Source organism: Silene latifolia, chromosome 8 (genome assembly GCF_048544455.1).
Source record: "Silene latifolia isolate original U9 population chromosome 8, ASM4854445v1, whole genome shotgun sequence".
Classification (NCBI taxonomy): domain Eukaryota; kingdom Viridiplantae; phylum Streptophyta; class Magnoliopsida; order Caryophyllales; family Caryophyllaceae; genus Silene; species Silene latifolia.
In genome coordinates, this window is record NC_133533.1 from 109,072,232 (window position 1) to 109,216,410 (window position 144,179).

At 39.2% G+C, this 144,179-nt stretch overlaps 4 protein-coding genes, 1 long non-coding RNA gene and 1 other non-coding gene across 7 annotated transcripts; 2 read left to right on the forward strand and 4 right to left on the reverse strand.

The window, feature by feature from the left end:
- The first annotated feature begins 29,282 nt into the window (after positions 1-29,282).
- Positions 29,283-37,193, forward strand: LOC141597268 (uncharacterized). The gene is made up of 14 exons (XM_074417652.1): positions 29,283-29,618; positions 30,863-30,918; positions 31,026-31,200; positions 31,438-31,539; positions 31,864-31,935; positions 33,297-33,413; positions 33,636-33,713; positions 33,825-33,887; positions 33,962-34,058; positions 34,804-34,882; positions 34,965-35,167; positions 35,976-36,121; positions 36,198-36,320; positions 36,730-37,193. The coding sequence occupies exons 1-14, from the start codon at positions 29,529-29,531 to the stop codon at positions 36,880-36,882; spliced, it is 1,554 nt and encodes a 517-aa protein (XP_074273753.1). The 5' UTR covers positions 29,283-29,528; the 3' UTR covers positions 36,883-37,193.
- Positions 37,194-37,918: 725 nt separating this feature from the next.
- TRNAS-AGA (transfer RNA serine (anticodon AGA)) lies at positions 37,919-38,000 on the reverse strand. The gene has a single exon. It is a non-coding gene; the product is annotated as a tRNA-Ser (tRNA).
- Positions 38,001-65,966: 27,966 nt separating this feature from the next.
- Positions 65,967-72,920, forward strand: LOC141595849 (putative ABC transporter B family member 8). The gene is made up of 8 exons (XM_074415802.1): positions 65,967-66,357; positions 66,612-66,666; positions 67,166-67,344; positions 67,999-68,456; positions 68,826-69,366; positions 69,685-69,864; positions 70,180-71,864; positions 72,563-72,920. The coding sequence occupies exons 1-8, from the start codon at positions 66,118-66,120 to the stop codon at positions 72,918-72,920; spliced, it is 3,696 nt and encodes a 1,231-aa protein (XP_074271903.1). The 5' UTR covers positions 65,967-66,117.
- A 212-nt stretch (positions 72,921-73,132) lies between these two features.
- On the reverse strand, positions 73,133-75,637 carry LOC141597270 (pseudo histidine-containing phosphotransfer protein 2-like). Of its 2 annotated transcripts, none has more exons than XM_074417656.1 (6): positions 75,484-75,637; positions 74,526-74,653; positions 74,241-74,309; positions 74,070-74,147; positions 73,729-73,801; positions 73,133-73,308 (listed from the first exon to the last, which is right to left on the reverse strand). In XM_074417656.1, the coding sequence occupies exons 1-6, from the start codon at positions 75,508-75,510 to the stop codon at positions 73,243-73,245; spliced, it is 441 nt and encodes a 146-aa protein (XP_074273757.1). In that variant the 5' UTR covers positions 75,511-75,637; the 3' UTR covers positions 73,133-73,242. The 2 variants fall into 2 exon arrangements, with proteins under 2 accessions (XP_074273757.1, XP_074273755.1); XM_074417654.1 differs by lacking the exon at positions 75,484-75,637 and adding an exon at positions 74,983-75,292 and having other exon boundaries at positions 73,167-73,308.
- Positions 75,638-76,005: 368 nt separating this feature from the next.
- Positions 76,006-81,261, reverse strand: LOC141597269 (protein phosphatase 2C 56-like). Its single transcript, XM_074417653.1, has 4 exons — positions 80,798-81,261; positions 77,529-77,846; positions 76,829-76,934; positions 76,006-76,692 (listed from the first exon to the last, which is right to left on the reverse strand). The coding sequence occupies exons 1-4, from the start codon at positions 81,209-81,211 to the stop codon at positions 76,385-76,387; spliced, it is 1,146 nt and encodes a 381-aa protein (XP_074273754.1). The 5' UTR covers positions 81,212-81,261; the 3' UTR covers positions 76,006-76,384.
- Positions 81,262-82,416: 1,155 nt separating this feature from the next.
- LOC141595850 (uncharacterized) lies at positions 82,417-90,299 on the reverse strand. Its single transcript, XR_012522318.1, has 4 exons — positions 89,862-90,299; positions 83,593-83,713; positions 82,911-83,021; positions 82,417-82,809 (listed from the first exon to the last, which is right to left on the reverse strand). It is a non-coding gene; the product is annotated as an uncharacterized LOC141595850 (long non-coding RNA).
- Positions 90,300-144,179: the final 53,880 nt, after the last annotated feature.

Consider the following 144,179-nt stretch of genomic DNA (forward strand, 5'->3'; position numbering starts at 1 on the left):
AAGTAATAAGCGGTAATGAAATTACCCGTCTCATCGCGAAATATACCGCCTCCTCCAGCTGGACTCGGGTTATCTTTAGATCCTCCTAAACTTAATTAATCTAACTCTTGCATTAACCTTCCTTCCTATAACCGAATCTAATCACCTATAGGACTTCAACAATGATTCTTGGTTCTCCGATAAATGATACACTTTACTGATTTTCCAATTATTAATATAATTTATTTGATTTTATTTACTTTATCAAGGTTTTTTGTTTGGAAAAAAATTGAAATTTGGTTTTATGGATGGCCAAAAGCGCGGTGGTGAACCTGGTGCATGGTGGTGTCAGACGGATGGCGGTGAGAGTGGGCGCGGCGATTGGGCGGTGCGCTTGGTGAGGGTGCTGCAATAGGGACGTGTGTGTTTGGTGGTTTGGGTGGTGCACGGTTGATGGTATAGGGGTGGTGCGATGGTGTGAGGGAGGTGCGTGGTTCATGGTGGTGGTGTTGGTGGTGGCTGGGATATGGTTGTCCGATGGGTACGTGGTGGCTGCGATATGGTTGTGCGAGGGGTTGAGAGGAAGGATTGTGTGAGGGTTGTGCGGTTGGTGGTGGTGATGTGCGACGGAGCTGGTTGGGGCTGGTCGTCGGAGATTTTGTGAGGATGGTGGTTGGTAGTAGGCGACTGGGAAGGGGGTGTTGGTGGTTGGAGTGTTTTTTTTTATGAGATTTCATTTACTAAAACTTTTAATTTTTTTTTTAAATATTAATATAAGCGAGGTTGACCGAAGCATGGCTGATCTGAGGGTAGCTTCGCCGGAAGGATGACCGTCGTTGGTGAAGAGAGGCGAAGTGAAAGAGTGGGAAAAATCAATTGAATGATGAATTGAAAAAATGATAAGGGTAAAATTGTAAAAGTGTATGTGAAAAGGTAAAATGTGTATGTGAAAAAACAACACCCCAAAAAATATGTATTATAAATAACAATCTAATAAAAAATAAAGAAAAAGTTTTTTTTTTCTAAGGTTCTCCGCAAAGTAAGGGTTGTTTAGATATATTACGTAAGTTTAAGTGGTAATATCGTATATAGATCGGGTTTTATAAAACTCATTAGCGTAATCAACATTAGGGCGTAATTTTCTGGATTAAGTGATATTTGAGGGGATTATTTGTAAAAATGGATTTAAAAGGGAGTTATTTGTAAAAAAAAAAAAAAAAAACGTACATAAAAGAGGGTTATATACAAAATTCACATATTATTATTATTATTATTATTATTATTATTATTATTATTATTTTTTTATTATTATTATAAGATGCGCGCAGCTTTCATTAAAATAAAAATAAAAGGTTTACATGAAATTGGTGGGGAGCCGAGAGACAATCTGGGCTCCCACACCCTTAGCAATAGCGAAGCTAAGTCTAGTAAAAATGTAAGCGGCTACCCGAGCCCCCGCATCCCGAGATACGGAGAATTTACGATCCGCTTGAGCAAGGCAACAAAGATCCGAACCCACTCCCAAGAGAAGAGAAAGAGAAAGGTAGGAAACCATAACCCGCTACCGCACACAAATCCCCATACTTAACACACTTTCGCCGAAAGCAAAGATCAAGAACAACCCGCCCGCACAAAATCGCCAACCCGATCGAGTCAAAGGTGAAGAACCCGTCGGTCGACGCACAAATCACGCCCCCTGTCCCAAGAATAAAGCAATAAATCCGCAGGACGAAGCGAGCCACCATGCCCATCAACCAAACCGATATCAACCTCCTTCCCCGCAGAATACCAGGATCTATAGCGGATGTCGAAAAGAGTGTCCCGGACAAGGTTATGCCGATGTTTAACGCCCACAAGATACCGATAAGAAACAGCGTGGTCCCAAAAAACATCCTCGGCCAAAACCCGAGAGCAAGCGGACGGGGCCCGGATATCGCGAATAACGGAACACTCGGACGATACCCCAAAGACACTACGGTAGGTCCTCCCGTTCATAGTCTGACCCAACCCCGAGATAGGAACCGCACGTAACCAATCAGAGGAGTGAGAACCCTGCTGAGACTGCCACAAAGCAAGCTGGCGCGGTGTCAAAGAGAAAACAGACTCTGAAATTATTATTATTATTATTATTATTATTATTATTATTATTATTATTATTATTATTATTATTATTATTATTATTATTATTATTATTATTATTATTATTATTATTATTATTATTATTATTATTATTATTATTATTATTTTTATAAAAAGATGCGCGCAGCTATCATTAAAATAAAATCAAAGTTTACAAGAAATTGGTGGGAAGCCGAGATACAATCTGGGCCCCCACCCCTTTAGCAATAGCAAAGCTAAGTTTAGGAAAAATATAAGCGGACGCACGAGCCCCTGCATCCTGAGACACGGAGAATTTCTGGATCCGCTTGAGCAGGGCTACAGCATCCGAATCCAACTTCCCAAGCGAAGAGAAAGAGAAGGGAAGGAAGCCATAGCCAGCCGCCGTGCAAAAGCCTCTATACTTAGCACACTTACGCTGCGCAGCATCAGCAACAACCCTACCAGGCACAAAATCAGCCAGCCCTGTCTGAGTCAAAGGGGAAGAACCAGTCAGATCAACACACACATCTCGCCCCCTGTCCCAAGAATAAAGCAGCAAAACCGCGGGACGAAGGGGTCCGCTATGCCCATAAATCAACCCGATATCAACCTCCTTACCAACTGAAATCCCAGACCGATAGCAGATATCCGATAAAGTGTCACGAACAAGGTTGTGACGATGCTTAACACCGAAGCGGTCCCCAAAGATAAGAAACAAGATGGTCCCCGAAAATATCATCCGCAAAAACCCGAGAGCAAGCAGGGCAAGGCCGAGAAACTGCGAACAACGGAACACCTAACCGATAACCAAGCACACTACGATAGGTCATACCGTTCATAGTCTGCCCCAACCCAGAAATAGGAACCACACGCAACCAGTCGAAAGAGTGAGAACCCTGCTGAGACTTCCACAATGCAAACTGACGCGGGGACAAAGAGAAAACAGACTCCGAAAAAGCCGCAACCGTCGCGAAATAAATATCTGCCAGTCTCTTCATAAGTTTGGGGGCAGCAATTTCACTAGGATCACGCAACAAATCAGAACCTGTAGTCGAGAAAACATGCATTATTATTATTATTATTATTATTATTATTATTGTTATTATTATTGTTATTATTGTTATTATTGTTATTGTTATTATTATTATTATTATTATTATTATTATTATTATTATTATTATTATTATTATTATTATTATTATTATTATTATTATTATTATTATTATTATTATTATTATTATTATTATTATTATTATTATTATTATTATTATTATTATTATTATTATTATTATTATTATTATTATTATTATTATTATTATTATTGTTCCGGGTGTAATTCCAGAGCAGTTATATGTCACCACCCGTGCTTGTAGAATGACGTCCTTAGTTGAATCCTCCTTGCGGTCTCCTGAAACGATGAACAAACTGAGGGCTCGGCTTTGGGCCGAGCGAACTCACTCCGACGCTCAAGTCAGTAACTTAGAGAGGTAAGTGGTTGTTACTTGGCAAAGTGCGTATTGTAGAGAGATAAGGAAGATATTACCAGATGAATAGTGATTCTTAGGTTAATTTGTGGATCCTTTCCTCAATGATAGTTGAGGAGTATTTATAGTTTTCACCTTTTGTCACGTAGTGGCCAAGTGGCTAGCAGGTGGAAAGACTGAGCTACCCTCGGCCGAGGGACCCATGGCAGGCCGACGGGCCCTGTTGACTCGCCGCCGAGGGGTCTTGGATATGAGTTCGCGGATGTGTGCCCCGGCGGACAAGGTGTCCTAGCCGAGGCACAAGAGGGTAGCCGACAGTGCGCGTCGGTTAGGGGCATGTTTAAGCCGTTGACTTGCTGTGGATATCTTTGACCTTGCTCAATATGTTGACTTGGTCAGAGGGTGCAGAATATGCCCCATCAATTTGCCCCCAGCGTAGTCTATGCCGTGGTATGGGCTCCGATGTATGCTGAGCGTATATTCTGCGCAAGTGAAAATTTCTGCCCCGGCTTCTTCTTCCTCGGCATGGCTCTGCTTAGGCCGTACTATATCCCCCCTCCACATGGATGTGTCATGGACGTCCGATGTGGAAAAAGGCAATGACGCTGGCTGAGACCAGGTAGAGAGTGCCGGTTGTTTCTGATTGCCCCCTGGCCGGTGCTTTCTGGCTTGGTTGATCACGTGGCCGGCGGAGAACAGATACTTAGGATTTTGCTGAGGGAGATGAACAGGCAGAGAGATATGAAGGGGCGTATTGAAGACGCTTGGTCACTGTTGCATTGATTGACATTCAACTGTTGCAACGATTGACATTCCGTGGCTGCATGTCTGACACGTGTCTGATTGCTGATTGGCTGACGTTTCATGGGCTGCGCCCTGATTGGTTCCTCTTCATGGGCTTTCCTCTATAAATAGGGTACTTAGTCCCTGAAATTGGCCACCAATTTCATTTCCTCAAAAATTTCCTTCTTTCTAGCCCTTGTGACGAAACCTCTCTCTAGCTTTCAGAATTATTACTCCGGCGTGGCAGTTTTCTTCAAGGTAAACAAATAAATTCTCTTTTTAACTCGTAAGTTTTGTTGTAACATGTCTTCTGCTGGTGCTGGACCTAGTAAGCCTGCGCCAGGGGGGTTCCCCGCCGCGTCTTGGTGAGGAGGAGATACTAAACGCCATCCCGATAAGGTTTGGGGGCCCTAGGTCTCCGTCTCCTGAAGTCGATCCAAAAGCTCCGGAGGGTGGGGAGGAAGATGATGTTGATGATGACTGTGAGGAAGGGATTCCTTCTGGTGAGGAGAGGCCGCCTATCCTGGGCCACGGCGAGGCGTGCGTGACTGGTCCTGACCGTGCCTGGACCAATAAATTCGCCAGTTGTTCTGGTGGAACTCTTTCCGAGGGTCATTTCTACTTCGGTGAGGGGTACAAAATTGTTATCCCTGGGAAGGGTCAGGCGGTCTGTTGCCCTCCTCCGGGGCATATCGGCGTATGTATCAGGCATCTGGAGTATGGCCTCCGGTTTCCTTTGAATAAATATGTCGCGGCCATCGTCAAAGCTATGAACGTTGCCGTGGCTCAGCTGCATCCGTTGGCTATTAGGACGATAGTTGGCTTCGTGTGGCTCTGTCTTTTCAAGGGGGAGGTACCTACAGTTAATTTATTCCGCCGGCTTCATCATCTTTGGGCATCGACCCCCGGTAAGGTGGGGTGGTACAGCGTTCAGATGGAGCCGGGCGTCCTCTCCGTTGATAAGCTTTCTTCTTGCAAGGACTAGAAGGGGCGGTGGGTGTATGTCAAAGTGCCGGATGACTATCCGTTGCCTCGGTCCTTCCAAAGACCAAGTCAACTTACGGTGCGAGAGTAAAAGGGAGCGTGAAAAATGGGTCTCCCGAGTAAGCATAAGATGGATGCCGGCGGGTTGCTCTTAGCGGCCGACGAGGAGCGGGCGTCTGCACTGTTTGATGCTTTGAAAGGGATGGGTGCCCCGACTCGTTTATTCTTCGAGGATGAGCTGCTTTGCCGCGTCGGCCTCATCATACCGCCCTCAACCAGGGTGAGTAGGGTCGGTGTGAGGCCCATCTCTCTATTACGCTCTGTTTTTTAGAGCTTTGTTTTACTTCTTTTATGTAACTCTTGTCTGGTTTCTTGCAGACCGGTTTGGCCAGGATCTGTCTGAGGAGACCTTGAAGAGGTTGGGGCTTGATAAGGACGGGAACGTCGTTGAGCAAAGACCCTCGGGCGACACGCGTGATCGTAGATTGGCTCCCAACGAACTTATGGACAAGCGGTGAAGGCGCTGGATCGACGGCGGCTCAAGCACGAGTTCTCGGGGTGTGCCGAAGAGAACATCAAAGGCAAGGTCCAGGTCCGCGACGTTGTCGATCCCAGCTCCCTCTTCAACCCCAACGGTCCAGAAGGAGCATGTGGAGGTCATCGATGCCTCCGAGGAGATGGTGACCGTTGCGAAGGGCCCTCCTTCTCCGAAGAAGAGAAAAGAGCCATTGCCGGCTTGTGCCGCTGCCGGGGAAAAGACTGATTCACCCGGTCCTCCAACTAAGAGAGTCCAGACTGGTACGGACCTGACCTGTGGTTCAGACTTAGCTGGTTCATTATGCATTCCCGATGACAGACTCTCTGATGTGTCGATGAATGTTGACATGGATGCGCTGTGTAAATTTTTTGTAGATCCGCCGTCGGTCGGCAAATGCCGTTTCTTACTGATCGGCAATTGGAGAAGCAGCCTGAGAAGGCGGGTGATAGGAATGTCACCGTTGACTCCGCACTCCAGAAGGTTCTCCCCACCGAGCTTGTGGCGGAGGGTACAAAAATATCCGAGAGGCTGGCGAAGTGGACTCAACTGGCCGGCTCCTACATTATGGAGCAAGAACAGGCCATGGCCCACGCTAGGCCACTGATCCAACGGCTCAAGCTTGATCTCTCCGCTGCAAAGGGAGAAGCCGGGAAGGCTAAGCTGGATCTCCTTGCCGCCAAGAAGCGCGTGGAGGAAGTTGAGAAGGCTGCAGGGCCGAGAGGGCCAAAGTTGAGATGCTTGATACCGCCACCGCCAAGATGATGGTGGAGCGGGACGGTATAAGGGCGCTTATGACGCCGTGGTTGCCAAGAGGGAAGAGTGGAAGGATCTGTTCCATAACCGGGCGGAGGCTCGGGGACACGCAGCTACCCTTGCTCAAAAGGAGAAGGATATTGAAATGCTTCAAGATGATCTCCTCCCTAAAATGTGCGCCCAATTCCGGGACCAGGCCGAGGAGGCGACCAGGAGGCAATCAAAAGCTCATCCCCGACGGCTCCTTCCCGTGGGATAAATTTGACCGACTGGATGAGATGGCGATCTTTGCGGAGGCGATTGCGGAGAAGGCGGAGGCGGCGAAGGCGGCTCGGATAGGCCGAGGCCAAGGCGGCCTATGATGCAAAGGTGAAGGAGGCCGAGAGGCTAAAGGCACTTGAAAACGTCGAGCCTTCTTCGAGCCGGCCACCAAGATGCTTCTGCCATCGATGGAGGGCGAAACAGGGCATAGGGAGACGGGCGGTCGTCACCAGACTCACCCGGCATCTCGGATAGCTTTAGCTGTTCGGGAGCCAACTATTGAGCCTTTCCTCCCTGCCATTTTTGGCGCTTCAAATGATATGTTTGTAATCTTTTGCTTTTCTTTCCCTTGTTTTGTTGTAAAACTCTTGGTAGGTTGTGTTTAGGCTTATCCCTATGGGGGCGGCCGTCGTCTGTATTCTTTTCGTTTGTAACCTATTATCATTAATGAAAGCTTGCTTATTTTGCCTTCGGCTTGGCCGAAGTCTTTTCTTGTCTTCTTGCGTTATTAATTGAGCGCTTTTTCATTTTTACCTCCGGCTCAGCCGAGGCAGCTAGAATGCGTATCTCAACTGCGTTTAACGTCTTTTTCTTGAACATGTTGGCGTATCGACCGTTGTGTCCCCTGCCTGGCCATCGGCGGACCGAGGCTACTAGGGTTACGGCGCGACAGCGTAGGTTTGCGTATCGATCGTTGTGTCCCCTGCCAGACCTTCGGTTGGCTGAGGCGACTAGGGGTTACGACGCGACAGCATGAGTTGGCGTATCGATCGTTGTGTCCCCTGCCAGGCCTTCTGTTGGCCGAGGCGACTAGGGGTTACGACGCGACAGCATGAGTTGGCGTATCGATCGTTGTGTCCCCTGCCAGGCCTTCGGTTGGCCGAGGCGACTAGGGGTTACGACGCGACGACATGAGTTGGCGTATCGATCGTTGTGTCCCCCCGCCAGGCCTTCGTTTGTTTGGCGAGGCGACTAGAGGTTCTGACGCGACAAAGATGAGTTGGCGTATCGATCGTTGTGTCCCCTGCCAGGCCTTCGGTTGGCCGAGGCGACTAGGGGTTACGACGCGACAGCATGTGTACCTCTTGGGGTGACTTCCGTGGTGTCTACTTCTTGATGGTGACTATGGGGAAAATGAACACTGATGGAAAACTTGGGTGGTTCTTCATTAGATATAAACATGCGTCGGGGTGCCCACAGTTGTCTTTGGGCACCTCCGCCGCTATACAAAGTATTTCTTGAGGTTGTCAGTGTTCCAATGGCTCATCAAAGGCGCACCCTCCATGTCTATCGGCCGGTATGTATGTACCGGCCTCATTTCTTCAACCACTTTGTAGGGACCTTCCCGATTAGCCGTCGGTTTGCCATGAATGTTCCCTTTGTTGGTGGCGGTTGACTTTCTTAGGACTAGGTCTCCTACCTTTAAGTCCCTTTTGTGGACTCTTGGTGTAGGCCCTTTTCATTCGGTTACGTATCTTTGCCAAGTTGAGGCGTGCTGTATCTCGGCTTTCTTCGACCAGGTCTAGGGAGGTTCTCAAGCCTTCCTCATTTTCGACCGGGCTAAAGGTGACCGTTCTGTATGTTGGCACCGTTGCTTCAATTGGTAGGACTGCTTTGGACCCATAAACTAGGTGGAATGGACTGTACCCCGTTGCTTCTTTCTCCATGGTTCGCAGGGACCACAGGACGCCGGGTAGTTCATCGGCCCATCTTCCCTTTAGGTCTTCAACTGTCTTCTTCAAACCGTTGAGGATTGTTTTATTGGCTGCCTCCGCCTGTCCGTTGCTCTGTGGATGACAGACGGAGAAGTATGCAAATTTGATACCGAGTTCTTCCAGCCAGATCATTATTGTGTCGCTCCAAAACTCTCGGCCGTGGTCGAATACCATGACTTGGGGTAACCCAAAACGAGTTATGACATTTTCCCAGATCACCTTTCTGACGGCCGCCGTCGTCTTTGCGAATCTTTTACGACTTCAACCCATTTGGTGAAGTAGTCAACGGCGACGATCAAGAACTTTCTTCCGCTGGATGCCGTTGGAAATGGCCCTAGTAGATCCATCCCCCACTGTGCGAAAGGAAGGGGATTAAGTACCGTGCGTCTCTCGGGATGGCGCATGTATCACCGGAGCATGCATTTGGCAGTTGTTGCACTTCTTGGTCTTGGCTCTGGAATCCGCAAGCATGGTGGGCCAGAAGTAGCCGGCTCGGAGAGCTTTGTGGGCTAGTGTTCTTGCCCCCATGTGATGGCCGCAGATGCCTTCGTGAATTTCTGTCAATATTAGCTCCGCGTCGGTTGGACCGACACACTTCAAGAGTGGCCTTGTCACGGACCTCCTGTATAATTCTCCTTCAAACACCAAGTATCTTGCTGCGATCCTCTTTATCTTCTGTGAGAGACTGCGGTCCTCCGGTAACTCATTCATCAGTTTGTACTTCATTATTGGAGTCATCCAAGTCGTCTCGGCCTCTGTGTCGCCCACCATGCCGATGGCCTCAGTAATGCTTTTGGCATTCCTGATGTCCACCAGCACGGTTCGACTGATGTTCTTGATGGTTGAACTGGCAAGTTTTGAGAGAGCGTCGGCTCGATTGTTCTCGGACCTGGGAATGCATAGTATTTGGAAGGATTTTAACTTCGAAGTGTCGGCTTTTACCCTTTCCAGGTATCTTACCATCCCGTCGTCCCGAGTCTCGTACTCTCCTCTGATTTGATTAGCCACTAAGAGTGAATCTGTTTTCAAAATGATGTGCTCTGCCCCGGCAGCCCTGGCTAGCTCGACTCCGGTTATCACCGCCTCGTATTCAGACTCGTTGTTTGAGGCCGAGAAGGTAAATTTCAAGGCGTACTCAAACTCGTCCCCGTTTGGGCTGATGATAAGTATGTCAGCCCCTGAGCTGTTCGTCGTGGAGGATCCGTCGGTTTATACCTCCCATACTCCGGGGTTTTGCTCTTCTCGGTATGTGCACTAGGCCGAAATCGCGTGCGGTTGTCCTTTTATCGAGGGCCTCGGCTTGTCTTGAATGCCAAAGCCGGATAGCTCTCGCCCATTTGATGAGCTGCTTGGATTGCTCAAATTTTTCCAATGCTTTCTCCAACGGCTGGTCGGTTAGGACCGTCACGGGATGTGCGTCAAGTAGGGTTTCATTTCCTTGAAGCGACGACGACGGCAAAGGCCGCTTTTTCAATCGGCGGGTAATTTCTCTCGGCGGGCAACAGTGTATGGTGACAAAGTAGATTGGGTCTTTGTTGCTTGTCCTCTTCTCTCGACGATCACGACCGACCGTGGCCGAGGTAATCGCTATGTATAGGTACAAGTGTTTCCCCAAAGATCGGCACAGACGGGGTTGGGAGAGTCGAAGATGAGCTTTCGATTGTTTGAAAGTCGTGCTCTCTCCTCCCCCACCGAAGTCTTTATTCCCCTTCAACACCTTGAAGAATGGGGTGCTCTTGTCGGCTGACCGAGAGATGAAACGGGCTAGAGCCGCCATCCTCCCGGTCAGCATCATGACCTCTTTTCGATTCCTCGGTTCCGGCAGGTCTAGGATCGCCTGGACTTTGTCCGGATTGGCGTCAATTCCCCTGGCGCTGACAAGTACGCCGAGGAACTTACCTGCTCGGACACCGAAGTTGCATTTCATTGGGTTGAGCTTCATCTTGTACTTCCTTAGTGAACAAAATGTCTCGTGCAAATCGGCTAAGTGCTCGCTGTCGGACTTGCTTTTTACAATAGCATCGTCGACGTAAGCCTCGATGTTTCGCCCTTTTTGATTTTGGAACACTTTGTCCACCAGTCTTGTGTAAGTTGCGCCGGCGTTCTTTAAACCAAACGGCATCATTTTGTACATGTATGTGCCGTTAGCAGTGATGAATGCGCATTTGGGCATGTCTTCCTCGGCCATGAACACCGATGATACCCGAGAAGGCGTCCGGCAGCTCGGATAGTGTAGCTGCCGTCGCGTCGATTAAACTATCTATTCGAGACAAGGGATAGCAATCTTTGGGGCATGCTTTATTAAGATTGGTAAAATCTACGCACATCCTCCATGCCCCCGATGATTTCCTCACCATTACAACATTAGCTAACCACTCAGGATAGGTACAAGGCATGATGAAACCTGCCGCCAGCAATTTATCTACCTCGGCTTTGATGGCCTCATCCTTCTCGGCTGAGGAGTTCCTCATCCTTTGCTTGACAGGGCGAGCGGTGGGGAGTACGTTCAGCTTGTGAACAATTACTTCCCGGCTCACGCCTGGCATCTCGGCCGCTGAGTAGGCGAAGACGTCTTTGTTTCTCTTCAGCAGGTCTAGGAGGGCGGCTCTGAACTCTGGCTCCAGGTTAACACCGATAGTTACGGTGCGGCCTGGGTCAATCTCCACCTCTTCGGTCTCCGCTCCTTCTACCATGCCGACGGTGGTATTCCTGTGCTCGCCCTCCTGTTGCAAGGATGGGCTCTTCCCCTTCTCCGACTTCTTCGCCACTTTGAGGGATTGCATGTTGCACCCTCTGGCGGACACTTGGACATTGACCACTTCGTTCTTTTCGTTCTTTGAGACGAGCTTATGCACTTCCCCCCGGTCCGAGACATACATCAATGTCAGAGCCCGGATGGACATTACCGCATCGGCCTCGCTCAGGGTGACTCGGCCTATGAGAACGTTGTAGGCAGACGAGCCGTCAATGACCACGAACTCAGACATAACGTTTTTGGCCGCACTTCCCTCGCCGAACCTCACCGACAGCCTGATTGACCCAAGGGGTACCAGTAGCTCGAAAAAGTCGTACAACGGGTTGGTGCAGGGGCTCAAGTCTTCAATTTTCAGACCGAGGTTTAGAAAGCATTCGCTGTACATAACGTTTGTGTAGGCGCCTGTGTCAATCAGGCACCTCTTTACCAGGTGGTTGGCTATGTCCAAGTGGACTACGAGTGGGTCGCTGTGAGGGGCGATGACTCCCTCGTAATCCTTCTTCCCAATAGTTATACCGGGGATGTTGGAAACGGGAGTCGCTGTGTTGGGCACAAAGTTGATGGCCTGATACAGCTCGTTCAGGTGTCGTTTGTGCCCATGAGCGGACCCACCGCTCTCGTTGCCCCCGATGACGGCATGGATTACTCCTATCCGTTCGAAGACGGATTTCTTGTCTGAACCGTCGGCACCAGTCTTTTGGCCCTTGGCAACATATTTGCCGAGGCTCCCTTTCCGGATCAGTTCTTCAATGGCATTCTTCAGATACCGACAGTTGTCAGTAAGGTGACCGGTGTGGCCGTGGTACTCGCGATCGCTCGTGTCACCGTCACTCCTCGGCACCGGAGGCCTCTCCCATTCCTGACCCTCGCTCTTGCTCAGGGCGAAAACATCGGCGGCAGACACGGCCAGGGGGGTGTGATCATTGTACCGCCTCTGGCGGTTCGTTCCCAAACTCCACCCGGCGTCCGCCGAGTTCTGCTTCCTGGTGGACCTGTCAGACCGTGACCTATTATCGTCACGGCGTCTTTCATCCGGGTTGTCCTCCCGGCGGCTTTTTCTTTCCAAGTGCTCGGCCTCGCTGGGGCCTGCCCAGGTTTTGTGGTAGTCCTCCACCTTAATGGCTTGATCGGCCATTTTCCTGGCGGAGTCTAATCTTTGGCCGCCGCACTTGATGAGTTCATTCTTTAGGTCTCCTCTCGGGAGGCCTTTCATCGCCGCGAAGGTCGCCCGAGGTTCATTGTTCACTCACGAATCTGCTGAACCTTGGCGTCGAACCTCTTCACATAACTTCGGAGAGATTCGCCTCCTTCCTGTCTGATAGTCAGGAGGTCCGAGGTCTCCACGGCCCTCCTCTTGTTGCGGAATACTTGGGCCGAACGTGTCCTTCGGTCGGCGTAACGGATACCGACCGTCGGGTAGCCCCTTGTACCAACTTTGTGCCATCCCATGCAGTGTCGTTGGGAAGATTCGGCACCAAACCTCATCGGGTTGCTCCCATACTGACATGTGAGACTCGTAAGCCTCGACGTGGTCAGTTGGGTCGCCTTCTCCTTTGTATGCTATAGGTGGCAACTTCAGCTTAGTCGGCACTGGGGTATCTAGGACGTAGGCGCTGAGGGGCTGTCTGACCACGTGTCGAATGCCACGTGGCGATCGGCTCCTCGCATCCCTAGTCCGGCTCCTCTCCCCGTGGCGGGAAGGGCTTCTTCTCCGACTCTGGTGGGTCGGGCTTCTTCTCCGACTCTGGTGAGTCGGACTTCTTTCACTCCTCTGGGGGGTGCCTCGTTGGCGCTGCGGCGACGCCATCCTCCCGTGAGTGCGGGAAGGACTAAGGTCGACCACTAGCGCTCTGGGCTCCCCCGGCGTCTTGACAGGGCCGGCCTCTTCCAGTGCTCCATTCAAGTCTCTTGGAGTCACATTTTGGGCCCTGGTCTCCTGGACAGGTTCCGCCGCTCTTGTCGGTGTGACAGTGTGAGTCGGCGTACCAGCAATTATGTCCAGAAGTAGCCTCAGCTTTGCTGCATCAACCACATGTCCCAGGACGGTGACTTGGTCGGCGGGCAGCGGCATATCTTGTTCCTTTGGCGTCCCGTTCGTCGTATCAGTGATACGGCCGGTGGGGGACTGCCCGATTTCTGAGTTGTGGAATGTGTCGTCTTGGTAGAATTTGTTTTCCACCAACACCTTCTCTGGTTGTTTCGACATCTTCTTAGCTTTTTGGGTGGGTTTTTGTTTTGTGTTTTTTTTTGTTTGGGAATGAATGTGACTAGCTTCTTGTATCTTTCCCCACAGACGGCGCCAATTGTTCCGGGTGTAATTCCAGAGCAGTTATATGTCACCACCCGTGCTTGTAGAATGACGTCCTTAGTTGAATCCTCCTTGCGGTCTCCTGAAACGATGAACAAACTGAGGGCTCGGCTTTAAGCCGAGCGAACTCACTCCGACGCTCAAGTCAGTAACTTAGAGAGGTAAGTGGTTGTTACTTGGCAAAGTGCGTATTGTAGAGAGATAAGGAAGATATTACCAGATGAATAGTGATTCTTAGGTTAATTTGTGGATCCTTTCCTCAATGATAGTTGAGGAGTATTTATAGACTTTCACCTTTTGTCACGTAGTGGCCAAGTGGCCAAGTGGCTAGCAGGTGGAAAGACTGAGCTACCCTCGGCCGAGGGACCCATGGCAGGCCGGCGGGCCCTGTTGACTCGCCGCCGAGGGGTCTTGGATATGAGTTCGCGGATGTGTGCCCCGGCGGACAAGATGTCCTAGCCGAGGCACAAGAGGCGGCCGACAGTCGCGCTTCGGTAAATTTATTTTAAGCCGTTGACTTGCTGTGGATATCTTTGACCTTGCTCAATATGTTGACTTGGTCAGAGGGTGCAGAATATGCCCCATCAATTATTATTATTATTATTATTATTATTATTATTATTATTATTATTATTATTATTATTATTATTATTATTATTATTATTATTATTATTATTATTATTATTATTGTTCCAGTTCAGCTTCATTAAATTCAGTTTAGTTCAGTTCAAATAATTTCAGTCCAAAAGAATAGAGGTGTACAACAGATATGTATAATGGAATAACAATCTAACAAAAATCAAAGAAAAAAGATCTTTTTGGTAAGTACTTCGTACTAATGATTCCAAATCATGATTGTGTGATTCGACGGATCTTTGTATTATGTGTTCAAGCAGTTTTTAAGAAACCTTTTTTTTTATAAGGTAAGAAAACTAGATTGATCCTCTAGGGTATGACCAACTTAACTTATCCTTTCGAATGAGTGAGGTAATTGAAGTCACCGACTTTCAAATCATCTCGAAAGAGTTGGAATGTCTAACAAAAGTCATAAAGTCAGCAACCTTGTTGCCTTCACGGAAACAATGTTTACAGCATGTTTGACCTAACTTGTTGAAAATGAGTTTTTGTTTTTTAAACTTAATTTTCTAAAAGCGTTTTTCAAAAGCATGAGTAGCAAATTGCTGCTTCTATTTTTATGGGCAAAAAGATGATTTTTTGGCTTTTGAGAAATATTGCTTTAGCTTTTAAATAATGATGTGTTTGGCCAAAAACTGTTTTTAAGCTCAAAAACACTTTTAAAAGTGATAGGCTATCGCACACCTATGCAAAGATAATATTTATACCCTAGGTAACAAATTAATGTAGTACTTAGGGGTCGAACCCAAAGGAGACGGGAGTTTATAATTAATTTTACCTTGGTAGATTAACGTTTGCTTTGGTTGATTGGTTTGATGTAATAAAACAATAATAAATAAAATGTCTAGGGAGGTCGGGTCACACATGCCAATTACGTAAATATATGATTATGTTAAACTTGGTAATATTAATATTGTCAATTGTTTAGGCTTAAAGACACCCACCTTACGATATTAGTGTCAACCATAGACCGGGTCCTAGAGAAACTCTCGTCCATGACTAGGTCGTCCTACTACACATGTTTAGTCTAATTCAATTCCATGCCTCTCGACTTTTAGAACGAATGAACAAACTTAATCAATGAATAAGGCCTTTAAACAAAGATTAAACGTGATGTTGCAAACATGTGATAGAAACAATTTATCAATATTAACTTAACCTCATTTTGACATTTATATATTACTTAATCATGCATGGTTTCCCTTACTCCTTAGACAAATGCAACTACTCTAACATTGTGAAAATATAAACTAAATTAATGCTAAATGAAATGATAAATAACATAATTAAAATAAAGATAGAATTACCTTGAATGAAAATGGACTAGAAATGGAAGAACAATACTTGTAATATAATTAACTTGTAAATGTAAATTGTTTTATAACTTGTAAAATAAATAGGAAATGTAAATAACATAAAATAAATCTAAACTAAACTAAACTAAAAGCTAATATAAACTAACTACTAAATTTAGAGAGAATTATATGTAAAAGTGTGTAAGAATAGATGGTCTGTAGTGTGTGAGATTAGCATCTCTTATATAAGAAATAAGAGAGTAAACTTTGTAGAGGAATCCCAAAATGTCATCCTAAACACACTCTTAATTTTTCTTCAATTCTTGAGTAATTGCCAAAAGGAATCCCATGCAAATTCTTAATGCCTCTTTAATCACATGGTTAAATGTGATATTAGCATCCAAAGCTTTTCTTAGCATCCAATATTTTCCACCATAATTTGGACTTTGAATTTGGGCTTGACTTGCATATTGACTTTGCTTGCATTTTCATTTTGATCCAACACTTTCTTCATGCAAAATCCATGCACTTCCAACACTTAGTCCAATCTTGCTCTCATACTTAGCCTTGCTTCTAGTGTTATCACATCTTATAGTACTTTAGCTCATTTAGCTCATTTTCCTACAAAACACACTTGAACACACAATTGCACTAGAAACATAATATTAGCTTAAAAACACTTTGATAAGTGCTAAATGATATGTAAAATCAAACTAATATAAGGGGTTAAAATGTATAAAATATGCACTTATCAAAAAGTCAGGTCAAACAAACACTTAATTATCGAAGAAATGAAGATCTAATTTCATATCCTTGATAAAAATAGAAAATTTCCAAGGGATCTGCCAGGTATTACGAATTCAGTTAATAACACATAAATTATCACCTCCGACAATTAGCTTTGAGATACCTAACTATTTAGATGTTAAAATGCCTTTAAGGCTAGAGTTTCCGCAACAAGAATACTATTAGATCATCACTTTCTTGCTCCCAACAAAACGACTTGACCATTATAAACTCTTATAGGAAATACTAAAGCAACTTTATTCCCATCTATTTTCGATCCGTCAAAATTTAGGTTTAAAAAACCGTTTATAGGTTTCTCCCAACATATTTCTTCCTTCCTATTAGTGTTTTTGACTGACTCGGTTTTATTGGGATTGTTGAAATCTTTATATCTAGTCTCATTTCAAAACTTGATGTTATTACCGCATAAGAGGATAAGTTTATTGGTATTGAGATTAACATTATTAAAGATAATGTCATTTATATAAAAGCATGCATTCCACCCGATAAGAATAATCTTAATGAAATCATGCTTTGAAATTAACTTTGAGATAATCTCATAGAAAAATTTGACTTACAATATTATCATAATTTGACAAAAAATTGTTAAAGCTAATAATATTCATGTCTTGGATGACAAAATTATTAATCAACTACTCTTTTTTACACTATTAATAAAAGTAAACCCTAAAATGACGGTAAAAACAAAATAAAGAACTAAAATACGATTCTCACCATTAAGGTCCTGTTCTTTTGGACTTAAAGTCACTTAATTTAAGTTCACTTCAGATCCTATTAATTCAGTTCTGTGCAGATCAGATCCTATAAATTCAGTTCAGATCCTATAAGTTCAGTTCACTCCAGATCTTGTAAATTCAGTTCAGTTCAGATCTTATAAGTTCAGTTCAGATCCTATAAGTTCAGATTCTATAAGTTAAGTTCAGTTCAGATCCTATAAATTCAGTTTAGAAAAGTTATACACAGAGTATTATTTTTAAACACTGACGCAAAAACATTTGACATTATTAATTATTCGATACATATATACATTATTATTTTAAAACAAAATTATCGCTCTTCTCATTATTTTTTATCGTAATGTAACCGTAGTATAATTTATGAACAAACCAATGTATGTATATAAAGCAGAAAAATGTTATTATCTTATCTTGTGTTTTAGACTATATTTTTTTTTATCAGTGTTCTCTCTTGACTGCCCATTAATTTCTTGTAAAATTTTTGTTTAATCTCAATAAAAATTTGCGTGTTTTTTTTTATAACAACAACAACAACAACAACAACAACAACAACAACAACAACAACAACAACAACAACAACAACAATATTTAAGTTAAGTTAATTTAAATTCGGATCGTGTAAGTTCAGTTCAGATCCTATAAGTTCATGTCAGATCTTATAAGTTCAGTTTAGTTCAGATCCTATAAGTTCAGTTCAGTTCAAATCCTATAAGTTCAGTTCAGATCCAATAAGTTCAGTTCAGTTCAAATCCTATAAGTTCAGTTCAGATCCAATAAGTTCAGTTCAGATCCTATAAGTTCGATTCGATTCGATCCTATAAGTTGATTCGAGATCCAATAAGTTCGATTCGATTCGATTCGATCCTATAAGTTCGATTCGATTCAGATTAGATCCGTTTGATCCCAAAAAAAGAAGCAGGCCTAAATGATAGATTTGTATATTGGACTATTAGTAACTGAAAGAAGAAATAATTTTGGTGTTTATCACCGATTAATTATCGATAGGGTCTCCGAGTGTCATTGACAAACACTAAGGGGTCCTTTGGTTACCCACTAAAAAATACAGGAAGTACAATTCATGTGAATTGCAAAATGGGTAACTTGTTTGGTTACCCCAATTCACATGAATTGGAACTTCCTATGAATTCTAATTCCCCCATAATAGAGGAAGTTGCTTACCTAGGTTCCCCTAGGCAAGTGGGAATGCCTACATGAATTGCAATTCCTATATGCAACCAAACAACATTTTCTAATTCACATGAATTCTAACTTCATGTGATCTTTCACTTCCTAGGCAATGGAAATTCCTGCATGCAACCAAACGTCTCCTAAGGTTTTTTAAAGTGGGAAAAGAGGAGAGTTGTTTGGTTTATGTGGTTTTCTTTGGTCCACGTCATCTATTTGTGGTTAAGAAGTTTTATGAGAAGTCCGTTTTGTAGAGTTACAGCCTAACAAGTTCTAAGTAAACATAACAAACGAGCCAACTGGATTAGTCGTTCGAGTAAGACTGTAAGAGTCGAGTCATTTAAGGATTGAACATAATTATGATCGGGTCATTTTCGGGCATGATATTTAGGGATGATGGAAAGTTTAACAATAAACATTCGGATCAGGTCATATTGATCTTGCCAATCTTGGGTTTTAAGTCCGGGTATAAGATCGGGGTACGGGTTAAATTATTCCGGTCTTTGACATTTTTTGTCAAGTCTAATTCTAGGATGGATCCATGTAGAGGAATTGAGAGCAAGGTCACTACTTTAAGTAGTGACTTTGCTCTGTACACAAAATTTAACGAAGACAAGTGTGATAATAGTAAAGCCGATCAAGTATATATAAGAAAAATAGAATGCAAGTGTTCGGCAAACAACTATTCTAAGCTACAAAGTATATTTTTGTAACTAGTTTTAACCCCGCGCGGGATTACTTTTAAACATAAACGTAATTTATTATTGTAGTAAAAATTTGGACGAAATTATTTTTTATTTAAATTATTCACTATTCCTTATTCATTAATATTTACGTACAAAAATAAACGTAAACATTTACGTATAAAATATGGCGGTTTTCTCGAAATTAATTCTAGATTATTTGATGCGGGTCCCACCTTTACTGTTAGAAAAAAAAACGGAATATGATGACGTGGACGCATGAGCATGCTTGAAATGTTCTTGTATTTATATAGATAAGATTGTTTCTAGTGTCATCCCACGTAGGGCTAGTCAGCTACAAGTAGGAGTGTTCATCGGTTTGGAACTGACCGAGTATCTTTTACGCCGAAACCGGATATATACTGGTTAGGAGGGGATCGAATCTGAACCATTAGATCCGATTTTTTTTTCAGGTTTGAGCAAGACCTTAACTTTCAAGAATAATTTGATTTTTTTTTTTAAATTTGGTTCGGACTGTACGGAACCGAACAGCCGACCAAAACAATTATCTGAATAATCCGATCCAAATCGGTCCGATTTGTCGGTTCGGTCTACTCGAGTAGATGAACAGCCCTAGCTAGAAGCGTCAAGAGCTTCTTGGAGATATGCATGTACAAACATATGGCTAAAAGTTAGACGTGACATTAATTTTGGACTGGGCTAATACGATGTCCCTGACCTATTTTATGCAAACTCTGGGACACACTAATTGTGTGTTGATCATGTTAGTGAATGCAAGTTGGATAACCTCTGGGCTCGCATAGAGATGGATTTGGGCACTTGGGCCGGCACGCCCGGACATGACCTATAACCCATTTTAGCACGACAAGGGATTGACACGGCCCAGCACGACACAACATGCCATGGACCGTGGGCTGTGTCTGTGATCGTGCCTAGCTCTGGCACGGCGTGGCCCACTTTACGAAAATTAAGGCTAAAGTGGAAGATTTGTATGGCACGGCACAATATGATGCACCATGGACCGTGGGTTGTGCCTTGGCCGCCATTTCCAATTCATAGGCACGATACAATGTCCACCTTCGTGGGCCATATAATTTTCATCTTCTAGCACGGTGGACTGGCACGAGGCACAACACACTTCCACTCACACATTGCAAGCAAATTCCTTTTATAGTTGTACCACTAACCTATTAGAACAAGTTTATGGACAAATGCTTCACGACTTTTTCCATTAAAAGTGATATTCTACATACAACTGCTATTATTGTATGTGCTCATACAATAATGTATGTGCTCATAGTCTTATTTGCAAGGCTATGAATAATTAGGATACCTGATTTTACCGCTGTCAAAAAAAAAAACCCTGCTATTATTGGTGTGTATTGGGTAAATCTCGACTTGTAAATCTAGCACACCAAGTCATCTGTTCATCGACTCATAAGAGTCTTTGGATTTGACCAAGAATTTGCACCTAACATTATAATATTTGCAGCTAGTTTAATTACTAGAGAAGTTTATCAATGTATTATGATTTCTGAATACTTAGTATTTTATTTTAACTCAAATCTAAATTTCATAAATTCTCTTTTGTACTCATGTCTTAATCATCTCTACACTGAGTGACTTCTCTAATTTTCAAAGCGGTTTTCATGGTTTTAACCAAAAGGTGTTGATACTCTCTGAATTTCTGTACCTCAGTCCATCTTGCTTGTGACGGTCACAAGCTTATGACCTCTCACAACCTCCTGCCACTTATCCTCTTGTTTACCCCTTTCACTTACTCCTTTATCTCATGTCACAAGCTTGTGACGGATTGTGTCCGTCACCCTCTCTGAATTTGTGTACCAGCCTCCATAAGGCCTTGCACGTGTAATGTATGTTTATGTGAACTAATGCAACACCTTTTGTCTGGAGCATTAAAAAAGCAATTAAGATCCTCTCCATTTCTTTCTCTCCATTTCCTTTCACAAACCCATTTAATAATATTTTCCCTCTACACCTTATTAAACCTTTATTTTCTTGCATAAATCGTGAACCGTTCGATATTAACAAGATGCAATCCGGTCCGTTGATAGAAAATGACCTCTCCATTTCTTTTTAGGAAATGGAGAGGATCTTGACTCTTAAAAAAGAGCCATTTGATTTGTGATCGTTTTTTCCATGATTTTGTTTAAAGTTTAAATCTAACCCACAAATATGAATATTTGATTATGACGTTCACTACTCATGTTTGAAATCTATATACCTTTTAATATTTTTATTTAAACACATTATTAAAGGTCGTTTTCCTTCATTAATAAAGTTGACATACCTTACATAATATGAATAATTGAAACTTAGCAAATGTCAAATAACGGTACAATTATTGAATAATGACAAATGACACGCAGAACAGGAGTTTGAATCCATCACCTTCAAAACAATACTTTTAACTCACTTTTATTAAAAACACATTATTGGAGCCTTTATAGAGGTCATTTTCACTGGTTAAGAAGGTAGACCAAACCTCACATGTTAAGCAACTGCACCATATCCAAATTCTCACTAATAATATAGTAATATATCATACAAGTTCTCATTTGTGATGAGCATATTCCTCGCAAGTTTGTGACAGGTCAAATACTATTCATTTTGAATAGATAAGACAAAAGCAGAGTATCTAGAGAGCAGCATTTTATTTTGTCTTATCTAACCATATAGTAGTACTTAATTCATCGTAAGCTTATGACGAATATGCCCATCCCAGGAATACAATGTTTTGATTAAGTTCCAAAGTGACAGCAATTTGTATAACATTGTAAGAAAGTACAGCATATTAACAGCACATTCCTTCATTCTTTGTCAAATAGTGCCCAATGGCCAATACCCCTTTGGCATATTCTAGTGTCATTTCATTGACCAATTGAAATTAAATGACTCTCATCTGTTGGATATCTATTTGGAAGAGGTCAGCTTTTATATGGACCCTTCGACATTAAGAATGTAGTTATGTAGGGCTGGCCTTGTCCGGGCCGGGTTGGCTTAGGCGGATGACTCTGAAGCGGTTTGGCGATCTAAACTAATTTCCTTTAAGGTTTTAGGGGGTTTGGGTGAGCTAGATTGAAGAGAACCGACCCTGAAGTTCTGAACCAGCCAGGGGGAGGGGCAGACCCAACCAGGCTTGTTAGCGGGCTTGTACAGAGATGGCCCGCTAAAAGCCTAGAATGGCTTGCTACTTCTACCAAATTGTAATCGTATTATTAAATTTGTCTTAGTCATTTGTGAAGTGTAACTCATGAATACTTTTTTTTTTTTGTTGTTGAAGGAAACCCCAAAAGGGGAATCAAATCATTGAAATAGAATCACGTTCCGCCATACAAGTAATGTCCAACGGAACCATAGTGGACCAACTACGACGACCTTCAGTCCAAGGACCGAAATGAGCTAGCTTGTGAGCTACCTTGTTATTTTTCCTACGCGTAAACTTAAAACAAAAACTACGAAACGAATTACAAAGAACGAAAATATCCGCATAAATTAAGTGCAAGTCACTCCGACCCTTCGAATTTCGCTGCGGGTCTTCAACTACCGTCGCGCAATCGCTCTCCACTTCAACATCGAGCTGTCCATGCTTCATAGCTTCCCTCAACCCATGCCATACTCCCATTGCTTCCGTCATCGCCACGCTCATCTTATCGCGTTGCTGGGTCACTGCACACCAGAGAATCGTTCCTTTATCGTCTCTCCCAACACTTCCCCATCCCACCCCTACGCCCTCTAAAACCGCAGCATCCACATTTATTTTCACTTCCCCTGTCTCGGTTTCACCCAGCCACCCTCCTCCTCTGTTTCCTTCCCCCTGCCCTATCCCCGTTTGCATTTCCCATACTATCTCCCACACTCTTCTTGCCACAGCACCTGCTCCTCTACACTCACCATCAAAAACTAATTTGTTTCTATCCTCCCAAATTGCCCAACAACTTGTCATGAATTCCGTACACTCCCTCGCCCCCATTCCCTTCAACATCTCCTCAATCCAATCTCGGGCCTTGGTGTAACCCACTCCCTCCATACTCTCCACTCCCATCTCATTCCAGATTTCCCCCACCCCACCACAATCTCGAATCGCATGAAGACAAGTCTCCATACAAATGTGACATCGTGGGTAAGTCGCATCCGTCAATTCCATTCGGGCAGCTATATCACTTCGAGTGGCAAGAGCATCATTACATAATTGCCAAAAGAAGACTTTTATGCACGGTAGTACAGGTACACTCCATATCTTATTCCATAACCAACGCGCTTTGCTTGTCTCCGACTGACCCACATCATCGGTTCCTTCTCCCATGAGTCGCATGTAAGCCGACCTTACTGTATAATTTCCATCCTTTTCGAGCTCCCAACATCAATCGTCATGAGGTTTCGATTCGCTAATTCTAATTTGCCTTATGCGATCGCATTCGAAGGGCAGAAACAAGAAATTTAGCTTCACATTACACCAGTTCGTACCTTCATCATCTAGCAGCTCACTAACCATCATATCACTAGGCCGGTCTCCTCTTGGCGATATTATGCGTTGTGTTTGGGTCCCTGGGATCCATGGGTCCTTCCAAACCCGTGTGGAAGTGCCATCACCAATCCGCTTCCTCGCCCCCATGAGCACCACCCTTCTAGCATTCCATAGTCCCCTCCATGTATAGCTGTGTGTAGTACCTAAATCCGCTTCCATAAAGTTCGTCATTGGGAAGTATTTGCCCTTTAGAACTCTCGACAAAAGGCGGCTGGGCTGGGTCATTATCCTCCATGCTTGTTTCCCCAAGAGAGCGTCATTGAACTTCTCAAAGTCTCGAAACCCGAGCCCCCCCCTTCTCCTTTAGGACGGCACATTTTCTTCCATGCAATCCACGGTATTTTCCGCTTTCCCCTCTCCGAACCCCACCAGAAACCCAAAACAAGAGACCTCAAATCGCTACAAAAATTAGTCGGAAGCTTGAACACGCTCATGGTATAAGAAAGAATTGCTTGGACAATTGCCTTTATCAATGTCTTCTTCCCCGCCTTACTAAGCATGAGAACCCTCCATCCTTGTAGCTTTTTGCTCACCCTATCGCGAATGATACTGTTAAGGTTCTTTTTCGACCGACCCACCGTGGTTGGAAGACCCAAGTAGCGGTCCTGCTCCTCCACCATCCGCACTCTCAACACCCCATTAACGCGCTGCTTCCTTTCCCACTTCGTGCCTTTACTAAAAGAGATGGTTGTTTTGTCGAGATTAACCAATTTTTCCGACCCCTGCTCGTACATGTTGAGAATGTCCCGGACTTGAGCTGCTTCCCTCTCATTCGCCCTAGCAAATATGAGGCTATCATCTGCAAAAAATAAATGTGATATAGCCGGAGCTTGAGGAGCTATTCGGACCCCTTGTATCGCACCACGTTCAGTTGCCCTTCGAATTAGGCTAGAAAGAACTTCCGCACATAAGATGAATAAATAAGGTGATAGCGGGTCTCCCTGTCTCAAGCCCCTCTCAGGATAGATGACCCTCGAATTTTCTCCATTTACCCCAATTGTATACGAAACCGTTCTAACGCAGGCCATCACCCGACTCACCCACCTACTGTCAAAACCCATCCGCAAGTGCACCTCCTCGAGGAAAGCCCACTCGATTCTATCATAAGCTTTAGTCATATCCAATTTTAGCGCCATGTGACCTCCGCCACTTCTGCTATTCTTCATATGGTGAAAAACTTCAAAAGCGACAAGAACATTATCCGTTATTAATCTTCCAGGCGTGAATGCACTTTGGTTCTCTGACACCCCTCTATCTAGAATTACTTTCAGTCTATTAGCTAATACTTTGGAATTAATTTTGTATAGAACATTGCATAAGCTAATAGGGCGAAAATCCGATAACTCATCTGGAGCTTTCTTCTTTGGTATTAGAACAACCTTGGTATGATTTAATCTCTCCGGAAAATCGCCTCCGTTAAGGATATTAAGAGCCATTTTCACCACCGAGTGACCCACAATATGCCAATATGTTTGATAGAATAGGGCATTCATCCCATCTAACCCGGGTGCCTTTAGAGGATGCATCTGTTTTAAAGCCTCAAGCACCTCCTCCCCTCTGTATCCCTCGGCCAAAATCAAATTCATTTCATCCGTGACCCTCCCTTCCACTCCTTCCATCAATCCCATAAAATCCCTTGGATTCGAGGATTTAAAAAGGTTCGAAAAATAGACCGTCGCGCACTGAGTAATATCCTCTGTCTTCTCGTATATTCGGCCTTGCTCATCCATAATTTTTGAGATATGGTTTTTTGTTTTACGTTGGGATGCTTTTTTGTGGAAGAAAGCCGTATTTTTATCCCCATCCCGTAACCAGAGAGCCCTAGATCGTTGGCGCCAGAAAGTTTCCTCCTGTCGAATCAATATGGCAATGTCTTTAACAATTTTTCTTCGCTCTTGGACATCCCTCGCCCTTCTCCTGCCTTCATTCAAAGTCTTCAACCTATCACGTTTCTTCTTCAGGTCCCGAACAATCTTCCCAATGCTCACACCTTTCTATGCTTGAAGTTCAGCTGCACACCGACCAATCATAGCCATCACATCCCCCTCCCCCTCCCCACCAGGCTCTTTGTATTGCTTCCTCATAACCCTCCTCCCCCACCCACACTTGTTCAAACCAGAACGGCTTATTTCTTTTCGTATTTACTTCTCGCAGCTTTGCTATATGAACACATATCGGGGGAGTGGTCCGACCATTCTCTCTCAAGATGAAACAGTTTAGAGAACGGAAATAAGTCCATCCAAAGCCCCGTCACCATCGCCCTATCCAGCCGGCATTGTCTATTATCCTCTCCCACTTGCCCATTATCAAAAGTATAAGCATATCCCTCATAAGGTATGTCTCTCAAACCACACTCATTGACCGCATCTCTAAAGTTATTCATTTGCCATTGTTGTCTATCCCCACCCAACATCTCCGTAGCGTACAAAATTTCGTTAAAATCTCCTACACATAACCACGGGTCTGGTCTCTCCTCGGCTAAGAGTCAAAGTTGTTGCCATGACAACCATCTATCTTGAATCGCAGGACACCCATAGAAACCCGTTAGCCTCCAGCTAAGGCTATTGTGACTTATCATAACGTCAATATAGTGATTTGTTGCTGACCTCAGCCCACAATTGACCTCCTCCTTCCATAGTAAAGCAAGTCCACCTGATCTTCCTACACTATCGACCTCTATACCCTCGTAACCATCCAGACGACTCCTTACCTTCCTCATCTCCTCTCCACTGAGCTTCGTCTCACAAAGGAAAATAATAGTCGGGGCCTCGCCCCGGATAAGGTTTCTTAGACCGCCTACTGCATCGGGGTTGCCCAGCCCCATGCAGTTAAGGCTCAAGAGTTTCATTGGGCCGGGTGGGGTTGAGTCATCTCAACCTCCGCCTCAGGTGAACTTACACCCGTAAAACAAAGTCGTTTTCGCGATTCACTTCCATCATTCCCATCCACTCCAGTCCCCTTATCCTCCCTGCCCCGTTTTATGTGCACCTCTATATTGCTGCTGCTGCATTTAGGAACTCCCATCTCCCTCGCTATTCTCTGCCACTGTCTCCCTCCCTTCATCTGAACCACATTTTCCTTCTCCACTCCCCATTCCTTCAGGTCGTTCTCTTCCTCCCCAGACACAGTCAAAATTTCACCTTCCTCTATCGAAACTGCTTCACCACCTTGCCCTCCATGCCCACATCTCCCCCTTCTCAACAATAGATAAATCACTTTTTTCAGAGCTAACATTCGGGTTACCTGCAATATCCGACACTGGCTTCGATTTCGAATGAATTACCACCCGTTGGAGTCTCGCAATCATTTGCTCGATGTCTTCATCTGCCTTCTTCCTACTTTCGTGATCAAACAGATTGTTCAACGATCTAGCTGCTGTTGTCGGGTGAGCAGCTGCAGTTTTTGTGACTTTCCACGGCGAGGCTCGCATCCATTCTCCGTACAGTAAGTCTGCTTCTTCATAAGGTCCCTCATCGCAATATTTTTCACCGTGCCCTAGCACCCTACACCGATAGCAGAACGTCGGAACCCGCTCGTACTTCACCTTGAACTGGGTAGCCACTCCATTAAGCAAACGAATGGTAATATCTCTCTTCAACGGAATTCTCACATCATGAAGGAACCAAATTCTCACTGCCCTTTCAATCTCCGGCATCATAACTTCATCCACACTTATGAAACTACCCAACTGATCACCCATCTTCCGTAAATTTTGCACATTTGTTCTACCCTTTATAGGCAGATCATAAATTCTTGCCCATATCGGTACCAGATGCAACGGAGTATCAGTAAGTTTGCTACTCTCCCGTGGTTCATTGAACCCCCACATAAACTTGTCGAAGTGCCATGGCTGACCATATAACACCTATTCTTTATCCTTAACATTAGTGAATTTAAATATGAAAATTTTCTCCTTCGCATCGATGACGTTCCCTATAATCGATCCTTTAGGGTTCCAAAGTTTCGTCATCGATTCAATGGCCGCCTTTGCATTGATGGATTTCGATGCCCATAGTTTTCCGATTAACATGTATTCAACTATCTCGCCCCCCAGACGATTCACCCCTCACATCCCATACAAAGCCATCGCCCCCATCATCATCATCTTCAGCCCTACTAATAGCTTTCCCTTTATCTTTATTCATATCGATTAACACAAAAGAACTACGCAAGAAAAGAGAACGAAAACAAATAAAACGAACCAGATAAAACTTACGTGGAATAGAGTAAAAGATTAGAGAGGAAAGAAAGAGAGAAAACGAATCCTTGACACGAAAGGACGAGATGACAGGGAAGCCCTAGAGAATCTCCACTAGAAACCCTAGGGAGCACAGTTCCCAGTCATGAGTACTTAGATCATCCGGTAATGAGTTGTTTTGTTCTATATCTTAACCAGAGATCTCGAGTTCGAGAGTGATTGTTAATACAAACTAGAAGTATACTACCACCGTTTTTTTATATGCATTTAAAAGAGGTAAATCTTTGACACTATGAGGTAGAATCCATTAACTATAGTTGAAAATCCATTAACTGTAGTTTTCAGTTGGAAAATATATTTACGAGGTAAAATCCATTAACGACAGAATAGAATCTATAGAATCTATTAAATGTAGTTGAAAATCCAAACATAGGTATACGTATAAATTCAGTTCAACTTTTAACCGTTCAAATAAGTATGTACATACTCAGTATAATCGAGCGTAAGAAGGTTTGAGAATCACGACTAAATTCACGTTAATTTCAACTCTTAACATGATCTCAATAATTGATGTGGAAAAATAAAAAAATAATAATGACAGTTAATGCCGATTATTGACGAGTCATACCTAAACTCGTACGTTGATCACCAATAATTAATCGATAAATCGATGAGTATGACGATTGACGAAGAGAAAAGAATGTGATTTTCAAATTTAGGAGTTGCAAAGATTCGAATCACACAATGGCATCTACCACCCTGACCAACAAAAGCGTACCTTAATCTTTGGGATCTTTGAGTGTCTATCCTTGTCACGTGTCCACTGTTGTAATCTACGACCCATATTACTAATCAGTTGGTCTCCCTTCAGACCGAGTATTTTGATTTGGAATAAAAAACGGGGTTTTGAGAACGCGAGCTCGAATTTACCCACCTTAATATAACCCGGTCCTAATGTTTATTGTTGCAAACTGATAGTAGTTGACCGGAAAATGACCCACCCAAAATGACCCGGCCCGACTTAACGTCTATTGACCCGAAATGATCTGAGCCAAAATTGACCCAAACCGAACCCGACCCAATTAACCCGTTTACCAAATCTGATTACAAAACCATAGGCTAAATGAGATTAAAATGAAAAAAAAAACCTGTTTTTATCTTAACGGATAGTTCGTGTTAAAAGAGATATCCGTAGTGATAAAAAACGGGGTCCTTTGAAATATAATAACGCGATAATAGTTGTTCGGAAAATGACTATTCGATTTGACCCGGCCCGACTTAATGTCTATAGAGTATAGACCCGAAATAACCTGAGCCGAAATTGATCCAAACTAAATCCAACCCGATTGATCCGTTACCAAATTTTATTACAGAACCATAGGCTAAAATCTAAATGAGATTAAAATGAAATATTTAACCTGTTTTTATCTTAACGAATAATCCGTGTTAAAAGAGATATCCTTAGTGATAAAAAAACGGGGTCCTTTGAAATATAAATAACGCGCTGCTATCCCATATATTTTTTTCCCCTTTTCTTCTTCTTCTCCTTCTTCTTCCAAAACTATTGCTCTTGCTCTCTCCCTCTCTCGTTAATGGCGGTCTGAGAGGAAGAGAGATAATTCTAATTTAACTAATTCTCATTTTACTTTATTCTATTACCTTAATCTTCATCATAATCTTTCTCTTAATTGCTCTAATTTATTCTCAAATATTTGTATAATTATTATTATTATTAATATTAATAATTTAATAAAATCATGTCTGCAACAATGGAATCCATTGATTTGTTCCTCATTTCTGCTAGTCGAGCTTGCGTTTCTCCTCTCGCTATCTTCATCCAGATCCAGGTATGCTTCTTCTTTCCTCAACTATTTTTTTTTCCTAATTGTTGTTTCGTTGTCTATAGTTATCGTAATTATCATTGAAATGCGCTTGAATTGCGCAATTTGATTTTTTATTTTTGCTAAATTTGGAGTTTTTTTTTGGTCTTATTAAGTCAAAGATTATTGAAATTGTTAAAAAAATTGATAATTGCGCATTGATATTACATTCCCGAGGCTGCGATATTCGTTGATTGAGTTATTTGAATTTCGGATATTATATGCATTGATATTACATTACTGATGCTGCGATATTTCTTATTCGCGTATGATCGAATCTTCGTTTCGCAGTTTGCTTATTATTATACGCAGTATATCTGGAAATTCAATTGAAATTAAAGTATGTATACATGAAGCGATTATTTTCAATTTTGATACTTCAGAAAAAAAAAAAAACGTTAGGTGACGTTGACTTTGATTAATTATATTTGAATATTCGAAAAACAATCTTATGTTTCACAGTATTTGATGAATTTCGCAATTCTGTTAACTTGATGCTTCACAAAGTATTCAATTTTTGAAGTTTGATGAATCGTTTCGCGATTTTGAAGTTTGATGAATAGTTTCGCAGAATTTCTTGTCGTAGATTGGATTATTGATAATATTGAGTTATTGACGGTATATTATTATTGCTGGAATTAAAGTGTTATGGAGTTTATGGACCACATGTTGATTGTTGTAAGCATGTTATTTAGAGCTGTCTTTGTTTCTTTAGCTCATGTGGAAAGTATGGTTTATCTGGAATTTTGATTCTTGAACATGTTACCCGTAATCGTCCCGTTACAATTGAGTAAATAATACGGAGTATTTTTTGTTCCATGTTCTATGGCTTCCAATGTTCTGTATACTTTATTCGTCTTCTATAACATTCTGTGGCCCTTTATCGATTCCTTTTTTCGTTCCTTGTCTCGTGGTCTTTTCATGGTTTGAATTTTATATGTTGTATGTGGTGCACTGGTACTGTATTATTGGCCCTATCTTTCCTTCTTTTTACTAAATATCGATTTTGGTCACAGTCGCTATATTGCTTGTTACTGCCTAATCTCGCTAAATGTGGCCAATATTGCCTCAAAAATAAAAAATGTTAAAATGCTGTAGCGATTTTCAAAATCCTTTCAAAACGATTGCTTTTTTTTTGTGTGTTTTTTGTTTTTAAGTTCATCCTCATAAAGATGCTGACCATTAAGTTTCATTTATATTTTCCTCCGCAGGGATGTTTGATATGTCTAATTCTAGCTTTTGGGTGGGCTTGTGCGGCATATGTAAGGTATTGAAAGTCTGGACTTATGAACAGATATTGAACTGAGTATGAGTCAATTTTTGTTTCGATAATATGCTTAACTGGCTTCTTTTAACAAGCATCCTTTCTCGCAGAAATCGGGAGATCAAACAAATGAAGAAGGAGATGAGACACGGCAATAGCTTGTCTTTCCTCTACCATGACGTTAATGAACTTGAACACTCTAAGCAGGTCAATCTGCCAAGAGTGACCGTTGTTATGCCTCTGAAGGGATTCGGAGAACACAACCTGCATAACTGGAGGAGTCAGGTCAGAGTCCTGAGGAACATTCTGTTATGTGCATTCAGTAAATTGTGCAAGATTAATACATCGAAGAAGTTTTTCTTATATTTCTCAGTATTGTTAGTTTTGTACTTTTGTGGCTGAGATGGGCACTTATTGTTGGTTATGTTTTCCATATTCTGTTGACAATCATAGCACTTCTCTCACCTTTTTGCTAAGATAACTTGAGAGATGCTGTATTTTGATTGATTCTTTGACATGTAGATTACATCACTTTATGGTGGTCCTGTAGAGTTTCTTTTTGTCTTGGAAAGTGCAGAAGATCCAGCGTACCGTGCTGTATCTAGGCTCTTACAAGAATTTCAGGTACCAGCTCTATTATCTTCATTCTTTTATCTCAACTTCTCGTCGTTATTGTTAGGAGACTTAACGTGATGATGTGTTTTGGATTTGTATGTTTGATAAAGTACATTGATAAGGTTATATTTTTTTTATGGAGTCTTGTCATAAGGGTTACTTTGATGATAGTTTGATAGGCATTTTGTGCTATAATATAACTGTAGCTGCTGTATGTTTTATGGGAGATGCTAGAATTGGCTCAATATACATGTCATGGATCTTGTTCGTTCTGCTGAAAAGTGGTATTGATCATTTGCTTCTGATAGTAACTAGTTTACTGGGTATTGACAGGATACACTCGATGCTAAGGTCATTATAGCAGGCTATTCAACTACCTGTAGCCAGAAGATTCACAATCAACTGGTAAGTTATTTTATGCCCTCTGACGTGATCAATTAAATTGTACTCCCTCCTATTCATTCATTTTGTCCCACTTCTATTTTGCACAAGAATTAAGAAAATGATTTTGGACCACACAAAACACTCTATTCCACTCTACCCCACAACAACAACAACAACAACAACAACAACAAAAACAACAACATCAGAGCCTTAATCCCAAAATGATTTGGGGTCGGCTGACATGAATCATCTTTTCGAACCGTCCATGGGTGAACGCACGCCTCAAAATGCGAATAAAAAAGGGAAGATGAAAAACAAAAAGGAAGAACGAAAATGTAATGGAAAGTCAAGGTGAACTTAGGGGTTTTAAAATCGAATTCCGTCTTTCTTTTATAAAAACTTAAAATTTAAATCGAGAGAAAAGATTAAAACGATTTTTAAAAACCGAAATAGAGTTAAGGATCCGGAATGAACCAGGTAAAATCTATAAGAAAATGGTTGGTGAAAAAGTGTAATAAAGGAGAGAAAAATAAATAAATTATTTTCTTTAAATTAAATAAAAAAACACTAAATCTGTCAAAAAACATCAAATTCTAAAAATCCACATGTATCTTTTCCCTCCATTGTGCCCTCTCCGTCACCATACTCTCCTCAAGCCCCAGAACTCTCATATCGTGCTCTATCACTCTCAACCATGTTTGTCTCGGTCTTCCTCTGCCTCTAGGGACCTTTTTCTTTCTCCAAGTCTCCACCTCCTAATCAAAAGTGCGTCCATAGGTCTCCTTCTCACATGGCCAAACCATCTTAGTCGGTTTTCCATCATCTTGTCCTCCATTGGCGCCACTTTTACCTTTTCCCTAATCACCTCATTCCTTAATCGATCTTTCCTTGTATGTCCGCACATCGACCTCAACATGCGCATCTCCGCCACACTCATCTTTTGAATGTGACAATGCTTCACGGCCCAACACTCGGAGCCGTAAAGTAGGGCAGGCCTAATTGCCGTGCGATAAAATTTTCCCTTTAATCTTTGGGGCATATCTTTATCGCATAGAAACCCTGAAGCACTCTTCCATTTCAACCATCCCGTTTTAATTCTGTGAGCCACAAAATGAATGAATAGGAGGGAGTACTATTTAGCCTTCACTATAATTAGGAGCTTCACAGTGTTTCATATTTTAGAAAATATGAGCATCGTGTTTATGGCTTTAGTCCTTGATAACTGCCCTTTATGTAGTCGATGCATGCATGTTGATATCACTGATATTGGTAAATCAAATTTATGAAGATGGGTAAATCATGCATTTTGTATTTACACAGTCGCCATAATGAATTAGACTGTTGATATAACTTACCATTTTATGTATTTTCTTCTTTCTCAGATTGGAGCAGAAAAAATGCATAAAGATAGCAAGTATATACTCTTCCTTGATGATGATGTTAGACTTCACCCAGGAACAATAGGCGCTCTCACAGCTGAAATGGAAAAAAATCCCGAGGTACGGTTGGTCCCCTGTCTGAAATGCTCCTTCGGTGTATTTATATTGTTTGAATATCTTTGTCACACATTATTAATTCATACTAGCATTCATCTTAGTTTGGAATTTGGACCCGATGATTTGTCTAATAGATTAATAATCATGTTTCCGATTTACTACTACTATTGATGTAAGAATTTACCTTTTTTTTTTATTTTTGGTTTTGTGGCATTGATGTTGCAGATATTTATTCAAACTGGGTACCCACTTGATTTACCTTCTGGGAGCTTAGGTAGTTATTGTATATATGAGTATCACATGGTATGCACTTGTACACTATATTTTTGATGGAATTATCCCTGTTTATTACAGAGTATTTGTTTTCATATTGACTATTATCTGACAAAACACAAATCTTTGTGATGCGTTCAGCCTTGCTCCATGGGATTTGCTACTGGCGGGAAAACATTCTTTCTATGGGGAGGGTGCATGATGGTAAGTAGCTGGAACATTCAACTTGAGATGCTTTACGGTATCCTTTTTTTATTCTTAATTTCCTGTTCTCTCAGATGCATGCAGATGACTTCAGAAATGACAACTATAATGTTGTCTCAGGACTTAGAGATGGTGGATATTCTGATGATATGACTCTTGCAGCTATAGCTGGTAACTAGCCGTTAGTAATTATAATATTTATGTTTCCTGTTTTCTCCTCTTAAATTAGGTGATCTGTTCGATTTGGAGTATGCGCTCTACTCTTTTCTTTTTTCTCTCTTTTTTTTTTTTTTTTTTTTTTTTTTTTTTTTTTTTGTAGAATAGAGTAGAACTATACTCATGGCTCAGCACTTCACGAGAATTCATCTGATGCAACTTAAAACCTACTGATAACTGTCAAGTGTGTTATGCTAACTGGTACTCACTGACAGTCTGGTCAAATTACTACTTGTAGCTGAGATGTCGAACTTTTATCTATTTTGTGGTGAATGTCTTAATCTAGGCATGTTTAAAATGGCAAGTCTGAAGAATTCATACAAGAAAAAGATAACATAAGCCTGTAAAGTTACCAGCTTTTCTTGTTTTTTTCTTTTTGAGACAAGCTTATCTTGATTTTTTATCAGACATGTAAAGCTCCTTCGCATGCGAAATTGCCAACAACATGTGTCTATGTTTCTCTACTCGCTACTCCTTGATTTCTCAGAAGTATTGTATTCCTTATTTGCTTTGAATATTATCAAAGTTTAAGCCGTTTATTCAACATCTTTCAAGAAATAAATTGAAAACTTGTCTATTTTAGTTCTTATTTTACTTAATGTCTCAATGATAAATTGAAAACTTTGTCTTAATGCATTATTGATGGCTTTTTTTTTGGCATTGTCTCTCTTTGGTAGCTGAACTGTATGTTCTGTTTCAGGAGCTCATAAAAAACTCATCACATCTCCCCCAGTAGCTGTCTTCCCTCATCCACTCGCCAGTGATTTAAATTTTTCAAGGTTCATCATAAATCACAATCATTCGTTTGTTATTGCTTTCGAGAATTTCTTTCCATGTTTTCATGATCGGCTTTGATTGTAGGTATTGGAATTACTTGAGGAAGCAAACTTTTGTTTTGGAATCATATGTTTCAAAGGTTAATTGGATCATGAATCGTGCATTGTTTTCTGTACACTGTTATCTCTCATGGGGGTTTGTGGCACCATACGTTATGGCTGTGATCCATGTCACAGCGGCTCTTCGAATATGCTTCACAGGACAGAAGGAAGCACTTAATTCTAGTGGTGAGCTAATTTCCTTTCATATGTAGGTCATTATGATATCCGGGTGTAGTAAAAAAGTTGGTAGCATGGTGAAACATGACTTTGTTGAAATTCGAGGATCATATCTTCCCCTTTCAATTACTAAGGTGAAAGCTATCATATATATATCTTACTATAAAAAATAATCACTAAGGAGAAAGCTGAGTCCAGTACTCTGACATTCAGATATAGGTGTCACTTGGATGCTTCATTTTAGGCCAAGTCAAAAAGGCTTAGTCTGACACCTGGACACACACCCGAATGCTGGATGTTTTTACTGAAACGGAGTAACATTTAATAGGATTGATCAAGTTGATGATGATCATACATCTGTCAGTGGGTGCTAATAGAACTTTCTGTTGAAACTGATATACTGTATTAGGGACATTACCTTCAGGTATTACATAGAGACATGTTTACAACAGTTTCAAAAAGGGCCTTATGTTCTGGAATTAACTTGGGGAAATCTTTAGATTTGCGCCGGATATACGAGTAATGTGTTTGTAATCATCAATCATGGTGCTTCTGAAATCCCAAAATCATGATGGACCTTATGTTTAGGAACACAAATTCACATATGAGATCGTCTCATGATAATATTTTCATGAGGTTGACGACCCATTTTTTTACTACGATTTGAGGATAAAAAAGGGTTTTTTTATTCTTGGAATTTGTGGGTTAATGATACATCTACTGACTTAGCATTATCAAGTCATTTCTTTTTATTTCTGCATTGATAATTGTGTGATACTCAAGATTTTTCTCTTATAAATTCCTTTTCTTCTTGCAGGATTATTGCTTGTTGGCTGTCTAGTCACTTGCACTACAATCGAGTTACTTTCCATGTGGAATTTGACAAGGATCGAAGTTCATTTGTGCAACATGTTGTCCCCTGAAGCACCCCCATTATCACTTGCTACCTACAATTGGTGTCTTGTGAGTTTTCACTTTCCCTTCTGAATCGTTTCGTTTTTGTGGATGATTTGTCTGAGTCAAATGACATGGCATGCAGGTGTTTGTGGCAATGCTTGTGGACAATTTTCTATACACCATTTCCGCGTTTAGATCTCACTTCTCACTATCGATCAATTGGTCTGGCATTAGATATTACCTCAGGAATGGAAAAATTTACAAGGTACGAACTAGTAGGTTGATTGTTACTTTTGCGCATTTTCTTTTTTTTTGGGCAACGGTAGCCGTATAGGCAATTTGATGCTAATTGAGTCTCAGACTCTGGTTATGGAGTACCACACTACCGAACCTCTATAACTTTACGAACTAAGTTATTCAATGGATCGTAGGGGAAATTCCGTCACTTATCCTACATTCCCTTTTGTTTGTTTGTTTGTTTTTTTTTTTTTTTTTTTTTTTTTTTTTTTTTTTGTCGAAAGGGCAATTTTGCTGAAAATGATTTTGAACTAGGTCACGAGTGTCACAACTCAATAACTTTCGTAATTAGTCTAGCAGTTACTGATTTTTTCTTAGCTGCCACATTATACTTCTTGCCAAAAGTATGTCGCTAAAAGCTCAAAACTTTTGCTCAGATTGACAGGGGGAAAGACATCGGCCCTAAATATACCGACCTTGGTGGAAAGAATTTGTATGGAAAAAAGGGATCGCCACCCCAAACTTCTCTAATTAGTTCACTAGCAAGGATGATAGATCAATGGCGACAGCCCAAGAAATACGATTTGTAGGATTTTACAGCTTTAAGATCAGGTTGCGATTATTCTGGACAGCAGGGACTTCTAAGCAAACAATTTGGCAAAGGAGGCCCTTGCATGTCTAAATTTACCCATTCTTCATTGATTGATTCTTGCCTTAGAATTCTTCTACATTTTCTTTTTATTTTTTCAATTACGATTTTTCTTCAGCTTTGGGCTGATATTTTTGTAATGTGTAAGTGTAGTTTTTCTTTTTTTCTTCCCCTTTTTTCATTTTTTCTGATATATCAGTGTAAAGTTCAAATGATTACAGTTTTATACAGTGTGATTGTATTTTCACCAATTCATTCAATATATTGCCAAAGAGATTGTCGGATTCGATTCACAAAATAAAACTGCAACACATCAGACTACTGATTTAAATCCAAATGCGTTCACAAGCTGAAGGTTTATTTCTGGTCCGATATCATCTGAACTTATTCTCATCACACGAACAATTAACAACTTTTCGTGAAATACTAATCAAAATTTTCCTGTTTGTAAGTAAACATTACCAAATTCCGCGATCTGGCTGAACTGGGTCTGATATTTGAATCTCGCTGTGCAGATTCACCAAGTGAATAAAGGCATGACATATACCCACATTTTAGATTTTTCGTTGAAAAACGTTTTCCAAACGTTCAAATCTCCCTCGACACCAGGGGACACTCTTACAAGCAAAAACTTCAGTGAATTGGGGCTTTTCTGTCATGCTAACACATTTTCAGGTAAGAAAATGCAGTGAGGTTATTTTCTTGGAGACTAGTCTATGGTAACACACGATGCGACTTCGATTGGCTTCAAGAGTTGTTTGGATGTGTGTCAACTGTCGATGTCCAGACACAAACATCTTTGTGAGAATTGTTCTTGGCCTAATTGAAGACTCGAAGTGCTGCGTAGAGCCGTAGACGTACAACATACAGCTTAAAAAAGCTTAAAGGTAAAGTTTTTAGTCATTATATTGATTGTATTCATGGAAGATGGTATTGTTTCCAATTTTTATCTTCAATTTTTTGAAAAAATAAAAAAGCGTGGACGGCAGGATTCGAACCTGCGCGGGCAAAGCCCACATGATTTCTAGTCATGCCCGATAACCACTCCGGCACGTCCACTGTTGCTGATTCTAAAGGTCTGACTTTGTTAATTAAATCCAAGGGTCTCCTTTTCACATTTTTCCCCTCCACAAAATCTCATTTGTGACGGCACGTATCCGTCACTTTGGATTGACGGATACCATTTTCCCTTACAAATGACCCAAATAGAGGAGAGAGGGAAGCACATGGGGGTGCCCCCACCTTGTCCCCCCGGGGTGCCCCCACCTTGTCCCCCCTATCCGTTTTGTGAGTGACATTATCCGTCACTTGCTCCGACCCGTCTTCAGCAAGACTAATTGTTTCCCCTTTCGTCAGTCATTTTTAGAACCCAAATTCTCATTTATATCCATCTTAAGGTTAAGACGAACAAAATAACTACCACTTTTAAAAAGGGTTCCTTTAATCATTTACACCAACCTATTAACCTAATTAATAAGCATTAGTTCTACCACCTAACTTCAATTCATGTGTAATAACCACCAATCGAATACTAACCCATAACTCCATAACCACCACCGGACCTCTAAATCACAACCACCTGATCTCAACCCACAAGTCACAACCCTCAGCTAAGATTAAGCATAGTTCTAAGAGTGGACGAAAATCAAAATCTTAAATTTGATCAAGACCAGACCTAAAAAAGATTGGCTCGATTTTATTGTAGACTTACATTTTAAATATGGGATTGAGTATGATGAATTGATGAGCCTACTCCATTCAAATCTTAAAGAATTTACTAAAACACTCAATAATAAATTATACGTAAAGAATTAACTGAAATAGCAGATACAATACTTCTGAGTGTCTTATTATCATACAGTAATATACATAAACTGTTAGAATTAATCCGAATAGAGACCATAAACTTCATACTAAATTACTCGGTAAACTGTAGAGCGGAAGCGTACCTGATTACATGATGAAAGGTTGGGATGAACCGCATGAAGGAACGGCCTTCAGATTAGGTCTTCTAGTAGACACACATACCAGATTAGGTCTTCTAGTAGACACACATACCAATAGGGATCTCTCTACTGATGGGATGCGGGGAGATTAGGTTATTGTGTGCTACCAGGGACCATAACCCAGGTGACTTATATATAGTCTCCTTAATCTAATGCGCCCATCATGCATTAGTAACCTAATGGGTATCTACACAATTAAGATATCCGGCCCATACTTTATAAGACGTAATTAATATGCCCGTATTATATTATCCAGATGGATCACTATATTGGGCTAAACTTAAACGATAGCAAACAAATACAATCTTTATAATAGTGTGTCCACATAAATAGTATTGGACCCAATATCCTTACAATCTCCCACTTGGGTCAAATACAGATACTGTGTGACACCTGAAAAATTGTATTCATTTTATAACCTTACGCGCTCAACAGTGCTATCAACATTCCAACCGTCTTATGCAATTCGGTCCATCAATCATACTAACATAGGATCAAAGCGGCCTTTGCTACAGTTTGTCGTAACAGGACCCTCAATGGTCACGTATGCCAATATAACCAACGACATGAATCTAATATAGGTGCGTAGCATGGAAACAACATCCAAATGTGATCCAAAATATGTATATTTCCAACTGGTCCACCTTAGTGAGATCAACCAAAATAACACAGTGAAACCGTAAACCGAAAACCTTATTTCTCGAACTTAATAACAGTAAACTTTAATGTGTCTAACATGACAAACTCCCACTTAAACTGAATTTCCTTAAAACCGAAACACCCATTTGAGCAATTAGCTCAAGAAAGACCGTGGGTGGTAATTCCTTAGTAAGCGGATCCGCAAAATGGAGTTTGTATCAACATGTATAATTGACACCTTTTCACTCTGAATTGTTTCTTAAACAATACATCACTTATATTGTTATTAGAAACTTTACAGTTGTATATTTGTCGCAAAATAACTTAAATGGTCTTTCAATACCGTACTTAATTTGCAGCCTTATGACAAATGTTCATAACCAACTAGGAGTCGAAATACCAATTGATCTCAACCTGAATCGATCTCCTATAAATAATGTTTTGTTCCAAATATAAATGACCAACAATATATTTGGCTGCCCTTAGTGGATCCAAGATCCTAATCCGTATTGCCTTAATATCTGTCCAACAAACTTTAGAATGTACGCAATATCCAAACGCATACAAGCTAAATATATACCATAATACTTAAACACATTAAATATTTCCTGAGACACCTGAATTTAAGCATTAATGAATTTTTCTGAATATTTTCTTTAGGGCATTTGAGACTAATTTATCTCCTTTACTGAAAAGGTATTAACTAGAAATATTTACTTACTCCCACAAAATCTTGAGTATCTACAATCATCTACCCATTCTTCTAAGACAAATAAGATGACAGCAAGGCAGATTTGTAATCTTTATGACGGAAAACCTTACTTGAGATTTATTGGATGAATTCCCTTATTGCAGAAAATCTACTTTGAATCTATTGAATCAAAGTTCTAGTTACTGCACTGAATAGTTTCATCAATGTCACCATTAAGAGACAAATCTTTAACATTCATCCAATGTAACCGAAAAATCGAATATGCCAAAATATCCTTATAGTCATTATCAACAAAATGATCCTAAATGTCGCATTACCTTTTACACCCTTCTTGGTAACAAATGAATATTTGAAACCAATATATTTTATAACTTTAGGTAATGGAACAAAGTCCAAATATCATCATTCATCAAATAACTTATTTTCTTTATGGCATCAATCCACTTATATGAATTAGGACCTTCAATGGTTTGGCAAAAGTAGATTAAATCATCTTTACCATTATATTATCTAACTCTTATTACAACTAGTTAGTTCGTCACTACATTATTGTCCATTTTTATCTATATAGGAAAACAATGTAATTAATGTAGTTGTATTTACCTTATTATGTGGATCTTCTAATAAATTGGTTATTGAGATATTTAAGTTTGTTTAACCAAATTGATCTTATAATCATGTATAAGGAGACTTAAAACAATGTCAATTACCTTTTCTCCCACTCAAACTCAATATTCTCAATGAACCCCTTAATTTCCGTCTTATAACTTTATTGTGGGATCATTACTTTATTACCCTTAAAACTTTAAGTACTATCCAACAAAATAGTCATTGATTATCCTTAAGTCCAACTATTAACCTTATGACTTTTAAACCTCAACCTTAATTAGTTGGACATACCGCCGGCAAGCTCGTTCTGATCTTGGACGCCGGATGTGTACATTATCTACACTATGATTAAATAGTCAATGGTGTTGTTAGAAATTTATCCAGAGATAGCTGCAATCTTAAGAACTTATAACTAAAGTAATATGGAAAAGAGTATGAATAATCACACTCCTTAACAGGTCTTAGGATCTTGTTTGCATACATACTACACCACCCGTATTAAGAATCCTCATATGGTGTAATATAATATTAAATACATGATCAAACTCCTCTAGAAATTCTTTGAAATAACCTTGACGTTGTTATCCTTAATATCATTTGCCAAAGTATTAACACTTATGATCAAAATGACATAATTATTCCTTTAGTGAGAAAAATAACTCAGTCAAATATCACTGAAAACGTCAGGAACTTAAAATTTCTCACAAATGAGATTTAGATATCCATGCCTAAAATCCGTCTACAAATTAACATAATAATTTAAACCATTAATACTTAGATGTAGAAGGGTTCATCTTTCCGTATATATGTTAATAATGAGACATTAAAAAAAAAACAATTTTGGTATCTAATCATCTCCCTTTAACCCTTAAATATGAATATCCGAAGTAAAGGGGTCAACAATTTCATTTTGACACAAAACTTTAATTTCCCTTTTAATATGTCATACCGAAGAGAAATTGTAGTTTCATAATTCTTCTTTATATCCATTGAATTTTAGTGCAAGTTTACTTAAAAGAGATTCCAATCTAAACTATCTAAAGTTATCAAAAATGATAGGTTCACCCTTATTTGAATTAGGAAAATACAAAATTAATTATTTCTCAATAGACAAGAAATCAAATTTGTCCATACGAAAAATAACCCTTTTCACCTAAAGGCGGTACCGAAAGTATTTTCCACATACAAATAAAAGAATAAGTCATTAATGATAACTAAATTAGTTGACTGTTTCAAACTCAGATGATGACTTGCCCCAAATAGATGAATCTTTCATCATCACTTGGCTTGTCATATTTAGTTATACTTGCATCAAAATACTTATGTGGGTGAAAAAACCAAATTCACCCACCAAACATGATTGGATATAAAAATTAACCTTAGACAAACCGAATGAGAAGTTTAACTTTATCGACACGCCAAGCGTTAAAAGTGGTACTAGATTTTCCTTATGTGTCCAAACTCTTAACAAACTAACGACTAAAAAAAAAGTCTAACCTTATGTTTATTGTTATTTCTTTGAGTTTGACTTTTGTAGCTTTTTAATTAACTGAATTAACTTAACTGAAACTGAAACAATGCCCTTAAATATTTCCTTAAATTCGAATAATCACTAAACTCATGCATTTTGAATGTAATACTTCTCAAAGTTACATACCTTAGTCCTTACGATAACTTTTATCTTATGAGAAGCAGAATTATACATTCTTAAAGCAAGGTAAGATCAAAGCAACCAGAGATAAAATTCACATTCTCTTACCATTCATTTAATAAATAATTTCATCCGAATTGAGAATGTAACCGAATATGACAGATATAATGAGCATCAATGTCAATTGAATGAACAAAACAATATCCTTATATTTTGAATAAATTCAAATAATTAAAGTGCCTTTGCAAAATTAATATTTAGTTGTTAAACATAAATATTAACTAGTTAAAGACACTACTTTTAGTAATTGTAATCAAATATTGACGATACACTCACGTCGAATACTAAGCCTTCCTTTGGGCCGACTTAATAATCACATGAAAATACCGAATAATCGTCACATATTTATTACCCAACGTGTATATGCAATTCGGCCAAATAATGTCTTCCTTTGGGCCGATCATTATTCGCATGAACTACACAAACTAGACCAAAAAATTGAATTTATTCATCTTAAAATCTTTATGGGCATAATCCTTCTGAGTGTCATAAACATAACGACACTCCCTTAACTTGATTTTCAGATTCAAATATTGGCATCCCCATCAACACAAGACACCTAGCACAACATTAAGTTTAGTCTTTGGACATAAAATTAACTTGTAAGTGGTCATCTTGGTGTAGTGATCAACTATTAACAATAAATTCATGTCAAACATTAAGCCTTCCTTTGGGCCGACTTAATATTCATATGGAAACCTTACAATTATTGCATACTTACCACCACAAGCATGACTGAATTTCGGCCAAATAATAGCCTTCCTTTGGGCCGACCATTATCCGCATGAAACTCAATCACACACTGTAGTCATAATATTCTAAATCATTCAACTTACACAATATAGGTTACTTTGGCAACTTATTGTGTCGATCAAACAACCTAAAATATTAGACCCATTATGATAAATCCGATTGACCAATTATTAAATCTGAAAACACAAGTCCTTAATTGACAAGTGACTTAACCTTTAGTGATAATATACAAAAACTATATCAAAATAATTCTTTAATCATGTAAGTCCGTAAAATTGATAGACCATACAAGTATATATCCTTAATTTTCACTTGCCCAATTATAAATATATAATAATAACCATAATCAAAGTGTAGCCCATATTACAAACCATTTCATATGTAACCAAAACACTATTTTATAGCAGCATACCAATTTCCTTAACGTCACTGTCATTTTACCAAAGCAAAGCATGCAACCAAAACCTAAACCCGTATTATCTTATTTGAATACCGAAACAAATAATTAACCCGTATAATTAACCCGTATTATCTTATTATCCTATTTTATAGGCTGACCTTAAATTACCAAATCCAATTAGATGAGATGTCTGCCTAACCTTTATTAATATGGTAATGAATCCATAATTAATACAGACCATAATCCACAATATGCATATGAGGTTATATGTGGTAACATGCCATAACTACATGGATTATAATCATACGATGTATGAAAGTGAAATATGTAAAGCACCAAAGTTACCTGCAACCAATTCACAATTCCCATGCCACTCATATCTTGTTTATCTTTTACGCACACTAAACCCGAGAATTGAATTTAGTAATTTAAGGTCAGCCTATAAAATAGGATAATAAGATAATACGGGTTAATTATACGGGTTAATTATTTGTTTCGGTATTCAATTAAGATATCCGGCCCATACTTTATAAGACGTAATTAATATGCCCGTATTATATTATCCAGATGGATCACTATATTGGGCTAAACTTAAACGATAGCAAACAAATACAATCTTTATAATAGTGTGTCCACATAAATAGTATTGGACCCAATATTCTTACATAAACTTTTCAAGCTTAAATTATTATTACACGCACGAGTAGTAGTAGTGATGTTACTTTGATGCTTTGAACAATATCTCTTACTTATTTAAGATTTCATAATGCCTGAGCTTTCTAATATTTCCTTAGAATGGAGGGACAAAAGTTAATGAGTGGAACTTAGAATCATGACATAGAGGGACAAATTGTTGAATAATACTATATTTAATTTTAGGCAAAACCCAAATTAAAGTAGTGACATCAAAAGATTTCATAATAATTTGCAATAATAGTTTTACGTATGATGCATTTATCCACTTACCACAATTTGAATTGGTTTTTGATCACAAACACTATAATTCATGTCTTCTCTTTAGTTTCTTTTGACTAATGCACCCATGCATCTTATATTTGTATTCAATTATAATATTTAGAAAAACCCTTATGGCCTTATCCCATTGCACATACATGACTTTAGCTTCTTGCCTTTTTGCATGGTGATGTGCATATTATGGATATTTAAATATTTAAAATAATGCTTTAAAATAAGAATTTGTTTGAGTGGGGTAGAAATGAAATAATTCCCATGCTCAATGATCCATGTAGGCTTTAATTTATGGACTATACAACCAGTTATATATATTGTACGGTGTATAATTTGAGCTTTGTGATAAAGTATCCGAGCTTTATGTTAAAAAATATAAACTTTATTAGAAAGTATTGAGCTCACCATTTACACATTAAAAACATGAAATTTAAATTAACTCAGAAAGAATACATATTAGCTCAGATTCTTATACTTTGGTTGTACAATGCTTATGGTACAACTGGATGTACAATCCTATTTGTGTGTAGACTTCAATTCCTATTTTTTTTTTTCCAAAGATTGAAATAAAGTGGTCGAGTTATTCCCTCTGTTGTGCGGAAGCGTTGATAGCTTTAGTTAGCAGTTTTGTTGATCCCTTATTGCGTCGGTGTTCAAGTTCCATAATAGTGTGATACTGAAATTAAAGCTTTGATCCGAGCCCTCACGATTTTACTTTTAGCCTTCTTTCTAAAATGCCTTATACTATTAGCATTGGCGGATACCTATAAAGATGTCTTCGATTTTTATACCACCGTGAAAAATGGTTTGCATGCACCGGTTAGATCTGTGTCTTGAATCTGTTGTTTGTATTGGGCTAGGGTTATTTGTCTTGAACCTTGTTAGATTATTTTGTATTAGGTATTAGAGAGTGTTAGAACATGGAATCTCTGGCATGAAATCGCCATTAATGGAAGCTTTAAGCTCTAGAAAATGGAAGAAAATTGATTAGAATGAAATGTAACTGAATTGAACACAAGAGTAAATAGAATTGTGTATTGTATATTTCTTAACTTAGAAATGAAATGATACATCCTATTTATATACAAATGATCTACTAGAAGCTTCTAAAAATATCTACTAACAACTTTCCTAACCGACTCCTGAAATCACGGAAGTTCTAACAAACTTCCAACGACTTATTTAACAAACTCCCTCCTTCAATATCAGCTTCACCCTGCGGAATCAGTCATGCTCTGTTTTCGTTGGGCTTTTGCCTTGTGTCTGGATTTATGCTTTGAGTTCGAGGCTTCTATCTCAGTTGAATCATGAAGAGGAGAATCAACCTTCTCATAGCCACCCCTCAAGTTGGCATTGCATGAAGATGGAAGAAAGTGCAATCCCAACTTGGAAGCAAGGAAAAAATGCTGCTGTTGACCCAACGGTTTAGTCATAAGGTCAGCTAATTGCATGCTTGAAGACACATGTGCTGTAGAAATAAAACCTTCCTGAACTTTTTCCCGAACATAATGACAGTCCATAGTGAGGTGCTTAGTTCGTTCGTGGAAGACGGGATTAGCTGCGATGTGCTGGGCAGCTTTGTTGTCGCAGTTGAGCTGAATGGGAAGAGGAGAATCAACTCGAAAATCGTGAAGCAAAGAGTGTAACCAGACAAGTTCACTGGCAGTATATGACATAGACCTATACTCGGACTCAGCAGAAGATTTAGAGACCGTCTTTTGTTTCTTGGTTTTCCAAGAAACAAGAGATTGCCCAAGAAAAACGCAATACCCTGTGAGAGACCTGGCACTGAACTGACAAGTGCCCCAGTCTGCGTCACAATAAGCTCTCAGACTTAGATCACTATCAACAGGATAGAATAAGGCTGCATCAATTGTACCTTTAAGATAACGTACAACATGGAGAGCAGCTTGCAAATGTGGAAGTCGAGGAGCACTGAGAAATTGGCTGAGATGTTGAACACAATAAGAGAGATCAGGTCTAGTGAGATTGAGATATAATAACTTCCCCACCAGACGTCTGTAAATCTCTGGTTCAGTGATAAGCTCACCTTCATCAGTAGAAAGGTGAAGGCCACGAGGGAGAGGAAATGAAGCAGGCTTGCAATTGGCCATACATGTATCTTTAAGAATATCAAGAACATACTTGCGTTGATTGACAAGCAATCCAGCAGATGATCTGATAATTTCTAATCCCAAAAAATAACGAATCAACCCAAGGTCCTTGATTGTAAAGGCTTTATCAAGTGAATGCTTAAGGTCTTGAATAAGGTGAGGATTATTGCCTGTGATCAGAAGATCATCAACATAGGCAAGAACAATGACAAGAGAAGAATCCAGTTCCTTGATGAAGAGAGAATAATCATTTTTGGACTGTGTAAATCCCTTGGAAATAAGCAACTTTGTGAGCTCAATGTTCCATTGACGAGAGGCTTGCTTTAAGCCATAGAGAGAACGTCTTAATTTGCAGAACTCGCCAGGATTGCCTTTGTTGTAACCAGCAGGGGGATGCATATATATCTCTTCATCTAGATAACCATGAAGAAACGCATTATTGATATCCAACTGGTAAATGGGCCAATCTCTGGATGCTGCAACAGAAAGAAGTACTCTGACAGTGCTAAACTTAGCAACAGGGGAGAAAGTGGATTTATAATCCTTCCCTTCAACCTGTGTGTACCCTTTGGCAACCAAACGTGCCTTATATCTTTCAACAGAACCATTAGGATTAAATTTAATCTTGAAAATCCATTTGGATCCAATGGGTTTAAAACCAGGTGGTAAGGGAGCCATCTCCCAAGTACCATTTGCTTCTAATGCATGTAGCTCCTTATCCATGGCTTCTACCCATTTAGGATCAGTTTGTGCTTGGGAATAGGAAGTAGGTTCAAGTGTACTGAGAACAGCATTAAGTGAAGCTTGATAAGAAGAAGGATAGGTATCAATATGGAATACATTGAAAGAGTCAGAATGAGAGACTGACTGGTTAGAATGAGAGGAAATAGTGGGACAAACAAAGTCTTGTAAGTGTGAAGGAACATGTCTGGACCTTGCAGACCTTCGTGCAGGGATGTCAGGAATAGAAGTAGAATCAGGAACCGCAGTAGCTGTATCAGTCATGGGTACTGCAGTTTCTGCAGTAGAACTGGGAATGAGAGAACCTGTGGGTGCTGATATATCTTGACCCACAGTTGTAGATGAAGACTGAGGCATAAGAGAGTCATCAAAAATAGAAGGATGAGGAATAGAAATACGATGTTGTGGATTATCAGCAGGAACTGTGATCTTGAATGGAAGATTATTCTCATAAAAGATGACATTTCTGCTGACAAACACCTTGTGTGTGGCTAAATCATAGACTTTATAAGCCTTTTGACCATATGGATAACCAAGAAAAACGCATTTGATGCCCTTGGCAGCAAACTTGTCTTTGTGAGGAGTGGGATCCAGTGCATAGCATAAACATCCCAAAACCTTTAATTCATCATAGCTTGGTGGTTTTCCTAATAGAACTTCATAGGGAGTCTTCCAATGTAGAACAACAGAGGGCATTTTATTGATCAAATAAGTAGCTGTTAGAAGGCACTCTCCCCAAAACTTCTTAGGAAACCCAGCATACAACATTAATGCTCGAGCTGTCTCTATTAAATGCCTGTGCTTCCTTTCCACCCGGCCATTCTGCTGAGGGGTGTAAGGGGCACTTCTTTGATGACAGATTCCTCGAGCTAAGAATAATTGTGAACAAGTAGCTTGCAAGATCTCTGAACCATTGTCACTGCGAATTGTTTTGACTAATTTGCCAAATTGTGTGTGAATTTGTTGCAGGAAATTTTGAATAATAGTGCTAACTTCAGTTTTGTATTTAAGAAGAAAAGTCCAGGTGATACGAGAGTAATCATCAACAATGGTGAGGAAATAATGAGCCCCAGTAAGAGAAGGAGTCCTATAATGACCCCATAAATCAATATGAAGGAGATCAAAAGAGTTTGATGCCCTGGAAGTACTGCGAGGAAAAGGAAGAACATGCATTTTGGCTAAATTGCAAACTTCACATTGATAAGATTTCAAACCATTACAACTGAGATCCTTTATATGTTGCATTTTAGCTAAAGAAGTATGTCCAAGACGAGCATGAAACAAATCAAGTTGTGCACAGGACTTATTCGTACAATTATTACATTGAACAGAATTAAAAGAAAGAAACTGTTGATGACTAATCTTCAATTTATAGAGACCAGCTTCCCTTTGACCCACTGCAATTGTTCCCTTAGAAGCAGGGTCCTGAATAATGCAGTGATCAATATAGAAATGAATTAGCATACGAGAAGAGGACAATAATTTTCCCACTGATAGCAAGTTATGCTTAAAATCAGGTATGAGAAGCACATCATGAAGAATTAATAAAGGATGCAGTTGAATATCACCAGAATAACGCACTAACTTGGTGGTACCATCAGGTAAACCAACAATAATAGGCTTAGGAAGCAATTTTAGAGAAGAAAAATATGACTTGTGTGCTGTCATGTGGTCACTGGCACCAGAATCCACAATCCAATCACTATTATCAATTTTGCAGGCGGTAGTAATAGCGTTAGTGACTAAGGCATTACCTGCAAAATTAACAGAAGCATTGGCATACTCTGCTGAACCAGTGTTTCCACCCTGCTGATGCTGCAACATCTGCATTACTTGCTGAAATACTGCCTGAGCAATATCAGTCTGACTTATATGATTACCCTGAGAATTGGATTGAGAAGGACCTGCTTGAGATGAACCAGTATCCATCATCTGTGTGTCAGAAAATCCAAGGGGATGATCATCATCTCCTTGCACATTTGCGTTACCAGAAAATCGTGCAAGATACTTGGCCTTTAATTCTGGATGCAACACGAAACATGTATCTTTAGTATGTCCTGATTTAGTGCACTGAGGACACCAGCGCTTGTCAGTCTTTGGCTTCTTAAAATCCTTTTTCTGACCACCTTGTTGAGGAGCATGTGAACTAGATGCACCACTTTGATTGAATGCAGGAACACCTTGTTTGCCAGAGAACAAGGCACTCATTTCATGAGTAGTATTCATCATACTCGAAATCTTCTTTTGAGATTCAACTTGTTGAACAAGAGAGTAAACTTTGTTGATAGACGGCATAGGCTCCATAGAGAGAATCTGTGACTTTAGGTTATCATAGGAATCACTTAATCCCATTAAGAAAGTAAGAACTTTCTCAGTGGAAGCTCTTTCAAGCATTTTCTTCAGAAGATTGCAGGTGCACTTATCAAGAACACCACAAGTGCAATCAGGAAAACCTTCAATTTCATCAATCTGATCCCAATATCTCTTGAGTTTGTTGAAGTACTCAGCAACAGAACTTTTGTCTTGCTCAACATTCCTTAGATCTTTTTTGAGCTGGAACAGCAATGGACCATTCATCTGGCCATATCGCTCAAGAACTTCACCCCACAGCTGCTTTGCAGTCTTGCAGGAGACAAAACCTTCTCTGAATTCTGGTTCCATGCCATTAACAAGCCAGCACCTGACCATAGAATCACAGCGCCACCATAGATTGTACTTTGAAGAGGTTATTGCAGGTATAGCAGTAAGACCTGTGAGAAAACCTTCCTTGTTCTTTGTCGACATAGCAAGGAACATGCTCTTGCTCCAATGGCGATAATTGCGGCCATTGAAGAGAGTGTTGACAAAATTCAGGCCAGCATGATCTGAATTCGCCAAAAATAGAGGATCTTCAAAAGGATTATGAACTTCGTTGCTATCAGTAGAGGAAATCGTCATTTTGTTGAGAAATTTTCACAAATTTGAAAGAAAAATGAATATTTTTGTGATTTTGATCTGAAAACAAACAAATGAACAACAAAATCTAGATGTTTAGTTGTGATTATGCGGAAGAGTGATGGATAAACAGAGTCAGGTCGAAAGCCTGCTCTGATACCATGTTAGAACATGGAATCTCTGGCATGAAATCGCCATTAATGGAAGCTTTAAGCTCTAGAAAATGGAAGAAAATTGATTAGAATGAAATGTAACTGAATTGAACACAAGAGTAAATAGAATTGTGTATTGTATATTTCTTAACTTAGAAATGAAATTGATGGGGCATATTCTGCACCGCTGACCAAGTCAACATACTGAGCAAGGTCAAAGATATCCACAGCAAGTCAGCCTGGGTCTCGGCATGGCAACTTGCCAGCCGGGGCACATACCCGCGTACTCACATCCAAGACCCCTCGGCGGTGAGTCAACAGGGCCCGCCGGCCTGCCATAGGTCCCTCGGCCGAGGGGTAGATCGGTCTTTCCACCTGCTAGCCACTTGGCCACTTGGCCACTACGTGACAAAAGGTGAAGGCCTATAAATACTCCTCAACCTTCATTGAGGAAAGGATCCCAACATATACACAACTAAACCTAAATACACTATTCATCTGGTAATATCTTCCTTATCTCTCTACAATACACATTCGGCCAAGTAACAACTTATCCTTTAAGTTTACTGACTTGAGCGTCGGAGTGAGTACGCTTGGCACAAAGCCAAGCCCTCAGTTCGTTCATTGTTACAGGAGAGGCCGAGAGGAACGATTAAAACCAAAGGAGAATCCAACTCAAGACATCATTCAACAAGCCACGGGTGGTAACTATACTTGCTCTGGAATTACACCCGGAATAATTGGCGCCGTCTGTGGGGATAGACACTAGAAGCTAGTCACATTCATTCCCAAACAACAAAAAAAAAAAAACAACAAAAACCCACCCAAAAAGCTAAGATGTCAAAACAACAAGACGCAGTCGTGACCGACGAAACCGCATTCTACCACGATGATACTTTCAACAATTCTGGAGTCGTGCAGCCCTCCACCGGCGGAGTAATCCAACCGGAGTTCGGGATGCCGATAATGCCGGACACGTCGCTGCCAGCCAACCAGGTCACCATCATGGGACACGTGGTTGACATAGCAAAACTGAAAATGGTCCTGGACCTAATTAGTAATACGCCTGCTCACACTGTCACGCCGACAAGAGCGACGGAAAACGCCCAAGGAGACCAGGGCCCAAAACGTGACTCCGAGAAATTTGAACGGAGCACTGGGAGAAGCTGACCCAGCCAAGTCGCCGGGGGAGCCCAAAGTGGGCGTGGTAGACCTAAGTCCTTCCCGCGCTCGTGGGAGGACAGCGTCCCCGCAGCACGAACGAGGCTTACCCCAAAGGAACAAGAGGAGTCCGACTCAGCAGAGTTGGAGAAGAAGTCCGAGTCGAAGAAGAAGTCCTTCCCGCTACGAGGAGAGGAGCCGGATTAGGAATGCGAGGAGCCGATCGCCGCGTGTCGTTCGACACGTGGTCAGACAGCCCCTCAACGCCTACGTCCTAGAAGTCCAGGTGCCAACTAAGCTCAAGTTGCCACCCCTATCATACAAAGGAGATAGTGACCCAGCCGACCACGCTGAGGCTTTCGAGTCTTACATGTCGGTATGGGAGCAGCCCGATGAGGTCTGGTGCCGAGTCTTCCCAACAACTTTGCATGGGATGGCTCAAAGTTGGTACAAAGGGCTTCCCGACGGCTCGATATACTATTACGCCGACCTAAGGGACGCCTTTCTAGCCCAGTACTCTTGCAACAAGAGAAGGGCCGTGGAGACGTCGGACCTCCTAACTATCAAACAGGAGGGGGGCGAGTCTCTACGAAGCTATGTGAAGAGGTTCGACGGAAAGGTCCAGCAGATTCGAGAAATTAATCCCGAATTGGCGGCCTTCGCGCTGATGAAAGGCCTCCCAAGGGGAGACTTGAAAAATGAGCTCATCAAGTGCGGAGGCCTGAACTTGGACGCCGCTAGGAAGATGGCCGACCAGGCCATCAAGGTAGAGGACTATCACAAGACCTGGGTAGGCCCCAGCGAGGCCGAGCACTCAGAAAAGAAGAGTCACCGGGAGGACAACCCGGATGAGAGACGCCGCGACAACAACGGGTCACGGTCCGATGAAAGACGCCGTGAGAATAATAGGTCACGGTCGGACAAACCCGCCAGAGACAGGACTCGACAGCGCCGGGTGGAGTTCGGGAACGTACCACCGGAGGCGGTATAGTGATAAAACCCCTCTCGTCGTATCGCCGCCGAGGTCTTTGCCCCGAGCAAAAGCGAGGGCCAGAAGTGGGAGAACCCCCCAAGCCAAAAAGTGACGGTGACACGAGCCAGTACTGTGAGTACCACGGCCACACCGGCCACTTAACCAACGACTGCCGGCATCTAAGGAATGCCATTGAAGAGCTGATCCGGAAGGGGAGCCTCGGCAAGTACGTTGCCAAAGGCCAAAAGACTGACGCCGACGGTTCAGGTAAGAAATCCGTCTTCGAACGGATAGGAGTGATCCACGTTGTCATCGGGGGCAACGAGAACGGAGGGTCCGCTCACGGGTACAAACGGCACCTGAACGAGCTATATCAGGCCATCAACTTTGTGCCCAACACAGCGATCCCCGCTTCCGACATCCCCGATATAACCATCGGAAGGAAGGACTACGAAGGAGTCATCGCTCCTCACAGCGACCCCCTTGTAGTCAATTTGGACATATCCAACCACCTGGTCAAGAGGTGCCTGATTGACACAGGCGCATACACGAACATCATGTTCAGGGAGTGCTTCCTCAGCCTCGGCCTGAAAGTCAAGGACTTGAGCCCCTGCACCAACCCACTATACAGCTTCTCCGGCCGGCCTGGTACCACCGGGGTCGATCGGACTCCGGTGACGTTCGCGAAAAGAATGCGGCTAAGAATGTCCCGGCGAGTTCGTGGTCATCGACGGCTCGTCCGCCTACAACGTTCTCATAGGCCGAGTCACCCCGAGCGAGGCCGACGCAGTGATGTCCATCCGGGCCCTAACACGATGTATGTCTCGGACCGGGGAAGCGCATAAGCTCGTCTCCGAGACGAGAATGACGAGGTGGTCAACATCCGGATAGCCGCCGAGGATGCAACATGCAATCCCTCAAAGTGGCAAAGAAATCGAGAAAAGGGAAAAGTCTATCCTTACAGCGGAGGGCGACCTCATGGATGTAACTAGCGGCTGACTAGGACGTTGTGCCTTTGATAGGCCATTAGGACGCTGGTAATCTCGGGAATACTCTATGTAGCGGCGGAGGTGTCCAAAACAGCTGTGGGCACCCCGACGCGTGTTTTTTCCTAAATGAAAAATCATCCAAGTCTTCCATCAAAATGTTCATTCTTCCCATAGTAACTAGGAAGCGTGACGCCGACTCACACTCGTCATACCGACAAGAGCGGCACTCTTTATCGATAGCGGATGTCGGCTCACACTGTCATACCGACAAGAGCGGCGATCTCATGAAGAAATAGGCGCCGTCACACAACCACCCCAAGTAGTAGACGCCACGGCAATCACCCCAAGAGGTTGGACGCCGTCGCAGTCACTCCAAGTGGTAGACGCCACGACAGTCTCATGAAGAAATAGGCGCCGTCGCAGTCACCCCAAGTAGTAGACGCCACGCGATCACCCCAAGAGGTTGGACGCCGTCGCGCATCACTCAAGTGGTAGACGCCACGGCAGTCTCATGAAGAAATAGGCGCCGTCGCAGTCACCCCAAGTAGTAGACGCCACGGCAGTCACCCCAAGAGGTTGGACGCCGTCGCAGTCACTCCAAGTGGTAGACGCCACGGCAGACTCATGAAGAAATAGGCGCCGTCGCAGTCACCCCAAGTAGTAGACGCCACGGCAGTCACCCCAAGAGGTTGGACGCCGTCGCAGTCACTCCAAGTGGTAGACGCCACGGCAGTCTCATGAAGAAATAGGCGCCGTCGCAGTCACCCCAAGTAGTAGACGCCACGGCAGATCACCCCAAGAGGTTGGACGCCGTCGCAGATCACCCAAGTGGTAGACGCCACGCAGACTCATGAAGAAGCGATCTTTGGCTCACACTTTGTCACACCGACAAGAGCGGCAATCACGACCATCGCAGTTGATACTCGCAAAGCAATCAAAATGCCTTAGAAGCGTTAACACGATTGAGATACGCGCTCTAGACTGCCTCGGCCAAGCCGAGGCGGAAACAAAAGAGACACTCAATTAATAACGCAAGGAGACAACCCAGACGAAGACAGAGACGCTAAAAGTACAGTTGAGGCTGAAATACTAGCGCAAGAAAAAGAAGTAAGGTAAAAACCTCGGCCAGGCCGGAGGCAGAAGAAACGAGCTCTTATTAAAAAAATGTTCAACGAATTACAAGAAATTACAAGGACAAACCAAAAGACAAAAGGCTACGGATATCATCTCCCTATGTCTGCCGTTGCTCGCCATCAGCAGCGGTAGCAGCACCTTCTTCGAGGGGCAACCCAGTAGCTCCCTTAGCAGCCTCAGCTTCAGCAGCCCCAGCCTTAGCCTCGGCAGCCTCAACTGCCCTTGCCCAATCGGCTTCCTCCTTGGCCGCTTTAGCCTTCTCAGCAATAGCTGCCGCCTCCTCGGCCGCTTTTTGCTCTATCTTCACTCTCGCCGCCTCCTTGACCCTCTCCTCCACGGCTTTCTCCTTAGCTTCGAGCTTATCGTCAAACAGCTCGTCATATTTATCCCACGAAAAGGAACCTTCAAGAGGAAAAAGCTCCTCAATTACTTCCCCGGCAAATGCCGCCGGATCCCTAATTCGAACACAGTCGGGGAGCATTTTGGTTTGGAGCATCTCAATGTCGTCCTCCTTTTGCCTGATGATGGCCTCCTTGCTCCGATCACCTTCCCCGGATCTCAAATTTGCCCCTAAATTCATTCCTCTGCTGGAGATAAAGGTCGGCATGCCTCGAACAAGGTCACACTTCTCCAAAGAACTTTGCAACTTCGGCCGCAGCAGCCTCGGCCTTGGCTCTCTCAGCAAGGACCTCCTTTTCAGCGTCCTCCCTAAGCTTTCTCTCAGCCAAGAGCGCTTTCTCGACATCTCCCCTAAGCCTTTGCTCATTGAGGAGATCCAGCCTCGCCTTCGCGGCCACCTTCTTAGTGACATCAAGCTCAAGAGCGGACTGAGCCACGGCCTTCTCTTGCTCTATAATGCGAGCACCGGCCAGCTCGTTCCACCTCGCCAGCTCCTCGACCAACCTCGCACCTCCCGCCACGAGCCGGGAGGGGGAAACCTTCTGGGATGAAGGGTCAACAGTGACATTTCGATCACTAGTCTGCGGTCGGGAAAGGGAAACCTTCTGGGATGAAGACCCAATGGCGACGTCATGATCATCATCACTGCGCGGGTTTCTCTTCCACTTCTTTGCTCAATAGGAGCGGCGATCGACAAATGATCTACAAAATTTAAAGAAAGCATCGGTATCAACATACATCGACATGCCGAAGAGCTCATCATCGGCAGCGCCGATGAACCGGCTAAATCGAGCCACCGGATAGATCGATCCGTGCTTGGCCTTCTTGGCCGAAGGGCGCATCTCCTCGTCAGCAGCAGAAGCAACGGCAGCGGTAAAGGTTGTCTGCTTTCTCTTACGGACAAGGGGAGACCCCTCCTCCTCGTCAGAATCATCCCCATTAGAGATGTAAACGATCTCCACCGTCTCCTTCTGAACAGGGGGGATGGAAGGTGGAGCCGATGTCGACGCCATCACCGCCGAAGGCTTTGTCTTTCGAGTATGGCGCGGCATGTTACTAACAACCTTCGCCTGAGCCTCCACCGCATTCAAGCTTTTCAGCCGCTGGTCCATAAGATCATTCGGCGACATCCTACGGTCATGGGCCAGAGCCTTGGGGTGCAGGTTAGCAACGGTTTTGTCTTTGTGCAGCCCCATTCTCCGGAGGATATCCTCAGACAAGTCCCGTCCAAAGTGGTCTGCGAAAAAAAAATAAAAAAAAATAAAAGCAAGAATTAAGTAGAAGAAATAAATCGAAGTTCGAAAAACAGGAACATTAAGAGCGGTGATGGGCCTCACACCGACCCCACTCACCCTGTGCTAGGGCCGGTATGAGGCCGACATGGCAAAGCGGCTCATCCTGAAGAATGATCTGCGTTGGGGGAATCCATTTTTTCGACACCTCACCCTTGTCCGCCTCAAAAAGCCTCATCGCCAAGCTTCTCATCCTCTGAAAGAAGGACCTTGCTGGCATCCATCTTGAGCTTCTTCCGGCTGACCCATCTGTCATGCTCCGCCTTAGTCTCACACCGCAAATTCACTTGGTGTTGAAAGGAGAGGGGCAGCGGATAGTCATCCGACACCTTAACATACACCCACCGATCTCTCCAGTCTTTACAAGAAGTAAGTTTGTCAACAGAAACATAACCTTTCTCCGTATGCACACTGTACCAACCGACGCGGCCAGCGATTGACGGCTGGAGATAATGAAGCCGGCGGAATAAATTCACCGTCGGGGCCTCCCCCTTGAAGAGACAAAGCCACACAAAGCCGACTATCGTCCTCATGGCCAACGGATGCAGTTGGGCCACGGCGACGTTCATAGCCTTAATGATGGCCATCACGTACTCATTCAGCGAAAACCGGAGCCCGAACTCCAAGTGTCGCATGTATACGCCGGTATGGCCCGGCGGAGGGCAACAGACGGCCTGACCCTCCTCGGGATAACAATCTTGTACCCCCAAAAAAGAAATGGCCCTCGAAAAATTCCTCACCAGAACAACTGGCCAACTTATGGGTCCAAGTTCGGTCAACGCGCACCTTGCAGACGTCACCGTGATCCATAACGTACCGCCTCACCTCTTTGGGACGAGCCTCTTCAGCATCATCACCAAAATCGTCTGCGTCATCATCGACATCAGAGTCATCCTCCCATTCCTCCAAAATTCGAGGATCGACTTCGGAGAAGGAGACCAGGGCCCCTGTGCCTTATCGGGAGGGCGTCCAACTTCTCCCCCTCATCAAGACGCGACGGGGAACCCCCCGGCGCCGGCCTACTAGGACCGGCATCAGCAGAAGACATGTTTACCATAAAGACTTACAAAATTAAGAAATGGAAAATTTGTTTGTTTACCTTGAAGAAAAATAATCGCCGGAGTAACAACTCTGAGAAATCGAAGACAAAGAAGACTTTGAAAGTTTAGAGGAAAATTTTGGAGAATGAAATTGGTGGCCAATTTCACAGATAATCGCCTATTTATTTATAGGCAAAGCCCATAAAGAAGGACCAATCAATGTGAATGTTCCCATGAGGCGTCAACCAATCGGATGCGACACGTGTCGGGCATGCAATTACGGAATGTCAATCGTTGCAACAGTTAGACGTCAATCAATGCAACAGTGACCAAGCGTCTTCAACACGCCTATTCATATCTCCTTGCCTATTCACCTTCCTCAACAAATTCCCAAGCATCTGTTCTCCGCCGGCATCATGGTCAACCAAGCTAAGTAGCGCCGGCCGGGGGCAATCAAAAACAACCGGCACACCCAATCCTGGTATCGGCCAACGTCACTTTCTTTTCCACATCGGATGCCCTTTACACATCCATGTGGAGGGGGGATATGGTACGGCCTAAGAAAGACCAGGCCGAGGTAAGAGAAGCCGCCGCGAAGAAGCCGATCGAAATTTTCCGCAAGTTACTTACGCAGAATATACGCTCAAACGTACATCGGAGCCCATACCACGGCATAGACTACGCTGGGGCAAATTGATGGGGCATATTCTCGCACCGCCGACCAAGTCAACATACGAGCAAGGTCAAAGATATCCACAAAGAAGTCGGCTGGTCTCGGCATGGCAACTTGCCGGCGGGGCACACATACCCGCGTACTCACATCCAAGACCCCTCGGCGGTGAGTCAACAGGGCCCGCCGGCCTGCCATAGGTCCCTCGGCCGAGGGGTAGATCGGTCTTTCCACCTGCTAGCCACTTGGCCACTTGGCCACTACGTGACAAAAGGTGAAGGCCTATAAATACTCCTCAACCTTCATTGAGGAAAGGATCCCAACATATACACAACTAAACCTAAATACACTATTCATCTGGTAATATCTTCCTTATCTCTCTACAATACACATTCGGCCAAGTAACAACTTATCCTTTAAGTTTACCGACTTGAGCGTCGGAGTGAGTACGCTTGGCACAAAGCCAAGCCCTCAGTTCGTTCATTGTTGCAGGAGAGGCCGAGAGAAACGATTAAAACCAAAGGAGAATCCAACTCAAGACATCATTCAACAAGCCACGGGTGGTAACTATACTTGCTCTGGAATTACACCCGGAACAGAAATGATACATCCTATTTATATACAAATGATCTACTAGAAGCTTCTAAAAATATCTACTAACAACTTTCCTAACCGACTCCTGAAATCACGGAAGTTCTAACAAACTTCCAACGACTTATTTAACAAACTCCCTCCTTCAATATCAGCTTCACCCTGCGGAATCAGTCATGCTCTGTTTTCGTTGGGCTTTTGCCTTGTGTCTGGATTTATGCTTTGAGTTCGAGGCTTCTATCTCAGTTGAATCATGAAGAGGAGAATCAACCTTTTCATAGAGAGTATTATATAAACTCTCTAAACGTCATGCACCCTAGCAGTTATGTATATCATACCGTCATGAATCTGTAATCTGTAAAACTTCGCACACATTTAGTAAAACTCTCCTCCCTTCTGCCAGGTGGACATAACTAACACACCGTTAGTGAATCACGTAAATCTGTGCGTTTTGATTCTTTATCGTTTTTTATTTATCTTCCTCCCATCTGTTATAACTGCACCTAACATCTATAATCATAATATTTATAAATATATATGACAATAAATATTAAATACGAGACCTACTTACATAGCTAAGCACAAAAAGACTTACTAGAGAGTAATTAAGCACTAAAGAACGATCAATTTTAGACATGTGATGATAGAGTAGTTAGATTAAACATAAATTTACAGATTCACTTAAGTAAAGTTAATCTACTTTCCTTAAAAAAAAGCCTAATTGCATGCACGCTGCAAGCAAACAATCGTTAGTGGCAAGGGAACAAACTAAGCCAAATACATGGAACTTAACAAGTAATAACAACCAATAAAGAATTATTCGTTACAACATTTTCCATATGCTCACAACTATAATTTTAATATAGGATGGATTATTACAAAATACTCTGTACAATTGTTTTATTTTAATATACTCCGTATATTTCAATTTTAGTTTTATGAAAACTTTGATAGAATATGAAGAATAATGAAGCAGCGGAAATATAAAATTTCGTATATATGGTTTAGGATTTTCCATGTTTTATGTAAATGAAAGAAAGACAATAAAGAATGTAGTTCCATAACAAAAAAAATTGTGGTAATAAAAATACATAAGACCGATATTTATATTAGATATAATATACTTTACTAATCTGATCTCATGAGATAAGGTAATTGTAAAACAATCAATAAGCTTGCTCGTATTTATGTTATTAATGAATTAGAGAAAGAGAGAATAATATTGATTATTGAATGAAATGTAATTTTCATTTCATAAACTTGTGATTAAAAATTAAAATGATCATACATACATCTATTTATAAGACATATAAACCGACTTTAACTAACTAGTTTTTAACCAACTATAGTTAAGCTAATTAACTCGGTTTATAATAACTATATTGTATCTATACTTCAATAGTAATATTCATATACTCAATATTTTATCATATTTCTTATGATTAATTATCACAATATTTACCGTATTGTGTTTACTAATCTTTAGTTCACTACTTTTCTAATATACTTCCTCCATCCCGGTCAATTATATATTGTCCTTTAATTTTGGCACAAAGATCAAGAAAAGAGAAGAGGGCAAACTCTAAAATGACAAGTGGCCAAATTGAGTATGAATGATCAAATTGTTCATCAAGTTTATTCTTAAAATAGAAAGGACATCAATTAACTGAAATAACCCACAATAGAATAGGACAACAAATGACCTGGACAAAGGGAGTACAATTTATCTCTAATATTAGCTATGTCATCGAAAATGGGAGAAAATTTTTGATTATCTTGATGAGCGAGAACATAATTGGCCCTGTTTGGTAAACAACGGATTAATTTTAGTATAAGCAGATTGCAAAAGCAAATTATAAATAATGACAGATTTTATCGGAAGGTTTGACTAGCATATTATAATTAGCAGAATTAATTTGAGTGTTTGGTAATTGACAGATTATGATTAGTAGAATGTTAGTTTTCTTTGTAAAATGGAGAAAAATTTCCTATTTTACAATATGCTAACCAATATGCTGGGGTAAACAGCATATTGTAAAACAGCATATTGACCCCAAATATGTATGTTGTTTCAATATGCTGTTTACCAAACACTAAAATTAGCATATTGATTGGTCAAACATGCTAAAATCCTTGAATATACTAAAAATTGGACAATATACTGTTTACCAAACAACGCCTATAAACCCTGGAAAATAAGTTCAAACAAGCAGTGGTGGCAGTTTCTCCTTACACCATTTCCTATTTGTCCGAGCTAAGATTTTTTGTTCCTGCTAGAATCAATTTCTAACTCCGCCACAGCAAACAAGTAACCCTAGCCCAGAAGACGCGTAAGATCACTAGGTCAAATTCTATACGAAATAAGAGTAGTGCTTAATCACATAGATTAAATTAGGGTTTTAGATAAATAATAAAGTGGGTGGTCCATTTTCTTAGGTATCATCAAAAGTTATGTGGACCTGGAAACTAAAGTCTGGGATTTTATAATCAATTGGTCTCCCTTGTGACGGGTTATCATTTGTGGCGGATATTTTGTGAGATAAAATGGTAATAAAATGGGTTAGTGGAGAAAGGGGACCACATGAATAGTGTTGCAGAGAGAGAAAAAGTGGGTACTTTGTGAGGTAAAATAGTATCCGTTACTCAAGAGTGACGGATATGTGCCGTTACAAACAAGAATTTGTGTTTTATAATTTCTTTGTTATTTTGTTAGTTATAATTACACTAATGAGTATCGGATTTTTTATTAATAAAATACATTATGATAATAAAAAATGGAAAATGAAATAGAAATAGCCGTATATAGACAAGAGCAGGGGTCTACTAGACTACTAGTTCATGTGGAGTAGCATGTACGGGTATAGTCCCTCCCTTCTGGTCATTTATTTACCTTTTATTTTAATACAAAAACAAAAGAAAGAGGAGGAAATTAATTAAATTATTGGATAACAAGCAGACCATATTGAGTGTAGAGAATTAATTCCTTATCAAAAACATGATAAAAATAAAAAGGTAAACAATTTATTAAGACATCTAAAATGGAATAGGTGAACATATAACCGGAACCAAAAGAGTAATATCACTTATGTTACATCCTCACATAAGAAATGGAACATCAACTGATCAACGTCATTGTAGATATTTATTTTCGTCAATATATAGATACATTATGGCTTTAAAATATGGGTTTTTCTAATGTGTGTCCTAAGGGCACACGTTAATAAATCAAATATGGTAAGATTCATAGAATATTCTCACTAATTATGGTAAAATTAAGTTTATAATTATAATTATCATGAGAATATGTTGTGAATCTTGGCATATTTGGTTTATTAAGAAAAACCCTTAAAATATTCATATTCTATATGCGGAAGTTCGTACTCTGTATTATTCATGCCATATACAGAGCATTATCTTATTTTATTCGTGTTATAAAACAGTATCGTATATTTTGCTGGTAAAATAAGGTAGCAAGCCGAGAGCACAAATTTTTTTTTTTTTTCCGACACAAGAAATCATTTAAAAAAAAATGATTTTGTTTTCGACACAAGAAATCATTTAAAAAAAATGATTACTCTTTATGGAATATATGTCATAATGCAAATGAATATATAAAGAATCATATATACCCTGTGGAGATTGAACCAACAAATGCGCTTTGCAAATTTGCAATAATTAAAACGATAAACGACATGTGATCAAAGTGACCGAGACCTAATTATGAACTCTATAAAGAGATTAACGACATTAAACTAATTAAAAGTACTAATCCAAATTGCAAATGGGCAATTTTTGTTTTAAAGGAGGATCTTCTTTACGAGCAAGAACAACGCTCAAATTTCATCATTGGATATACTAGTGCAACTATGTACTCGTATTTTCTCTACACTAAAAGAAAAAAAGTATGTATAGATATTGTTAGAATATCGAACAATGTGGGACACTCGCAGGTGGGTGACTTCATAATCTAAAGATATTAGTGTGCTTCAACTTTTCTTATAGGTTTTGTATTAATAGAGAAATTAAATTATTCTCACAAATTAGTTTTTGTGAGAATTAACTACACTTTATCATGTTTGGGTAGAACTTGCTTGTTTCACAATTAGATTAATAGCTTGATGTATTTACACAAGGGTCATAGTGTCATACATACACTCTAGACTCAGGGGTAATCGAGTCAATATGAGCTCGAGCTTTGATCGGCTCGGAATATGGAGGACGAGCTCGTTGAGATCGAGCTTGTTTTTGCACTATATTCTTTGTGTTAGGGTGTGAACCCATGTTCCACATCGGTGGTGAAAAGATGGAAGATCATCTTTATAACTATCCACTAAATATAATAGTAAAAGGCTTTTTGGAAAGGAGCTCAAGAGTAAATCCGTGAGGACTTGGCCTAAGCGGACAATATCGTAGTATGCTTCCGCATAACACTTTGATTTACTTGTTTTTAAAAATAACTAAAAATAATGTTTTGTTTTTAAAAAGCAAATATAATTAGAAAATGAAGAATATAATATTATAGCATAATTATAAATTAATATCTAAAATAACATAATTTAAAAATATTTAACTTATATTGAAAACTGAAGAGACCCAATTTGATTAAGTTAATGTTGATGATACCTTAAGACAAATTAATCTCATTGTTATTTAATCGTGTGCCTCTTAAGTTTTAACCATGTAGCATAAAGCTCCAATTGTCAATTCAAGGTTATCAAGAATGTCATCATGAAGATCAAAGATGAAGATTGTCATTAAGTGCTAAAGTCATGTGTTGTAAGGAGATCATTAACTCGAATTTACGTTTAGGTGCAAAAACAACAGTTCAGTCGACTGTTAATTAAGGCTCGTCTTTGAAAGAAATATTTTGAAATTATTTGAATCTTTGTTAAAATGCTTTCAAGTATCACAAATGATTTCTGGAAATGTTTTAAAGTCTTTTGAATAAAATAAAGCTTTCAATGTCTTGCTAAGGAGTTTGCTTGCACAATAAAACACTTTCTATAAATGGGTTGTTTGCTTTTTACATTTATGGAAATATTTATGGTTTCCATAAATATAACCATTTATGCTTGTTTCTTGTTGAAAAACCCAACCCATATTTGTGTGTGCGCACAATCTGATTTCTTGCAATCTTAGGCACCGATTTCTTGAGGAAGAATACTCGGTTGCTTGATGAAGAATTCGGTTGTCTTGTGCATGTTGCCCAAGCAAACTACTTACATTATTTTAATCACTTGTGTTTATGAGTGTAAGATATTTTAATGTGTAAAGTATACTACTTAAACATTATAAATAGTTTGCTTAATTCATTTTTACAAGTGTGCAATAACGAGTTTAAAACTGAAAAAGACTTGTGATTTCAATCGAGTAAATTAACTTTGTAAAACCGTTTTTCATTTCAAATCTTTGAATCATTTTGCAAGTTTATTTATTTATCTTTTGAATCTTTTATTGAGTTATTGTATTGCACCTAGTCGTTTAGTCGTACGTGTTCAAGGATCCCGTGTTTTGTACTTAAACTTTATCTCCTCCGTTTAATTAAGTGAACAACATTGAGATAAGTGGAGTCTTGTAACAACCGAGTAGAACCAAACAAGTCTTAGGATAGAGTTATCCTTAAGCATGAAGTCTTCGAAACGGAGTAGCTTTTGAGCATGAAGTCTTTCGGCGGAGTAGCCCAAAGCAAAAGCCTTATTGCGGAGTAGCTTTAAGCACGAAGTCTTTCGGCGGAGTAACCCAAAGCAAAAGTCTTGGAAGCGGATTAGCTTTTAAGCATTAGCAACCGGAGTAGGTTGGGGAGTTGTTTTATTATTCGGGGTGGTCTTAGTTTGTATGAGTTACTTCTACGACGTTTAATAAAATATCGCTGGACATAGGTCGCGGAGTAGTGACCGAACCAGTTTTTAAAAACATCGTTTGTCGTGTCTATTTCGTTTTATTTCCGCTGCACACTCTACTCACGTTTTTATCTACAGAATCAATTGTTGAGTACATCAGAACTTCGCGCTTCTTTGAATCGTTGTTGATTACTTCTAACTCTCTAGTTCTAAGTATCGACTTCTCCTTTCACCTAAGCATTGTTTAAAGTGTTTAAGAGTTTTAAAAGAAGCTTTCATTAAGCTTAAATTTTAAATAGACACCTAATTCACCCCCTCTCCCTCTTAGGTGCTCTCGCCGGTGACTCTTCAAAAACGAGTCCAAACGAGCTTTCGATCTGAGCCTTGCTGAGCTCCGGATCAGCTGGGATTTGGATGAGCTCGGCTTGAGCTTGATTCGACCGAGCTCGATCCGAGTTTTGATCCGGCCTTGTTCATTTTAAGGTAATACACACATCTTCACCAATGATAATAATGGTGAAGCTAGAAATCTAGAATTAAAATTAAAGAGTTGAAGTTAAACATAGATAAATTTGACGGAGAAGAAAACATAATGTACTTTCAATAGAGTAATTTTAGAATATAAAAATTGTAAGTATGAAGTTCATAATTTTGTAGGGATGTTGCTAAGTCCTCGCTCCGCCACTACCAATGTAATGTTGTGTTTCTATTTTCACAAAAAATACATAATTCTATATGAACAATTATAATAATGAACATTAATTATTTGATATCAACAAAAATAATCACCTTGCCTAATGTCTCAAATTTCCAGCTTATGGCGAGTTAACGGGCGAAAAAATTATGTACCGTTGTGTTATATTGAAAACGGAATAATGAAACAGTTAGAGAGCTAGTAATCAACTAATGAATTATTTGAGCGAGAATTACATCGATCGACTGCTATATATTATTGTTAATTTCTCCTCGTGCAAATAAAAATAAAAATATTATTCTCAAAGACTCAAAGACATAAAGGCATGATGCATATCAAATATCCCACGTAAAGATGTCCATTTCACATTACAACAATTATAACAATTGACCATAGGGTACGTCCTTAAGAAATTGTTTAAGGATAGTTGCTTAATTCCATGGAATGTCTAGTGATCCCTCTTACCTATATATGTATGTGTCCATTCTTTTATTGCACCAAATTTAAAACTTAACCCTACAAAGCCCATTATTCCCTTTTTCTCCCTACTTTTACTTTCATCATATGAAACAACATTTTTGCATCTTGTACACCTAGCTAAGCTACTTAGCTACCTAGTACTAAGAAATTTCAACAACAAAAAAATTACAAAAATGGAGGAAAATCACAAAAAAGAGATTTTTCAAAATAAAGATAACAAATCTATAGCTAAAATTTTTCGATATGCAGATAAGATCGATGTTCTCCTAATGTTTTCGGGTACTATTGGTGCTATAGGTGATGGAATGTCTACAAATTGCCTACTAGTCTTTGCTAGCAAGCTTATGAATAGTTTAGGTTTTGGACAAAATCAAATGAGTAATGCTAGCACTTACATGTCCGATGTTGAAAAGGTAAGTATATTCTTCGTATGTTAGCTGACTCCAAATTATTTTGTGAACAGGTTTTATCTCGTGTACTATGTAAAAAAAACATACGGAGTATATACTTTTGCGTAATGATGTATGCCTGAATAAATCTGGATTGGGTGAACCGGAGATATTCTGACTCGATCTTGACAAGTTATTTAGATTTAAGTTTATTTATGTGTGATTTTTTTAAACTAGAGTATTACTAATAATTATTATGTTTTCTTCCCTTGAAACAGTGTAGTTTATACTTCGTGTACTTGGGATTAGCAGTCATGGTGATAGCTTTCATGGGTAAGATACTGCTTTTTAAACACACTTTATTTAAGTGTCTAAAAACCCTAGTTTTTTTTTTTTTTTTGTGTAAAAGGAGCTAGAAGAACGATTTTGAGGCTAACGAGATTTAAACTCAGGTCATGAGTACCACCTCTCATGATTTTATCAACTAAGCTAGCTAACGTCTGCTGCTATAAACCCTAGCTTGTAACTATGCATCAATGTGTATCGAGATCTAATGTGTGACCTTTATTTATTTTTAATCCTTTTGAGTTCTAGCTCATCTTCATCCTAATGGTAATACCAAACTAATCAATAACCATTGAGATGTGTAATGATTTCTTACCTAGTCCCTAAATCATGAGGTCAATGTTTAATTCTTAATTCGGTGAATAGTTCACACTGGCCTTCTGGCTATCGTGTCACTATTGTTAATGGTGGACATCCTAGTTTTGATACTCCGTATAAATATATTGTATTCTCATTTGCTAATCAAATAGCTCAAAAATGGTTGTAGAGGGTTATTGTTGGAGCAAAACTAGCGAACGACAAGTACTAAAAATTCGATACAAATATTTGGAAGCCATACTTAGACAAGAAGTTGGGTTTTTTGATTCACAAGAAGCTACCACTTCAGAGATTGTGAATAGCATTTCTAAGGATACTTCTCTCATTCAAGAGGTTCTAAGTGAGAAGGTTTGTTTTACCTTCAAAATGTAGTATATTATTATTATTATTATTATTTTGCTAATTTATTTCAAAATAATAATGTCTTGCATGCATTTTGTAAACATCTACACAAATTGATCTTTATGCATATACGTATTATTATGATCTAAATGATTATTACTCTCCTTTCTATAAAGAAGTTTGATTGTAATCCATGCTCCTTTTGGAGTGCTCTTTCTTTTTCTTAGCTTTCCTTATAAGGATTGGAGTAATAGAGTTGCTTTTATTAAACTTTTTTTTTTCCTATTTATCGATTATGGTTTTGTCAATTGTGAACTATGTCACATTTTAACGAGTCATCTGGTGATAATCAATTTTAAAACCATCATTTTAAAGTATTTAACGATTTTTTTAAAATAACGATGAAGAGTATTTGAACCTATAAAATTCGTGGTCATTATAATGATCAACTTTAAATCTACCAAAATGTAATGGAATGTAAGATTTGCGCACGGTCAATTTCAAAGGCAAACGGTATCTTGATTGGCATCCAACATATATATAAATGAACCCGATTTTGATATACAGGTAACACCAGGTTACGAATCTGATAGCGCTATCTCACTTTCCATTGCATGCACGTAAATTAAAGCTTATTTTGAGGTGTACCTTCTATTTCAGGTTCCAATATTCTTGATGCACACATCATCATTCTTCTCAGGAATTGCATTTTCTGCATACTTCTCATGGAGACTATCACTTGTAGCCTTACCAACAATCATACTACTAATAATCCCAGGAATGATTTATGGCAAATACCTAATGTTTTTGTACAAGAAATCCTTCAAAGAATATAGCAAAGCAAATGTGATAATAGGAGAGGCCTTAAGCTCTATTAAAACTGTATATTCCTTCACTGCTGAAAAAACCATTCTAGAGAAGTACTCTCTTATCTTAGAAAGAACAATGAAACTCGGGATTCGACAAGGGGTTGCTAAAGGAGTCGCGATTGGAAGTACCGGGATCACATTTGCAATATGGGCTTTTCTTGCTTGGTATGGAAGTCGTTTGGTCATGTATCATGGTGAAACTGGTGGTAGAGTTTATGCAGCTGGCATTACATTTATTATGGGAGGAGTGTAAGTAGTCTTTCTTCTTGAATTCCATTCTTATGTACCGAAGAGGTCTTAGTCTAGTGATTAAGACCGAGGTCTCGTGATAATAGGTCACGCGTTTGAATCCCCTTCCCCCTATATTGCACTGGCCTTTCGCTTCATTTGACACCGAAAAAATTTCCATTGTTAATTTGTTATGTGCATATTAAGGCCCTGTTGTTTTTGGCTGAAAGGAACTGGACTGAACTGAATGCAGCTGAACAATACTGAATAGAGTTGAGCTGAACTGAAATGAACCTAAATTAAGCCAAAAAGAACAGGGCCTAAGTCTATAATACCAATGACCGGAATGGGAAGGAGTACTAAACTTGAACATGTGTATATACATGGCAGATCACTAGGAAGTGCACTTCCTGAGGTAAGACACTTCACAGAAGCCTCAGTAGCAGCAACAAGGATACTCAACAGGATTGATCGAACACCAAAGATTGATGGTGAGGACACTACAGGTCGTGTTCTAGACACCATTCGCGGTGAAATACAATTCGAGCATGTAAAATTCACATACCCATCTCGCCTTGATACAATAATCCTCAAAGATTTTGACCTAAAAATCGAGGCAGGGAAAACTGTGGCCCTTGTAGGAGCAAGTGGAAGTGGAAAGTCGACTGCGATTGCTCTACTTCAAAGGTTTTATGATGCTAATGAGGGTTTTGTTAAGATTGATGGGATTGACATAAGAATGCTTAAGTTGAAATGGGTTAGGGGACAAATGGGGCTTGTTAGTCAAGATCATGCATTGTTTGGGACATCAATAAGGGAGAATATCATGTTTGGTAAGCTTGATGCAACCATGGATGAAGTTATAAGTGCTGCTCAAGCTGCTAATGCTCACAATTTTATTAGACAACTTCCTGATGGATATGAGACCAAGGTATGTATTATGTATATATCACGCGTTTGTACAGATGTCAACTAGCTTAGTTGGTAAAATCATGAGATTTGAGCCCAGTCAGCATTATAATCGCTCTTCTAGCAATATTTAGGACAGAAGAATACCAGCGGTAGGGATACTCGAACCTTAGACCTATTGTCCACTATTTTTACATGGCTCCATCTTAATCACTAGGCTAAAACCTCTTCAGTAATACCGAGTATATATCTACTTTTTATTTAATCAACAAGTCAACAACTAGAGTTTTCTTTTATAGAGTTCATAATTGTGACATATATGATGTTATAAAAATGATAGATTGGTGAAAGAGGAGCACTTATATCAGGAGGTCAAAAGCAAAGGATTGCAATAGCAAGGGCAATCATTAAGAACCCAGTGATACTCCTTCTTGATGAAGCCACAAGTGCACTTGATTCCGAATCCGAAACTCTAGTCCAAACTGCTCTTGATCAAGCATCCCTTGGAAGAACTACTTTGGTAACCTCTCTTATTTACTTGCTAGGGCCTTTAAGCCAGTTGATAGACTATACAACCAGTTATAGTACAACTGGCGGTGTAGAATCTGAGCTATATATTAAATTTTCCGAGTTTTGTTTTAAAGAATCCGAATCATATCATAGAGTTTCTGAACTCAGCCATTTAAGGGGAAAAAAAAAATTTACCTAAGCTCAAAAAAAAATTACAAATGACCCTTTACTTTCTTTTGTATAATACTCAGTAGCTGGTCTCCAGTAAGACGGTTTTACACTAATAATGTATCAATAAGATTGGTTTTACATTAATCTTGTGCAGGTAGTTGCACACAAGCTCTCGACGGTGAAAAATGCCGATATAATTGCAGTGATCAATGGTGGTCATATTGTAGAGATAGGATCACACAAAGACCTTATGAACCAACCAAATGGTCATTATGCAAGATTAGCTAAAATGCAAAAACAACTAAGTTGCATTGACATGGACCATAACAATACCTATGAACCAAATGCCACATCTTCTGTCCCTAGAAGTGTAGGTAGGCTAAGCACAAGGTCAAGTCCTGCGATTTTCGCTACCCCATTACCGAGTTTTGAGATGCCACAATCCTCGATTTCACATCCCCCACCTTCCTTTTTCCGACTTCTTAAACTTAACTCCCCTGAATGGAAACAAGGCTTGGTTGGTAGTCTCTCGGCCGTGGCCTTTGGAGCAATACAACCCACCTATGCATTGACAATAGGGTCTATGATCTCGGCCTTCTTTGTAACAAACCACGAGGAGATGCAGTCGCGTATCAGAAGATACGCGATTGTTTTCTCCTCGCTTTCATTTTTCTCAATAACATTAAATCTTTGTCAACATTCGAGTTTTGGGTTTATGGGAGAGCGCCTTACTAAGAGAATTCGGATTAAGATGCTTGAGAAGATTTTTAGTTTTGAGGCTGCTTGGTTCGATGAGGAGGAGAACTCTAGTGGGGCCCTATGTTCGAGGCTAAGCAACGAGGCGACAATGGTTAAGTCATTAGTAGCTGACCGTGTTTCACTCGTGGTTCAAACCATCTCAGCAGTGACTATAGCCATGGTAATGGGCTTAGTCACGGCTTGGAAACTCGCGCTTGTAATGATCGCGGTTCAGCCACTTACTATCCTATGTTTCTACACAAGAAAGGTGCTTCTTTCTAGCATAACCAATAACTTCGTCAAGGCGCAAAATCAAAGCACTCAAATAGCCGTAGAGGCGGTATATAACCATAGGATAGTTACTTCCTATGGTTGTGTAGGAAAAGTGATGGAATTGTTCGATTTAGCGCAGAATGAACCGAGAAAACAAGGGAGGAAAAAGTCTTGGTTAGCCGGGATTGGGATGGGTTCGGCTCAAGGGGTCACATTCATGTGTTGGGCATTGGATTTTTGGGTTGGTGGGAAATTAGTCGAAAAAGGCGAGATTTCAGCAGGGGATGTGTTTAAGACATTTTTCGTGTTGGTTAGTACAGGTAAGGTTATTGCAGAAGCCGGAAGTATGACTTCTGACATTGCTAAGGGATCTGCTGCTGTCGCATCTGTGTTCAAAATCTTAGACAAGCCGTCACAAATTTCAGTTTCACGTACAAAGCTAGAAACTTTGACAGGAAGGATAGAGCTAAAGAAGGTGGATTTTTCATACCCGACTAGACCCGAGAGCCTGATCCTGCGAGAATTTAGCCTAGAAGTGAAGCCGGGTTCGAGTGTAGGGCTAGTTGGGAGAAGTGGGTGTGGGAAATCAACAGTGATAGGACTAATACAAAGGTTTTATGATGTTGATAGAGGTGCAGTAAAAGTTGATGGTGTTGATATAAGAGAATTTGATGTTGTCTGGTATAGAAACCATATGGCTTTGGTTAGTCAGGATCCGGTTATTTATTCGGGTACCATTCGAGATAATGTGGTTCTTGGTAAGGTTGATGCTTCTGAGAATGAAGTTGTTGAAGCTGCCAAGGCTGCTAATGCTCATGATTTCATTTGGTAAGTGGTATACCTTTATGTCATTGACTTAGTTGGTAATGTCATGAGAACTGAGAAGTTTACTCGTTATAAATGGGGGAGTAGGATTCAAAGTTTGCGGGTGAAAACATAAATTAGAAATTTTAGGGGCCGAATTAGTAATGAAAATATAAGTGGGCTGGGCATCGGTCCAAAACCGGACCGAAACCGGAATCGACAAAAATCATGGACCGAAATCGGACCAGACCTGAAAATTTCCGGCCCAAGACCGGACTGGACCGTTTGGACCGGGATTTGTCATTACATGCTCACTTTTTCAAATTCTGGTCCAAAAATTCCGGCCCATTGGACCGGATCGGACCAAATTTTAAGAAAAAAAATTCAAATAACAATAATTTCGGGCATTCCGGTCCAAACCGGTCCCGAACCAGACCGAAAACCGGAATGTTAGAAAATGGTGGACCGGACCGGAATTTTTAATATCGGTTCCGGTCCACTAGATTCCGGACCGGTCCATTTTTTCAGTCCGGACCGGATTATTGCAGCAATAGAGTTAGCTTAGAAAAAAAATTGTAAATTCTAAAAAATTGTTCACCATTTAAAATTTAAATGGTTATTTGATAAATATAAAGGACCCTTTAATTTTAACTGTTCGGTGATCTTATGATAAGTTGATAAATTATAATAACACCGTCTGATACCGTCTTACTCTAATACAGCTCCCTTAAAGAAGGGTACGAGACGGAATGTGGCGAGCGAGGAGTACAACTATCAGGAGGTCAAAAGCAGAGATTAGCAATAGCCAGAGCAATTCTCAGGAATCCAACTATTTTATTACTTGATGAGGCAACTAGTGCTTTGGATTTGCACTCGGAGAAATTGGTTCAAGAAGCATTGGGTCGAGTCATGGTGGGACGGACTACTCTCGTAGTTGCTCACCGACTCAACACCATCAAGACTCTCGACACAATTGCCTTTGTCCAGGATGGCAAAGTCGTTGAGTGTGGCACATACACCCAACTGAAGCACAACCGTGGCGCTTTCTTCAACCTTGCTAGTCTTCAGAACCTTACTTAATATAGTAGTTTAATATCGAGATCGATGTATAGTACCAAGTATCTATATATTAAAGAATTTTCGAGTACTTGTGTTTCCGGTAGGTTTGTGCAGCAGCCTTCGCCAACAGACGGTTTGTGGCTGAAATTAAAATTACATCAATAACTGCATTGAAGTGAATCAGGTGATTACTAATTCACAAAATGAAAGGTGTAGACGGTTTAATGATCGACTGAAAAATAAAAATTATATATTTTATATAACGAATACAACTATATAAGTCCTTATATATAACAATAATATAGAGAAACTTGAACATAATTTTGATTTCTGCAGCAGAACTTTAGTCATCTTCATTAGAGTCGGACCCGTCAACTGGTGGACCTTCTCCTCTCAGTTGTGCCAGGATCTACAAAGAAAGGCACCAAAGATTAGCGACGGAAGGAAATCGGGTAAGGATAGACCGTTGCCTTGACAGGAAACTCAACAATTTCTAAATTTTCATTGAAAATCATATATATAAAATCCGAGAGTAATTATCGCCTCTAGGAATTTCTAAATTGTCTTTTCTGCTATGTTACTTCGACATTTCAATTTGGCTGAATGTCGGTCTCTGAGAGTCAGACCTTCTGACACTTCTATGCATCAGTTAGTCCAAAAAACATGATTTTTTTCGTAAAATAGCCGACACTATTTGGCATGTGCAGCCGTATCAGAGTAACATAGGTTTTCTATGAAAATAACAGTTGAATGATATTTCACACTTTTCTGCTATGAAAATACTGAAAATAACAGTTGAATGATATTTCACAAAAGACGCGAAATAAACCTCAATGTAAGGTTCAAGGCGTGACTTCATAGCAAAGTGCTCGGACCTGACCTTTCCCAGAGCAGCACCCAATCTGTCATAATTAGTGCATTCCTCAGAATAATCATCACTAAAACACAGACTATTCCAACTGATTGTAACGAGAAAATTAAGTCGAGAATTGTTTCACACAACATAAGACGCACATACAGTTTAATAGGTTTCGACAGTTATTTTGCCTTATACCAGATCTCAAAGTCCGAGGACAGTGAGTACATTGTTATGCAACGACAAGAACAACATAATCTCGGTGCCTCAGTGAGTCCCCAAATTTCGGGGTAGTCAGTAAGCAATCGACTCACCTATTAATATCTGTGTTATGCCTATGGAAGTCAGCCAGCATCTCATCTACAGCAGCAGTAAGCTTTGCAGTACCGACGCTGCATATAACAAAGTCAAATAATCTTTTTGCATCATTGTCCATTTTTTTTCCCTACTTTTTTTTCGACATTTTGGTTCATTTTTGCTCTTACCTAGCACTAGCTCCTTTCAGTTTTAGCATCAAACGCTCGAATTCAGCAAGATTGAGAAGATTATTATCCCTGAAATAAAAATCAAATGAACACATATATATATCAGTTAAATAAAGAGCTTAATTCTCCGTCTACATCAATCAATTAGCCTCGTTTGCATTTTTGTGTAGATCGTTCTAGAAAATTGGGCTAATTGAGTGAATCAAATGGAGTACCATTCTGTGTTACTGGTAATTTTTCGCATAAGAAATAGAAAAATCATTAGCAGAAAATATATTGAATTACAGAATCCCCTGCAGTTTCTGAATGTAGTCTGCAGCAGAAGGAATGTACTTGGACATTATACTTTCGACAAAATCTGGTTGGTGTTCTTCTAAATCCTCTAGTACAAGAAATCTATCATCCAGAAATCCCTGCATGTAATAATTCATCAGTGACATACTGACATTAATGCATTAAACAGACCACAATACTGGTTTTTACTGTTAGATTCTGTAAATCAAGCAAAAAATTTAAAGGATTAATAAATGTCAATTTAGCATAAACATTTTACTCTTAACTCTATACCATGCAAATTGCACAAGTAAATCATGTGACATTAACAAAACCATAGTTTTAATGTCGATAGGTTATAAACCCATGTCACGAGTACCACCGTCTAATGACTTTACCAGTTAAGCAAATTGATAGGACACATAACGACATAATATGAAATTGGACAGTAGATAGGCCAAGAATGAACCTCATTGAACATTTGTTCTCGCCTCCTTACAAGCTCGCTGTGCAACTCGTATCTGTTCATAGTTACGACAGAGAGGAAGCAAGAGAGAAAAAGAGGAGGATGTTTGAGGGCTTGAGTGTTCAATGTCTCAATGATGGTTCGGACCTGGCTATAGACTGGGTTTATAAAGCTAGACAAAGGGTACATAGGATCTCACCTGGGGAATTAATTGGTAGACTTTTCATAGATTTTGGTAATAAAGACATCTTGGAAGAAAATGAATCAGTTTTGATGCGATACGAAACTGATATCAGTGTTATTAAGGTAATCTGTGGGTATCTGGTAAGCATTAGTAAAAAATCAATGCTGGTATTTTCATTCACACCCAAAGATCTTTGGTGTTACTTGCAATTAATGGAATTCTGGACACCACTGATAAATGCAGGGAACAATCGGATCCAAGTTGGGTCGATATCATAACAGAAAAAGATGAATAAATAAGAGGAAGAAAATTGTGTGTACCTTATGCATCATAAAAGATTTCACCATTTACTGTAATGGTAGTCGGGAATATGTTTCGTAAATTGATCATATCTACAGATCGTATAGCCTCATCGTATAATTAGATAGTCTATCTCAAGTATCCACGCGTCTAGACATACTGCTTGTAAGTGGCCTAATCTTTTATTATACACACAGCAAACTAATTGGAAAATCTCCGCCACTGATGATAAATGCAGGAAACAATCGTATCCAAGTTAGGTCGATTTCATTAAGAAAAAGAAAAAAAAAAAAAAAGAGAGAGATATCAGGAAGAAGATTGTATGTACCTTATGCATCATAAAAGATTTCACCATCACTGAAATGGTAGCCGAGAATATATTTCGCAAATTGTTCATATTCATATATGGTATAGCCTTATTGTACAATTATTAGGTTGTTTACTTCTAGTATCATGTGTCTAGAAATAATGTTCGTAAATGGCCACAGCAAATTATCCAGAAGGCAAAATGAATCAACAAAAGAAAGAAGTTCCAAAAGTAAAGATGATTAAGGAAGCAGAAGCTTTCAACTCGAAAATTAAGTAGCTCACATAAACATTAATCAGTAGTACTTGGTACAGACATCACTGGCTTTTCAGCTACAGCACAGAATGATGCAATAAAATTCTCTTTTTCCGCATTTTTCTTCCATAAACTCTGATCAGACCAGCAAAAATCGAGGGTGATCGAGTATTTTAAAGTTATACACAGTTCAGTTAGGAGAATTATTCTATCAGATACATAACAAAAGCTGATGAGAATTTCTCTGATGTCTAACAAAGATCTTAGACCTCAAAATGTGACTAAAGAAGGTCAACTTTACCATCAGATAAAAAAAGATGAAAAAGAAAACCCATATTACCCTGCAATCCTGCATATCATCAATTTACTTGATGTCTTCTCCTTGGTTTTAGGTCAACGACGATAATAGAAATGTTGTCAGAACTATTTCTCCCAATGGCAAGTTCTGTGAGAGTATCAGCAACTACTTGTGCAGGAGATTTATCACCTGCAACCACGGACCTGCGCATTTGCCTTAAAAGGTTACTGGCCACCTTCCCGACTTCCTCATTTTTCATGACGTCCCACAGACCATCACTTGCCAGTATCAAGCACTCATCTTCTTCACTCCTTGTCGTGAAAGTGATCTCTGGCACTGGGATTACATAAGGCCGCAGATACCTGTCACCTGAAAACCATGTTATATGAGTGCATAACATAAGAATATCATAAAGCTAAAGCAACAGATTAAATGAATTGATCAGTAAAGAATGCAGATAAAGGATATAACTATATAAGTTCAAAAGAGCGAGTTAAAGAAATACCAATAGCTCTGGACATGGCAAGAACTCCAGACACCCTGGCACCGTTCCAGGTAAATACTTTCCCGCCGACTCCTTCAATTCTTGAAAGCTCATCTTCTCTATCTGGCTGCAGATGCAAACACATATATACAGAGTTAAGTCATCATTATTTTTTGAGAATTAATCAACTGAAAATAAAGAAGGGGCACCAGAGGGAATCCGTTCTCAAACGAAGAGTTTATGCCCAGTTACAAAATCACTCATAACAACAAAAAATCGTTTTCTGACAAATCACAGAATTCGAATCATACAACAATCTCAAAAAGGATAATTTAACTTCTTGAAAAACTCCCTTTTCCCTAGACTTAAACTCTCTATTTCTCTCCTTCAAAATACGCCAGCATGTAGCCGAAGGGACTATTCTACACACAGTTAGTCCAAGATGTCTTCATTCATCTTCAAATGAGGACTTGGCTAGGAAGTCCTCCAACAAAAAGAGATTTCACGATAATAATCAAATGTGAACTTGACGGACATTACAGAAACTATGAGGCGACATGGAGAACTTGATAGTGAGTCCCATATTCTGCATCACTCAAAACATGCCTAAAAAAGGAAATGTAAACTATTGGCTAAGACAAACTAAACTGGAATAAGTAAACTGTGTAGAGGAACACAGGGACTCGGGGAGTATTTTAAGAACATTGAGTATTGGACAAACCTTGTGGTCGACAGACAAAGGAATGGTCTGAGTTATCTTAGGGCCGTTAGGGGTGATCTGAGTTCTCTTACAAAGAATTGCCCTTGAATCCCCACAATTTGATATAATGATCTGACAGCCTGACACAACCGCTACAACAGCTGTGGATCCCACAGTCTCAGATTCCCCGCCTTCAGTGATGACCAGATCATCAACTCGCCTAAAGCCACTGCAGAACGTTTCTTGCCACTTTCTCTGCCATTCATGTCCGTCGTGGCCTTCCTGGCTCCACTCATCTGTTATAACTTCATGCATCCGTTGAGCACAATAGTTAGCAACCTATCAATGCCAAAACAACATTTAGCTCTTCGGAGATGTACATTGGAAGGAAATCTGCAGCATCAAACTGTGCAGCTACCCTATATGTGACTGTCCTTAAAACTTTAACATCAGTATATACTCTAGGTTAGTTATAACAACCAGAGTTAGTTATACCTAAGACTAGGGTTAGTTAGCATTAGTTAACCTTAGTTAGTTAGGTCGGTTTATAAACACTATATATAAAGATCATTGTATTAAACACAATTCTATGAAATAATATTCAGATTACATTCATTCAAATTCCATATTCTTTACATCTCATTAATAACAACAATACAAGATTATTGTTTGTTTTACAGAATCCTGGTACAAATTCTACTGGATCCAAATGTAAAGAACTTTGGCACTTGGTTTACAAGCTAACTAGTGTGTAACCCGTGCAAAATGCACGGTATAATCAACATTTATGTATAGCAATTAACGGAAATGATAACACAATTACTGCAAATTTTACAACATTTTGTAAAAAAAAGCTCAATTTTGAAACTTCATCCATTTTTATAACTACCTTCATCCATTTTTAAGCTTCCTACATTTTTTTTAGGAAAAGTAGGAAATTCAAAGGCGGATGGAGGGAGTACGACTTTACGAGTCAACGTAGTAAATTTTGAAACACTAAAACCATGGTAATTTCAACCTCTGCAAAGCCGTATGCAACCTAAACAACTTTCAAAAATCTCGTATCAAACGATCTCACATATATGATCAACGTCATTTGATCATATAACCATATATAATACGAGTAAGTAATATTTAAATCAATAAGATCCTACTCTGACTTGGTCCGTATACTAAATATATTTCCTTAATAAAGATGACGTGACACTCGACAGTGTTCGGTATATTAAGTTATCGAGTCTATCATAAGTAAACACGTAGCACCTAATGAGTTGGAAAAACTCTCCCAACACAATTTATATTTAATCAAGATAGACAAGGTCATTTTTTGAGGACTCTTGATATTTCCTTCAACAACGACAAAAGTACAAAACAAAGGAACTTTCAAAACAGTTGTATTACACTCCAACCAATAGAAAGCAATACGTGTTATTAAACCTTAAAGCATTAAAAAGGCAATAGCACCAAGAGTTGACCCACCAATACAAAGACCTTTTTTTACTAAATTTCAAGGACACGTGTCGATTTTCAAGCTATACTGCTATAGTACCCTTAATCAAAAGCTCAATCTCTAAAAAAAACCTAACGATGTCCTACGTTATGACCTAGGTAGCACGGACACTTCTCCTAATCAGCCGTCCCGTGTCCGACACCGTGTCGGACACCGACACTCCTCGGACACACCTTGAAACGTGTCGGACACCTACAAAGCCGTGTCTAACTTTCTACATTTATTCGGGCACGTGTCCGACACGTGTCCATGGTATTTTGGCCGTGTCCGACGCGTGTCCATGACATTTGGACATCATTTGGGGTGAATGATGTTCTTTAAGCGTGAAATGAGCTGTCGAAAGAGATTGATTAAAAGATTCGTTTGGATGGTAAATGAAAACGAGTTATAATCAAGGGCAAGTTTTAGCTTCACTTATTTAAATTTAATATCAAATACTTTTATAAAAATAAAATCGAACGTTTATAATTATAAATTATATATTTTATTAAATTTAAATAACGTGTCCCGTGTCCTAAATTTCAAGGGATGTCGTGTCACGTGTCCGTGTCGTGTCCGTGTCCCGTGTCCGTATCCGTTTTGGTGCTACCTAGGTTATGACTTACCAAATGTCTTCGGCCACGTCTGATAAAATTGGAACGATGCATAAAAGATATACAAGTACTAATTAACCAATTTTTGGGTTTTGATGGGTGGTCGAGTTGTCAAGGTAAATATGATACGTATTATTTCTCGTTATCAACTGATGAAAATTAGGAGTATACAAGAACAATTATGCAATTTAACATGCAATTGGTCTTCCTTGTGACGGGTTACCATTTGTGACGGATATTTTGTCAGATAAAATGGTAACAAAATGGGTTAGTGGAGAAAGGGGACCACATAAATAGTGTTGCAGAGAGAGAAAAAGTGGGTACTTTGTGAGGTAAAATGGTATCCGTCTTCAGCTTGTGACGGATATGTCATGTCTTCAATGAGAATTTGTGTTTAACATGAGATTCTACTTTAAGCAAAAAAGTTCACTTAAGAATGATGATCGATCAACAAACTTAGTATTTTGGGTATTTAACCAACATTATACTCCGTAACGCATACTAGATCATATGTATAATCTACTTACTTATATTTATGGTTTATCTTTAAATTTCCACGGTCGTAAATAAATAAATAACATAACCAGGATTTTCCTTTAATTAGAAGAATAACTAACAATTGAATAAGATAAAGTGATAAACTAACCAAAAATCAAAACTTTAGTTAAACGTTCAATTTTTTCATCAACGGAGGAGATCGAACCACTAAACCCCTTCGTTCTGCCACTAACGGTTACTCCGTAGTATATAAAAACATAATGCTCGGGGAAAATGGAATAACCAAAAGGGTTAATTCATAAGCAGTGCCAATATAATCACCATTTTTCATAATTAGTACCAACATAATCAATAATTAATAATCAGTACTTATATATTAACTCACTCTAAAAAGTCCAAAAAAATCAGCATTCAAGTACAAATCTCCGCTTATCCACTTTCAAACTCCTTCTCTTATATGAAAGCACATTTAAAGTAAGAAAAAATTAGAGTAAAAAGGAGTTAATATTTTGGTACTGATTACTAATTATTGGTTAGGTTGGTATTGATTATGAAAAAGAAGATTAAAGTTGGTAGTGTTTATCAATCTGTCCAAACCGAAATGTAAGTACACCACAATCCCCTCGTTGTATTTTATTTATTTACATATGATTAAAATACATCTAACCAAAAAAAAAAAAAAAGTTTACCTCGGACCCTCCATGGCCATCATAAACACCAAAGAAGTGAACCGGAGAGACATCACCCACCCTTCCCAACCCGGCACTCGTACACCCTCCCACGTGACGACACGTGCACGACATAAAATCCGGCACGACGGCAACAGCGTCCTCCATTTCCGACCGCCGTCCGATCACCGACGTGTAACCCCAGCTAACCCTCGCCTGCCGTCTAAAGCACCGCGATATCACCACCGGTTCCGGTATCACGGCTGCCGGAATTTCGCCGGAGCCACCGCTGCTCTCGCCGGAAGTGGAGGAGGAGGAAGCGATGCTGTTGTCGGTTGATGTGAATATCGTACCGAAAGCAGAGGAGGAGGAAGAAGAGGAAGGAGGTGGTGGTGGTGAGGAGGAGTCGGGGTTGGTGGAGTCGGATGGGTTCATTTCATGAGAGACTAGAGAGTAATGGAGGAAGGAGATAAATAAAAATATATATATTGACAAATATTTTATTTTATTTATACTCCTAAAAAAATAAGTTGAATAAGAAAATGTTTATTGAAAAAAGTGGAAATGATTGTGCATGAATTGGGTGGTGACACGTTGTTTATTTTATTAGTATGTGGGTAGATTATACTCCCTCTTATTCACTATATTCTTCCCCTTTTCTTTTTGTACAAGAAATAAGAAAGTGAATTTGGACCACACACAACACACTACCCTATATGCAATTTAATTTGGACCACACAAATCAACCCAAAAAAGGAAATAGGGAATAAAACCCGAATAATCCGAATAAAGAAATAGGAAAGAATATAGTGAATAGGAGGGAGTAGGTTGGATTGTAAACAGCTTAATAGATTACTCTGTATATTAATATTGATTTCATTGATATTGTGGAAACAAAGAGTATTAAATTGAGATTTGTTATTTTATTGAGATTTGCTATCAAAATTGAATAGGGACATGCAAAGTGGTGAAGAATTTGAAATTGAATAGCAAAATGCTAGCTGGGATTTGCCTTCCAAAGCGCATGGTCATAATAATAATGTTATGGAGAGCGATTTCAGGAAAGTTATAGACTCTCGAGTAGAAAAAGTGTGTTTTAGTGTTTTACGACATGATAGAGATATCCTTTTTTTTAGTGATGACTTTCATTCAATACTAGTGTAACACCCGTGAAAATTCACAGGGTTGTTTTAAATTTTTGATAAATAAATTTAATTAAATATATTACGAAATGAAAAAAAATACTCCTTATCACCTAAAGTTAAAAAAAAAAAACTGGGAAATCTCAAGAAAAAAAAACTTAAATCAAAAAAATATGATGAGTAATAAGCTCGATCTACAGCCTAAGTGATAATGCTACTACATAATCAGACATCAGTACAAATACGACGGTACAAATATGATAGCTGAAAACTCCGCTTCATGTTACTCTCGAACGTTAATGAAGGACGTCCTCGTATAATAAATTATGAATTAACATGAATTTCAATGTTGTACTTGTAATTCCTTGTTTATGTTATTTGGTATGTCAATTTTGTGTTTTTTGAGATGTAATGAGCATCTTAAAATTGGTGCAAATTCGATGAGATTCAATTGCATTAAGATAATATTCTTTTTGTTGAATTAAATAATACCGAACATCATATATTATTGCTTTTGTCAGATTTCGTATATCAAATCACCGAACCGATTCAAAGTCGTTCCGAAATATAAGTTCAAACAGATATACATATTCGAAATTTTCAGATATCAAATCTAGTAATGATACGGTGATTCCCATCCTCTTCTGCCTTCAACCACCATCTTTGAGAAGGATCTCCACAATACTTTAAGCATTTATTCTCAGGAAATCAATCAGCATAGTTGCAACTTGCAAGTCACCGCAAGAATCCTTTGCTGTATATATAAACAATTAAGTAGGTCAATATTGCCATATGTTATGTCCATTTATCCACATTTGCCCTTTACCCATGTCGCCCATGTCTAAAGCAAGTCGTTCATTTCCTGGTGGAGCATGGAACATAGTTTGGAGTCTGGGCACGTAAAGAAACGTATCAGCCTCAGCGTTTTTTTTTTTGGCAAATTACATTTCTCAAGAAGGAAACAAATGTGCAGGGATTGCAAGGAGAATAACCTTATAGGACCATTTATGTCACGTCAAGTCTCTCTTTCCTTCATTCAGACCACTTAGCGAGACACGACCAAGAACACCAGCATGCCACACCTCAAAATGCAAGCCAACATTCTGAATTTATAAATAAAATACATCAAAAATTGCATTGGTAATATAGAGGATTTGAATCATTTGATCATGGTGATTGATTAAGAGATCATATCACAAAGGCTAAGAATGAAATAGAGCATATCAGGAGCCCAACAACAAAATTTTGTGAACAACTGTATCTATGACAGACACAAAATTGATTGTCATGGGTTATTCAAATACTTGTATACATTGACTAAAATTTGTAACTCGTAAAACGATTTAGCTCCACAATGGTTTGGTCCTCTTCTGAAAATGAGTGTCAAATTTTAGAGAGGAAGTATACAATCTAAACTATAATATAAGCCCTTACCAAGAAACTAATCCCCAATGGAAAAAAGCAATGGGGACAAAGATCAGAGTATAGAAAAATAAACTAAAAGTTCCATTCTTTTAAGCGAAGTGAGAAATAACACACCAAAAAGAATAGCATTCAGAAAAGCTGGTATTTGTTTGTTGATCATGGATGTTGGCTCTATCTTTGACGGCCAATAGCTCTCCATTTCACATACTGCTAGCAATACATTAGACTTGAACTATACATTGTAAGTACCTTTGTCTTTGCAATAGGTAAACCAAGGTTCAAATTGGTGGGCGCCAGAGCATTCAATTCACATCAAAATGCCAGAATTTAGAGATGCCCAATCCGGTTCAGGAGCACTGCATTCTGCACACTGACCACATCCGAGATAAGTGATATGTGTTAAACCTTTGTGAAAAAATAAATCAAAACACAGAATAAGTGATATGCACCCAAAAAATATGCTAATTAAGAATATGCTGAATAAGTTGAAACTCTACATTAAAAAATAGATTGGCATATGGTCGATTGGCCGTAAAAGAGGGAAAAAGAGGGTTGTAAGACCCGTGAGAAGCATAGCGACCTCATGAGCACGCCACTACCTTTTATCTCATTCAACGATGATCTAATATCTAGCAAGCTCCAAGTTCAGAAGTGATATGCAGTGATATGTTTAAACATTGAATGCACATTCTGAAATAATCTAAACATAAACAACACAAGAAAAACAAAACAATTAAGATTCATACAGTGCTGTTAATAGACATCGCCCTTTTATGTACCACACAGTCCCGTATGCTTATACCATAATCTAACATCAGACATAATGCTATAAAACAGAAGGAACATGGCACACCTTCTTCAAAGAGAGTAATGTCGTAATGATAACGCCATCTAGCCTCTACCATATCAGCTTGAGATATCACATCAGCCTTCTACAGATCCTTCATAAGTCGGCAAATGGATGCAGCCTCCCGGGACTTCGATTTGTGATTATATGCATGCTAATTATCGAGAGAAGATATTTTAGACGATATTTTAGTTGTAAGTAATATTTTCCGTATATCGTTTAATTGTCTTGTAAGTTATGTAGTATACGGTTTCCTTATTCCTAGGCCTTAGAATAGGAAAATATATCACAAAAAGATTTCCTTGTGGATGTATAAAACCCAAGGTTTGTACGATGTATTATTCATTCAATTTAATATATACAAAAACTTCTCTTCCAGTTTTACGTTTCTTTATGGCATCAGAGTGCGTTAATCGATCCTAAAAATAAATAAAAAATATTCACCACGTTTTTCTCTTTTTCACAAACCCATATCAATGACAGGTGGAACAGTAGTTGTCAGAGGGAACGGAAAAGGTAGTGGAAGCGGTGCGAAATCAGAAACAATTCCACCATCTTCTCCGTTATACCTACATCCATCCGATAGTCCGAGTTTGTCACTGTCTCAAATAAAGTTTGATGGTGAAAATTACCAATTGTGGGCCGATGCACTCCACAATGGTCTCGACGCCAAAAACAAATTGGCTTTTGTCGAAGGTACCATTACGAAACCAGAAACGATTGAGGGAGCAGAAGAAAGTCTTGAAGTCGTTGCATGGCGTCAATGTAACACTATGGTAAAGGCATGGTTGAGGAATGCTATTGAAGTGCGGCTCCACCCGAGTATTACCTTTTCTGTTACAGTACCGAAAATTTGGAAGGAATTAAAAGAACGATATTCCACCGGTAATGCTCCACGCGTGCACCAGTTGAAAGCGGAACTCAATGAGTGGAAGCAAGCAAAGGACCAACCTGTTGTTGAATATTACACTCGACTCAAATCTCTGTGGGACGAATTGGGAAACTATAGTCGAATCCCGACCTGTACCTGCGGCTCGACAGCATTCTGGACCAAGGAACGCGAAGAATAAAAGGTGCATCAATTTTTATTGGGGCTTGATACGGTTAAATATGGGAACCTCTGATCAAACTTGCTCATGGAAGACGAAATCAAGTCACTAAGCAAAGCCTATGCTCTCGTTTTACGCGAAGAAATGCATAAGGCAGTCACAAAACACAAGGAGGAGGCCATTGAGACGGCTATGGCAGTACAGGCGACTGTCAATGATCCCAATACCGATCCAGAAGAAATAAAACCCCCAAAATGCACATATTGCAAGAAGTATTGGCACACCGAAGATAAATGTTATGGCAAACACGGCTATCCAAGCAGAGGACGGGGACGTGGCCGACGTGGAGGCTGTGGACAAGGTCGTGGAGGCAGAGGAAACGGTTTTCAGAGTGCCAACGCTGCATCAAATAGTGAGACGGATGCTGAGCAGACCGACTTGACCGCAGAAGAAATAAGCCGCGTAAGAAGCTTCCTTGCATCCAAAACAGGGCGTAATCAGACTCAAAAATTCTCAGGTATGCATCTTGGTAATTGGATGATAGATAGTGGTGCGTCCCACCATATGACGGGTCGTCGTGAGCTCCTGCAAAAACGACATGATGGTAGACCATCCACCGTAGGATTGCCAAATGGATCTCACATCATAGCAAGCGAATATGGTCATGTCGTGCTTAGTGAAAATTGTGTGCTAAAAGACGTCTTATATGTTCCGTCCTTGACTTGCGATTTAATTTCTGTACAACAATTGATTAAGGAAAATAATTGTGTTGTGATCTTTCATACTGACTATTGTGTAATACAGGACCAGTCTACGAGGATGAAGATTGGACAAGGTGAGCTCAAGGACGGGGTTTATTACTTGAAGCGTGATCAGGAAGAAGTAGTTGCTAAGACAAGCACACATGGTGACGCACGACTTTGGCATCGACGACTCGGCCATCCTTCAAGCAGTACTTTACCCTCTTTTTCGTCTCTAGTTGGATATGATTTATTTTGAAATTCTAGTAGTATTTGTGATTCATGTTGTCGGGCTAAACAGACTCGTTCCAGTTTTCAGTTGAATAATAAACGGAGTAGTGATTTATTTTCTCTCATTCATTGTGATATTTGGGGTCCTTACCATGCTGAAAGTTTAACTAAGGCTCACTATTTTTTAACCATAGTGGATGATCGAAGTAGGGGAGTCTGGGTGTTCTTGATGAAGGATAGAGGAGAAGTAAGTCAGTTAATGATTAATTTTTGCAAAATGACTAAAACTCAATTTGGAAAACAAGTCAAAATAGTGCAGAGCGATAAAGGTACCGAATTTATTTCGGGTACTATGAAGGAATACTATAACGATTGTGGGATAGTTTTCCAGACCAGTAATATTGATACTCCACAGCAAAACGGAAGAGTAGAACGAAAATATCGACATTTATTAGAAAAAGCAAGGGCTCTTCGTTTTGAAGCAAATCTTCCTATTGAGTTTTGGGGGGAGTGTGTCTTAACTGCGGCATATCTTATTAACCGAACACCCACTCGCGTGATCAATTGGCTGACTCCATATGAAATATTGTACGGAGAGAAACCTATGCTAGATAATATCCGTGTCTTTGGCAGTTTGTGCTACGCCCACAACAAAGATCGGCCCAAGGACAAATTTAATGAGCGAGGTAAACGATGTATTTTTGTTGGGTACCCACAAAGTAAGAAGGGTTGGAAGGTATATGATTTAAAGCGGAAAAATGTTTTTGTATCTCGTGACGTGATATTTTATGAACACGTTTTTCCGTTTATTGTAAGCAATAATACCGATAGCTCGAAATCACTTCCACAAATTGCCGAAAATTTCGAAAGCATTGATCGTTTTCTGGACAATTTCGAAGAAAACAATGATAGTGGTAGTATAAATGACAAATTTATTGAGGAAAGTGGACAATTAGGTGAAGTAGACAAAATTCAAGTTACTGAGGATGAACATGTCGATGAGGCAGGGGACAAAACACAATTAGAACAGGGAAATGTTAATGAACATCAATCAGACCAGGGAAATGTCGATGAACAGCAGCTTGGCCGAGGTGCTCGTCAAAAGTTCACACCATATTGGACAAATGATTACGTTTGCAAGTCTACTCGCATCATAAACCCCGTCCCAGTGGCTCATCCGGTCGCAACTTCATCTAAGAAAACAGATACTCGTTATCCTATAGTCAATTACGTCACTACCAATTGTTTTTCTGAGTCTTACAGGAATTATTTAGCAAAAGTCGATACAATACAAGAGCCGAGCAATTATTTTGAGGCAGCCAAGAAGCTTGAATGGAGGGAAGCCATGGCAAAAGAAATTAGTGCTCTTGAAGCTAATGGAACATGGAAAATAGTCGAGTTGCCCGCTGGAAAACGACCCATTGGATGTAAATGGGTGTATAAAGTCAAGTATAAAGCGGATGGAACAATTGAGCGTTATAAAGCAAGACTCGTGGCGCAAGGCTATAGCCAAATAAGGGGCATAGATTACCAAGAAACTTTTGCACCGGTTGCTAAAATGACAAGCGTCAGATGTCTCATTGCCGTCGCTCTAGCTAAAGGCTGGACAATAACGCAATTAGATGTGAACAACGCTTTCCTCCATGGCGATTTGAGCGAGGAAGTTTACATGAAAATGCCGCCTGGACTTGAGGTAAAGAATCAAGGAAGAGTGTGTCGCTTACTCAAGTCCCTCTACGGTTTGAAGCAAGCTTCGAGGAATTGGTTTGCAAAATTGACCAATTTCTTGACGAGGTATGGTTTCCCGCAATCCTTGGTTGATTATTCGCTATGTACCTATAATAAGGACGGAGTATTTCTTGGATTGTTAGTGTATGTCGATGACATGATCATTGTAAGTAACAATGATGAAGCAAGTATGCGTCTGAGGAGCTTTCTTGACCGGAGTTTTGGGATAAAGGACCTCGGAAAACTCAAATATTTTTTGGGTATAGAAGTAGCACACGGGTCCAAGGGACTCTTTCTTAGTCAACGCAAGTACGCTTTAGAAATAATCGCTGAAGCGGGTTTAGAAGGGGCGAAACCAGTTCGTACTCCTATTCAACCTAATCATGATTTGGCGTTGGCAGATGGCTATCTTTTACGAGACCCCATAAAGTATAGACGGCTGGTGGGACGTTTAATTTACTTAACTATCACGCGGCCAGACTTAGTCTACTCGGTCCATACTTTATCTCAGTTCGTACATGCTCCGAGGAAGGAACATCTTGATGCAGTGCTCCGGGTTGTACGATACATTAAAAACAGTCCGGGAAAAGGAATTGTCATCGATAAGAATAATGATTTATCCTTGAAAGGATACTCGGATTCTGACTATGCTACTTGCCCTTTGTCACGAAGATCTGTGACCGGGTATTTTGTAGCACTGGGCAACACCCCTATTTCATGGCGAGCTAAGAAACAGACAACGGTTGCCAAGTCCACAGCAGAGGCCGAATATCGAGCTTTTGGGGGAGTGACAAGCGAGCTTCTTTGGCTAAAATCGTTCCTCGCATCACTTGGAGTAAGTCACTCTCACCCTATGAAAATGTTTTGCGATAATCAAGCTGCTTTACACATCGCGAAAAATCCCGTCTTTCATGATAGAACAAAGCACATAGAGGTAGACTGTGATTTGTGCAACATCATCTCATGAATGGTACGATCTCAGCTTTTCATGTAAGGAGCAAGGAGCAGATCGCATACTTATTTACTAAGGCCTTAGGGGGACAAACATTTGAATATCTTCAAGCCAAGTTGGGTGTGTTGTTGCCAAGCCTGCCAACTTGAGGGGGAGTATTGAGAGAAGATATTTTAGACGATATTTTAGTTGTAAGTAATATTTTCCGTATATCGTTTAATTGTCTTGTAAGTTATGTAGTATACGGTTTCCTTATTCCTAGGCCTTAGAATAGGAAAATATATCACAAAAAGATTTCCTTGTGGATGTATAAAACCCAAGGTTTGTACGATGTATTATTCATTCAATTTGATATATACAAAAACTTCTCTTCCAGTTTTACGTTTCTTTACTAATGAATAATGATGATTACAGCTTATTGCTGTCACTGCTGCCAAAAAAAAAAAAGCTTATTGCTGCCAGTACAGAAACTCCTTCTGTTAACAGACTTATTGCCTTCCAGTGAGTTATTCTACTAATCTTTTTAGGGGGTGTTTGGTTGGATATATTGGAATGGAATGGAATGGAATGGATTTGATTCATTCCATTATTTGGTTGAGGTGATTTGGAATGGAGTTAGATACCCAATGGATTCTAACTCCATCCCAACCCCTTGGAATCCCATACCCACCCTCCCCCCTTGGATTCAAACTCCATTACCACCTTCTATAATTTATGATGAACCAAACAAGATAAGACAAGTATGGATTTAGAATCCCATACCACCATACTATCAAATTTCATTCCATTCCATTCCGACTTGTTGAACCAAACGACCCCTTAGAGATTAGCCAAACTAAGTGAACCGACTATGATATAATATCTAGTAAACTCATTTCATAATGCCAACAATATAACATGAATGATGTAATTAAACAACAACCCAATTCATAAATTCAATTAAAAAAAATCATCAATAGTGAAATACTAACTTTTGGGAGTTTGATTTCTTGGCTTTGAATAGATAATAGATAAAGCAAGCTCCAAGTTCCTTCATTGATGGTTTTCGGTCGTTGCTTCTACATTTTCTCTGGGATTTCTATCTCCTCAACACATATTTGCTCAAATTTTTCAGTTGATTCCTTTATAATTTGAGATTATTTTGAGATTTTTTGAATGTATGATGAATTTGACAGTTCTCTCTTACTGGAGTTCGTCATCAGGTCTACCTTTCTCATAATAGTAGCCGTCGGCTGAGTATGACGGTGTCTAGAAGTGGATTGTTGGAGATCTGAAAGTTGGAGAGCATTAGCGATTACTGTGAATTTAAATTTTGTTTTGAGAAGGGAATTAATTTGCTGAGATAATAATGGTGAGAGGTGGGTAGAAGAAGTTTTAGAGACATTTTTTTGCTAAGCACGCTTCCTTTTGGAAACTTGTACTACTTCGTAAATATGCAGTAACTTGAGTATAGGGAAGATTAGGCAATAGACTAATTTACCCCTCTGCTTTCTACCAATTAATTGTTCATTGTCATTCTCAAGTAGCATAGAGAATGACAAAGGGTCAGATTTAATTGGACTTTGAATTTTTTTATTTTTTTTTGTGCTAATGTGGCCATAATGCAAAATCGTGATTGGCTCAAACAAAACTGATTTTGTGAGGTTGAATGTGAGGGTTGCATTACCTTAATTCTCAAAGGAGATTGTGCCACCTCAGCGATTTTACATTATTTTTTTATATATATAATGATGTTGGTCTTTTGTTAGTAGAAAATGTAATAATGTACTCACGAATTATCGGCACATTTATGTTCCTTAGGCGATGGTCTAGTGCTCGATGCTGCAACTAATATTTCGCGTCGAATTACTGACATTGTCTTAGCTGGTTGCTTTAATGAAGGTTAATCCAAAGTTGGGATTTTTTCCAAAAAAAAATGGTGGAGTAAGGTTCTATTCTTTTGGACTTAAAGTCACTCCATTAAGTTCAGTTCAGTTTCTATAAGTTCAGTTCAGTTCAGTTCTTATAAGTTCAGTTCAGTTCAGTTCAGCTCTTATAGGTTAAGTTCAGTTTACCTCCTATAAAATAAGTTCAGTTCTTATCATCTTAGTTCAAGCTCTTGAAGAGTAATAGATCAAATTGGAATGTCAAAAACATTGAAAATTTTGTTTTAAATGATGCTTTGCAAAATTATTTACCAAATACTCTAATTTTTTTGGAAAAATATAGTAAGATGGATAAAGTTTAAGGAATATTTTTCTATAAGAATTTTTTTTATTAGGATCTCGTTCTTTAAGACTAAATCTTTGTAAATTGATATTAATTTGATTTTTAGAAATCAAAAGCATCCAAAATAAAATTAAGTACAATAACAAATTTGATAAAGCACAATCTTAAATTGACCTGATAAAAATGACCCGACCTAAATAACTTGATCTGATAAGGCTGATCTGAGACACGAAAATGACACAAAATGACTTAATTAAGGCAAAGTCATGATTTGAAATGACCCAAACGACCCAGACCGACCCGACTCAAAATGATTTGATCCGAAGTGACCCGGCCCAAAAATAACCCGATAAATTGTTGACTTGAAAATGACCCGATTTAAAGTGACCCGACCTGAACCCGACCGAAATTACCCATTTGCCAGGTCTACTAGCGAGTCTTCAATACAAATTCTTGTTTACAACAAACATATCTTTAAACAATAAAATAAATCAAATAGATGGGTGCGATAAAGCGACAAATCCTAACCTTAAACACCTATATAAAATAGTATTTTACACTTTTTACACTTAAGATAGTCATGACAAATATAACCGTCTTAAGGCAACGAAGTGTACTTTAAGTATACTAGATGTGTAATACTCCGTACGCAAATTCTTGTTTTAGACGACCACTTTTTATCTAAAACTTTATACGTGCATATGTAAAATGGTTATAAAATCTCGTTTTATTACTTCAAACCAAAATGATTTATCTGAAACAAGATCAACTGTACTCCGTATTCGAAAAATAGTTAAAAAATTTGGCAAGGAAGGCAAGCAAATTGAATGGTAACAACTGAAACGAATGGGAACATAGAGAAGAGTGATTGATTGGGGGAAGTTGATTTTGATTTTGGCGACTCTGTTGATTTGGAAAGAAAATAGCTAGTCGGTGCCACGTGTCCTTCTGTTAGATATTTTGTGTCGGATTTTAGTAAACGAGGGCATATGCCACACGACATTAGAAGATTTAATTTCGGCTTGACCTTACAAAAATTGCAGACACTATATAGTCACCAAAAAACAAAATTGACATTATACACGTCGCCTTTGTACATCATTATTATAATGTGCTTTGAAAAAGTTTTACTACGTATGTGATTAGGCTTACAAATCCAATGTATTTGAAAGGATATTTATTTTGTTGGTCTTGACTAAATACAATCATCCGTACACAGAATTAAGAGAATGACAGCATAAATCGATTATCGTCCGAATAAAAAATTCATTGGTTGAATAATCTCTGAAAATAAGAAAAAGTGGTGATGTTTTTCGTCTGCATTTTACCAATGTCGCTCAAACAGTGAAATATACTCCTTGTTTATCTTTTTGTTTTGCACAATGTAATATCCCGAGAAAAATACGACTGTTATTACCCGTATAGACTAATATTCGATTAAATTAAACATATCTTTGGTATAGTTGGATATGTATTAACCCGAGTTGAAAACTATCTCGATTGAGTCACCCTTTAAACGTGTAATGTAACTCGTACATAGTTATCTATGATTTTACTTAGTGGTTAAGTAATATTTGAATGGATAGTTATCACTATGGATATGTATGAGCTTACTTAGTTCTTAAGTTTAGTAATAGATTAAGATAACTTGAAACATGCATGCTTGTTGGTGATGAACCGCCTCACAAGGCTATAAATAGCCTTCATCATTCTTTATAAATGAACCAAAAAAAAAAAGTATACGAGTGAAATGAAGGAGTCACATAATACAAACATTTTGCTTATGATTAGCTACCACTCCATATACATGATTTATAGGTATAATTTCGGGACCCTTTATCATAAAAATAAGTAATAATATAGTGATTATTATATAGTATTATCGACCGTATAATGTTATATTATCATTATGTTACTCACATGTTATATTAACTGTCTTTGTATAGCATATGACTGTCATGTTAATACTTATGTTATAATGTACTATTGACCAATTGTAGCATTCGGGATACGATTACAGGAGAGAGATGACATTATAAATTTATCCTGTGTACATGGAAGAAGGCACGTCCTCATGTGAACTAAGGTTCTGATTATTACTGGTGAAAGTGCCACGAGGTTTACACGGGTCTTAGACCTGGGATCATGTGTACATGGAGGAGGGCTTAGCCCAGGGGAGTTTCTACTCCGTAATGTCTCTCTATTCAGTAATGGTGGACCGGTATAATTGTAAAGTGAGTTATTGCATGCTGAAATGACAGATTGTGCATGTCTATTTAATAATTATTCGACTGTGTTCATGTGACCTATTTTTAGTCCTTGTTCGACCAAGAAGAAGTATAAATATTAAAATGGAGGTAAGTAGGGCCGGTGGAGGTGACCGGAGTCATACTCAGCCTGTGGTTGACTGATTCCGTTACTTTCATTCTATTTCAGGTACAAGTGTTGGGGAAAGACAGGTATGAGGATTTTCAGATAAGATCAATGACCTAATAGGATGAATATATAATAGAGAGTTTTTAACTTTAACAAGTGTATTTATCTTTATCTTTATTCTTGTAAAAAGCCTTGTATTCTTCGAAGGGGGAATACGGCGGTGACGCCCTTGTAATTCCGCTATTGTTTATTGTTAATTAAAAGAGCTATTTTGAGCTGCATGTCTGCTTATCCGGGGCGTTACACATAAATACAAAGGAAAGAGAAGGGGGTTAATTATTGGATATCAAGTTGATTAAATTGAGCGTGAAGGATCAAATTACTCATCAAAGACATTCCTAAAATGAAAAGATAAATAATTGATTAAAGCACGTCAATATAGAATAAATAAACAAATGATCAGAATGGAGGGAGTACAGTTAAATTCTAACTCTCCATATCTTTATCTTCGTTCTCATTAATATATAATTATATATATCTCACAAGTCACAAATATCTACTTCCTCCATTTCCATGAATTCTATACATTTGCTTTATACACGTATATCAATACTCGTTTTCTTTTGTTTATATCTTTCAACGGGTAGTATCCATCGCAAGTTTAAGGAGGGTCGGATAGTGGCATATTGTGTGGAAATGGTAAATATGGATGGGTCATGTAATGTACACACTATAGACTATAGTAGCCTGAATTAGATTTGACATTTATAATTAAAAAGAATGTAAATATCATACCTTCCCAAGGTTTCACTCTAGGATTACACACTTTTAGTCTCTTCATTTTCTTCTCTCTTCATTCAAAAAATTCATGACATAGTAGTGATTTTTATCATCAAAACACAAAAAAAAAATAGTGACAAAAAAAAAACAACTACAAAGAAAACATCACCTGCAAAGAATACAAAAAAAAATAAGCAAACAAGAGGAATCAAGATCAAAGGCACGTTTAGAACATGCATTTTATTTGGATATTTGGAATGATTTTTCATTTTTTGGTACATGCATACAAAAAAGAGAGTTAAACTTAGGGTTTATAATTTGGGATCCATATGTGAATATTTTATAGATTTATAAATTTAGGGTAAAAAAAAAAAGTTAAATTTAGGATATGGATCGTTTTTTAGATTTTTGGGGTTTTGATAACTATATAGATTTGTTTTTCACTTTGGTTTGATGACTGTTTATATTTTTGATTTGCATATTTGCAATTCATTTTAGTCTTTATGGATATAGTTTCGTGAAGTGTATTTTTGAAGTGTATTATGTGACCTATAAACTATGAAAATGTTACCAAATTGAGATGATTCTATATTCTATTACAAAGGGCACGTCTCAAGTTAATTTGATAGGGTTTATTATGTTTATAAACTCGGACACTTTGTTACCACTTGCTGTGTTGTTGTGTTTTATTTATTCTTTATCAAAAAATTTAACAAATTTCATGATTGTTACCATTTTTAGCTTGATTTATTACATTTTTAGTTTAATGTTATCATTTTAGTAAATTTTTCCATTTTTTGTTTTGGTAAATTCAATTTTCATTGCTGCTGTTGAATTTTTATTGGTGGTTGTTAGGAATTTTAAATTGATTGTAACAATTTATAATTCATTTTTCCTTCCTATGGTTGTGTTTTGTTAAATTTTGTATTAATTTTCTTAATCTAAAAATATTGCGTAAAATTCTAAAATTTAAAATAAAAATCGAGCATCCAAACACCACAACAACAACAACAGAGCCTTAATCCCAAAATGATTTGAAGCCGGCTGACATGAATCATCCTTTAGAACCGGCCATGGGTGAACGCACACCTCAAAATGCAAAAAAAATAGAAAAAGGGAAAAATGAAAAACCAAAGGGAGAGCGAAACATAATACAAAGTCAAGGTAAACTTATTGGTTTAAAATCGAATTTCGGATTTCTTTTATAAAAACTTAAAATTTAAATCGAGAATAAAGATTAAAACGATTTTGAAAACCGAAGTAGAATTTAAGGATCCGGAATAACTTAAAAGTAAAACAAGTAAAATACATAAGAAAGTGGTTCGTAAAAAAGGTGTAATAAAAGAAGAGAAGAACAAATAATTTTTTTAAAAAAATTAAATACAAACACTAAATATGTCAAATAACATTAAATACTAAAAATACACACGTTGTTGTGAAATATTGAGTAGAGGATATTATGGAGAGAAGTTAGAGAGAAAATAAGGAAGACAAAACTGTATATTATTCTATTATGAAGGGGTATATATACACATACAATGAGGGTAAATTTTCCATAAGATAATACACTCTAGAATATTCTAAGATATAAACATCCATATAATATTATACCATAATATTTCATAACACTCTCCCTTGGATGTCCATCACTGAAAAAGATGTTTCGTTAAAAACCTTCCTAGGAACTCCATGGGAAAAACACTAGTGAAGGAAAAGAGTACACTAATCTTCAAACACGCTTAACAAACTGCCTCGTTAAAACCTTTCCATGGAAAATCCAGTGGGATAAAACCATGGTTAAGGAAAAAGAGTACATCGCGTGATACCCTCCCTGATGATTACATAACTTGATAAATCTTGAATTGATCCATGATTTGACATAACTTCTCGATCATTGAAATAGTACTCATTGTGGTTAACAAACTTGAATCTTCGATCAATAGAAATCCATGGCAGCATCGATATCATACTTCTTTTTCTTTGAGGACTCAAGTATGGATATAATCATTTCATAATAACTCATGGATTTTCATTTCAATTAATAGTTCCGCAATAGTGATATAGTGTCTTCTCAATAAACGACATAACATTATATGTCTAAAATACTTGTCATCTCAATAATATTGATGATCATGACTATAGCGTAATAATGCGCTTATACTTCTACCTCGTTAAAAACCTTGCTGGAAAAAATCAATTGGGACAAAAATCCTAGTCGAAAGAACAAAGAGTGTAGCCATCATTCATTAATTCCTTGTATTAAGTAGAATCAATCCGATATTTATTAAATAAATCATCCAATACCTTTAAGCAATTTTCTTTGCTAAACCACATATCTATGGATTGACATTCTCATTGCAGACTTTAACTACATTATTTTCCAATAGTATGGTACTTCTGGACCATAAACTAATTTCACATGTTTAGAATGAAGCTCATTTAAATCCTTATTCTCATATGCTCAAACTTCAGGTTGAGACAATAATAGTTTCCTTCGAGTAAACTCTAGATGAGTTTGAATATTCCATTTTAGAAATCGCGATAACTTTTCAATCGTGTCGTAGAAGTTCATATATAATCACGAGTCCCCAAAACTCCATTAACATCATCATTTGATGATCGTTTATAAGAGGCCCTATATGGAGTTATTCTCGTTGGAGTATCTCATATGATATCATTTCTCCTTTTTTAAACATTTATCAAAATAAAACAATATAATTAAGCATGTGATCAATGCATATGACTAATTCTAAACAACATTATAAAACAATGCAATAATTTAATATATTAAAACTAAGATGCAAATGATTAGCTTAATCTCTAAATACACAAGATGATGACTCAATAATAAAAATTGCAAACTGTACAATTTCTTTTTCCAATATTCATAACTTAAATTGACTTCGGGTTAATGAATGGACGTCAGGTCCATGAGCTCATTCATAATCATTGATTATGTGTCGACAATAAACTTGGACTTATTTATAAGATCCCCATTATTTAGTCCATTAAATTCCATGCGCAAATGCATACCGGTTCCTTAACCATATCGATATAATTTCAACATCTCATGATATTGTCAGTACTGAATAATGATATTTGAGTATATATATGTATATAGTACCATTCCTTTTCTATATAGGTCATCTATTATTATTCGGATATCTATGTCACTTCCTGGACATCCAAATTACTTTGCTCTATAGAAGTACCAACTACCCATCTTGCTTGCCCTTTTTTTATTATTTGAAATATGTGAACCGATATGACTTTCACACTACCTTTCATGTGTGGTTATTGTTCAATTTGGCAAGAATCTCAAATTTTTCGTTACTTATATTTCCTATGACTAATTTATAGCTCGCTCTACCACATATAGGGATAACCTGTCTATAATTAAATCATAGGTTTTAATGTAACATATCACATTTTGATAAGATGATCAAGCTGATATTATAATACACTACTACCAAATCCAGGCAACTACAACGGCCCTTTAACAACGCTTATTCACGAAAATCATCAAAAGACGTTGTAGAATGGATGGCGCGAATTTTACTAAACTTAGTTACAACGGTTCTGTGTTCTTAACCGTTGTTATTGATTTTAAAAACGGGTCATACTTTCAAAACCGTTGTTAATATAAAAACTAATAACAATGGTTACATTTTAACCGTTGTTAATAATTTGGCGCAAAATTAGTGAAAAGTAATTACAACGGTTTGTTTAAAACCCGCTGTTATTAGGTTGTAACAACGGTTGTATACTGAGTAACCGTTGTTATTAATGTAATGCAAATCTTAAGAACAACAGATTGCTTTATTCTGCTATACGCTACAAAACACAAACACAAGCTAATACTACTACTATATCATCCTCCATTCCTCCCTGATCGTCTCTCTGTCTTCATCTCCGTCACTGTTGTCACCGTCTTCTCTCCCTCATCGTGTTTATCAATCAGGTATATATGTTTCTTAGCAACACTTATAGATATAGGATTTTTTGGGTTATTATTCTAATTTGTTGATAATTTAGCTTAATTGCTTTCCTGAATTTCGTTTATTTGTTTGCCTATTATTACGAATGTAAAATAATGACTCGAACTTGGATGATTGATGCAAATATGAGTGACCGCAACTATAAGAATGGTTTAGCCGAATTTTATGAAGTCGTTTCGAACAATTTGAAAGGTTCTTCTAGTATTCCATGTCCTTGTGAAAGATGTGGTAATATTAGCTATATGGCTTTTCCGGACGTTAAAATATACCTAGAAAAGTGGAGATTTAGTCGATCCTATACACGTTGCATTTTTCATGGGGAACCATTAGAGGAAGAGAATAGCTCTGAAGAAGATGATGTTGAGGTACACGAAAGGCTAACTGAGTTTGCCGAGTTTTTTGAGTTGGAAGAGTTGGAAGTAGAGAAGTTGAATGTTGGGTCTATAGATAATGAAGAGAATGATGATTAGTCGATTGCTTTTGAAAATGTAGGTGATGACACTAGTAATTGGGATGACCTTAACAACATGTATGAGAAGTTGTGTGAGTCTGAAGCACCTCTGTATCCTGATTGTAAGTTCACAAAAATGTCGGCTGTGGTGAAATTTTATAATATCAAGGGGGCAAATGGGGTGAGTGACACGTGTTTCACTAGTTTTTTAGCCTTGATAAAGGAGTTTCTTCCTGATGGTAATGTTCTACCTGTTAAGACATATGAGGCGAAAAAACTAATAAGAGGAGTGGGTATGAAATATGAGAAAATACATGCATGTCCAAATGATTGCATATTGTATTGGAAATTATATCAAAACTTAACCAATTGCCCTAAATGTTTGGAGTGGCGTTATAAGGATAAGGAAGGGATCCCGGCTAAGGTGTTGTGGTATTTTCCATTGATACCAAGAATCATAAGGATTTATGCGAATCCCGATGATTCAAAAATGTTAACTTGGCATGAAACAGGAAGAATAAATGATGGAAAGCTAAGACACCCGGCATATGGTATGCAATGGAAATCGTTCGACGCTAAGTATCCCGAGTTCGGCAATGAACCTAGAAACTTACGTCTAGCGCTGTCCACTGATGGAATGAACCCACACGGAAACATGAGTAGCCAACATAGTACTTGGCCAGTAGTGTTGGCTATTTATAACTTACCTCCAGGGTCACCTTTTACAGCAGTTTTGCCATTAATGGATATACTATTCACACCCGCGAGCAAGATGAGTTGAGCACAATTCAAAATAGTGGTGTGAGTTCTGAATTTGAGGCAATGCACTTTGCTACTTCAAAAGATAAAAAGCCTATTTGGGGACCCTACTTCAAAAGAGGCCAGTTATTCTTGCTGACCCTAAATGCGAGAAACCAATTGTACTTGTTGGCCGGGCTCTCATAGAAGTGCCCACCAAATCAGCAGCGAAAACTGTAGTGGTACTTCGTGGCGAAAACCTTTTGCCGAATCATAAAAAAGTGGAGATAACTGAAGTCTTTCCAGGCCATGAAAACTTTCAACTGCCCGTCCCAGTTCGTGACGACATTACCATTCTGGAAGATGCGGTTGGAAGTTTCATCCAATGGCATGTATCTCACATCTTACTGGCTCGTTCGTCTCCGCCTCAGCCGAAAGCAGTTGGGGTTAGAAAAAATACCTTTATATGTTAAATTTTTAATTGTTGAATGTTTTTATATGTTAAATTTATATGTTATTTTTTTTGTAGGGTACAAAACAGCCGGCTAAAGCGGATAAGCCTAAGTTCCCGGACATGCCAACTACCTCGTCATTGAAAGAGCAGGTTGATGAGGTATTTAGTTAAGTACTCTTTTATTTTTATTACCCCAACTAGCTAGCTAGAATATGTTACCTTTGGATTTTTTATTATTTTAATTATCTACATGTGTAGGCTGGTGGTAGTAGCACCAAATCAAAGAATCATTATTTCCCCGAACTGAAAGAAGTTAGGAGTTTAAACTCCACAAAATATTCTGGGAAGGATTACATGCAAAAAGTAAGAACGGTGACGATGAGGAAACTGCATGACGAGGCTTGCGATCGCATAGGCAACGGGCAATTGATAATTATTCCGCTCGAGGAGGATATTCTAGGGGTTGAGCGCGAAGAACTTATGTCATGGGATATGCTAGCCATTTGGGCTGGCCTAAACCAGATTGATGTTCAACACCTATTTGTTTGGATGAAGTAAGTTTCTTAATAAATAATTTCATATTCTAATATTCTGACTACTAGATAGTGTTTTAAATACCGGAATTAATACCGTAATAATGTAGGATATTGAAATTGAGAGTGATCCCCGAGAAGAAGATTCCATCTGATCAATACGGATTCCTGTGCCCCTATATTTTATCTCTATTTATTCCGGATTACTCGTTCGAAGATCAGGTAGATTATATTGCTCAGCAATTGGCGACAACCAAGAAGCTGATTTTTGTCCCTTATAATTAAAAAGAGTAATAAACAAATTAATATTACGTTTCCCCCTACAATTGCATTTTCATAAATAATATATGTACTTGTTAATAATGATGATGTCTCTTTATGTAGGACTAATTGGGTGCTAGCAGCCATCATGCCGACGAAGAAGAAAGTATTTTGGTTGGACTCTATACATCATCCGCCAAGCGAGACTTTTAAGCGCTTGATTATTAAGTAAGTTTCTAATAACATTTTCAATTTTTATTTATAACAAAAACCTCATTTTTACCTCTAAAAAAATGAGTTTCTGCATTTTTTTTTTTTTTTTTTTAAAAAAAAAAAGGGCCTTTGAGAAGAAAAGAGCTAACGAGCAGGATCAACCCACGAAAGATTATGATGATGGCCCTACTTTTATTACGATAACAGGGGTACGTGCTCAAAAACAATATCTTAAGTGCAAAAATCTGTGTTTAATACTAATACAATACCTAAAGTTCAAGATTCTGATGTGAGCCTTCTCTCGTCTGTTTGTTTTTATGTAATAATAGGCCACTCGCCAGCCGGATAGCATACAATGTGGATACTACGTTTGTCGGTTCATGTTGGAGATTATTAGGCGAAGATTTATCCTTATTTCAGAAAAGGTTAGTAATTTAATAATGTGTTTATTACTTTTTTTAAAATTAGAGCTGATGTTGTCTTGCTTGCTGCTATACCATGATGTTACTATGCAGTATTTGATGTTGTTACAATAATGTCTTATCTTTGTTTTTTCCATGATATGTAATCCACATCACAAAGAGATTCAAAGCGATACAAAAGTTTAGATATAGACGAGGTAAGGGACATGTTGGGCAAATATGTCTTAGAACATAGAAATGCATGATACTTTCGAGCTTAGATCAACTTATTAGTAAATTTTTTGTTGAAGTTAGGGAATGATTAGTTCATGTAAATTTAACTCCTTGTAAGTATATATATATATATATATATATATATATATATATATATATATATATATATATATATATATATATATATATATGATCTTTTTGTTGTGGTTGACTTGAATCTATTGAGTTACGATGAACCCAAATTGTAATTTATCTTTAGTCTTTGGTATATGGTCTTTCTTTGATATATGCAGGTTTCTGAATGACATGAAACAAATTTAATTTTTAAAAACATTAGGAGTTCGTAATAAAAACGGTTACAAAAAAAATCCGTTGTGAATACCTTTCACAACGGTTACTAAAAAAACAACCGTTGCGAATACCTTTCACAAATACCGCACATAATATTCAACAACAGGTTTTAACGAAAAACCGTTGTTAGAAGTTTTCACAATTTTGGAGGGAAAGTTACAACAACGGGTTTTAAACAAAGAACCGTTGTTACTGCAAATTTCAACAACGGGTATATAGCATATACCCGTTGTTAAAAGGTCTTCACAATTTTGGTGGGAAAGTTATAACAACGGTTATTTATATGATAACCGTTGTTATATTATTCCCACCAAATTTTTGAAACACTTTCCACAACGGCTTAAACGCAACAACAACGGCTTTTAACCGTGGTGAATACTTTCGACAACGGTTTAAGTAAATAGCCTAACCGTTGTAAATACCTTTTACAACGGCCGCTTTAACAACGTCCGCTTTTTATTTTTACAACGGTTTTTACCCGTTGTTATAGCCTGTATCTGTAGTAGTGATACATCTTCATAATCAAATGAATATAATTTCGTAAACCTCTTATTTGATGTATTTCATATTGAAAACAAATCACTGAACTTCAGGTTCAATTAAGGATAATTTACTTGTTTCTTTTTACCAGTTTTTTCTTATCATTCTCCCCCTAAGGTGGTAAAAACCATAACTACCTTAGACCTTAATGTCTCATATCACTTATAAGAATTTATATGGCATTTTTGTATAATAACAAAATCTTTTGGGGAGTAACATATAATGCAGTTGGATTTTAAATGTGCTGAATCACAATGCCATTTACGGAAACTAATGATTTCATATAATAATCAAACTGTGATTTTCACAAAATAACTACTCAGAAAAAGTATAATGTGGCTATAAGCCACTTAATATAACGTCATGAACATTTAAGTTCATTTACACTCCGAGTAGTTGTTAGATCTCCAATAAATTTACTCAGTCTCCGGATAATGTCTTGCCTTTAATAAATTTATACGAGAGAGTTTCAGCACTTATATTTTCCTTTAAGATAAACTTCAGGTTTATCAAAACGGGTATCATAAGAACCTGGATGGCCTTTATTGTCACATTTAAATCATTTCATTTCAACTTTCTTAGTTTGCCCAAAATCCATGGCAATCTTTTCATATGTATCACACACCACATTTTTTTAGTTGACTATATTTCTCATGCTAATTTTATGGTTAGCAATACTTTATCCAATCGGATAAATGATGTGACATAGGACACAATAAGTGTCCCATATATGTAGGCAAGAATCATCTATATTCCAATGGAATATATTCCTCGTTGAATATTTTCATATGACCTATAATTATAATCGTCAACAAATAAAATGATGACATACTCTTGCTTATCAGATCCTTTTAATGTATTGTATAGCATGACGATACATGTAAATTGACCATAATTAAACTTACAAATCAATTATTCCCTTCAAAGTTGATAAAATATTCAACTCCTCTCAAATTAGTTGTACCGTTCAACCATTCTCCAGATATCATATATTGGTCACATGATCATTTTTATTTCAGGACTAAAGTAAATGTCCTATTGCATATGGAATATTAGTGTTTTAGAATAAACACATCACGTCCTCGTATTTTACCAATACTGGTGGCATAATTTTCTCCAACAAAATCATAATTTATTAAAACTCATATGCCATAGTTTATATGTCGTTGACAGCCAATTGAATAAACCCGAGTTTATTCTAGTTTTAATAATCACCGTATGATAAATGTGAATTGCAAATAGTGTGAACTTCAAGTCACAGTTTCAATATCTCCAAACATTATAACTCTAGGTCATAATTCAGTATATGTAAACACTATAAACTTTGGTCATAGTGTGAATATCAAAAATTCAGCTCGTATATCACTTTTCTTTTCTCATATCAAACTCTTGCATATGTGAGTCTCATATTCTCACATGACTGTAGACACCTCATTTCTGCACCTCCCGTCAACCACCCGGTGATGATTGGGCCGCATGTTTGGTACGCGGAACGATTTGTGACAGTTCGTAAGTTTATCATCAAGTGATTGCTCAAACACTTGTGTCTACCTCTTAATTGTCATCTACGCACCGATACGGTCGTTTTGACAGTAATTAGAGTACATTTGGAGTCCGGGTCAAAAACCTTCTTCATTTTCTGATAACCGCTAAAATCCCGAGTCAGAATGTTCTGGAATATTCCGGATATTTCCATTCCATATTTCACAATTTTTTAATCTTTGGTAAAGAATTTCCGTAATATTCACACAAAATATTTAGGAAAATAAGATTAATCCGTTATTCCATAAATCAAACACGGAAATCTTTCTTCCGCAGGAGGAAACCACTTGGGAACAAACGCAGCAGGTGCTGCGCCTCTTCCAAGAGACGCAGTGCCTGCTGCGCCTCTTCCCAAATCCTTTTCTGCGTATTTTTCGTATCTTTTCATATCTTTTCGAGATTCACTTCCAAAGTTTCTCTGAAAATCCTAATTCCTCCACGTGATTAGTATAAATAGGAGCCTTCGCTCCTCATATTTCTCACGCGAGTGTCCGCCCTTCTCTTCTCCCTTTGCATTCTAGACCACGTTCTTACTTTTTGGCGTCTACGTGCTTGAACTTTCGACCACGTAAGCTCGGATCTTTCTGAATACCAGCCTCGTTTTGCATGACCGACCAATTTGACCAACTCCACATAATCAACTTTAATTAACTTGTTTGAATTCCTCTTAGAGGGCACTTTCGTCTACTTTCGAGTCGAGCATCACTAATCGTAAACTTAGTTCATCTCGTTTCGTCAAACATGTAAGTCTGAGGGTGTATAATCTCTCTTTTATTTATTGTATTTACCTTTTGTAATCATCATGTAAGATTTATGTCGAAAATACAATTAAAACCGATTTCTAAAACCCTTTGTTTAAACCCTTTTTACGGATTAACAGAAGACAGACGTCGAGAAGGGACGCAGCAACTGCTGCGCCTCTTGGAAAGGACGCAGCACTTGCTGCGCCTCTTCCTGGGGTTGCCGCCGTTCCTGCTTCTCTTCTTCCTTCGTCCTCTGTTAGTTTCGTTTCTTTGTTTTCTTTCGTCATTATTTGCTCTTGTTTCATTCACATGATAGTTTTGCATATTATTCATCACTGTTAACATATAATTCATCATTAAATCCCGACTTAAATCCCTTATAATTCAATATATGCGGGTTTTCGTCATTAAAGTCAATCCGGGTTGTAGAAATTTGATTCGTTCATATTGAGTTTCTGTAATTTGATCTTTGATATATTTCCACCTGTTTATCCATCGTTAGTTCTTCATTAATTCGTCATATTTAACCTAATTAGTTCACCCATGTCATTAATCAATCTTCCATTTGTAATTAATTCGTTTAAATCGATTTCATCCATGTTTTATCGTTTTTATGACAATTTCACATGTAAATAATATGTTAATCACTTTCATCCGAGTCAATATCGTAATCAATCATTAAATTTACCCACGAATACTAACGATTGCAGTTCCGGCTTCACAACCAAAACTTAGCCTTGGAACAGACGCAGCAACTGCTGCGCCTCTTCCAGAGGGCGCAGTTCTGCTGCGCCTGTTCCAGGTTGATTTTTGTCCCTGATTCCCGTTCCTGCCTTGACCTAGTTTAATTAGTTTACTTATTTAATTAATTGTCACTCGTATTATCGTTAATAATCTGTTCGTTTATTTATTCTTTTCTTTTCTAAAATTATCCGTTTTGAAAGTATTTTCGACATAAATCAATAATCCCATTGTAATTTATTGTAATTCTCATTGTTGTATTTATTATTGTATTTCTTTTATTGTTTGTATGCCTTCACATGTAATCAACTTTAAATCTCTACTTTGACCCAATTGTATGTTAAACTAATTGTTTAACCGACTTAGTCTAATTCTCACATGTTAGGATTAAAACTTGGATGTTGCATTGCATGCATATAAATTGACAATATATCGAGTATAGACAACTTCCCTAATCATTAGTAGAGGCCGCTATCGAGGCTGGCGGAATTAGGCGTTCGATCAAAAGAGCTTCCTAATACGTACCCTCACCTCTTACTCCAGATCTCTGTGAACATCCATGTTCATTGGCATCCACGAAAGTCATTCTAGACATAGAATGCTAAGGGTAACGAGTGCTTAGTGTTCATGTCACTACTTTGTGTCTTGACATGGCACGAGGTATTCGAACGGTTTCCAATTTTCCACAATAAATTGGTGGCGACTCCACAAATGCAAACGCTTGTTCCCAAGCGCCCCCCGTGGCCCGCGTCCACAATGACGTTTCATGAGATATTTTCATTTCTTTCAATGAACTAATTTGGCTCAATAAGGCCACATGATTAAGTTCACTTAAGGCTTTTTTACTTGGTTCAATAAGGTCACATCATTAGGCTCAATTAAGGCCACAACATTAGGCTTATCATAACGCCATATTCTTGATCTCTGCTACACACAAAGTCTTTTTGAGATGTCGCATTCACTTCAAAGAATGAATCAAATTTCATATCTCATTATACTGTTCAACTTTAGATGAACAAGAATTAATTCGCAAATAAATTTGTTTTTCATAAATACCGCTTTAAAATCAATTGCGGTTCATAAAATTATAGTTGTGGACTTCTGCCCACTTACACTTACAATATGAATATTGTATTGATGAGATGGTGTTAAATTATACACACCTTTAAAACTTTGAACTTCAGGCCAAAGTTATAATATAGACATATCTGCTCATCTTGTAACATAAACCGTTTGGAACTTCTGATCCAAAATAATATGATATGTCCTTTTTCAAAATTTGTGTCCGCTAAATTTCAGTGTTACAATTACGTATAACAAAGTATTTGTAAACTTCATGAATAAAAATTATTATCTTTCATAACTCTTAATTAAACATAACAAAATATGTGCTCTGTCATTGCAAACATCTACGATAAAATTAAGATAGTTAATCCATAATCTCTGTGTATGTACCAATTATACCAATTAGTGATTACCAAACTTCTTATGTTATTAATCCAGACATAGTATACGTTGTTTACTATAGTGCCGAAATATTAGTCAAAGTCAATCAAGTAAACAAGAATATGTAAATTGACGTTAGTGTGATGTAGCTACAAGCAATAAGCACTAATAAAACTAACCGATGCACGAGATTGGATAACTCTTGATACCTAGATTATAAACCAACTAATATCAATTCAAGAATATTACGTTAGATGTTCAAACACAAACAACCAAGGTCCGCCTTTAATGAATATTATTGTCTCTATAAGTGCATATCACCTCTTATTATGCTATAATAATGCCATCATGAGCCGTAGCAAAAATAGTATGTCACATGGTTTTGCAAAACTGAATTTATTTAGTCATATATATTAGGCAGTTAATGTGGACAGCGGGCCGCCCACGGGGGCGCTTGGTGAGGATCGAAAACAAGCGTTTGCATTTTGTATGGAGTCGCCACCAATTTTTATGGGAAATTGGAACCGTTCGAGTACCTCGTGTCATGTCAAGACACAAAGTAGTGACATGAACACTAAGCAATCGTTACCCTTAGCATTCCATGTCTAGAATGACTCTCGTGGATGCCAATGAACACGGGTGCTCACGGAGATCTGGAGTAAGGGGTGAGGGTACGTATTAGGAAGCTCTTTTGATCGAACACCTAATCCCGCCCGCCTCGATAGCGGCCTCTACTAATGATTAGGGAGTTTATTCGTACTTGATATATCGTCGGTTATATGCATGCAATGCAACATCCATTAGATTAATCCTAACATGTGAGAATTAGACTAAGTCGGTTGACACGTAATTTAGCATACAATTGGGTCTAAATAGGATTTAATGTTCATTTACATGTGAAAACATACAAACGATACAAAATACAATAATAAATATAATTACAATAAAGAAAATTACAATAATTACAATGGAATAGGCGATTTATGTCGAAAAATACCGCTAAAACGGATGATTTGATAAAAAGAACAAAAGAATAAATTACGAACGAATGTAAGGTGATAATACGATTATTAGTTAGTTGATACGTAGCTAATTAAACTAGGTCAAGGCGAAAAAGGGGTTCGAGGCGCGAATTCACCCGAACAGCGCAGCGTGAGCATGCGCCCTTTGGAAGAGGCGCGGCGATTCTTTGCGTCATTCCAAGGGTGAGTTCGCTATGAAGCCGAACTAAAATCGTTAATGTTAATCGGTAAATTAGTGGATTGATTACGATATTAGACTCGGATGAAAGTGATTAATGAATTATTTACATATGATTAATGTCATAAAACAAGAAAAACATGGATGAGACGGAAATAAACGGATTAATTATGTGAAGGGTCGATGTTAATGAATGAATAATTAAACTAACTAACGGATTAAATAAACATGATGAATGATGACGGATTAATGACGAACAATAAATAAACAGATGCAAATTTATCAACAACGAATCCCAGAAACTCAATATGAACGAATTGAATCTCTAAAATCCGGAACTTGAATTTAATGACGAAAACCCTCGAATATGAATTATAAGGGATTTAAGTCGGACTTGACGATTAAAACATGCTAATGAATGATGAATTATATACAACATACATATGAATTATAAATTTCCGTGATGAAGAATTAAAGAACAAAACAAAAGAAACAATTTTGGTACGAATTACAGAGGACGGAGGAAGAAGAAAAGAAGCGAGAATCTGCGGCGGCCTCACGAAGAGGCGCGGCAGATCTGCGCTCCTTCAAGAGGCGCGCGATTCTTGTGCGTCTTTTCTCGACGTCCGTCTCTTGGAAATCCGCAAAAAGGTTTTAAAGATGGTTTTAGAAATCGGTTTTAATGAGGTATTTTCGACATAAACCTTACAATTGTTATACAATAATCAAAATACAATAAATAAAAGTGCAATAAATAAAAGGAGAGATTACACCCTCAGACTTACATGTTGACGGAACGAGAAGAACTAAGAAAATCGATTAGTGATGCTCGACGCGGATGCAAGGAAAGAGTGCCCTCTTAAGAGGAAAACGATTTAACAAGTTGATTAATTAGATTGATTGAGTGTAGTGGTCAAATTGGTCGGTCATGCAACGGAGAGGCTGGTACCCGGAAAGATCCGAGCTTACGTGGTCGGAAGTCCAAGCACGTAGGCGCCAATTAGTAAGAACAAAGTCTAGAATGCAAAGGGAGAAGAGAAGGGCGGACACTCGCGTGAGAAATATGAGGAACGAAAGCTCCTATTTATACTAATCACGTGAAGGAATAGGGTTTCGGAGACTCTTTGGAAGTGAATCTCGGAAAGATATAAAAAAGATACGTAAATCATGCAAAGAAGGGCCTGGGAAGAGCGCGCAGCCCACTGCGTCTCTTGGAAGAGGCGCAAAGACTGCTTGCGTCTGTTCCCGGAGGTTTCCTCCCGCTAAGAAAGATTTCCGTGTTTAAGTTATGGTAGGACGGATTTAATTCGATTATCTTTTGAATATTACGGGATATTGTTTGCCAAAAGATAAAATTTGATGAATATGGAATAGAAATATCCGGAACATTCCGAACATTCGACTCGGGATTTAACAAATTATCGGGAAATGGAGACGGTTTTTGACCGGACTCAAATGTACTCTAATTACTGCCAAAACGACCGTATCGGCACGTAGATGACAACTAAGAGGTTGACATAAATGTTTGAGCAATCACTTGATGATAAACTTACGAATTGTCACTAATCGTTCCGCGAATCAAACATGCGGCCCAATCATCACCGGGTGGTTTTGCGAGGGGTGCGAAACGAGGTGTCTCAGAGCCCCCACTTTGACGAGGCTTGGACAAGGCGAAAGTCAAAGTATAGCCATCAGGTCAATCGAAGATTACAACCTGACGACTATGGCGACGCGAGGCGGCTCAAGGGGTCTGAGCCAAGGACCTGTCGTCGGGAACATTTTAGAGTCTGTCGACTATCGGGGAGGGTCGTTTAAAGTCCATTAGACTACGTAAGGAGGCTCGCCAGCCATAAGAAGAGATCATACCTGAGACTTAATCGAACTTTGCGGGGAATAAGAGATATTGAAAATAGCAGGACGTCAGTAGAAACTGCTGGGGGAACCCGCTTGCGTCGGTCTCAAGCGAACTTTGGCGAAATTTGGAAGTTGAATCTGCTTGCGTCGGTCTCAAGCGAACTCTTGTTGGGGACATATCGACGACGAGGAACATCTTGATCGTCGTAGGGGAAACTTTGAATGAGCAGTACTGCAAAATACTACTGCGCCGGATAAAATGATTGAGCAATATCGAAAATATCTTTGCTGCTGGGGATAAAATGAATTCGGACAATACTACAAAATACTTGTCGACTGGATAAAATACGGGCCGGAACGAAAGGAAATCGTCGAAACGGACCAAAGTGATAAAATGTCATCGAGGAAGAGGCGCACCAAAGATGGGCCCACGAATAACGAACTCATAACGGATTTTTGAAAATCCACCAGGAGGGAAACAAAGGAAGAGGCGCAGCAAGAGCTGCGTCTCTTGGAAGAGGCGCAAAGACACCTGCTGCGTCATTCCCCAATTCAATGATCTGCGTAAAAACGCGAAATCAGAAGGGTTTTATTTCATTATTTCGAAACACAAATCCTTCAATTTCTCTCTCAAATCTTCACCATTTCTATCAAGGTTGGATTCAAAAGCTTGCTTAAAATATGACTAATCGAGGTATGTGTTTTAATCTTGCATTAATCTTCCATATTTGTCGAATTTTGAGCCGCGAACATTAGGGTTTTCGACCCTTTTGATCGAAAATTTGGGGCTTTTTCCCCAAATGGATTTTTCATGCCAAATTGATACTAGAAATGAGTAGTAGGCAATGTTAGGAACATAACCATGTATTTACTTCGAATTTTCATCAAGTTTTGAGCCCTTGAGCGAATTTTGAGACGGTTTCACAGCTAGATCGAAAATTGCTTCGAAAATGGCCTTAGGATTGCCCATTTGTGATGAAATTTGATATTAGGGACCCTTGGATGATGGGTAAACTTCCTGTCATCTCGGAATTTTGGTTGGTGACAACTTTTGCAGGGCACCTTTCTAGGGCATAATCGCCGTTATAGCGAAATGCTGCCGAATTTTCGACTCGAACTCGGAACTAGGCTTTGACTTGGACTTGACTTGACCCTGCCCATCATGTGAGTGATTGATTCGGCGGGAATATGGCCGAGGATGGCCATAAAGGGGCGATTTCTGGGCCTCGAAGGCTCGAAATACTACTTAACAAAGGCTTGTCATCATGTGATGCGGCCTTGATTTGCTTTAATCGTTGCAGGTGACGATGCTTCTACTTCCGGGAGAGATCCCATGGACATAGACGCCGCTGTTGTTGAGGAGGCTTTAGAGCAGGCCTTCACCGCCGCGGTGATGGCTGCTGCAGAAGAGGTTCCCGAGGAGGAGATCGTTGATGAAGAGGAGATTCCGAGACGGGCTCATCTCGGACGAGGAGGTCGCCAGCTGAGAGGTGCTCCCGCGTGGGCTGAGACCTGGGAGAGTAGGCATCTTGTGTGGGCTGCAGAGGGTCACTTGTCCTACAGGACGGTGAAGAGCTTGGTAAATAGGAATTCCCTAACTCATTACCTATCCTTTTCCATTTTTGTTCAAATCTCTTCTAAATTTATTCTAAAACTAAAGATGGCTTTGTTTCAAATCATAATAGGAGGCCGGGAACATCCGGTCGTTCCCGGGGTACACGACGGCGATGGAGCATTACGAGCGGCTGTCGGAGGAGGAGAGGGCCATGATCGAGCGCGGAGCGTTTGGTCCTCTGGTTCAGGTTTGGAGGGATATCGTGAAGAGGAAGTTGCGGGCCAACCTTAGCCTGGTCCGCGCTTTCTTGGATCGATTTTGGGATACGACTTCCACATTTCACCTGCCTTTTGGTGAGGTGGGAGTCACCTTGGAGGACTACGGCATGATTTCCGTCCAGTGCGGGATCGAGGAGATGGTGTGGCCGGAGGCTGGCATGAGGGCGGATTCGGCCGAGGCGAGGAGGTTGATCGGTGGAACCTGTCGCCGAAGGCTGTTGCGGTCTTGGGTTTGGTACCCAGTACCTATGTTCGAGATTACTTTGCGGGGAAGACCCCGACATCGGTGGTGATCGATGGGAGGGAGACGGCTCCTCCTCCTCCTTGTACAAAATGAGCGAGGGCTCGTCTGTGGCTTTGGTGGTTCTTGTCTTCGATCTACCTCGGGGACAAGGGTGAGAGGTCACGACGAAGCTTCTTCCCTTTCTTTCGACTTGAGTTCCCTAGGGCGCTGGGACCGGGTCATCTGCTGGTTTTGCGGTCCTCATCCGCTTTATGAGGGCCATGGTTCGTCCGGAGTTGATGGAGAAGGGGACTTCTCCCGGCGCCGTCGGACTGGACTCTTGTTGGAGGTATGAACCTTCCTTTAGATCAACGTAAATTCCTCTCTTTTATCAAAGATCGTCATTGACTATTTTGTTTTATAGGCGTGGGTGTACTCCTACTTTCCGGGCCTCGCGCCCAAGAGGACGGAGCCGTTGGAGAGGGCATATCCCGTGGTGAGGGATTGGGTCATGTGTCGGACGAAGAGCAAGCGTTCTTCTCACAACGCCTACCGGCGGGATGTGAACGCCCTTCAGCTGAGCAGCGTGAGTATCCCATTTGTATTCATTCATATTTTTGTCCTTTGCTTTAATTTGATCATAGGAATGACCTCTGCCTTCATATTGTCGCAGTGGGTGCCCCGACCTTGGGCGGAGTACGCTAGAGCGCCTCCTTTCGTTGCTGAGACCCTTCGTCCTAGGAGCTCGAGTCGGCTGCTGTTGTGGACGTCGATGGGTCCTGTATGGTATCTGGGCGGCGGTTAGCTCGTCGGTGCTTTCGGGTGCGTTGACGGTTCCGTCGATCCTCCTAGACGATGTTCGGGAGCCTTCCGAGGCCGAGAGGGAGGCGGACTTGGCGTGTCGGTGGCGGCGACCTTCTTCTCCCTGAGGAGGATTACTCGGCGTTCCTTTACGGGAGGTTGGCCTATTGGCCGGTAGTGGTGAGTATCCTTTGTTTTCTTGTTGATTTGATTTTGAAAATTACGACGAAGGATCATCGATTAATGAGAGTCGTTTTGTCTTTGTAGGAGGTTGAGGCAGCGGGCATCGAGCCCCGCAGTACCCCGAGACTCTCGAGTACACCGACGCTGCGGGAGGACGACGATCTCCGAGTTACGTGACTTTGACGTAGCTGTGACGGATGCTGGCCTAGATGACTGGCAGCATCTGATTCGGAGGGTGAGTTCCCATTTTGCATAGTTTTCGTGTAAGAACACATTTTGACTGAATTTGTTTAATTTGCTGAGAGTTTCCTTTTGAAATGCAGGTCGCGCCATCTCGGTTCGTGGCACTATGGAGGGTGGCCAACCGGCTACGAGCTACGGCCATTGAGGCACTCGTCGGCGGTCGAGGTCGTCAGGTATGAACCTTTATACCCATTTTTCGATCTTCTTTTTTTTTTGATTTTTGGTTTTCCAATTGAGTTGATTGACATGAGCCAATTCGTTGTTGTTTGCAGGGTGACCGCGAGTCAGGACGAGAGTTGGCCCAGGCTCGGGAGGAGACGGCTCGCTTTGTCGAGGAGCTCGAGTTTCGGGATGCCGAGATCGCCGCTCTTATGGCGAGGTTGCCGAGCCGGAGGGCGCCAATGCAGAGCTTGTGTAGTTTTGTACATCTTTTTTGGACTCGGTTTGGGCGCGAGCCCCGATTTACTTGGTCTTTTTGACTTGTTTGGGGCGAAGCCCCGATTGCTTGTACATTTGTACCTTGTTCGGGCGCAAGCCCCGTTGCTCGTACATTTGCTTTTTGTTGTATATACGACGGCTGAGTGCCTTTGTCTTTTTGGGTTGTGTTGTTTGTACCGCAGTTAGTTCTTGAACAGGTTTGGTAGACAACGGTTTACGCCGTTATCTTTATAGGAAATTACATAGAAAAAATCACGCAACACATACATTTTTATATATACATAAGGCCTTTAATTAGTGCAAAACGAGACTCAAAAGGACCAAAATGCAAAAAATTTGTCGAAATGACCGGACGGTACGGTAGGGAGGGCTACCCCCTTAAAAAAAGAAAAAAGAGAAATCTATAAGTTAGAAAGTGGAGAAATATAAATATTGAATTTTATTAAAATGAAAATAAAAAATATGTCAAAAAGAAATGATTTAAAGTGTTGAAATGGCGGAAGTGTCGATGTCGCCTCGAAATGCGTGCCCGCGAATTAGGAAACCTGAAGCATGGTAAATTTCTCGGATTTACCGAAACAAAATCCCGTAGGAATAGGAAATTATTCGTTATAGGATTAGGAAAGATCCAAACACGGAAATCACAGAAGTGAGGTTTGGGGAAGAGGCGCAGCATGAGTGCGTCCTTTTGAAGAGGCGCAGCAGTGCCGCGCCTGCTCTGTTCCCAAGCAGTCGGTTCGACGGATTTTTGAAACAAACAATTGGTATAAATAGAAGCGTCGACGAAGCTTTAATTTATATAATTCTTCCGTCTCTTCTTCGTCGCCTCACATAAAATTCTCAAAACAAATTCTCAAGAGAAAATTATCATCATGAATACTTTGGAGGTCCGCTTGAAGGAATGGACCAATGAGTTTTCGAACACGGAGAAGCACGATATGGGTGCTTATAACCTTGGGTCTTTGTTGAGTTTGAAACTCATTAAGGTTGTAAAACCGTTCTTGGATGCTTGCCTTGATTATTGGGATCCAAATTATCATGTTTTTGCGTTCCCAGGAGGTGATATTTGTCCTTTTCCGGAGGAAATTGCTGCTATTGGCGGGTGGGACCCTGAACATTTACCTGCCATCCCTTCTACTGCTCAAGGGTATAAGAGCAAGTTTAGAGATTTGCTTGGACTTACCAGACTCGAGGTGGATCGTCTTGTTACTGCGAAAGGCGTGCGGATGTTGGATTTTATAGATCGATTCATCAACAGGGCCGACCCTACTGTCTCTTATGTTGCTAGAAGGAGAGCATTTGGCTTCTGTTTGCTTCATGTATATGTCTTTCAGGGACATGTTGACGAAGAATTGCGAGGTGATCCCCGTCTATTGGGTCTTATTAAGCAAATGGAGCTGCGCAGGAGCCCAGCTTGCCTATGCTTAGGGGAGTCCCGTCATCCTACAGGTAAAGACACCTTTTTTTTTGTTGTTTTTTTTTTTTTTTTTTTTTTTTTTTTTTTTTTTTTTTTTTTTTTTTTTTTTTTTTTTTCGTTTTTGTTTTTTTCGTTTTTTTTCGTTTTTTTTTTCGGGGTGTCTAATACCTGTTTTGGTAGGTTTGGCTTATGGAACGGCTCCGATTGCTCGAGCCCCCTGTTCATGCACTTTCCTATCATGCCCGTATGATTTCGATGAGGACGAGGTTGTACATGGTGGATTTCACTCGGTCCGTGACTATTGGAAGAACAAGTCTGCAGATCGATGATGGCCCTTTGATCGGGTGGGTTGTACCGTGGTGGCACCTCAAGTCATCCTTTGGAGTGTCTTCTTTGGATCCCACTAGGTCCTTGCGCATTCCTGGATTGGAGTTTATGGTATGCCTCTTTCCGAGAGGTTGATGAGGCAAGTCGGGTTGAAGCGGATGATCCCTAGGCTTGACACATCCCCCTTGATCGCTATGGCGCCGACTACCGAGAGCCGAAGAGAGTGGGCTATGAAATGGGCCCAAAGAAACATGTGGTTCCCGAGTTTCTCCGCCAATGCTTTGTGGGTGTCGGATTCCTATCTGAGGTGGAGAAAGGCCGCAACTTCGGAAGAGCGCGAAAGACGAGGAAGCGCGAGCCCGTTGACTACAAAGTGCGCGAGGAGAGAAAGAGAAAGAGAAGCATCCGATCAAGGAGAAGAAGAAGCCGGCTTTCAAGTCATTCATCCTTCAAAGAAATCGAAGACTACTCCTGTCGCGGAGATGGTGGTTGGCAAGAACGGAAGAGTCAGGCCTCGAGAAAGACCGTTGGTGATTAGGTCTGAAGTGGTGCAAGAGCGCCCGGCTCGAGGTCGTGACAAGAAATATGACAAGAACGACAAAGGCAAGGGAAAGATGGAGGAATAGCCCAAGTCTCATTTATTATTATTATTTGATTATTATTATTATTGTTGTAATGAAAAGGAGGGATTTTTAGAATCCTAGCCTATCTATTTTTATTATTTGTCGTACTATTTTTATTAGAAAAAAATGGATGAATGAAATAAAAAAGGTTAAATGGTTACGAAACCGTTGGTATTTTCTTTAATTATCCTTGTCGAATTTCAAATGCAATGCAAATGTCCTTCTATTTACATTTTAAATATAACGGTGGGTTGAATCCCGTGAAGGATTGCCTACGTATTCACTTAAAAAGCGAAATCAAACCCTTGCGCGTAGTTCGAGTAAATGTAAAAGAATAATTGTTCGAAGCAAGAGCTTGTAATGAACATAGAAAAATAAGCATGAGCTTTTGCTTACTCTGGAGGTGCGAATTTAGTTTGTTTGATGATATGAGGATGACAAGTTTGCCAAGATGCAAGAGCATAGTGACATTCAAATAGGCCGGGGGTTTTATTTAGTGCCACAAGAGCGACACGTGGGTTTACGCGAGGCGCGTTTCTGTTCTATCCTAGGCATAGTATCGTTTCAGTTGGTCGAGATTTGTGGGGTTTGAGAACTCATTCCCATCTAGGTCTGTGATTCTAACCGCACCCCCTGGGAGTATTGATTTGACTAGATATGGTCCGGCCCAGTTAGGTTTGAATTTTCCCCTTGGGTCGACAGGTAAAAGAGCTCTAACCGATTTGAGAACTAAATCTCCTTCTTTGATGTTTCTTGGCCTAACTCTTTTGTTGAAAGCTCGTTTGATACGTGCTTGATATGTTTGGACATTATGTAAGGCACGTAGCCTACGCTCATCCAGGAGGATGAGTTCTTCGTATCTATCTTTCTTCCAATCGGCCTCCGGGATTTGACTTTCTAGCAGAATGCGCAGAGATGGTATTTCTAGCTCGACTGGTTGTACGGCTTCCATGCCGTAGGTCAAATAGAAAGGAGTAGCCCCAGTGGGCGTCCTAACTGATGTACGATACCCCCACAAAGCGAAGGGTATTTTGCTTGGCCAATCTCTGTAATTGTCAGTCATTTTCTTGAGAATTGTGGACGACATTCTTGTTAGCGACCTCTACCGCGCCGTTAGTCTGTGGTCTATAGGGCGAGGAGTGGTGATGCTTGATCTTGTATTTGGCTAGCAATTGTTTGGTTTCGGCTTGGAAGTGTGACCCATTATCGCTGATGATCTCATGCGGGCAACCATATCGACAGATGATGTTGTTTTGTATGAACTTTGCCACATTTTTAGCTATAAGAGCGGTGTAGGAAGCCGCTTCTACCCACTTGGTGAAGTAGTCAATCGCTACTAGGATGAAACAGTGACCTCCTGTTCCGGCTGGGGTTATTTTCCCGATTATGTCGATTCCCCATGCGGAGAATGGCCAAGGAGATGTCATCGTATAGAGCAACGAAGGAGGGACATGTTGTACGTTCCCGAAGATTTGACAGTTGTGGCAATGCCTCACATATTTGATGCAATCGGATTCCATTGTGGTCCAATAGTACCCTAGACGTGTGATTTTCTTTGCCATCATAGGCCCGCTCATGTGAGGACCGCATTCTCCGTCGTGGACTTCTTCCATTACTTTTCGTGCCTGTGAATGATCAAGGCAACGTAGGACTACACCAAGAGGTGTTCTTTTGTACAAATCTCCTTGCATCAGGATGTATTGGGAAGCTAGTAGGCGTATAGCGCGTTGCCCCCTTTTGTCCATATCCGGCGGATAGGTACCATTGAGCTTGAAATTCGGGATTGCTTGGAACCAGGGCTCTGCGCGATTTTTTCTTCATTGGTAATTTGATGGACGTAAGCCGGCTCCGACCGTCGTTCGATACACAAAGGCATTTCCATCATGTAATCCGGCATGTTTATCAAAGATGCAAGTTTCGCAAGAGCGTCTGCAAATTGATTTTCTTCTCGAGGTAGGTGTAAGTAGGTTACGTGATCAAAGAATTGAGCGACTTGGTCTATTCTAGCCTGATAGGGTGCTAGACTTTCACTTCGGATTTTCCAGGATCCCGTAACTTGGTTGATGATCAGTGACGAATCCCCGTGCACTCGGAGGTTTTTGATGCCTAAGCTTACCGCCGCTTGTAGTCCAATTAGACAAGCCTCATATTCTCATGGCGTTGTTTGCCACCTCAAAGTCGAGTTTGACAAAGAATTGGTGTATGCTCACCTTCGGGAGAAATGAGCAACACTCCTATCCCAAATCCTCTTAGGTTTGATGCTCCATCAAAGTATAGATCCCAAGAGTCTACATCAGTTTGAAGTATATCCTCGTCGGGAAATGACCAAGTATCTATGGTTTGTGCGTCGTTGATGGGATTTTCTGCGAAGAATTCGGCGACGGCGCGACCCTTTATAACTTTCAATGGCACATATTTGAGGTCAAATTCTGAGAGCATCATGGTCCATCTTGCCAGACGTCCGTTGAGAACGGGTTTCTCGAAGAGGTATTTGACTGGATCCATTTTGGAGAATATCTTGACAGAGTAGCTAAGCATGTAGTGACGTAGCTTCTTTGTTTCCCACACAAGAGCGAGGCATGTCTTTTCGAGTTGTGAGTATTTGCACTCGTATTCCAAGAACTTCTTACTTAGATAGTAAATAGCTCTTTCTTCACTTCCTACGGTTTGAGCTAGCATAGCACCCATGGCAGTTTCAGTTACTGTGAGATATAAACCAAGAGGTTGATCTCGTTGTGGTGGCATGAGCACTGGTGGTTTAGCCAATATCTCCTTGATTCTGTCGAACGCCTTTTGGCAGTCGTCGTCCCACATGGTGTGGTCTGTTTTCTTGAGCTTCTTGAAGATAGGCTCGCAAATCATCGTAAGTTTCGATATGAATCGACTTATGTATTGCACTTTTCCCAGGAATCCTTTGACTTCTTTTTGAGGTTGTGGCATTTCGATCAGAGCTTTGATTTTGGACGGATCTATTTCTATGCCTCGTTGGCTAACGACGTATCCTAGGAGTTTGCCAGATGTTACCCCAAATGTGCATTTTTGAGGGTTGAGTCTCATGTTGTACTTCCGTAGTCTTGCGAAGAACTTGCGAAGGTTCGCAATATGTCCCTCTCTTTCCTTGGATTTGACGATCATGTCATCCACATATACCTCGACTTCTTTATGCATCATGTCGTGTAGGAGTGTAGTCGCGGTGCGTTGGTATGTAGCTCCGGCGTTGATCAATCCGAACGGCATTCTCAGATAGCAATAGGTTCCCCATTGGGTGACGAACGCGGTCTTATGCATGTCTTCCATGGCCATTTTGATTTGGTTGTAACCCGCATATCCATCCATGAAGGATAGTAATGCGTGGTCTGCAGTATTGTCTACCAATATGTCAATGTGAGGTAGAGGGAAGTCGTCCTTTGGGCTTGCTTTGTTCAAATCCCTAAAGTCAACACAAACTCGGATTCTCCCATCCTTTTTGGGTACGGGTACTATGTTAGCTACCCGATCGAATACTCGGAAACTTTGATGAACCCAGCTTTGAATTGCTTGTCAACTTCTTCCTTAATCTTTAGAGCCCACTCTGTTCTCATTCGTCGAAGCTTCGCTTTCACGGGTTTGAAACCTGGCTTAATCGGAATCCTATGTTCGGCGATATCCCCGTCGATCCCCCGGCATGTCTTTGTAGGACCAAGCGAAAACGTCTTTGAATTCATTTAGGAGGTCTATGAAGTCGGCCCGTTCGGTAGAGCTCAAGGTAGTCCCTATCCTAAGTTCTTTGGGTTCTAGTTCAGTTCCCACGTTGATGGGTTCGGTGTCCTCAATTACAGGTCCCCCTTCCCCTTCCCCTTCCTGTAGTATTTCTTTGGCTACGTAGGGAGGTATTTCGGTCAAGTCCGGGTTTTGGTCATCTTCGATCATCATAAACAGAATTGCACTCAAAATAACGCAAAGAGTAAGCGGAACCTGATTTATTCATATTAAGATTTGAGTAAAGTTGAAACAAATGAGCCAACCGATCGATGGATAGTGGCGGCAAAGGGACGATGAATGGGGCATTTCCCGAACTACCGTGACTACTTGAAAATAAGCTAGGAGAAACGAGGGGAGTGGGGATGACGACAGGAGTAGACTCTCTAATGACTTCTCCGGACTTTGACTCGACTCCGACTCCGACTCCGATTCGAACTCGTCGTCTTCTGGTTCTTCTTTGAACATCTCTCCTTCTCCCGTGGTGAGCTTGAAGAGTCTTCCTTGTTTGTTGGTCCATTTGATTGATTTTCTCCACCCTTTCTGCTGTTTTGTGTCGATTTCCGTGATCAAGGCGGTGGGGTTGAAGCGATCGTCTTGAAGTATCGTAGTAATGATCTCATCCTGCGCGGCCCTAACAAATCGGTCCTCTCCAAACAGGAGGCTAACAGCTTGCTCGTCTAAGCAAGGTGCTTGACGGGTTTTGACGGTAGGAACCGTTTCTGGAGGGATGAAGTAGCAATCGTGAAAGATCTCGATTCCGGCTAACTTCTTCTCGAGGTAATGCCAAGGTTCGGGAAATCCATGAAAGAGTTCCGAACTTCCTTCTTGAACGAAGTATCCATTCAAGGTAGGGAGATATGGTCTCATTTGGATTCCTACATACTTGCGATTTTGGACTTGGGCGAGCATTTCGAGAACTTCTTCTACATTGTGGGCTTGTACCCTAGTCCAAGTGGTATTCTTGATGAGTTGCCTTTCTTGTATGGCGCGAAGGTGTTCTTCCGAGCTGGGTTCAAAGGCATTCCAGGGAAGTATCCCTGGTTTTTGAGTATGTGGTTGACCACCAAGTTAGAGTAGGGATTATAGTATAAGGGTGCCAACTCACTTTCTATGACATTTACACTTTGGAAGCCCCCAAGTTCGTATATGGGATCTGCAAGGACTTGATTATTTGATTGCTTCTCGATTATGGCCTTAATGGGTGACGAAGTGATTGTCACAACTTTGCCATTTAGTGGGATCTTGATCTTTTGATGAAGGGTGGATGTTACTGCTTTAGAAGCATGAATCCAAGGCCTTCCCAGAAGTATGTTGAATGAAGCTTCGATGTCCACTATTTGGAAGTTAACCTTTCGTTCGATTGGTCCCGTTGCTATGGTTAGGTTAGCAAGTCCTACCACTTTTAAGTCGTGTACCGTCATATGCACGTACACCTTGATTTGTAGGAGTCCAGTCCGACTCTTTCATGCCTAGTTTGTATGCCGTTTTGAGGGGTATGACGTTGACCGCGGAGCCATCATCTACCAAGGTCATTGGCACATTCTTCTTTAGACAGATGACGGTGATGTATAGAGCAAGGTTGTGACTGGCGCCAAAAGGTGGCAAGTCTTCGTCTGAAAAAGTAATAGGATTACTTAGCTTCGGTGATTCTTGGAAGACCAAGTTGACTACATCTTCGGGAGTAGAGTTATGCGCCACATTTAATTTGGCCAAAGCTTGCAGTAAAGCTTGGCGGTGTGGAAATGAGCTTGCCACCAGTTGCCAGACTGAAAGATCAGCCTTGGTTCTTTGTAATTGCTTGAGCAAATGATCAGTGGGGTCATCTTCGTTGTCATTTGGTGTGATGACATTGGTTGGACCGTTTTGAGTAGTGCTTTGGTATGGACGACCCGAGCGAGTTAGGTGATCTACATCTTGGTCTTCGCCATTTTGGACTATTTCCTTGACTAAGGAGTTTTCAATGAGATATTCATCTTCATCGTCATCGGCCCAAACCCCATTGATTGCGGCTAGTTCCCTCATCCTCATGATGTCACTCTCTAGTTGTATGATTTGATCGACTAGTTTATCGACCACGGCGACTACTTCTTGCATAGTGGCATTTTGAGAGAAGGTCAATGGTACGCGCTCTTTAGGTGTTGCATTGGGATTGCGCAAGATTGTTACCCTGTTTTCTAGTTCCCACACTTGTCTATCTACACTCCTTGCCCAGGCGATGAAGTCGGAAATGGTAGGGGAGATGGTAGAGTAGAGTCTTTCTTTCTCAATTGCATGAATTTCATCCTCGGTGGGAGAAATGAGATGTGAGCAATCTAAGGTAGATTCATCACTTGTAATCACTAGAACTCCAAGAGGATTCTGAGTGTTATTGGGCTTACCTCCTGGTGGAATTGGAAGTCGACCGTCTTCAATCATATCCTGAAGCACGTGTTTCAACTTGTAGCATTTTTCGGTGTCGTGCCCCTTGCCCCTATGGTATTCACAGTAGGAGTTTTCGTCCCAGAATTTGGACTTCCTTTCGGGTTCGGGAGTAGGCCCAATGGGTTGGAGTTTACCTTGCTTCATTAGCCTTTTTAGAGCATTGGAGTATGTATCCCCAAGGTTTGTGAACTTCCTTGGTGGGCTAGTTTTCTTGGAAGGCTCGAGAAGGTTAACTTCGTCGGTCTTGCTAGTAGAGCCGTATGAACGACTCGTGGACCCTTGGTATCCTCGACCTACCGTTTTGGACAAGAGTCCTTTGCGGATATCATCTTCAATTCGTGTCCCTAACACGGTTAAGTCTTTGAAAGTCTTGATATTTTGATATCTCAAATGGTTGGCATATATGGGCTTGAGATTGTCCACGAACTTCTCCACAAGAGTGGCCTCATCCGGGCGTTCTACTAGTTGAGTACTAGTCTTCCTCCACCTACTTAGAAAGTCGGTGAATCCTTCTTTGTCATTCTGGGTAAGAACCTCTAGAGTACGCATATTGACTTGGATTTCGGCATTATCCGCGTATTGTTTTGAGAATTCGATCGCGGCGTCCTCCCAAGTAGCGACCTTTTTGTGATCTAAAGTGTAAAACCATTGCTTTGGGATGGTGTCGAGAGATGAAGGAAAGATCCTTAAGAACATCTCGGGTTTGATGCCTTTGATAGACATGTAATCCTTGAAGGCACGGATGTGGTTCAAAGGGTTCTCGTGTCCTTTAAACTTAGGGATATCCGTCATGCTAAAGTTAGTGGGCAATTTGGAATTGACGGCTTCATACTTACGATTGTTCTCCCTGTAAATGTCATCCCCCTTAAGGTACATCAATTGCTCCTCTAGGTATTGGAGTCTTTTCTCAGCTGCGGTCATCCCCATGAGAGGACTTTCATCCTTAGACTCGTCATCGGAAAATTTTAGTACTTCACCTTTAATGGGAGGCAACCTTCCCTCTACGTCAAAGATACGGCCTTCGATGAGCTCGAGGCGGTCATAGGTTTGGTTTTGGGTGACTTGCATTTGGGCTAGCGTGGCTAGGATTCGATCATTACTTTCTTGAATTTGCTGGAGGTTCGTATCATCACTTGACCCAGGCATCTTGAAAACTGGATAAGAGATCGGCGACGAATCAAAACACGATCGACCTTTCTATCACACTTGCTAAAAGAGGAAAAGTTTTGACTCGTGAAGTGGGTGTGTGCCACTTGTGTTGAGTGAGTTTTGAAGAAAGACAAGGTCTTTGAAAATGTGTGTCCTAGTCAACTGTAGTGTAGTTGTAGGAGTGGACTCGAAGTGAGGTTTGAAATGGGCTTGTGGCCCGAATTTTGACACGACAAACGGACAGAGTTTTGACCGGATTTTGTGCTAATTACAGGCCCTATTTCGAAATTCTTGATTGAAAACGGGTTTTGATTTTTTTGAAAATTTGTCATGGTTTTGTTTAGAAATGGTGATCACGTAAGGTTTACATATTTATACAAGCATTATAACGGGATGCTGAGTGCTTTTAGAAGGGTTTTGGTTTAAAGGGTGGGTTGCCATACCGAACCATCAAACCCGAAGTCTGTGGAGAGGCTCGTGCCAAACAAGAGTAAGGCCGATTCCTAGTCCATTTCCTCAAGTAGTGAAGGCCCTTGATACAAACAAGAGTAAGCACCATGGTATGGATGACGTCAATCGCTATCCATCCTTAGGCCCAAATAAGAATTAGGACCGTTTAGACGGGACGATTGGTCGAATGGGTTGGGTTGGGCCTAGGAAGGCCGAATTAAACGGTCTAGGAAGACCGAGTTATGAAAACCGACAATTGTCTTGTACAAACTTATTCCCTAACCTTGTTCAAGTTTCACCCTAGCTACACGTAAGTGTATAATCCCAGTGAGTCGCCAAACCGTGGGAAGCGGGCCGCCCACGGGGGCGCTTGGTGAGGATCGAAAACAAGCGTTTGCATTTTGTATGGAGTCGCCACCAATTTTTATGGGAAATTGGAACCGTTCGAGTACCTCGTGTCATGTCAAGACACAAAGTAGTGACATGAACACTAAGCAATCGTTACCCTTAGCATTCCATGTCTAGAATGACTCTCGTGGATGCCAATGAACACGGGTGCTCACGGAGATCTGGAGTAAGGGGTGAGGGTACGTATTAGGAAGCTCTTTTGATCGAACACCTAATCCCGCCCGCCTCGATAGCGGCCTCTACTAATGATTAGGGAGTTTATTCGTACTTGATATATCGTCGGTTATATGCATGCAATGCAACATCCATTAGATTAATCCTAACATGTGAGAATTAGACTAAGTCGGTTGACACGTAATTTAGCATACAATTGGGTCTAAATAGGATTTAATGTTCATTTACATGTGAAAACATACAAACGATACAAAATACAATAATAAATATAATTACAATAAAGAAAATTACAATAATTACAATGGAATAGGCGATTTATGTCGAAAATACCGCTAAAACGGATGATTTGATAAAAAAGAACAAAAGAATAAATTACGAACAGAACAGAAGGTGATAATACGATTATTAGTTAGTTGATACGTAGCTAATTAAACTAGGTCAAGGCAGAAAAGGGGTTCAGAGGCAGAATTCACCCTGAACAGCGCAAGAGTACTCGCGCCCTTTGGAAGAGGCGCAGCAGTTGCTGCGTCTGTTCCAAGGGTGAGTTCTGGCTATGAAGCCGGAACTGCAAATCGTTAATGTTAATCGGTAAATTAGTGGATTGATTACGATATTAGACTCGGATGAAAGTGATTAATGAATTATTTACATATGATTAATGTCATAAAACAGTAAAACATGGATGAGACGGAAATAAACGGATTAATTATGTGAAGGGTCGATGTTAATGAATGAATAATTAAACTAACTAACGGATTAAATAAACATGATGAATGATGACGGATTAATGACGAACAATAAATAAACAGATGCAAATTTATCAACAACGAATCCCAGAAACTCAATATGAACGAATTGAATCTCTAAAATCCGGAACTTGAATTTAATGACGAAAACCCTCGAATATGAATTATAAGGGATTTAAGTCGGACTTGACGATTAAAACATGCTAATGAATGATGAATTATATACAACATACATATGAATTATAAATTTCCGTGATGAAGAATTAAAGAACAAAACAAAAGAAACAATTTTGGTACGAATTACAGAGGACGGAGGAAGAAGAAAAGAAGCGAGAATCTGCGCGGCCTCACGAAGAGGCCCAGCGAGATGTCTGCGCTCCTTTGAAGAGGCGCGGCGATTCTTTGCGTCTTTTCTCGACGTCTGTCTACTGGAAATCCGCAAAAAAGGTTTTAAAGATGGTTTTAGAAATCGGTTTTAATGAGGTATTTTCGACATAAACCTTACAATTGTTATACAATAATCAAAATACAATAAATAAAAGTGCAATAAATAAAAGGAGAGATTACACCCTCAGACTTACATGTTGACGGAACGAGAAGAACTAAGAAAATCGATTAGTGATGCTCGACGCGGATGCAAGGAAATAGTGCCCTCTTAAGAGGAAAACGATTTAACAAGTTGATTAATTAGATTGATTGAGTGTAGTGGTCAAATTGGTCGGTCATGCAACGGAGAGGCTGGTACCCGGAAAGATCCGAGCTTACGTGGTCGGAAGTCCAAGCACGTAGGCGCCAATTAGTAAGAACAAAGTCTAGAATGCAAAGGGAGAAGAGAAGGGCGGACACTCGCGTGAGAAATATGAGGAACGAAAGCTCCTATTTATACTAATCACGTGAAGGAATAGGGTTTCGGAGACTCTTTGGAAGTGAATCTCGGAAAGATATAAAAAGATACGTAAATCATGCAAAGAAGGGCCTGGGAAGAGGCGCAGCAGCCCACTGCGTCTCTTGGAAGAGGCGCAAAGACTGCTGCGTCTGTTCCCAGGAGGTTTCCTCCTGCTTAAGAAAGATTTCCGTGTTTAAGTTATGGTAGGACGGATTTAATTCGATTATCTTTTGAATATTACGGGATATTGTTTGCCAAAAGATAAAATTTGATGAATATGGAATAGAAATATCCGAACATTCGAACATTCGACTCGGGATTTAACAACTATCAGGAAATGGAGACGGTTTTTGACCCGGACTCCGAATGTACTCTAATTACTGCCAAAACGACCGTATCGGCACGTAGATGACAACTAAGAGGTTGACATAAATGTTTGAGCAATCACTTGACGATAAACTTACGAACTGTCACTAATCGTTCCGCGAATCAAACATGCGGCCCAATCATCACCGGGTGGTTTGCGAGGGGTGCAGAAACGAGGTGTCTACAGTTAATAAGTTGCAAAAGAGCAAAGCAAAGTCGCACAATCTCACAGTACACTATACGATCTCGATAACTCAAACTTGTTAGTTTACATAATACAATATTGGATAATATAAATTCACTTATTCACCATAAAGGATATATAAATAATGTTATTATTCAAGGGGATAATTATCTTTTTAAAACAAATTTGTATGTACGACTAAATTTATGAATACGAAGTACAAATTATTATGAAGGCAAATCTTCCTTTTAAAGTCTAATGGGTTTGAATAAATCAAATATGTCTATCATTAATATTAAACTATTAGAAGCACCGTAAAAGAAAAACCGTACCTCAATCGGTTTAAAGAAATAATAAAAATAAGATCAGATATGCACCTCCCGACTATCATATCTGAATAATATATGGACAAATAGATGATTAATTTTTTTTTTCTGCTTAATTGGTAAAGATTCGTGTTGATAACGTGTCGTGAAATATAGAGTAGAGAGAATTATGGAGAGAAGTTAGAGAGAAAATAAGGGAGACAAAACTGTATATTATTCTATTATGAAGGGGTATATATACAAATATAATGAGGGTAAATTTTCCATAAAATAATACACTCTAGAATATTCTAAGATATGGACATCTATATAATATTATACCATAATATTTCATAACACATATATCATTTCCCTCCATTTTGCCCTCTCCGTCACCATACTCTCCTCAAGCCCCAACAATCTCATATTGTGCTCTATCACTCTCAACCATGTTTGTTTCGGTCTCCCTCTTCCCCTAGGGATCTTTTCTGTTCTCCAAGTTTTCAGTCTCCTAACTGGTGCATCCATAGGTCTCATTTTCACATGGCCAAACCATCTTAGTCGATTTTTCATCATCTTCTCCTCTATTGGCGCTATTTTTACCTTTTTCCTAATCACCCAATTCCTTAATCGATCTTTCATTTTATGGCCGCACATCAACCTTAACATACGCATCTCCGCCACACTCATCTTTTGAATGTGACAATGTTTCACGGCCCAACACTCGGAACCATAAAGTAAGGCAGGCCTAATTATCGTGCGATAGAATTTTCCTTTTAATCTTTGGGGCTTTATCGCATAAAACCCTGAAGCACTCTTTCATTCAACATCCCGCTTTAATTCTGTGAGCCACATCTCCGTCTAACTCCCCATCTTTTTGAATAATAGATCCTAGATATCTGGAAAAATCTGACCCTTCAACAACATTCTCATCGAAAATAATACTCCCCGCCTCTGTCGATCTCGACCCCGCCACGTTAGTGAACTGACATCTCAAATACTCGAACTTACTCCTGCTCAGCCCAAACTCACGAGTCTCTAAAGTATGCCTCCACAATTTCAACCTTCTCTCCACCCCTTCTTTCGTCCCATCAATCAACACAATATCATCAGCAAACATCATACACCAAGGGACGTCGTCCTGAATATCCCTTGTACGTCAACTCATCCATAACTATAGCAAAGAGAAAAAGGACTAAATGTGGAACCTTGATGCACCCCAATGTTAATGGGAAATTCTTCCGTTCTCCCAACATTAGTGCGAACACTTGCACTAGCCTCCTCACACATGTCCTTTATGAGGTCAATATATTTTCGAGACACACCCTTTCTCGCCAAAGCCCACCAAAGCACTTCTCTCGGCACCCTATCACATGCCTTTTAATTTCCAAGTCATTAAAAACCATATGCAAGTCTTTCTTCTTGTCCCGATGGTGTTTCATCAACTGTCTCATGATCAAATGGCATCCATAGTCGATCTCCCAGGCATAAATCCAAATTGATTATCCGAGATGTCTACACATTTCCTAAGCCTTTGCTCGATTATCCGCTCCCATAACTTCACTGTATGACTCATAAGTTTAATTCTCCGATAATTGGAACACTCTTGAACATCACCTTTGTTCTTGTACAAAGCGACAAGAGTGCTTCCCCTCCAAGCTGGTGGCATCTTGTTGCTCCTCCAAATCTTGTTGAAGGGCATGGTTACCCATTCTATTCCTTTCTCCCCGAACCACCTCCAAACTTCTATGGGTATACCATCCGGTCCCTCTGCTTTCTTTGACCCCATCTTCCTTAACGCCTTTCTAACTTCACTCTTTTGTATTCTACGCATAAATTCCCGATTAACCATGCTTGGTGTTACTTCTACATCCCCAAAACCTTGCTCCTGATGGCCATTGAATAAAGTATCAAAGTAAGAACTCCATTTAGCCTTTATTTCGTTATCCTGAACCAGAACCTTGTCGTCCATGTCTTTCACACTCCTAACTCTCAAAATATTCCTCGTCTTTTAGTCTCTTATACGAGCGAGTTTATAGATATCCTTCGAGGGCTGATTTTTATCGTCGACGTTTTAGTAACTATCGTCGACGTTTTCATTCCAAAAGACGATAATGCTCTTTGTACATTTACACTCACTTCTCTCTCTAGAAAATTCTCTCTAATTCCACTAAAAACCAACTACATTTCTATCTACCAACTGCATTAAACCAATAAAAAATGTTAAGAATTAACACACATCGACTAGAAAACTTAAATAATTTTAAAAAAATCGACCAATAAACGTATTAAACACAGTTTAAAAAAAAAAAAAAGTAGACCTGAACTAAATGTTGAGATTCAACAGTCGACCATGGACCAAACGTGGAGACTCAACGTTCGACCATGGACGAATGTTGAATCCCAACGTGTAACCATGGTGCTGAAGGAAATGTAGATTCATATACATATTAACATACTCATATATGTCTAATTAATTTGTCATAAAATTAAAACGGATTTTATGCATGCAAACAAAATATAAATAGAAGAGAAATCACATCCTTACATTGATGTTTCGGTTTTATTGGGCACAAAAGAAATCTCCTTTTCTTTTGTTCTTGAGCTTTCCTTTATGGATGAACAAGATCTAAGTATAAGATCTCTCCCTAAGCTTTATACCCAAGGCTTAACTCTTAATCTAATTAATATTATTTGAGCTAGTATAATATTAATCTAGTGAAAAATTGAACCAAAAATTGTTTGGTTTATGCTCCTAAAACCGGGTAGGAGAAGGTATTTTTGGAGTATATTATCTCTCTAATTTATCATTAAAATGTAGAGAGGAAATTATCTTTCTAACACTAGAAATTTTTAATGTGAATGAATGAATAATTTTTAGAGAGGAAAAACTCTCTAAAAGCCTCTAGGAAAACCGGTTGGGAGGAGCCTTTTAGGGGAGCCAATGCATGCCCATATTTGTCTTCACAAGGTGAGTAGGGTTGCATGGCTACTTTAGCTTTTTAATCATTATGTTTTTTATTTAAAATATAAACACAATTTTACCCTAATACTCCTCTAATATTTCGGCACTTTTGATAATATGAGATCCATATTATTTTTGTCAAATGTCAATATGTCACATGTCATATGTGACATAAATTTGTCATGTATTTTTAACATATTAAAAATCAACGTATTAATAAAAATACGTCACATACAAAAATCGACTTAGTAATGTCATAATTACTTGTGCCAAAATATTTTACCAATTTATAAATCACAACAGATTGTATTTATAATAATTCATTCAATTCCGATTGTTTCTTTAAACAATAATTTCATCCGCGTAATGATACAATTCAATTACTCAGACCGTATCTCATTTAATCACATTTCAATTTGATACGTAAATTTTACTTCCAAAATCGTCCGTCAATTTTTCAAATAATTTAATTAACTCGCTACATTATACGATTAATTAAATAGTCAATTAAGAGTATTGCCCTTTAGGTATGACCTAGGGGTCAACGATCACCACCGTCACACGACAAAGAATGTCAAACTCTAGTCACCAATCATTACCGATATATGTTGACCAGGTTGACATAACAATATTACTTCCCAATTGTATTCTTTAAAATGAGATTTAATAATGATATTTAAATCATGTAATCGCACTATTGTTGAGGACACATTTCCCAACAATCTCCCACTTGTCCTCGACAAGTGTGCGTTACCAATTCTCTTGTCCTATTACTATCTCCCACTCAATGCAAGGTGTCTTTCAGGTCGTACTTGCAAGTGATCATATCGAGAGTGGTTTCCTCGATCTGGAGAATAACTGATTGACCGGATTTATCCACTCTGGATACCTTCCGAGCGTGGCCACGCATTTCCAGTTCATTACTCCTCGAGTGGCCCTGAGATATTGTTTTAACCCTGACAAGGGGATGGACAATTCCTATCGCACTCATTCCCTTCGACTAGCCACAGCCATCATAACCCAAAATATGCCCATTTGACCCCATTTACGAAGGTCGTAGTAACACAAATCAAAGTTAATCTGAAACTGTGCCATCTTAGGCGAATAGTCTTTAGTCAAAAGAATCGACTCATTAGAATACTATAGCAGCTCTCGCCACGACCAGGCTATATAAATTGCCAGAACTCTATAAGCGGTCATAAGGCCCGACAAAACGTTCCTAACAGTCTGCCTATGTGATCGACTAGTCATCTCACATGACTGTATGGCACTTGAACTTGCCATCAATCGCATCACACTCTAGTCACTTCGAGACGTCACCTCATACAAGTGACTATGGGCGAATACAATGCTAATCCGTGTTCACTTTAACGGGGTTTAATTGTCTCCACAACCCGTTTGGATGTAACAAAGTATAATAAAAGAGTTTTAAAATAAAACTCGAACGACAAATGCGATTATCACACATGAATAGTCAATGCTCGATTACTATTTCATGTTCTATAATCTAATTTGATCTTGTACGTAGTTGTTCATTTCAATTCAATTGAAATGACATGAGTCATCATGTTAAGCCTATGAGAAGGCTTTGGTTAGTAGGTTTTATCAACTTCTTGTACCTTTACTCAACCTTACTACATACTCGTTTTCCTTTGTAATGTATACATTTGCATTACAAAACTTTCTGAGTACGTGTCGAGATCCAATCAAGACATAGGTCCTCTAACCTAAGAATAGCTCCCACTGTTTTCACAGTGTGTGGGACTCATCCTTCTTGCACATCTCATGATCGCAAGTGTACTCAATTTCCGTTATAAATATCTCTCATTGTTCTTTATTGCCTAGAACGATTCTAGAAAATCTACTTCTTAATTAACATTGCCACAATGGTATCTTAACCATCCTAATGTGTTTTGATTATGGTTTTGTCGAGAACCATGCGCAATCTCAATTGTCAATTGTCACTTGTGTAACACCTTTACACAAAATTGCATCATAAACACTTTGCATCATAGCCTTAATGCTTCTACAAGCACTTAAGGGTAATCTTTATGGCTTACTTGGTAAAGATTACTTAAATTCGATTTTGAAAACAATTCATCAAACTCAAAGCATATGAAGTGTTATACATCATTTCTTTTTAATTGATTCGGCAGCGGAAGCAAATGAAATCAATCAAATATGTTCAATATAATTGAACTAGTCATGAATCTTATCAACATAAGACTTCTTACTGACGCTAATATCATGTGGATTTATCTTCATAAATCCGGATATTCAAGATGTATTATAATACTCCAAGAGTTAAATCATTCTCAATGATCAATATGTCATCCACATATCGGATTAATTAAAAATTCCGTAACTCCCACTAAACTCCATGTATAAACACAACTTCTCGACTTATCGAGAAATGTTTTATCACATGATCAAAATGTTGATTCTAACTCATTGATGTCCTACTTAAGATTCTCTCTTAAGTTTCACACTATCTTAGGATTGCAAGAATCTACTAAACTCATGATATGTATTGAATACATTCCTTCTATTGAAGAAGTGGGTTTTAGATTTACTCGCTATGTATTTCATAACCTCATAATGAAACACAATCCCTAAGAAGATCCTAATAGACTTAAGCATTTCAACTAGTGCAAAACCCTTTGCAACTAATCTTGCTATGAAATATCTCTTTATTAGTGCAAAACCCTTTGTCACTAATCAAGCCTTTTTGTTTCGGATTTTCATGGCTCTAAGCCTTGTATTGAGTTGTGACTTTAAACACTCTTATGTAAGTCATATGTTCATTACTTTCTAGAAGTAATCAACTTGAATCAAACAATTTCTTTTGTAAGTTACAAGCTCTTTACTTTCTTAAAAGTAGCATGAATTCATCATTTTTAACAAGTGACGAATTTAACCTCCTAGGTTTTAAAGAAACAATATTTTACACAAAACGTCTCATGTAGCCAAGAAGGACCAGTTTCTTGGACCAGTTTCTTGCGACATAACATTCTCTGTGGCATTCTTTGTGGCTCTTGAATAATTTCTCCCACTCTGTCTTCTAAAATAAACTTGTATTTTAGAAAGACAGCTTCACGAGCCGCAAACCCGTCGTACTCGTGAGAAAAGAAAGGGAAAAATGAGCATTTGTTTCTTGTGAAAACTTACAAACATGGTACTTTTACCATTTCATATCTCATATGATTCGATTTAGTGGAAAAATAATTTAGACAAAAATGATAAAATCCCCAAAAGGATCAAGTAACTCAAAGTAACTTGATTGAAATCCAAACCATATCGAATAGCGTTTGATTTCTTATCTAATCACACATTATTCCATAATGCGTGCTGAGAGAGATTAACTTGTGATACTATATCACATTTCCTTTGGCTTATATCAAAGTCTTCACTTTGATAATCCCATCACGACTAAATCGTGATTCCTTGAACTCTTTGAAGTTCTTCAAAGATTTCTCCTTTTACCTTATTAAGTGAACATATTAGCGTCAACTTAAATCGTTGGTAAAAGAAAATGATTAACCTATTTTGGATCGATGATATACAACCTCGATCTCCTTTTCAACCAAAAGGCACGAGACATCTTGCTTTGAATACAAGATACGCATATACCATTAACAATCTAATGGCTTCAAGAGTACTCGATAACTCTTTGAGTTCATCATTCCAGAATTTAAGGTTTAATCTTGGGTTACCAATTTGAGTCTTACATCATCTACATGATATATCATTCTAGTTTGGTTTAGAATATATTCACCTTGATAATGGGCCAGCCATACATCAAATCGTGGTGTATAGGGTCACAAAAGTGAAACCTCTTTTGTATCTTAACAAGTTTATATTCTTATTTAGAGTTTATGCACTTAATAGTCATAATTAAGTACAACTTTAAATCCAAAAACTAGATTGAGTACACAATTTACTCTATCTCTCGACATTATTGTTGCTAGTCGTCATATTCTAATCATCCTATGTATCAAGTACAATGATGAAAACCTCCACTGGTTTCTAATATTGACGAAGTAGTACTAGCAAAATTTATGTTTAATCAAATAAACATTTAAAGAAGAAGGTTCAATTAGATGTCCCACAACTAACTTGTTGATTCTTCAATAATTTGGGGTAGTTTCCTTTCTTGTGTCCAACATTTAAGACAATGGAAACTTTATCGGTCGGGATTGATAGGTTTAGTATCGTCATTCCTCAATGACTTTACTTTTAACATTACCTTGTATCAATTCCTTTACTTCTTGAACCTCGTCCTCATCTTAACGGTTTAAGAGAATGCTCCCACTCATTTCAATAAGTCTTTGCTTTGAGAAGCAAAATTGAATTCATGAAGATTACTCTTCATTTGTTCGTTTCAGTCTTAAAACTTTCATTGAAGTGGTTGCGTTATTTTGGTCAATTTTGATTTCCAACAAATCTAGTTACCAAAACAATTTATCGCTTCAAGGTACTTAATTCAATTAAGTATATGAATAACAATCCATTGTAAGTAGATGTGTTAGTCAAGAATCAAAAACCTGTTTGATAATGAATAACTTTAATCTATACTCTTTGCAAGAGATCCTTAGCAATGGTTCATGTGAGGTTTTAGAAGCAAATTCATATTTGTCTTTAGTTACGATGTTTTAATGGAGATTTGAATCAAAAACGAAATGATATCGTATATGAATTGTGGTAAAGAAATAGAACAATGTGATAACGGAATAATGAAAACAAAACATTTATCGTTTTATTAATACTTGGAAACAAGTATAGCATTTACATAGTGACCTCTACCCAACTATGATAAATGATTCCAAGACCCAAATTCATATCGACTTAGGCACGGTATGGCCGATGAAACCCTTATCAATATAACTCGGTGGATTAACGTTTTAATCGATTCTACTTTTAGAACTCTTGGTCGATAAAATTACTCTAATATTTATCTATAGCCCGGAACACATGCAACTACGGTCGCGAATACTTCCGTTGAGCTCAATCCAAATTTCGAATAAATGTGTCCATGATCCAAATCCACATCAACTTGGGCACGGTATGGCCGATGAAACCCTCATTAACATGAACTCGGTGGATTAACACTCATCACCCACTTCCCCTACGTAACAAGGTTTGTACCCCGGTAGGGCCGAGTGCACTCCCTCGCGAAATAGGTTTTCATGGTTTCTACTATTTGGTAAGGCTATGTCTCAATTGTTTTGTTTTAGCGAGAGGTCATGTCAATTTATTATCTATCACGTTTTAAGTGAACTAAAGCGGTGAACTACGATAATTCTAATTGACACGGTCGATAAACTCGATAAAATAAGGATGCATGTTTTAGTTATGGCGATTTAGCGATGCATGTGACATAAAATAAAATGCAAGCATAAAGATAAATAAATCCTAGTATGGCCTTTCCTAAAATAGAAAAACTATTTAACTATTACATATTCGGAAACCAACTCCATTGGTCCCTTGAACTTCGGTTGTGGCACGCATCTCGATGTAACACCGTCTTTATGTATCGCCATTCTTGAAGAAATCCGTCTTTTGGAACTCCGGAATGAATAAAATTACATAACAAATTACATAATTTCCTATTATACATTTGTAACTAAAATAAAGTAAATCTATTAAATTACAAAACGGTGATACGAGATCACAATAAAAATTACAACCGAATCGATATTCCCATACATTTCGGGAAATACCAATTAAAATCTAAGGCCATACTAAGTAAAATTACATAATTCAAAATTACATAAATTAAAATTATGACAATCATAAAGAAAATGCAGCATTATAATATGTATGAACATGCTCAATTTTATGCTAAATCGCCTTTTAATTAGCCAATATCGTATATTACTCGGTTTTTTGGTTTGCGTGATTTCAACATTTTACAATCACAAAAATACATAAACTCATATTTATGCATAAGTTAATTACCCTAACCTCTTAGGACTCAAAATATAGTCTTCACTAATAATTTGACCATAATTAACTTTTATTTACAAAATTGTTCATAAATGGACCAAAAATTACAAAAATAAGCTATTAAACTTCAAATAAATCCAAAAATTCCAAATAAATTCGAAATTTGAAATTTAAACTCATGAACATTCTGGAAAAATTCCATGACACTCATAATGTTCAAAATCTTAGGTTAAAAATTTCGAAATTTTTCCGGAAAAACAATGTTGCGGTTTATCGATTTTTAATAAAATAAACATAAAAACATGGAAAAATTATTTTCATTAACTTTTCAATTTTAGATCTGAATCGGAATTTGAACATCGTTGGGGCGTCTCCTCAGAAGCGACGCGCTGCACTTCTTAGACCCGGGTGTAGTGGTAAGTATGTGAGGGTTGCTAGGTCGTCGCCCGGAAGCGACGCGCCATCTTTACATCTGGGGGTGGTGTTAAATAGGCAAGGGTGCGCTACATCTTCTAGACCCGGGTGTAGTGAAAAATATGCTAGGGTTGTTAGGTCGTCGCCCAAAAGCGGCGCGCCACCTCGAAGTATGGGTGTGGTGTCAAATAGGTTTGGATCTAGGAAGCATGGTCAAGAGCGGGTAAAGAAATCAGGACATGACTTTAGGAAGGGTAGTAGGTTACGGTTTGGTACTTGGAATGTTGGCTCTTTGACAGGAAGATTAGCTGAGGTAGGGGAGGTTATGAAAAGGAGGAGAGTGCATATAATGTGTCTACAAGAGACAAAGTGGATCGGAGATAAAGCAAGGGTGATAGCGCCTTGGGGTTATAAGCTTTGGTACACGGGTAAAGACAAAAGTCGTAATGGAGTGGGTATTGTCATTGATAAAGATTACATTGATGATGTGGTAGAGGTATCGAGAAAGAGTGATAGGATTATGAGTATTAAGCTTGTAGTCGGGGATGAGGTGGTGACGGTTATAAGTGCTTACGCACCCCAAGTAGGTTTGGATGCTTCTTTTCGACGAGCCTTCTGGGAAGATTTGGAAGAGGTTGTAGAACGTGTCCCTATTGGAGAGAAATTGATCATTGGTGGTGACCTCAATGGGCATGTGGGTACTAGTCGAGTTGGCTTTGAGAACATTCATGGGGGTTTTGGGTTCGGGGAGAGAAATGAAGCAGGAAGTGACATATTGGATTTTGCTTTGGCATATGACTTGGGTATAATGAACACTTGGTTCGAGAAAAGACATTCTCATTTGGTGACCTATAGAAGTGGAGGTAATGCTAGTCAAATTGACTTCCTTTTGGTAAGGAATGTGTGGAGGAAAGAGTACACCGATTGCAAGGTCATACCCGGGAAAAGTGCCGCAACACAACATAGACTAGTGGTTCTTGATTTTCGGGGTAAGAGAGACTTGAGGAAGAGAAAGATAATCGGTGAGGCACGGATCAAGTGGTGGAAGCTACAAGGGGGAAACCAACAAGCGTTTTGGATAAGGTTGGAAGTAGCGATATTTGGTGGACCGTGAGGAGAAAGATATTGATGCAACGTGGGATAAATTGGAGCATGTTGTAAAGGAGTTGGCGAGGGAGGTATTAGGGGAATCTAAAGGGAATAGACCATCAAGTAAGGACACATCTTGGTGGAACGATGTGGTGAGACAAGCGATAAAGACTAAACGTGAATGCTATAAGGTTTTGGGGAAATGCATGAGTGATGAGAACTTTGAAAAGTACAAGGAAGCTAGACGAGCCGCTAAAAAGGCCGTACGGGATGCGAGGGCAAAAGTTAACCAAGAAGTGTATGCCAGGTTGGACACGAGAGAAGGAGAGAAGGATATCTATAAACTGGCTCGCATAAGAGACCGAAAGACGAGAGATATTGGGAGAGTTAGGTGTGTGAAAGATATGGACGACAAGGTTCTGGTTCAGGATAACGAGATAAAGGCTAGATGGAGTTCTTACTTTGATAATTTATTCAATGGACATCAGGAACAAGGTTTTGGGGATGTAGAGGTAACACCAAGCATGGTTAACCGGGAATTTGTGCGTAGAATTCAAAAGAGTGAAGTTAGAAAGGCGTTAAGGAAGATGGGGTCAAAGAAAGCAGAGGGACCGGATGGTATACCCATAGAAGTTTGGAGGTGCTTCGGGGAGAAAGGGATTGAATGGGTAACCATGCTCTTCAACAAGATTTGGAGGAGCAACAAGATGCCATCGGCTTGGAGGAAAAGCACTCTTGTCCCTTTGTACATGAACAAAGGTGATGTCCAAGAGTGTTCCAATTATCGGGGAATTAAACTTATGAGTCATACAATAAAGTTATGGGAGCGGGTAATCGAGCAAAGGCTTAGGAGATATGTAGACATCTCGGAAAACCAATTTGGATTTATGCCCGGGAGATCGACTATGGATGCGATTTTTATCATGAGACAGTTGATGGAATACCATCGGGACAAGAAGAAGGATTTGCATATGGTTTTTATTGACTTGGAAAAGGCATATGATAGGGTACCAAGAGAAGTACTTTGGTGGGCTTTGGCGAGAAAGGGTGTGTCGCGAAAATATATTGACCTCATAAAGGACATGTATGAGGGGGCTAGTGCAAGTGTTCGCACTAATGTTGGGAGAACGGAAGAATTTCCTATTACCATCGGGGTGCATCAAGGTTCCGCACTTAGTCCTTTTCTCTTTGCTATAGTTATGGATGAGTTGACAAGGGATATTCAGGACGACATCCCTTGGTGTATGATGTTTGCTGATGATATTGTGTTGATTGATGAGACAAAAGAGGGGGTGGAGAGAAAGTTGGAATTGTGGAGGCAGACTTTAGAGACTCGTGGGTTCAGCCGAGCGGGAGTAAGACCGAGTATTTGAGGTGTCGGTTCACTAAGGTGGCGGGGTTGAGATCGACAGAGGCGGGGAGTATTATTTTCGATGGGAATGTTGTTGAGGGTTCGGATTTCTTCAGATATTTAGGATCTATTATTCAAAAAGATGGGGAGTTAGACGGAGATGTGGCTCACAGAATTAAAGCGGGATGGTTGAAATGGAAAAGTGCTTCAGGGTTTCTATGCGATAAAGATATGCCCCAAAGATTAAAGGGAAAATTTTATCGCACGTCAATTAGGCCTGCCCTACTTTACGGCTCCGAGTGTTGGGCCGTGAAACATTGTCACATTCAAAAGATGAGTGTGGCGGAGATGCGCATGTTGAGGTGGATGTGCGGACATACAAGGAAAGATCGGTTAAGGAATGAGGTGATTAGGGAAAAGGTTAAAGTGGCGCCAATAGAGGACAAGATGATGGAAAACCGACTAAGATGGTTTGGCCATGTGAGAAGGAGACCTATGGACGCACTTTTGATTAGGAGGCTGGAAACTTGGAGAACAGAAAAGGTCCCTAGAGGCAGAGGAAGACCGAGACAGACATGGTTGAGAGTGATAGAGCACGATATGAGAGTTCTGGGGCTTGAGGAGAGTATGGTGACGGAGAGGGCACAATGGAGGGAAAGGATACATGTGGATTTTTAGTATTTGATGTTTTTTGACAGATTTAGTGTTTTTATTTATTTATTCAATTTAAAGAAATTAATTTATTTATTTTTCTCTCCTTTATTACACACTTTTTCAACAACCACTTTCTTATAGATTTTACCTGGTTCATTCCGGATCCTTAACTCTATTTCGGTTTTTAAAAATCGTTTTAATCTTTTCTCTCGATTTAAATTTTAAGTTTTTATAAAAGAAAGACGGAATTCGATTTTAAAACCCCTAAGTTCACCTTGACTTTCCATTACATTTTCGTTCTCCCTTTTGTTTTTTATCTTCCCTTTTTTATTCGCATTGTGAGGCGTGCGTTCACCCATGGACGGTTCGAAAGGATGATTCATGTCAGCCGACCCCAAATCATTTTGGGATTAAGGCTCTGATGTTGTTGTTGTTGTTGTTGTAATGTCACTATTTATGCTATTTTTCTTCAAAAATCCATAAATCATGCTAAAAGACTTCTTTATAGCCAATTATTTTACACACATCTTGTAAAATTACATGTGACAACATATTAATTTTCTATGACAAGATTCGAAATTTAACTCATATTAACCTAATTTTCACCTAAATCCGAATTTAATAATGAAAAATTCATTTTTCAAGCATAACAAGTCCAAAAATTATGAAAATTTACAGGTTATCTCAAAATAATATATGTAACAACATATCCAAAAACCAACTGAAAATTCGAAGTATAGCTAATTTTAGACCAAAAATGACATTTTTACTCATAAAATCATATTTAAATGTCATTATAGTGAAATATGAACAATAAAAATCCGTAAAAATAACCAAAAAATCCTAAAACATTTTAGGACCAGAAATATTAACATGCATGGATTAAATTCGTGATATATCATAATAACACAAATTTTACAAGTTTTATATGTTAATCTTTATAACTCGGAAAAACTTTTAACCGATTTGCATGCAAACAACCGTGGCTCTTGATACCGATTGAAGGAAATGTAGATTCATATACATATTAACATACTCATATATGTCTAATTAATTTGTTATAAAATTAAAACGGATTTTATGCATGCAAACAAAATATAAATAGAAGAGAAATCACATCCTTACATTGATGTTTCGGTTTTATTGGGCACAAAAGAAATCTCCTTTTCTTTTGTTCTTGAGCTTTCCTTTATGGATGAACAAGATCTAAGTATAAGATCTCTCCCTAAGCTTTATACCCAAGGCTTAACTCTTAATCTAATTAATATTATTTGAGCTAGTATAATATTAATCTAGTGAAAAATTGAACCAAAAATTGTTTGGTTTATGCTCCTAAAACCGGGTAGGAGAAGGTATTTTTGGAGTATATTATCTCTCTAATTTATCATTAAAATGTAGAGAGGAAATTATCTTTCTAACACTAGAAATTTTTAATGTGAATGAATGAATAATTTTTAGAGAGGAAAAACTCTCTAAAAGCCTCTAGGAAAACCGGTTGGGAGGAGCCTTTTAGGGGAGCCAATGCATGCCCATATTTGTCTTCACAAGGTGAGTAGGGTTGCATGGCTACTTTAGCTTTTTAATCATTATGTTTTTTATTTAAAATATAAACACAATTTTACCCTAATACTCCTCTAATATTTCGGCACTTTTGATAATATGAGATCCATATTATTTTTGTCAAATGTCAATATGTCACATGTCATATGTGACATAAATTTGTCATGTATTTTTAACATATTAAAAATCAGCGTATTAATAAAAATACGTCACATACAAAAATCGACTTAGTAATGTCATAATTACTTGTGCCAAAATATTTTACCAATTTATAAATCACAACAGATTGTATTTATAATAATTCATTCAATTCCGATTGTTTCTTTAAACAATAATTTCATCCGAGTAATGATACAATTCAATTACTCAGACCGTATCTCATTTAATCACATTTCAATTTGATACGTAAATTTTACTTCCAAAATCGTCCGTCAATTTTTCAAATAATTTAATTAACTCGCAACATTATACGATTAATTAAATAGTCAATTAAGAGTATTGCCCTTTAGGTATGACCTAGGGGTCAATCGATCACCACCGTCACACGACAAGAATGTCAAACTCTAGTCACCAATCATTACCGATATATGTTGACCAGTTGACAGTAACAATATTACTTCCCAATTGTATTCTTTAAAATGAGATTTAATAATGATATTTAAATCATGTAATCGCACTATTGTTGAGGACACATTTCCCAACAGGTGCCACGTTGAGTTTCATCGTTTGGCCCTGGTGAAGTTTTTATTTATTTATTTTAAAAACTTCAACATGGCCAAACGTTGAAACTCAACGTGCCACCATGGTTACACGTTGAATTCTGATGTTAGCCCATGGTTACACGTTGGGATTCAACATTCGTCCATGGTTGAACGCAGGGGCGGCCAATGAATTTCAGTGGCCCTGTTCGAGATATTTATTGGAGGCCCTTAATTACAACTAGAGCTGGCCCATCCTGGCCCGGTGCCCGACCTTCCCTTGACGTTATTTCAGGCAATTTGACCCGACCACTAAATATTAATCCCTCTACTCGTGGGAACTGACCCTTCTTCATTTGCATGAACTAAAACACGGCTAAATTTGAGAAAAGATCTCGAAATTGTAACAAAAAAACCCGTAAATTTTCGGTGTAATTTTCATTATTAGATTTGAGATAGCGACCCTAAAACAAAGTCTGTTAGAGTAAATTTATCAACTATATTAATCAAAAAAACTGAGAGAAAATAATAGAATTATGCATCACTCGAAACAACTAAGAAATAAAAATAGAAAAATTTATAAAAACTGATACTTTAAACCCAAAGAAAAAGTTAAGAAGAAACAAAAGTCAATAGGCGAGACTTTAGGATAGATTAGATATTTAGATTTGATGCCATGCACACACACTTTGCAAAATAAATACGGAGTATAAAGATAGGTATTGTTTTGGGCCCAGTGATAAATAACTAGCCATAAGCTCTTATTTAGTCTGGTGATTTGGGCCAAGTAATGTTAAGTTCTTTTTCTACTACCTATTAATTATTAACAGGCTGGACTTGAAAATTTCAGGCCCTTTTGTCTTATGGGCCCCTGTGCGAAGAGCTGAATTGCTCTACCTATGGGCCGCCCCTGGTTGAACGTTGAGTCTCCACGTTTTGTCCATGGTCGATTGTTAAATCTCAACATTTAGTTAATGTCTAGTTCATTTTTTTAAAAAAAATCGTGTTTAATACGTTTGTTTGCCGATTTTTTTAAATTATTGAAGTTTTTTAGTCGATGTGCGTTAATTTCTAACATTTTTTAATCGGCTTAATGCAGATGGGAGATCGAAATGTAGTTGGTTTTTAGTAGAATTTGAGAGAAAATTGTTTAGAGAGAGAAATGAGTGTAAATGTGCAAAGGGCATTATCGTCTTTTGGAGTGAAAACGTCGACGATAATCAATATCTATCTATATTATTAAAGGAAGTTTTTTTCGAGCGATTATAGAGTCTCCAACATTAATGAAATACTTACAAGTAATAAATAATTAAATAATAATTAAATAAATATTACAATGATAAATCAACGAAAATTCTATTGCATGTAGAAGTTTAGCGGTAATCAACTTTTTGCCAGCATCTAACCTATTTAAATCATTATAGTTACGGAGAAAAAGGAACATATATCGGATGTACTCCTCTTACTGCTAATAACGTTACCCGAGTATAATAATAATAGTATTTATTTTTCTTAATTAACTTTATTTGAGTCTCCAACTCCGACGAACTATATTTCACTAAAGATAAAGATATTATATAAAATTTCTCATACAAAAATATAGATAAAATATCTTAAACATATTCAAGATAAAGTTTATGGGCAATAATAAAAGTGAAAATTGATATATGACAATCTGTTGCTTTAAAGAAATCTAATACTCCTCTATGAAAAAATAACAGGGTCAATTATTAGATGATAAATGGAATAAATTAATTATGAAGGATTAAATGCTCCTCAAATAGTCAAATATATTACCAAAAAAAAAGGTAAACAAATAATAGGGACGGGGAAGTATAAATAAAATATCAATCTCAAAGACCACCTTATTATACGTACCTATAATACTACACTACATATCTACACTACAGTAATTTTCAAATCATTATAGTTCTGTTTGGTAAAACTAACTGAAAAAGTGTCTGAAAACTGAAAAGTTAACTGAAACCTGAAAAAGTAGCTGATAAGGTAGCTGATTATATAAAAAAAGTGTTTGACAAATTAACTGAAAATGTAGCTTATTTTTATGAAATGACGAAAAAGGATATAATAACTATTTAATATTATAGATTGAAGGGGCAAAAATAGAATATAAATTAGGATCAGGTATCTGAAATCCCAAATGCTACTCTAGGTAGCATTTCATTTCAGGTAACTTATTTGGGCAAATAAGCTACCTGCCAAACATATGCAAAAATATAAGCTACCTGAAATTTTGGTCAAATAAGATATTTTGACCAAATAAGATACCGGAAATGCTCTGCCAAGCAGAGCCTAAGTATAAAGAGCTTTATTTTTGTTTTTTCAATTACCGGTTTAATAAGGAGTTTAAGCAAAGTATATTTTATGTATGACATTGAATTTTGACATTTTGACACTCCTGCAATCCATATATAGAACAAAATCAAAACATCATGTTAACTGTATCCTTACAATTTTGTGTTAATATGTAGACTGGTTTAAATAACTCGGGGTAAAAGTTAAATCTTAAAACTAAATCGAGTTAACCATCTCATTAAGTGGACAAAAAGATAGATAGTTACAGATTCTAGAGCTCCTAAACTTTTTACCTCGAGCTGGTTAATTATTTT

Excerpts from the sequence above, each read along its gene's own strand:
- LOC141597270 (XM_074417654.1), bottom strand. The coding sequence starts at position 75,168 with ATGTACCCTTTGTCTAGCTTTATAAACCCAGTCTATAGCCAGGTCCGA. Across the intron at positions 74,310-74,525 it reads CAGAAACTGCAGGGGATTCT|GGATAATAATCTTCTCAATC; the intron begins GTAATTCAATAT and ends TTTTTATTTCAG. Across the intron at positions 74,148-74,240 it reads CTGAAAGGAGCTAGTGCTAG|CGTCGGTACTGCAAAGCTTA; the intron begins GTAAGAGCAAAA and ends TGTTATATGCAG.
- LOC141597268 (XM_074417652.1), top strand. The coding sequence starts at position 29,529 with ATGTCTGCAACAATGGAATCCATTGATTTGTTCCTCATTTCTGCTAGT. Across the intron at positions 33,888-33,961 it reads TATGGGGAGGGTGCATGATG|ATGCATGCAGATGACTTCAG; the intron begins GTAAGTAGCTGG and ends CTGTTCTCTCAG. Across the intron at positions 36,321-36,729 it reads GGAATGGAAAAATTTACAAG|ATTGACAGGGGGAAAGACAT; the intron begins GTACGAACTAGT and ends ACTTTTGCTCAG.
- LOC141597269 (XM_074417653.1), bottom strand. The coding sequence starts at position 81,211 with ATGAACCCATCCGACTCCACCAACCCCGACTCCTCCTCACCACCACCA. Across the intron at positions 77,847-80,797 it reads ATGGCCATGGAGGGTCCGAG|GTTGCTAACTATTGTGCTCA; the intron begins GTAAACTTTTTT and ends TGGCATTGATAG. Across the intron at positions 76,693-76,828 it reads TGCCATGTCCAGAGCTATTG|GTGACAGGTATCTGCGGCCT; the intron begins GTATTTCTTTAA and ends CATGGTTTTCAG.
- LOC141595849 (XM_074415802.1), top strand. The coding sequence starts at position 66,118 with ATGGAGGAAAATCACAAAAAAGAGATTTTTCAAAATAAAGATAACAAA. Across the intron at positions 68,457-68,825 it reads ACATTTATTATGGGAGGAGT|ATCACTAGGAAGTGCACTTC; the intron begins GTAAGTAGTCTT and ends TATACATGGCAG. Across the intron at positions 71,865-72,562 it reads AATGCTCATGATTTCATTTG|CTCCCTTAAAGAAGGGTACG; the intron begins GTAAGTGGTATA and ends ACTCTAATACAG.